This window comes from Coenobita brevimanus, chromosome 29, assembly GCF_032717465.1.
Source record: "Coenobita brevimanus isolate Jiangsu-jjx chromosome 29, ASM3271746v2, whole genome shotgun sequence".
In the NCBI taxonomy this organism is placed as follows: Eukaryota; Metazoa; Arthropoda; class Malacostraca; order Decapoda; family Coenobitidae; genus Coenobita; species Coenobita brevimanus.
Genome location: NC_136982.1, coordinates 45,016,121 through 45,160,299, shown reverse-complemented (window position 1 = coordinate 45,160,299; position 144,179 = coordinate 45,016,121). Strand labels below are relative to the sequence as shown.

Genomic DNA, 144,179 nt, shown 5'->3' with positions numbered 1-144,179 from the left:
GTTCCTGTACTCTGCTTTTGGCCTTCCTTCGAGTATTAATATTGTTGCTGTCTTTGCTGCTTCCTGAACTTTGATGAATGGTCGTGGAGAAGGAAGACGTGTTTCTGAGCTCTCCTCTAGCTGCAGGGTTGCCTCACCGGCGTTAGCTTTTTCTTTTTTTCGCCACTAGGGCGTTTTTCAATAAAGTTAGGTTAGCTAGACCTCATTTTCCTCCCTGGCCTTAGTAGATATAGTAGGTGTCTATATCTAATTTCTGAGATTGCGTTTGCTTACTCACCTCTGGAGTGTACCCCCCACTGATCGCTCTGGGGTGTGAGTCACACACAGGTGCGTCCTCCCGAGAGTGGTTTGAGAGGGTAATCTCAGCCTAGGTGGGTCTTCCCCAGGTACTTTGCCCTTTGATCGTTTTTCTCTCTCTTCCCACTTCCCCTTCACGGGGGAAGTGGTAGCTATGACGGACGCCCCTACTGCCTTCCCCCCCTTCAGGGAGGGAGGTAGTCCTGACGACATCTCTACAGTGACTGACCGGCCCCAGACTGACGGACGCCAGACTCGTTCCCCGCTTGACATACCTGTAAATAACGCGACCTTCCTAAAGCTTCATGCACTAGTTTCCACTCCTCTGTCCAGACTCAATCCCTTCATTGTCAAGAAGGTGATTGACCACTGTGCGGGAGAGGTGGAACAAGTAAAAAAACTTGGAAATGGGGACCTCCTAGTAAAGACATTCAACTCAGCTCAGGTTAAAGACTTGCTAAAGCAGCTCAAGTTTCACTGCCATGATATCGAAGCCAAGATCCCAACATCCATGAATTCCTGCAAGGGTGTTATCACTTGCAGGGATCTCATGGTGATGAGTGAGGAAGAGATCATACAGGAACTTGCTCAGCAGGATGTAATTGATGCCAGATTCATCACTCGTTATCAGGAAGGCGTAAGGATGAAGACAGCCACTGTTGTCCTAACTTTTGGCAAAGTTTTTCTACCTACAAATGTCAAAGTAGGATATGAAATTGTAAATGTAAGACTGTGAATCCCGAATCCCCTTCGTTGTTCAAAATGTCAGTTCTATGGACATCATGAAAAGGCTTGTCGGGCTTCCAACATCGTGTGTGGCAAGTGTGCGGCTGTAGGTCACTCTGCTGACAACTGTACATCCGAGACTGAGTGCTGCTTTCACTGCCAGGATGCTCACTCCACTTCCTCGAGGGTTTGTCCCAAGTGGAAGGAGGAGAAAGAGGTCTGCACTGAGAAAGCGACTTGTCTTGTCGGTTCCCCTCGTGTTTCGCAGCGTGTGGCTGTTTCCACCTGGCTGTGTTTTAGGATTGGTTCTAGTGGCTGGAATTGGTTGTAGCCCATCAGTATGACTTTGCGTGTTGCGAGGTCGGGGTTTAATTCCTTTATGATTGCAGGGTAGCCTGCTACTGTTTTGCAATACTTCAGGGTCTCGTACGTGTCTTGGTCGTGTGGTGTTAAGATCATACTGTAGTCTCGTCTCGTTGTGGTGTGGAATTTTAGGTTGGGGTGTTCCTCTTCTAGTTGCATGACTAGGTCCATTGTTGTGGCGAAGGCCTCCTGCTTTGGTATCAAGAAGGGTGGTAGGTTTGCAGTGGGGCGTGGGGCAGTCTTTACAGAGACAGCTGGAGTTCTTCTGGGTTGGATGTTTGGAGGTCGTGCTGCAGGGGGGGTTGTCGTTTCCCGATTTAAGGGGGGCTGGCAGAGTTAGTGAGTCATTGCTGCTGTCATTGCTTCGTTTCTGGTTTTTGTTGTTCTTTTTCTTGTTTGTGACGACGGTGAAGTTTTCGTCTTCATCTGGTGCTGTATTCGAGTTGTCTGTCTCTTGCTTATCTATTTGTGCTGTGCAGTTTTGGGCCGTGTCGTTGGTGTCACTGGGTGAAGTGGAGATTGCTTCTGTAAGATCAGATTCTGGCGGTGGTGGAGTGGTGTCCATTTCACTTGAATTTTCGGTGGGTGGAGTCAGCGGGTTTTTCTTCTGCGAGTTGTCCTGTTGCACAGGTACTTGCTTTTTTGCTCCTGGTGTATGTTCCTTGGGGCTGGGGTCTCTTGGTCTTTTGTTTAGGCCAGCTAGTTTAGTCATGTTGCCTGTGGTTGTTGTGCCTGTCTTCAGTTGTATTGGTTTTGGCTTCGTTGTCTTGGTTTTGGGGATGGTTCCTCCTCCTCCTCCTTGTCCTTGGGGAGGGGTTCTGGGTTGGTTGGTCGTTTTCTTCATAGTGATAGGGAGAGAGAAAGGGAGTGCCCAGGCCTACCTATATCAGCGATCCTAGGCGCCGGGTTTTTACCTCCCCCGTCCTCTAAAGGACGTCGTGGGGAGGGACCCTTGCACCTACGCTGATTGCCCCCTGAGGGGAACCTAACCCTAACAGAATTTTGCCTTCCTGCAACCCCCTGGCTCCCCAGCCAACCTAGTGGCCCCCCTTGTGGCGGCCCTAAACGGCCTTCCCTCGGGGTTCGGTTCGTCAGTGATGGGGTTGCAGGAAATCCTACGGCGATGTGGGCAAAGGATTGCAAAGGACGGGGAGATAGAGTGTGGTGTATTGGATGTGTGTGTGTGTATGTGTGTGGGGGGAGACGGTGGGGGGGAAACGTTACAGAAAGGAGAGTGTTTGGAAGGCGGGAAAACCCGCCTGACTGTGATATACAGCTGTCAGTTGCCCAACAGTGTTTAGTCACAGTCGTGTGGTGTTGCTGGTGGCAGGAAGTGAGGAATCGAGTTGACGAAAGTGAAACGTGGGATGTAAACTCCGTAGAGTTAAAGAGCTGGAGATGCTGCTCCTTCCGCTGTTCGAACGAGAATGGGTGGTAGGATTGGTTAGCCTGCGTATAGGGTTGGCTGGTCACACCTACGAGAGTGAATTAGTAGTGGTGAGGAACTTACCGTGTACTATTTCAGTGATTCTAGGTTCCGATTTTATTTTCGCTCGGAATATATGTATTACACCAGATCCGTTGTGCATAGAGATCGATGGGGAGAAGGTAGAATTACAGTCGGGAGAGGAGAATCTTCGCATAGATGGTGCTTCCTCCTTGCATGTAGTTGAAACCGGCTTATCAGATGACCAGGAGTATATCTCTGGGCGTTGTATGACGAGTGAGACAGTCGTGATTGATCCGTTCACAAGTGGAATGATCTCGTTAGAGACTGAAATTTCAGGATGGTCCTTTGGGTTATTCTCACCTAATCCTGGTAGTACTTTCGCTGCTATGCTGTGGCCAGGGATTGTACTGATGGTCCCGGCCGAGGCGGGAGGAAAGTCCAGGGTTTATGTTGCCTACACTAACGCCACCCCTGACCGGGTCAGTATATCTGGCAGGTACAGGGTGGGGACAATAGAACCGTTTGAGGAGATAATGTGGGACGAGGATCAGGAGGATGAGCAAGGGCAAATAACTGGTGTGACACAGGGAGAAGGGAGATTAACTAAGCTCTTTCTAAAAGTAGATGAGTTATGTCCACCGGAGACTAAGGAGAATGATGCTCTCAAACGTCTAGTGCGAAAGCATCCTCAAGTGTTTGCCTTGCCTGATGAACCACTGAATATTACACATTATTTCCTCCTTCACATCTGTGCAACAGGACCGGTTGTAAACCGTCGTCCTTATAAGGTACCGGTTAAGTATCACGAAACTCTTAGGCAACAGCTAAATGAACTAAGGGAGCAAAATATAATACGTCCTTCTAGATCACCATATTGTTCACCCTTGGTCCCGGTGGCCAAGAAGGATGGTGGACTAAGAATTTGTCTCGATTTTCGCCATTTGAATAAGCAGATAACATCAGACCCCTTCCCATTGCCAAACATTGCACAAATTCTTTCCCAGTTAGGAGAAAATACTGTATTCAGTAGCTTGGATTTGAGGCAAGGATACCATCAGATCCCTCTGGATGAGGCGTCACGACCGCTGACCGCATTTTCCTCACCAGACGGTCATTGGGAATATAATAGTCTACAGTTTGGCTTAAAAGATGGCCCTGCTGCTTTCCAAAGGATCGTTAACGAGGTCCTGATAGGACTGACAAGGCGTATCAGTCATACTTACCTGGATGACATAATTGTCTATGCTGAGGATTTTGATTCACATGTACAGAACCTAGATGAGGTCCTTGCCAGACTTAAGGAAGCTCAACTTACTCTTAAGTTAGAGAAGTGCAGTTTTTTCAAAGATGAAGTGTCTTACCTAGGACACATAATTTCTGCAGAAGGCTTGCGGCCCCAACCGGATAAGTCCGAGCCATAAGGGAAATTGCTGTTCCTAAGACACTGAAGGAACTCCAATCTTTCTTAGGGTTAGTTAATTATTACCGTAGATTCATAAGTGACTATGCTAAGATTGCTCTGCCTCTCACAAAATTGACTCGTGGAAAGAAGGAAGTGAAAAACAGTAAACAAAAAATTGAGTGGAACGATGAGGCTAATCAAGCTTTTAGAAGTCTGAAAAGTAAGCTTACTGACGACATCGTACTCAAGTTTCCCTCCTTTGATAAACCATTCTATCTGACAACTGACGCGAGTGGTACTGCGATAGGTGGGGTGTTACAACAGGAAGATGAGGATGGACACCTTAGACCGTTGACATATTTTAGTAGAGCATTAAATAAAGCTGAGCTTAATTATGCCACTATCGAGCAAGAAGCCTTAAGTATTGTGTACGGATTGCGGATAAATCGGCCTCTTGTCTTGGGATACAAAGTGATTGTGCAGACGGATCACCGACCCCTCACGTGGCTCTTTAATGTGAAGGAGCCTTCTGGCAGAATAGCTAGATGGCAGATACAGGTTGCCGAATACGACTTAGAGGTATCCTACCTGCCAGGACACCAGAACCGAGTGGCTGACGCCTTGTCACGTCTTCGCAGAGAGCAAGACGAAGATATAGAACTTATAGCTGTTACGAGGGGCGTGACCGATACAGACACTGTTAGCTGGAATCTTGACGAACTGCGGAAGCAGCAAGATGCGCATCCGGTTTGGGGATCATTGAAGCGGTATCTTCGCGGAGAAGTCCCTCAGGCCCCCAAACTGGCTGCCCCGGTTGAACAGTTCTCTCTCCGCCAGGATGGTCTGTTGTATAGGACCGAGCCTCGTGCGTACGAGGATAATGATGTATTACAGGTGGTTGTACCTGAACAAAGTGTGCCAGCAGCCCTACACTTAGCCCATCATTTGCCACTGTCAGGACATGGTAATGCAAACCATCGGCATCGAATGATACATTTGGCATGCATGGCTTATAATTCAGGGTATAATAGGTCGATCAGGGACTCGCCCTATTTCCTGTTGTACCTGAGAGACCCACAAGTACCCTATGAAACGATACATGAGACTCAACCTCATTACAATGTAGATGATGCGAAACATATGCTAGCAGCCATGGCCACTAAAGTATTTCAAAGATGTCAATTGTACTTGGACCGGGCTAGTACCGAGAATGAGAATTACAGGGTTAAAAAGGCTGTAGTAAAACCGATCAAGGTAGGAGACAGAGTGTACGTACGCACGATTCCTAAACGGGGAGTTGCTAAGAAGTTACAGCCTCTCTATGCAGGACCATACAGAGTCACGGAGCGTGTTAGTGATGTAATTAAAGTACGACGTGTGAAGGATGGAGCTGTCTCCACCCTTCATGTTGATCGTGTGCGAGTAATCCCCGAATCTTGCCTCACCACTAAGGATAATAAGAATGTACGTAGGGCATACCCAGTATATGAAACAGATGATGATGATGATGATGGTGATGGCGAGGACGGCTCAGATGATTTTACAGCCATTCCGGTATCTAGCCGCTGTGCTACACAATCATCCAACACGCCAGTAAATCAAAGTTCTATGGGTGCTACCAACCCAGTTCAGCAGAGTGGGAATGAAAGTGATAATGAAAGTAGAAGCGAAAATGAGAGCGAGGATGGAGGCGAGATAGAAAACGGAGCGAGCAGTCACGAGGCGAGTGGAGAAGGGGAGTCCCCGAGTAAAGTGGTCGGCCCGGCGCCAGATCGTTTCTCCCCGGCTAGCAGCCTCAGCCCTGCGTCGGCCCCTAGATACAGCCTAAGATCACGCACAACAGTAGACGATTTACCTCTAGTTATGGATAGGCCAATAGAACACACTGACAGGAAGACAAGTAAAGAATAAATTACTAGTCATGCTATTTTATTTTTGTTCTAGATTATGCTGCTTGCAGTCGTAGTATCAGGAAAGACTAGGCACACTGACCCCCACGTTGAGAAACCTGCTCCAACAGGCCTCATCTATTCTCCAGTCTCCAAACTTATATCAACTGGAAATCATTATGTTGTCCCTGTCTTGTTAATACAGGATGAGTTATACCGACCACTTACTGAGGCACAGGATCTGGTTGACTCTGTCCAGTGGAATATAGATCACAAGGACAACTCATCCACCCTTGTGTCGTCATTAAGAGAGACTTTGAAATCATTTCAACATGAGTTTAGAATTCGATTTGATGACTTAAAGAACTCTGTTAATTATTTGTTGTCGGATAAACCACTGTCAGGTCGTAGAACTAGAGGCGCAATTGATCTTGTTGGCAATATTGCTAATGCTTTATTTGGGACTGCTACCCAGAATCAGGTGGACGAAATTCACACTAGATTGGGTCAAATTGAACAGATGTCCGAGAATGAGCGTCGAGTGTTAAATGTTCACTCCCAAATACTAAATACGACCATAAGAGACATGTCACATATGCATGCTGCAATTACTAAATTGCAGCGGGCAGCTAATATTTCACATGCTGTAATTCGGCTCTTCTCCATAAAAACTCTAGCGTTAGAAGGCGAAGCTCGCATATTTGAGGCTTTTCTTAATCTCCAGTTAGCTTTGTCGGATATCATTGCCGATCATGTGAGGATTAAGTTAGGCCTACAGAATATGATGCAAGCTCGTTTGAGTGTGGACATCGTGCCAAATACCTTATTGCTGGAACTTTTAAATAATATTTCTTTAATGAGACCAGGACTGCTTTTCCCTGATCGACCCGAATACCTTGCGTTATATAGGGATCTCGTTAAGGTAGTGCCTCGCAAGACTCCCTCTTCAGTGTGCTTCTACTGACCCGGCAGATACTTTTGACGTCTTCCGGATCACTTCCTTGCCTTATAAAGTCCTTGACACAAATGTCTATGTACAGACTGTCCCCTCTGCCAAATTCATTGCACTGAGTGAAAATCGCTTACATTATATGCTTATGGACGATTTCACTCAGTGCCGCACTCATCAGCAGTTGCTGGTGTGCGAGCCGCAGAGTCCAGTGCTGAGGTCAAGTACTAGCACATGTGAGAGTGCTACATTCCTCAACAAGGACTTTGCGCCTTAGCTTTGTAGGAAAAGAGTCATTAAAAACTTTGTTCCTGTATTTGTTAAGAATAACGATAAGTGGTGCTTTTCTACGAATAAGCCTATGCAATTTACTCTTAATTGTGCTGTTAATGAGATAAGTAAGACAATACAGATTGTTAAAGGTATAGGACATTTGGTCCTGGGTGACGGTTGCAGTGCTCATAGTGAAACACTCACACTTCCAGCTTATGCCACCCTCACCAAGGATACTAAACTGTCTCTACGTGTGAATCTGTATGGCTTTATGAAAGGTAAAGGGACAAAAGACGCCGTCATTAAGTGCCTTTCTAGCGATACTGACTACTGCAGGGTATTCATTGACCTCAAGGGTGATTTCGATAAGGCCAATGGAGAAGTAATTTTATATGAATTAGCTAGCTTGGGGGTAAGGGGAGGATTGCTGCACTGGGTGGACGATTATCTCTTTGGGCGGCGGGCCCAGGTGTGGACCTAAGGGACACTCTCCCGGGAAAAGCATCTAGAGCTTGGTACACCACAGGGAGGAGTCCCCCATTACTTTTCAACCTTTTAATGATCAAAGTGGCGCGTGAAAACCTGGGTTTCGGGGTCAGTGCAGTAATCTATGCCGACGACATCATGATACAGTCCAAAACTTTTGATGTTATGCAAACTGCACTGAACAGGTTCGGCAACCTGATCAAAAGTCTGGGTCTTGTAATTAACGAGAGTAAGACAACGTTCCAGTGCCGTGCGTTAGGGGAAAAACATTTAGTAATTAATGGCAAAAACATCGAGAGGGTGAGAATTTACAAGTACCTAGGTATGTATGTCGGCTACAAAGCAGACTGTAAAGATGCCGAGATGACCCACATAATAACGCAATGCAAGGCACGATTGCAGCCCTTGAGATCAATGGCCTATAGTGGTGCAGGGGTGGGTATACCAGTACTAAAAATGATGAACCTCACTACTGTCAGATCGGTATTAGAGTACGCAAGCCCAGTCCTCTCTTGCCTTGGTGAAGGAAGGCTGGAAAAACTTGAAAAAATCCAGAATGCCGCAATGAGAATCATACTTAGCTGCCCAAGGAACACCGTGATAGATGTCATGAGACTTGAGCTAAATTTGCAGAGTGTAAAAAATAGAATTCAGGAAGTCAATGTGGCGGCTGCAATAAGACACATGCGGTCAGAAAGCGGACTGGGACTCCGTAACAGCATCAAAGATGTTGTTAACGGAACAGAACCTTCTGGAGGCAAGGCAAGAATGGCTATGTGAAAGAGCTTGCGAGGAACGTACTCAAATACGAGGTACAAAACTTCCGTGAGGAGATACCGCAGGCACCTAGGCCTCCACCCTGGGAAGAGGAAGAGGTAAAGGTGAGCATATCTCCACTACAGAAAAAGAAAGAATGTTATGCTGTAGGTGTGTTAAGGACACATGCACAAAACCAAATAAATAAACTCTACAATGAAAACACTGCTCACGTCTACTGCGATGGTTCGGTCAGAGAGGATGGCAGAGCAGGGTGTGGGATCGTAATATTAGATAAAGCAGACAGTGCATGTGTACAGAGCGAAATAAATTTTAGAATAAGCAACAACGTGTCTTCCACTCAGGCAGAGCTATATGCAATATTATACGGCCTCAGGGAGATCACAGGAGGTGAAGGAGACGTGTGCTTCTTCGTAGACAGCCGAGGAGCACTGGAGTCCCTTAAGAGCACAGCACCTGCACTGGCAGACGTAGTCTTCCAGTGTAGAGCTGTCCTGCATCAGCTCAAGCAATCGGGTAGATTCATATCATTCACATGGATACCATCCCATGTTGGAATACCAGGTAACGAAAGAGCTGATTAACTAGCAAAGAGTGCAGCAGAAAAAGAAGACATAGATGTAGTATGCCAATTAACCTTGAAACAGATTAAAACTATAATAAGAACACAACAAGGTCAAGAGGAAAATCAGAGAATGGAGCAGCAACATTCTAGTAGTGAAACTATGTATCACTATACTAACGTTGCTCTGAGAACCCACTTCATAAATGGAAAATATAGAAATAAGTGGAAAGATTCTGTATGCACTAGACTGAGGTTAGGCTATAAATATCTGTGGCAGCTTGGAGTGGATACGCCAGATCATAAAACGTGCTGCAGACTGTGTAATGAACCCAGAGCCCACACCCTGCAACACTATGTACTTCACTGCTCAAAATTAGCGCAGTTTAGAAATCCTGCTGTAGACTCAGTGACCGAACAAGTCGTTTGGATGTTTAATAACGATAAAATAGGAAGTATACTGAATTGTAAAAACATCAAACACATACTTAAGTAGACATTGCTATATTGTGATGTAAGAGTAACTGAACAAAATATCTGAGTAGGGTGAAGAGTACATTATGCTCTTATGTAATATCTCAGAGCAGGGTGAAAATTACATTATGTATGTAATATCTCGGAGTAGGGTGAAGAGTAGCTCAGCGTCCTCATCCTTTGAGGTGATAATGTAATATATAGATATACCTGTATACGTATATGTATGTATAACTGTTTGTCTCAATAAACTGTCTAAATTCTAAAAATACACCCTCTTAGTCAGTCTTTCATTCTCCATTCTCTCCACATGTCCAAACCACCTCAGTGTATTTCTCCTAATCTTCTCAACCACATCCACATCCACCCCACAACGTTCCTCCACTTCTTCATTCATCAACCTGTCCCTCCATGTCACTCCACATGCTCCTCTCAAGTAACTCATTTCCACTGCTCTCACTCTTGACTTGTTCCCCTCTTGCAAGGTCCACGCCTCGCTTCCATACGTCAGGGTAGGGATCACAATACTATCATGCAGTGACTTCTTAACTTCCATCCTCACCTCCCTATTTCTCATCACTGCTTTCAGTGAACCAACAACCTTCTTTCCCTGCTGTACCCTTTCACGCACTTCATCCCCCAAGTTCCATCCTTACTCATCACACTACCCAAGTACTTGAATGCACTCACACTCTCCATATCCTCACCATCCAACCTCACTGTACATTCTGTGACTTCATTCCTCTCAAACACCATAACTTTACTTTTGTTTACATTAACTTTCAGCTTCCTCCTCCTACACACTGTCCCGAATTCATTCACCAAACCTTGCAACTCCCATTCATCTTCACTCAACAATACTGTATCATCAGCAAACAGTAACACCGGAATCTTCCAAATCTCACCCTCATTCATTAGAGCCACCCCCACATCCACTGCCCTACCCTGCACCTCCTTTACAACCCCATCCATGTATATATTAAACAGCCATGGAGACATCACACAACCCTGTTTCAGTCCCACATTGAGATAAAAAAATTCACTCAGCTCACCATCCATTCGCACCGTAGCCCTAGCTCCTTCGTACATACTCTTCACAGCATTCAACAATTTCCTCTTCACCCCATATATTCTTAATACCTTCCACATACCTTGCCTATCTATTCTGTCATAAGCTATCTCCAAGTCCATGAAGGCAGCATACACTTTCTTTCCCTTCTCTAGATACTTCTCCACTAAACATCTTAGAACAATTATCTGATCTACACACCCTTTTCCATTCCTAAATCCCCCTTGTTCTTCTCCAACTAGCTCCTCTGTCATATGCCTAACCCTATCAATGAGTATTCTACCATATATTTTACCAGTCACACTAAGAAGGCAAATACCCCTATGGTTACCACATACTTCTCTCTCCCCTTTTCCTTTGTATAAAGGAACAATTATACCTGATTTCCAGTCCTCTGGAACCCTTCCCTCTTCCCAAGCCAATCTACACAACTTCCATATCCATTCCACAACAATCTCACCCCCATACCTCAGCATTTCACCACACACATCATCAATCCCTGGGGCCTTTCCCATCTTGATCTTCTTCATTGCTTCCACTACTTTCCATCTTGATCTTCTTCATTGCTTCCACTACTTCCGCCCTACTGATCTCTTCCTCCCTCCTCTCATCTCTCCTTCTTCCAGCCATTCCCCAACCACTTATACTCGCACTGTTGTCACCCTCTACATTCAACAAATCCTCAAAGTGCTCCTTCCATCTCCTCACTGTAGTGGAAGGGTTAATGTAATGTGTGTGTGTGTGTGTGTGTGTGTGTGTGTGTGTGTGTGTGTGTGTGTGTGTGTGTGTGTGTGTGTGTGTGTGTGTGTGTGTGTGTGTGTGTGTGTGTGAGAGAGAGAGAGAGAGAGGTGGGGGAGTTGATGAAATGATGTGGAAAAATACTACGTGTCTTGTAATCACTCACCTGCATTGCCAAAATTCTATCTCTTGAGCATTCTTACTAGGTGTGCATCTCCCCCTGCCTTCGACCTCCATTTTTCTAACGCTGTGTGTCCAGGTACAGCATGGTCTTGACGTTGGCTTGCTTGTTTGACTATCTTGCTTTGGTGTTCAGCCTTTGGTTCCTTCTCTCTGAAAAATGAAATAGTGTTAGTATATTGTATTGCTAGCACTTACTGTTAGGAATTTGGTGGAGAGGAACACGCAGAGAACATCAGGAAAAACGTAATGAAAATAAAAAAAGATAAGAAAACTGTATAAATAAATGAGGGAAACCTGTCATAGAGGTATCCAGGAAAAATGGCCTTGGGTTCATTCTTCCTTGCATGAAAAAAAATATACACAGAAATAATACAGACTCCTTCAATACTTCGTCTTAATTTAGTCCTTAATCTTAAAACTATGAGACCAAAGGAGAATTAAAGACCTCAGTTTTTGACGGTCACTAATGTAAGACTAGCAGGGATCAGATTTATTAGCCTGCATGCCACATTTTGAGTTCCTAATTAAGATATCATACAGGTAAAATCAACACATCAGTACAGGTGCATAATATCAGTGATGGTTTTATGTGAAAATTCTTTATTTATTCAACATCATGACACCTTCTTATTATTATCATTGTTATTATTATTATTATTATTATTATTATTTAACTGGTACAACCTGATGATTATAACTGGCTCAGGTGTAACTATGCAGGTAACTGGGTTGTCAACAGTCTCCTCTACTCCTGCCAGCGTCTAGAGATTTCTCCTAAGATGGGTGAAGCTCTACTGAAGGGAAGAGGCTGTGTGTGTGTGTGTGTGTGTGTGTGTGTGTGTGTGTGTGTGGAGGTGTGGCTGTGTATGAAGGTGTGCCTGTGTATGGAGGTGTGGCTGTGTGTCTCTGTAGGATATTACACAAACCATCTCCATAACGTGGTGTCTAAATATGTATATCAACATTTCGTAAAGCCTCTTATTTCCTAAGTACAGAATCACCCACTGTCTATCAATAAAGATAATATATACTTACATATATTCACACCATATTACTTCTACCAATGACATACACACACTCTGACACATAAACATAACCAATACTTTACAATATTTCCACTTTCAAAAACTTCACACTCCCTACACACCCATCCCATTCCCAGATGTACTTTGCCAGCATGTGGTAGTTAATTCTGCCTTTCACTCTCCCTCATATTTCTCCACTTTCATATGCATCATCCCTCCTACTGACACCCATCTCCCACTGGCACCTCGTCAGCATGGTAGTTAATTCTGGCTATCACTCTCCCTCCGACTGTAAGGTCCGACCCTACACTGAACGTAGCATAGATTAATAAAGATATATATTCAAGCAAAAACTCCAGGATTATGTTAAGCTGAGAGAAGATCTTACAGAGCAACAGAAAAGAAAAATCAATTGACTTGCCACTAAGGATGTATTTATATCTCGGTGCTCTTTCTTATATCTAAAACTAATCTCTGGAGGGGTGACCACAAACAAACTGCCTCCATATTACCCTGTCATGCATCATCAGGCTGCCTCTCCTTCAACTCACACCAGCATCGTTCATATACCTCTCCACCGCATCCCTCCATCTCATTATTCTCTGTCTCCCACTACTCGTCTCTCCACCTAACTCACATACACTCTCTTATACTCCTTTCACTCTAACTTGTCCTAATATTACTGTCTCTGTCTTCAGTTCTGAGCTGTAGCAATACGAATACCAGAATATGACGCGTAAAATAAATAAATAAATAACAAGCATCATGGTAAGAACTTACGTAGAACCGTAGTACTGTATTATATTTTCCTGCCACTGAGCTACATGAAATAAGCTACAAAGGGACGAAAACCTGGGCCAAGTTAAGGTGGAAGAACTATAGGTAATCTCTCAGTCTTCATTCCACATGGCCAAACCATCTCAAGGTACCTCTCCCAACACCCTCCAGCGCATCCACATCAACACCACAGCGCATCTTTACTTTTTCAGATTAATACAGACGATTTGGCGCAGCAGAGAGAACTCGTAGCTATCAAAGACCGAATGAACAGTATCCTCGCTTACCTTTCTGTACCTCAAGAAGACGGGGAAGCTGTTTACACACTATAATTCTATCACCGAGTTAATATACACACAGCACCTGCCTCCTCCCCCTTTCTTGGTTAGAGGGTGACCGATGGGTTTCGGAGCTTCAAGGGTTCACAGAGTTCCAGTTCGAGACAGAAGACTCATTTCAATCATGCTCGGTAACATTTGCTTTACTGTATATTTCATTTTAACTATACTCTTTTCACTTATGTGTTATATACTTAAACATTATCATTATCTTTACATTAACCACTTCACTTTGAGAACGTCTCTTTGCCTCTGTTCATATTACTGTCAGACGATTTTAATTATCTGGAGTAAAACCTGTCGAAAATGATCGCTTATAGCATCATCATCCATTAACCTCTACGTAAGATGCGCCTTTTTAATTATATCTGCCACCGAGTCTCAAGATATTAATATATATAAAATGCCCGCCTCCGGACCATCCACCCCGCCACCCCCCACCCCACCACCGGGCCACCACCACCCCACCACCCCAGGAAGGGACAACGGGGGGGCTAATGACCCAGGGCAAGAGGGTCACCCAACCACCACTGACCTGTGCCCCTTCTGCCCCGACACCAGGTGAGCCTGGATCGGAGACAACCTCACCGGCGGGCTAACCATCGACAGCAGTGGGGTGGGACTGATAAAAAATCAGTCCCTAGTAGCTTTTTGGCGACGGCCATAGTTACACCCCTCATGGGCAGGAGGCCCTTTGGTGAGCCACGAGGTGTCCCCACCTCTGCCACAGTGAGCCACGAGGGAACACCACCCTCTGCCACACCTTTGGTGAGCCACGAGGGGCTAGTACCCTCTGCCACAGTGAGCCACGAGGGATGATATTGATGATGCTGAAAATGATGTTGATGCTGATGATAATGATGATTTAACTTCAGTACGAGGTAACAGAGTTGGGATAACGGTAATGATGATGATGGTGATGATGATGATTACAGTCATGATAACAATTTTAATGATGATGATGATGATGACTGTAGTTATAATAATGATAATAATGGTAATAATAATAATAATGATAATTATAATAATGATAATGAAGATACTGATGCTGATTTTTGTCGGTAGGTGGACGGATGGACGGAACTGCAAGAACTTGGTCAGCAGTCAAAGATCCACGATTCCCCATCCATCCATCCATCCATCTATCCATCCATCCAGCTCCCCCTGATGTTAAAAGCTAAGTCAAATTTCTGTGTCATACGCCTTTTGGAAACAGGGCAGTATTTTAGGAAGCACTGGAGTCTTCTTAGTGCCCTTTCATTAGCTATTTATTTTTGCATAGTACGTCTTAACATTTTCTTGTAAGTTGTTAAAATCGGCTTCATATCGGCAGAGTTTACATCTCTCTCATAAAAGAGGGTGTTTTGGTGTAATGTGCTGATTAAATCGCTAAGGAAGAGATGTAAAGAATTTCCAAAGCAGCTTACAGTACGATCCTGGATGCAGGAAAAAAAAAAAAAAACTGAAGCAAAGTTAACTCATGTTAAGTAAAGAAAAAGATTAATTTTATTTATATTTTGTTATGGAGAAATTTGTCCAGATTTTCACATTAAGGTGCAGTATATTCCTAGATTTCCACTTTCCTTTTTATTGAGCCGAAAGCGTAATAGTGAAAATATCTAATGAAAAATCGAATAGTCTCTCTCTTGACCCAGTGCCCACCTACCTACGAGATTCCATTGAAAGCCGATAGCAAGTTTTTGATATATCATGGCCATAGACAGACAGACAGACAGATAGAAAGACAGACAGACGGATAGACAGATAGAAAGACAGACAGACAGACAGACAGATAGAAAGACAGACAGACAGACAGACAGATAGAAAGACAGACAGACAGACATATAGACAGACAAATAGAACGACAGACAAATAGAACGACAGACACATTGACAGATAGATTGATACATGGGTTCTCAAACTTTTTTGGCTGCGACCCCTACAAATTACTTCGATAGATTCGCGACCCACTCCCCCAGCAACAAAGCATTTCTGACAATCACTATAACACATTTCCCTGTCTCCGTGTATCTGCTTGCCTGTCTATGTATGTATGTATGTACGTACGTACGTATGTATGTATGCATGTACGTATGTAAGCTTGTATGGATCTCTCTCTCTCTCTCTCTCTCTCTCTCTCTCTCTCTCTCTCTCTCTCTCTCTCTCACACACACACACACACACACACACACACACACACTTTAAAGGCCGAACAACTTACTATTATTAATGGGAAGAATGGGCTTGCTTCTTGGAGCACAGCATCTCCAGCCTTGGGGCGATGCTGGAAACTGCAACAGGGAGATCATCCTCGACACGAAGTCGTGATCGGTACTTGTTTTTTTATGTACATTAGTGCGGAAAATGTAACTTCACAAAGGTAGGTCGATCCGAAAGGCGTCAGTACATTCATTGCGGTCTTGGATAATCCTGGATATTCTTCTGCCACTGATATCCAAAACTTAACCAGTGTTGTCGACTCAAACTTCATCAGTAAGGTTCGATCACTAGAGAGTTCAAGCAGTGCATCCTTCACATCAGATGGTAAGTGACTCACGGTAGCAGTGAACGGTTGTCGTATCCAGTCATGTTGTTGTAGAGTTGTCTCTTCCGTGAAGTACTTTTTGAAGTGGTCAAAGAGGCTTCGAAGGTGAGTGGCTATGGCTCCTCTCATGTTATCCAAACATGCGTGCAGTTCATTCTCTTCAACGAATTCTTCCAGCAAGGGAAACATTTCAACATTTCCCTCTTCAGATCTCACAGCCCATCGTTCCAGCTTCCTTTTGAATGCATTTACTTTGTCGGACATTGTCAAAATGTTTGTGTTTGGGCCTTGTATTGACAAGTTCAGCTCATTCAGTTTCTCATAAATGCTTGCAAGATATGCAAGTTTTGCTAGCCATGTGGAGTCACACAAATGAACACTGAGTGTGGACCCACATTCAAGAAGAAAGAGGCGAACTTCATCCCTCACCTGATACAGGCGTGTGAGAACCTTGCCTCGGGAAAGCCATCTGGCCTCTGTGTGGAGCAATAAAGCCTCATGGTCCGAACCCATGTCCTTACAAAGTGTGGCAAACAATCTGGCGTTTAGTGGCCGTGACTTTACGAAATCCACTATTTTAATTGCAGTTTCAAGAACACTGTTTAGCTCTGGAACAAGAGCTTTACTAGCAAGAGCTTCCCGATGAATAATACAATGAGTGAAATTAACATTAGGAGCCACGTGCAAGATTTTTCCTCTTAATCCTTTCCTTTTACCCAGCATTGCCCCAGCCCCGTCTGTGCATACACAGACACACTGGTCCCAAGGCAATCCCATCTCACGTAGCTTGCTGTCTAACTCTGTGCAAATAGCATCCCCTGCGCAAGTTCCTTCCAAAGTAGAGCAAAACAACATGTCCTCATTAAGTCTTCCATCAAAACTGTATCTTATGAATACGAGTAACTGAGCAGAATTTGAAATGTCAGTCGACTCATCAACCTGCAAAGCATACCTCACATTCTTCACTCTTTCAGTCAGTTGACACCGAATGTCATCTGCAATGTCATGAATACGCCGCCTTACGGTGTCGTTTGACAGAGGGATAGTGTCAAGGTCACGGGCCACTTTTTCTCCGTGCATAGCTCGACACATTGCCACTGCAGCAGGTTTTATGAGGTCTTCACCAATTGTGTGTGCCTTTTTCTTCTGTGCAATTAGGTATGCAACCGCATATGAAGCCATTTGAGCTTCGGCAGGAGTTGTAGTTTTCTGTGTTATCACCTGTTTTTGTCCCTGTAGCTCTTTTTACTTTCGTTGGAAAAAGTCTATTGTCTTTTTAGCATGATCTGGATGTTTGGTTTGCAAGTGTCTTTTCATTTTCGCTGGTTTCAGGCTTTCGTGTGCAAGAACTTCAAAACACAGAACACACTGAGGATGATGAATATCATTAACTGTACAGCAAGTAAATCCATATTGTATGAATTCTTCCTGATATTTTCGGCGCTTGGATTGTCGATCACACTGGTATGTTTTTGCGTTATGTCCGTCATGGCCTTTATTCCCACTTGACGTGCTTGGTTGCTCGGAACTAACATCATCGGATGCTTCAGTGAATGTCTGTTGATGTGTCCTTGCTTGTAGCCTTGCGAATTAGCCACCGTTCCATGGCGCAGGTTAAATAGCAACGATGTCACGAGAATAGAGCTGCTCGAGCCTTACGAACCGATACTGATGGCCTTCTCACAAAATACACGCCGTTACTGAGTGCATATGCCACGTGTAACAACACGAATAACTCTAAAACAAATCTTTCTGAAGTGAGGAAACACATTACAAAGTAGTAACTATTATCAATATTACAAGATTATTAGTGTGGAGTACTTTATACAGCAAAGAAAGCATGCATACATAACGTTGCTTTATGATGCATTACCGAGCATCGGACAGGTCGACCACAGCTGACAAGTACTAGAAGCGTTAGGATGGGTAGTGGGAGGAAGAGGAGGAGAAGGAGGAGGAAGGAGGAGGGGTTGCAGGATCTCGCGACCCCTCAAATTTATGTCGCGACCCCTCTGGGGGTCGGGACCCCCACTTTGAGAACCTCTGGATTGATAGACAGACACGGGTGAATACATAACCTCCTTCATCTTCACTGGCGGAGGTAACTAGGCACATAAAGCAGTCACCATACAAACATAATCAAACCCTCCAGCATCCCACCACCAGCATCCCACAACCACACACACACACACAAAGTTGTACGTGTAAACAGAACAGGTGAAACTTGGAGTGTGAAATTCGTAGACTGTCAGTCAGCAAAATTTCTTACATAGTGAATTTAAGGCCGATCGAAAGTTAGGTTAGGTCACTTTGGGCAGGGTTTGGTCTGATTAGGTAATTTTTGGTTGGGTTGGGTTCAGTTCTACTAGATATAGACGGATTAGGTTAGATTACTTTAGAATACGTCGGTTTTGATAGGTTTTGGGTTGGATTTTATTTGGTTGGGTTAGGCTGGGTTAGGTTCGGTTGGATTAGGTCATTTTAGGCTTGACTGGGTTGGGTTAGGTCGGGTATGGTATGGTTAAGTGAGACTGGGTAGGATTAGGTAGGGTTTGATGCGGTTAGGCTGCGTCATTATTATTATTATTATTATTATTATTATTATTATTAAAGTGAATGCAATATGTGGAGCATGAAGTGTGCGAGCATTATAAGCTGGAGACAGCCCTTACCCACCTGAGGCAGCGAAAGAGAAGACACGAAGAGAGGGTGTGGAAAGAGAAAGATAAAACGAGAGAGAAAACACAAAAGTATATCGCTATTTTTATCTGAACCTTCAATTTGTGCTATTCGTAACAGATATCTAATGCATATAAATTTTTAGTAATGATATAGTACTTTATTGCTGATTATAATTGCTATCGTCCTTACACCTGCTCTCTTTTACACACAGGGCTCCTACAACCCACTCTCAGCTGAATAAATCCTTCTGACCTCAGCAATATAAGGATGGGAGAATATTCTAATAATAACATTGTAAATTATGCCAGTACGATCACTCTCTGTTTCCTATGCTTTACTCTCAGGTGGATCAAAGCGTCTAGGATTAGCTGGGATGGAACACTAGCGTAATCCCTGTCATGAGAGGGTCACCATAACATCTTTTGGCTATAAGAGTAGCTAAGCAAAGATTCTAAGCTTGGTAGGACTCGCTGCTTGCTTCTGTCAGTCAGTGGCCGCCGGACGACGAGAGGGAGAGGGAACGTCGGCGCTTTCTTGTGGGTACGTGTTGGAATTTGCTGTTATTAGCCATTCAGGGGGTTAAACTAGGACACAAAGATATATTAGTGGCAGCCAGGGAGTGTTATAAGCTAAAGACATGTAAAAAATGTGGGTAACAAGTGTATTTGTCGGTGAGACAAAGAAGGTATCACTGGGTAAAGGAGATGGGAAGGGAAAGGTGCGTTGACTCAGTCTCCTGAGGTAAGGGTTAGATTTTGCTGTTTTTAGTCATTAAGGTAATTACATTAGGACACAAGAATATCTTGCTGACAACCAGGATGTATCATAGGCCAAAGACAAGTAAAAAATAAAGGTAATACACGTCAGTTTGATGAGACAAGGGGGCAGTGTGTGAGGGAAGGGGGCCGTGCAGCATCTCAGTCCTGGCGTCTCAGCACCAGTGAAATAAGAGAGTATCGTCCTGTGGATTCTCGTGCCGATCAAACTGGTGGACATGGTTTGTTTCCCCCTTGTCTCTGTCCACGCAGCAGTACAGATCAGAACCTGAATATAAAGTGACTACTGAGGCTTGTATTTTAGGGTGAGAACGTGCTGGCAAAAATAAGCTAAGTTCTGTACTCATAAATCTGCTGTAAGTGCATTCACGTACACACGCATCTGCTAAAAAAAAAAAAACACACACACAAACACAACACACACATATGCTCAGACGCACACCCACGTGCACACATGTACACACCTGCACACACACATACATACATGCATGCATACATTCATACATACAGGGAATGCACGAAGGCGCACTTAATTTACCTATATTTACAAAGTTTATGCTCGTGGAAGCAAGCAAGCACATGGTAGTACATATATATTGATGCACCCACATATGTTTCAATACACACATACTGATTAATGCAGGCATTGTTGCACGTACACAGTGATGCACGCACGCATTGATGCATTCAGACACTGATACACGCACACGGCAATGTATGCACACACTGATGCACACAGAAGCTGATGCATACACACACTGATGCACACACTGATGAGTACACACACTGATGCACTCACATTTATGAATACTCATATGGACACATTTATGAACGCATCGATTAATACACACACACACACACACACACGATTATACTATATGATACTTACTCATTTTTTATAGACGAAGATAGTCGTCCGTTTCAGCTCATTTTCCATAGCTCAGTAAGAGAATAAGGCAATACTATTGCCAAGCATATTTGTCATACCACTTCATCGTGACTAGCACCATATTCTAGTGTTAACCCCTTGTCTTTAAGAAAAAGATTGCAATTTTACGCCAAGTTAGAGTGAACAGGGTATAGCTATAATGACGAAACATATTTGTCTCTTGGTTTCCAGATCACTGCCCGCGCACTCGTCAGGTCACGTCTTCCATAGAATAGACAACATAGGGACAGACAGCGTAACTGAATGGCAGGCTAGAGATGGAGTGAGAAGAAGAGGTACACAGAAAACAAGATAGAGATGATACGCGCAGATACACCGATATCGGAAGGAACAAGCTATCAGCCAATGGATCAGAGTGGAGAAAGGTGAGAGGGGTCCTTATCCTGCAGTGGTGTGTCGCAAGCTGATAATGATGATGATGATGATGATGATGGTGAAGATGATGATGATGATGATGAAACTCCCTGCAAACTCTAAAACAGGGTTCGATGATGGTGATGAATATGATGATAAAGGTGATGATACTGATATAACTTCTGTACTACAAATTTAACAGTGCTGGGATGTTGATGACATGCTGCTGCTGCTGACGATGATGATGATGATGATGATGATGACGAGGAAGATGATGATGATGATTACTACAATGAAGACGACGACGATGATTACGACGACGACGATGATGACAACGACGACGATGATGACATCGACGACGATTTTCAAGTCATTGGCTGAGTCACCTCTCGCGTTCCTTTCTGTTTAACTACGTGTTTTGGTGACTGAGCATTGTGTGTGTGTGTGTGTGTGTGTGTGTGTGTGTGTGTGTGCTTGCTTATGTTCGTGTATGTATATCTTGGTTGATGATACAATATTTATTCAAATGGCAGAATTATTTCCACACATTCATAGTTTTATTTCAAGCGTAAATAACAGGCTAAGAATATAGGACCTTTTACCCATTGAGTTACGAGACACTTACGCAATATTCTGAAAAGTTTATTACATCCCATAGATCACATAACAGGGTTTCATAAGTCACTGATCATCGTCGCTTTATGTATCGTTAGGAAGTGGATGAATATGAGTGTCTGAAATAATACATATATTTTGGCCTTTATTTAAATGGAAGAATTTACCTCACAGAATTATGCACTTTTAATTTTAAGGATAGAACACATGATTTTCTACATATTATCACAGTAGCTCTAGGACCGGCCCTGCCCGTCTGCTTCTCACTAACAATTTTCGGATGAGGTGGTGTACTCATATAGGCTTTGGAGATTATACTGAAGCCGAGTCACGTTCTACCAGCCCCACACACTAAATCACATTCAATCACTCACCCACACCACACCACACCATACTACCCCACCCACACCATATCACACCACACCATACCAGTCTCTCACACTACATGACACGAAATCACACTCCCACACAACACAGAACCACCCTCCCACACCACACCACACCACAAAAAATTCTCCTCCCACACCACACCACACCACACATAAACACCCTCTCACATGACACCACACCACAAAAAATCATCCTCCAACACCACACCACACCACATAAAACCACCCTCCCACACCTCACCACACAAACCTCCCCACATCACACAACCCTTCACACACCACACCACACAACCCTCCACACACCACACCACACAACCCTCCTCACACAATACCACACAAACCCCTCCATACCACACTACACCACACAACCTCCCCCTATACCACACTACACCACAAAAACCCAACCAAAACATATCTAAACAAACCTATTCTAACTCAGTCTAACCTAATCTGCCTATACCTAATCCACCTGAACACAACCCAACAAAAAATGACCCAGTCCAACCAAACCCTGCCTAAAGTGACCTAACCTAGGTTGATATTGGCTATTCATTCTTTAAGATTTCCATGCCTGTGAAAGTCACACTCAAAGTTTCGCCTGTTCTGTTTATGAGTGGTTTTGTGAGAGTGGTGTGTGTGTGTGTGTGTGTGTGTGTGTGTGTGTGTGTGTGTGTGTGAGTCACCCATAGGCAGAAGAAAGAGGAAAGAATGAAGGAAAGAATGAAGGAAAGAAAGGCAGAAGAGGAAGGAAGAGAGGAAAGAGCGGACACCCAAAGCAGCACCACACTGAGTGGAAGGTGGGTGCCCCTGCCTACCAACAAGTTAGGGTAATAAGGATGTGGGAGGGGAGGGGGATAGTACTCATCTCAACCCTATATAAAAAAAAAATGTTGGGTGAACAGTAGGATTGAGGGGGGTGGGATGACCAAAGCCCATCAGTTAGAAACTGCCTAACATCTCTCCTAATGATCATTCTGTTTAGTACTCCTTACTATCATCTTGTGTCATTTAAATCATTACAATACCTCCATATTCATCATAAATAACATATAAATTTACAGTAGGCAGCCCTGTCCAAAAATAGTTAGCTAGGGAAAAGATGCCAGGCAGCCTCCATAAGTTACAAGAATATGGACCCAGGGTTATGCTGATACAACGACAATTAATGCTATTTTGTGACCTATTACACAGGCAGCTGAAGTAACTCAGTGCCAACGAGGCAACAGTTACCAGCCTCACTTGCCCACCCCTCAGATGAAACCCTTACAGTGTCCATCCAGCTGGAGCACCTTAAGGAGTTTATGGCATTCATGGATCTGGAAAAAGCATATGACAAAGTGGACAGAGAAGGATTGTGGAAAGTTTTGGCATGTACGGTGTAGAGTTTAAGCTGCTAGGTGCCATCGAGAGTTTTTATGATGGTAGTGAAGCATGTGTGAGGGTTAATGGGCATCTAAGTGAATGGTTCACGATCGGTGTGGGTGAGCGACAAGGTTGTGTGATGTCCCCATGGTTGTTCTATATATATACGGATGGGGTGATGAGAGAAGTAAAAACACGAGTAATGGAGAGAGGGATGGCGTTGGTAATGAATGGTGATAGATGGAATATCTCAAATTTGTTGTATGCTGATAATGCAGTACTGCTTTCAAGTACCGGACAAGAACTTGGTAGGTTAGTGCAGAGTTTTGCTGATGTCTGTAATCGTCGTGCCTTGAGAGTAAATGTAGAAAAGAGTAAAGTGACGGCTACTGAGAGAGAAGGTGACTCCCAGTGTGATGTTACAGTGAATGGAGAGAGATTGCAATTGGTGAGAGAGTTCAAATACCTGGGTACGGTGATAGAGAAGAGAGGAAAATGTGCAAAAGAAGTTGAAAGTAGAGTGACACAAGGAAGAAAAGTAGCTGATGCAATGAAGGCTTTCATAAGAAACAGAGGCTTGAGTGTTGCAGCTGCATGAGGCTTACATGAGGGAGTGTTAGTGCCAACTTTAACATATGGATGTGAGACTGGTGTGGCACGAAAATGAAAAGTCAAGAGTAAGAGCAGTGGCGAGGAGACTGCTGAGGAATGTATGTGGAGTACAGAGGGTGGATAGGATACAAAATAATGTGATTTGTGACAAGTGTGGAGTGAGGAAGTCGGAGGACACCAGAATCGAAGAAAGTGTACTGAGATGGTATGGTCATGTGGAGAGTATGGATAACAATAGAGCGGTGAAAAAGGTACATCTGAGCGAATTTGAAGGAGGGAGGAGGCGAGGTAGGCCAAGGAGAAGGTGGAGAGATATGGTGGATGAGTGTGTGAGGAAGAGAGATTTGGAAGTCGGTAAGGCTAGGGAAATGACAAGAGACTGAGCTGGCTGGATGAATGTTGTGAGGAGAACTGCATGATCAGAGGTTTTGGCACCCCTTTTTAACATGGCGTTGTCTGGATTGACTCTATCGGATACATTTATGTGATGCTACTGAACATGGTGAATGTTTTTGGTGCATCCAATACAGCCAGGATTCCGTGGGGCTTGAATGACAAGTGAATGGAAGCATGGCCCGTTGGATTGGGCAAACTTGGATTGTCTGGACATTGTTTCTCCTAACCCTGCCCTTGGGTAGGAAAGGAGGTTCAGATGATGATGATGATGATGGTGTATTTTATATATATATCCATCCATCCATCCATCCATCATCCAATTCTGCGTTGCCCTATGAGGAGTGTAGAAGCCCGGGGCTAGGCAATTTGGTCCTGACATTTAAGGTGAGAGTGACCAGCCTCTCATCCCTGAGTGGCATTACATGAGCAATAACCCCAACCACCCCTTGGATATAAACCTTCACCAGCTCAATCCGATTGGAGTGGTGTAAATACCCACTAAACCACCAGGTGCCATAATTTCGTTATATGGTTACCACCCAGCATAGTAAATGGTTTCCTGTTTGTTTCATTTTTAAAGGCTCCAACATGCTTGCATGCGTCGGCTTTGGTCACCTAATGGCGGCTTTCCACGCTGCACGATCCACTGCAGCCTCACTGTTCAGTCTCCTGAGGTCACACTTCATGACTTTGTCCCATGTCTTTCTCGGTCTACCCCTCATAACCTAACTGTGATAAGGAGAGGTAGATTTAGATGGTTTGGGCATGTGCCGAGGATGGGAGATGATAACTGGGTGCAGAAAGTGAGAAGTGTTAGTGTTAGGGGTATGGTAGTGAGAGGTACACCGAAAAAGACCTGGGACGAGGTCACTGAGTGTGGCCTAAGGGTTAAGGGACTAAATAGGGAAGCTGCCAGAGATCGAGCAGCATGGAAAGCCGCCATTAAGTGACCAAGGCTGATGCATGTAAGCATATTGGAGCCAACAAAAATGAAAACAAACGAAAATGAATCATGTCACACATTTCATTATATCATATTGTATTTCACAAGCGTACAATGAAATGCAATATACTGGTGCAGTACAGTGCACACAGTACTGTTAAAAATGGTTACTGTATGTCATAAGAAATTTATGTGCAAGACTTCATAAGAGGTCCTTAACATCCTAAATGCAGTCACTCCCCTTTCATATCCATGGCTGTAGCAGTTATGGCCCCATGCTCATCTGGATATGAACAACAGGGCCTTAATTTCTGGGGGGGCCATAGCCCTCTCAATGTTTTTGTATATTAATTTGTCAAACTTCAACTAAGACTGAGGCCTTATAAGGCTGAACTCGAAAATAAAATGAAAGAAAAACTTTGAGTAGGTTTGTTGAAAATTCAAACAAATATACGAGTGTTTAATCAAATACAGTAAGACCTCACTATAATGGACTAATTGGGGCCCAAACCATCCCGAAAAATGAGAAATTCCGATAAAAGCGACATCTGGACTTCCCCCTGCTAATCGGGACTTTTTCCGATATATGGAAGAGTTGAGAGGAAGGATGGGACTGGAGTGTATTGGTGTTGTGATGAGGAGGGGTAGACTGAGGTGGTTTGGACATGTGAAGAGGATGGGGGATGATAATTGGGTGAGGAAGGTGAGAAGTGTTAATATTGGGGGTGGGGTTATGAGGGGTAGACTGAGAAAGACATGGGATGAGGTCATTAAGTGTGACCTCAGGGTTAAGGGACTGAACAGGGAGGCTGCAATGGATCGTGCAGCATGGAGAGCTGCCATTAGGTGACCAAGGCCGACACATGCAAGCAAGTTGGAGCCTTTAAAAACGAAAACGAAAAAAAACTAAAATGATCAGACATTAGTCCAACTCACATGAATGGTTTTTAAACTGTTCTGACTACCACTGCAGTACTGTACTGTGTTATAACTTCACTACATTAATCAAGTGGTATAATATATATACTGTATAATAATACTGTACTGTACACTGATACACATGTCTTTTAATTACCTTATTGTGATGAATATAGCTGAAGTGGTCAGGCTGCCTGGACTGCTTCTGGTTTTATCGGACTTTTTCTGATATATAGGAATTTAGTCCAGCAGCTCCAAGAGTCCAATAAGAGCGAATTCCGGTCTATTGAAGTCCGTTATATCGAGGTTTTGCTGTATTTCTAAATTTGATCCAAGCTGATCTATCTATTGCCAGGCATCTCAATCACGTTCGGGGTGGCCACAAACAAATCGCCTCCACGTCGCCCTGTCCCCCGCCATTTCACTGCCCCACTCCCAACTCACACCTCTTTCTCTCATATACCTCTCCACCCCATTCCTCCATCTCATCCTCGGCCTCCCTCTCCCTCTTATGATCCAAGCTGATCATAAGCTAAATTGTAACAGTACTTAGATATTGATTATTTTACCATTTCCATAAGAATAAAGGCAGGGTGGTATATTTCAACCTGAATTCTACCGCAGGCAAGAAAGAACAATCTTAGTAGAAATGCAGCATTGTGCAACAAAAATGTAAAATGGCCAAATTATTGAACTAATTCACAGTTTGAGTTGAGAGTTTAGACTGGCAGAAAGTGAAGCCTTTTATTTAAACATCCACCTCCATCACTATACATACATGCCTCATTGAACATCAATTTATAGGCAGAATCAAACTGAGAAATATCAGAATGTCTGCAAACTTAAGCGCTTCGATTTAATTTTAAGTCTATAGTATGGAGGTATATACATTTGGTCTAGCTCCCCAAAATTCTGTTGAAAATTACGGTCCTGGACATGGTGGCTTGCTGGCTGAAGTTGTCCTTGTGCAGGCCACCCTCCTCCTTTGAAGGGACTGAGAGAGAGCTGAGGGACATTTGGATTACCTGGCAATGGAGTTACCATGTTATATCTGTGCTAACATGTGAAGGCATCCCTCTCCTGCATTTTCTTAACACCTACACACCTACCATGGGGGTCTGGCAAACCCATGAAAGGATAAGAGAAACGGTTCATGTATTCTATACATTCTATTACATACATAAAAACTGTATATCACAACACATACGCTAAAAAAAACATGGCTATTCCCACTTGTCATTGTTCTCAAGTGTTTTAAATCTCTCTTCCATGGCCACATCCTTCATCCACTTTTCCCTCTCCTCGCACTTCTTCTGTATCAATGCCTTCCCCTTCCCAAGAGCTCCAGCATGGCCCCAAGACTGATCCTGTTGGTTAAGAGTGGGGATCATCATCAACATCAACATCATTAATATCATCAACAACATCAGCATCATTAATATCATCCTCAACATCAGCATCATTAATCATCATCATCATCATTCCAACCTCTTTAGTCTAAGAATGGGATAAGGTAGGATCCATGGAGAGGGGGGGGGGGGGAGAGATAAAGGGAGATGTAATCATTTGCATGGCAAGTGAAGTGGGAATTAGGAATATATATAATTAAACTATTCACTCCTACAATGCCATAATTCATTTCCAACCATCAACAGCCATGATGTAAAACTCTTATTCAACTGGGAAAAGACCTTGGAATCCTTTCAATAACGGAGTTCCTTCTTAAGCTGAATAAAATCAGCTCATAATAATGAGAAAAAGGATGCAAGATGTCCTCTGATGGAGTTAACTCTATTACTCCAGTGATGTCATTCTTTTTTTCTTCTACCTCAACATTTTTCTTATAGTGAAGGGCTTTAATAAAGCTATACCTAACCTGTCCAGTTTGAAAAATGTCTCCTAAAATGGGTTAAACTATCAGGTGAAGACAAGAATAATATACAAAAGAGGACATCATCGTGCAAGGGCTAAAAGGTCTACACCTTAGGATGAGTCTTTGTTATATACATATGGCATACATACTTACAATACAAAATATAGTACCTCAGGCCTCTACAGATAAAGAGAGAGTGTGTGAGATTAGCTGTATGTAACTATGATCATTATAAACAAATTAACTTCTCCAAATGTATAAAAGCATAAAATAGAAAGACAATTTTCCCTGACTGGGATAAAATAACTAAAATTTACAGGACCTAACTTGGAAAGATAGAGGAGTATGAGTGACTAGTATGTGCATTCAGTATGGAAGAAAATATCTCACTCTACAAGTGACAAAACCACATCTGAACTATTATACCAAACTACAGCAAGAACAGTAGGATGGGGTTGCCTTGGACCGTACTACTACCTGTAATGGAAAGATCCATCCATCCATCCATCATCCAATCCTACATTGCCCCAAGAGGAGCGTAGGAGCCTGGGGCTAGGCAGTTGGTCTCGACATTTAAGATGAGAGTGACCAGCCTCACTCATCCCTGAGTGGCATTACATGAGCAATCAACCCCAACGACCCTTGGATATAAACCTTCACCGGCTCAATCCAACTGGAGCGCAATAATTACCCACTAAACCACCAGGTGCCAAAATTTGGTTGTATGGTTACCACCCAGCGTAGTAAATGGTTTCCTGGTGTACAGGAAACCATTTGGCTTGTCACTCAGTGTAGAGTTACCCACAGGCAGAAGGAAAAGGAAAGAATGAAGGAAAGAAAGACAGAAGAGGGAGTGTAAAGTCATCCGTAGGCAGAAGGACAAGGAAAGAATGAAGGACAGAAAGACAGAAGAGGATGGAGGGAAAGAAAGATGGAAGAGAGGAAAGGACAGACACCCGAGAGCAGCAATACATCGAGTGAGTGGATGGTGAGCGCCCCCACCTAAAGATATTTGTATAAAATCTGAAAAACGCTGGAATTAAAAAATAATATCTGTTAATGAAACGTGTAGTAGTTGCCCCTTTAAAACTACTGTTTAGGTAAATGCAGTATTTTGACATGCCAGGGAAAAAAGTAGCATTTTTTTACAGACCATCACATAAAGGTGATGTCCATACAGACCATGATGCACCTTAAAATAATATTCAGCCAACACAGGCACATAAATCAATGAATATGTGTCCTACATTTGCCATGTCAATTTCTTGTGGGACAGAAAGAAAATATCAGACTGGAGAATCATGTTTCTAAATCATATTCCTGGGCATTTATGAATGCTGAATTGAGAAAGTGAGAAGGGAAATTTTACTCTCCAGGTGAATCTTTTGGTTGCTCAACTGGCAGGTCTTGGGAGAATTCCTTTCACATTATTGTCTGTGATTACTCCCTACTCTGCAAGGGATGGGAATACAAAGGTGTCCTTTCCCCGACCTACTGCTGAACCTAAGATACATTTTCAATCACAACAGACTTTTCTTTTGCCCACGTCATAGTCAATTTTCTTACATTTTCATTATTTTTTTCTTTCTTTGAGATTTATTATCTGTCAAAGCACATGACTTACCTCTCTTCCTTTCATCAATACATTTTAATTGGGTGTTTTAGTGCACTACATTTGCTATATTTAAATATGATTACATATGATTATATATGTGTTGTCCCAGATGAATGGCTGAAGAGTGTAAATGTAAATGTGTACAAGGGAAGGGATGATGCCCTGGAAAGAGGCAATTATAGAGGTATAAAGCTTTTAGATCAGATAACGAAAGTAATAGAGAGAGTTTTAGAAGGTTTGATTAGAAAAAGAGTGAATACTGATGACATGCAATTTGGGTTTATGCCATGCAGGGGAACCACAGATTCCATATTCATTGTTCAACAGCTTCAGGAAAAATATATACAACAGAAATGGGAACTGTACATTGCTTTTGTTGATTTGGGGAAGGCCTTTGACAGAGTTCCAAGAGATGTAGTGAAGTGGGCAATGAGAAAGCTTGGGACTGAGGAGTTGCTGGTTAGGGTGGTTATGGCCATGTATGTGGGTGCTTGCACCCAGGTAGGAGTGAATGGAGATTTGAGTGATAAGTTTTCCGTGAATGTTGGTGTGCATCAGGGGTCAGTTTTGAGTCCTTTGTTGTTTATCATGGTACCTGAAGCCCTTTCACGTGACTTCAGAAATGGACTCCCATGAGAGATGTTGTATGTTGATGATTAGGTGTGACTGTAGAGAATGAAAGGGAGGCAGAGGAATGGTTTAGGAAGTGGAGAGATGGTATGGGGCACAAGGGCTTAAGTGTAAATGCAGATAAAACAAAAGTGATGTTATCTAGGGTTGATGATGGTACTGTCAATGACGAGGGAGAGTAGCCATGTGCAGTTTGCCACAAGGGCGTGGGAAGTAATTCCATTTTGTGCAGTGTTTGTGATAAATGGGTGCACAAGAGACACAGTGGTATCAGAGGTAGACTGCGAGATAATGCTGATTTTATGTGTATGGTATGTCTGGGAGAGCAGATGGAGATTGTCAGACTTGAAAGGATTGAACTTGCTGGAGAATCTCTTGAGTGTGTGGAAGAGTTTTGTTATCTGGGAGACATGTTGTGTGCTGGAGGTGGGAATGGAACTAGCTCTGTGGCTTGGGTGAGAAGTGGTTGGAAGAAGTTCAGGGAGCTCTTGCCTCTCCTGACATTGAGAGGACTCTCCCTACGTGTTAAGGGGTCTTTGTATGCAGCATGTGTTAAGAGTGTAATGCTGTATGGTAGTGAGACCTGGCCAGTCAATTCCTGAGCCAAGTCAATTCCACACTACCATACTGTAAGTCTAACTTGCATTATCAAACCAGCAAACTCTTGCAAGGTGTGACTAAACATTCTAGGCTTGACCTTCGTGTTGTGATGAGGAGCAATAGACTGAGATGGTCTGAGCATGTTGAGAGAATAGAGGATGACAACTGGGTGTGAAGGGTGGTAACTGTGAATGTCAGGGGTAAGGTTGTGAGAGACAGATCGAAAATGCCCTGCGAAGAGGTCATAGAGACCTCAGGAATATGGGACTGAATAGGGAGGCTGCCAAAGATCGACCAGGGTGGAGAGCTGTCATTAGGTGACTGAGGACAACTCATACAAGCATACCGGAACCTCTATAAACAATACAGTATTTTGAATGATACAACTGACAAGAAAAGAAGACACTGAAATTATTCTTTCAAAAAGGTCATCTTGAATTATTACCGGTATATGTAAATCAGGACCATCCCCCATCTGAGGGTTCTCAGCAGGGAGAAACATGTTGGAGGAGTGGATGATAATGAAACCACCCACCATATCTACCGTATATACATACGGGTATATAAAGCACTGAACCAAACATAACCCACCCTAACTTAACCCATGCCAACTCATCACTACCTAATATAATCTAACACCAAAGAACTAACCAGCGTGAGGTAAGGGTGTCGCAAGTAGAACATATTCTGCTCCTCCAGCTGTAGCCTCTTCATTGTTCCACGAACTGTAACTTCATCCACCTTGGGTACTATCCGGTCCTTTCTGTAAAGCATAAAACTTTCATTAAACACTAGAAGCCAGGTGACATCCTGTTTAGTTTTATGTTATTCAACTTGGGAAATGATGTTAAAGAGCACTGTGATGTTGATGTGGATGTGGCTGAAAGTGTAGAATTATTATGAGATGGTTTAGCCAAGTGGAGAGGCTAGAGAATGACAGACTGACTAGAAAAGCATATGCGAGTAATGTGGAGGAGAGAAGGAGGGGGAGGCCAAGAATGATGTGGAGGAATGGAGTGGAGATATATGAGAGAGAGTGTGTGTGAGTTGGAGGGAGGGCAACCAAATGGTAAAGGATAGAGCTATGTGAAGATGATCTGTCTGTGGCTATCCCTTACAGGATTAAAGCATCTAGTGACAGATAGACAGACAGACAGACGGGAAAGGGTTCTTGTACTGAAGGGTTTGTTGTTGTTTTTGTGGGTCAAGGTTCATCTGAAACATGAACCCACTGGTTGCAGGCTGAATCTGCTACTCTGCACTCTCCTTTTGTGGGACATGGAGGGAGCTGAGGGATACTTGTATGGCCAGTCGGTGGAGCCACACAGTTACAGTACACTACAATGAAACAGTCAATATATATTTCCTTTACAGGCTTCTCTTTCTGTTGTTTTCTCTTTTTCACCAGCTTGTTTTTGTCTGTGTGAGTTTATTTGATGTTGCAAGTTGTCAGATGCATGTTTTTAGACATTACTCTAGCCTCATCTAACTAAACCAAAAAAGATTATCTATCTACCTATCTATTTATCTATTGCAAAACACCCTAATCCTGTAAGGGGTGGCCACAAACAAATTGCCTCCATGTCACCCTGTCCCCTGCCCTGCCCCCAGCTCACACCCCTCTCTCTCATTTACCGGTACCTCTCCACTCCATCCCTCCATGTCATCCTTGGCCTCCCCCTCCCTCTCCCCTTCTCCACCTCACTCATATACACTCTCCTCATTAGTCTCTCGCTCTCCATTCTCTCCACACAGCCAAACCTCCTCAATGTATTTTTACTAACACTTTCTATCACATCTGCAACACCACCACAACGCTCCTTCCTTTTCTCATTTGTCAGCCTGTCTCTCCATGTAACTGCACATGATCCTCTCAAGTAACTCATTTCCACTGTTCTCACTCTTGACTTGTATCCTTCCAACAAGGGCCAAGCTTCACTTCCATACATTAGAGTTGGTATCACAATAATTTCAGACAGCGACTTTTTTACTTCAATGCTCACTTCCCTATTTCTTATCACTGCTTTCAAAGAACCACCAACCTTTCTTCTTTGTTATACACTTTCAAGCACTTCATCCTCCAAACTTCCATCCTTAGTCATCACACCACTCAAGTACTTACATGCACTCACATTTTCCATTTCCTCCTCATCCAATCTCACTGTACATTCAATGACTTCATTTCTCTCGTTCCCTACATTCACCTTTAGATTCCGTTTCTTACACACTCTCCCAGTCTCATCCACTAAGCCTTGCAGCTCCCCTTCATCTTCACAGTATCATCAGCAAACAACAGCACAGGGAGTTTCCAAACACTGCCCTCTCTCATTAAGGCCGATCCAATATCCACTGCCCTACCTTTTATCTCATTTATAACCCCATCCATATACAGACTGAACAACCATAGAGACATGACACATCCCTGTTTCGATCCAACCTTCAAGTAGAAAAATTCATTCAGTTCACCATCCACACGCACTGCAGCCTTAGCACCCTCGTACAAATTCTTCACGGCATTCAACAACTTCCCATTTACTCCATATATTCTTGATACTTTCCACAATCCTTGTCTATCCAACTTGTCATATTCTCCAAATCTATGAAGACTGCATTCAATTTCTTTCCCTTCTCTAGAAATTTTTCCACTAAAGACCTAAGAATGAATATCTGATCTACACAGCCTTTTCCCTTTCTAAAACCTCCCTGTTCTTCTCCAACTAATTAATTTGTTACTTCCCTAACTCTGTCAATAAGTATCCTGCCATATACTTTTCCTATTACACTAAGAAGGCAAATGCCCTTATGATTAACAAACTTCTTTTTCCCCTTCTCCTTTGTACAGGGGAATAATTATACCTGACTTCCAATTCCAAGTGGTGGATGGGGACGCACATCATCCACTCAATGTAGGGATGCCTTATGATCTCTACACTGAGCGACAAGCCAAATGGTTTCCTGTACCCAGGAAACCATTTACTACGCTGGGTGGTAACCATATAACTGGGGTTTTTGGCGGGGTGAAGTGTCCCCCAGATTCCCCTATCCAAAATCACTTAATCAGGGCAGTTGTTTCAGTGAGCCTCGGAGGGCCAAATAACTGCCCAGGGCCCCAGCCAAATGGGCAGATTCACATGGCCATGTGGGATGCGAGAGGTGTGAATGAGGTGAGCAGAGCAAGAGGGTGGAAGTGGTGAATGTGTTCAAGAGTGCGAGATATGCCATGATGGCACTGTGTGAAACAAAGATGAAAGGGTGTGAAGTGGTGCAGTGGGTGTGTGTGAAATGTGTAATATCCAGCATGAAAGGGCGAGGATGATGCAAGGAAGGAGTTGCTTTGTTAATGAATGAGGTGTGGCAGAGTGGAATGAGAGACTACTGAACATATGTGTCAGCTCGAGGTGTATGTATGTCGAGTTCAAGTATGAGAAGGTGAAAGTGGCGATTGTTGCATTTGCACCATGTGAGGACAGGAGTGAGAGAGAGAAAGACAGGTTTTGGGATGAGCTGGATGAAGCAGTGGGAGAAATGCCTAGGAGCTATAAAGTGATAGTAATGGGCGATATGAACGGGAGTAGCCACTGGTCCTGAGGATAACATAATGGGTTGTAATGGAGTACCAGGAGATAATGAAAATGGGAAATGACTGAAGGATATGTGTCAGGAGAGGAGGTTGTGCATTTGTAACTCATATTTCAAACACAAAGATGCACATAAATATTCATGGTATAAAGGGAACGGGGATTGTGTTGAAACAAGCCTGACTGATTACATGCTTGTAGAGAGGTCGATGCTGGGAATCATTGCTGATATGAGGACCGTGAGAGGACAATGTGGAGGTCTGTCAGATCACATGACTGTGGTATGCAAGATAAACCTGAAAGGAGTGAGGTGGAACAGGAGAGAGAGGAGCAGTCAGAGAGAAAGCCTGAAAGTTGAGAAGCGGAGGATCAAAGAAATGGCAGAGGAGTACAGGACCAAAGTAGGGGAGGAGATAGAATAAGTGAATTGGAATGAAATGGATATGGACAGCCTGTGAAATGCATATGGGGACTGCTTTTTTAGAAATGCTAAAACGGTGTGTGGTGTGGCAAGAGTAACAACAAAGAAGAAAGGTATGGCATGGGGCGATGATGAAGGTAAGAGAGCAGTGGAGGAAAAGAGGAAGAAGTGGCTAAAGTGGTTACAGGACAGGGGTTCAGTTGAAATAAGACTGAATATACCGAAAGCAAGAGACACGTAAAGAGACTAGTGATGAGGAAAAAGGAGGAGGTAAATGAGGATCTAGGAAGAAAAATGAATGCAAACTACCCTGAAAATAGGAAGCTATTCTGGAAAGAGGTGTGGAAATGCAGAAATGAAAGCGAAAAGAAATGTGATGGTGTGAAGGATGTAGATGGTAGATTATTAGCCCATGGGGATGAAGTAAGGACCAGATGGAAATAAGATTTGGAAAACCTGATGAATGGGAAAAGAGAGAGCACAGTGGCTGTAAACATGATTGGTTTTGGGGGTGTGCAGAGAAGGAATGCAGTGCCAGGAGACGTGACACTTGCACAGGTGAAGAGTGCTATGAAGCTGCTGAAAGATGAGAAAGCAGCTGGGGTTGAGGTGTATCCAGAGATGATTAAGTGTAGTGGAGAGAGTGGAATGAAGTGTATTTTTTCTAGTAGTTTTTGATGAGATCTGATTGACTGTGAACTTCATTTTTTCTGGAAATGCTTCATTTTGCCTCTGTTCTAATCATGAACTTTGACTGGATAAGGAGGCAAAATGAAGCATTTTCGACAGAAAATGAAGGCAAAAATAACTCAATTTGCATCAAAAACCACCAGAAAAATATACTGCACAACCTGGGCCATCATATCTCTCAGGTAAGCATTCCACTGCAGCACGTTAGGTTAGGTTAGGTTTGGTTAGTTTAGGTCTGCTTGGTTAGGTTAACCGGTTGTGCAGTATATTTTTCTTGGGGTTTTTTATGTGCCTTGAGTGATTTTTACCTTTGTTTTCTGTCAGTTAGATTAGGTTAGGTTAGGTTTGGTCTGTTTGGTTAGATTAACCGGTTGTGCAGTATATTTTTCTGGTGGTTTTTTATGCGATTTGAATGATTTTAGCCTAAGTTTTCAGTCGGAAAGGCTTTATTTCACCTCCTCATCCAGTCAAAGCTCATGACTGGAAAAAGAGGCAAAATTAAGCATTTCCCTCAAAAATTACGGTCAAAATCACTAAAACCTCATCAAAACTACGGTACCAGGAAAATGTACTGCACAACCTGGGAGTGTGTATTGGCAACTTGTAAAAATTTACCAAACAGACACTCACCCGATCCATATATTACCCTTGGGCATCTTTTTCCGTAATAACAACAAAGTTAATCGCATCTTGTGACTGATCCGGTGGTCGCAGCCTCACAGGTTTGGTCTTCTAAGTACCACCCGGGATATTTGTGTGTGTTTTTTTTTTTTTTTTTTTTTTGATTTGATATGAATCTGACTTGAATATCTATTATTGTAAAAGGTACAGAGCGCTAATACAACAAAAGAAGGTGGTGGGTCCACTGAACTCTACAGTATGGAAAAGCTTTCTCATAGAAGTGCTATGACAAGGTCAGTGAGATATGAGAAAATAAAAGAGGCTGCAAATAATATTTTCTCCACATCGCTTTGTTGTGATGCATCTAATGGCTACTTTCATGAATGAGGTTATTTAAATGAGTAGCGTACGAATGTTTGTGAGTTTTACTACGTGAGTTTAAATATTTGAATGGATCTCGCAGATTATATTTTACACTTGACGACTCAGCAACTGCACGTTTTATTGTATTGTTTGACGACGCTATAAATAAATGATTATTATTATCACAAGAAGACGTTTTTGTGAATGATGCCGTTAACTTTTGGGGACATGGGAACCGAGACAAGTAGTGTCCGACGCTGACTACAGAGATGAAAATTGAAAATTATTTATAGTCTACTGTTAAAGGTCTTGACTGAGCTAATAACGTTACTGTAACAGTTTTTGATTATTACTATGGCCGGTTACGATCGCCGTGGTAGGCAATGTCGATATCCAAATAAAGAAGAACCTGCCATGTGACGCTTGAGGATAAAAGTGTTTATAAAAAAATAGCGTATTTTCATTCATTGGAGTGGTTTTGAGGATATATAAATGACGTACGTCCATACCTTATACATATTCATTAATAATAAAGCTGTGAATGGGGTATGTGATAGGTATTTGTTTACAAACATTGGAATGTAAACAAAAATATCGCCCGACGCTGTTATTTTGTCAGTTCTGATGCATTGTGGGAGTGTGAGGTGCTGGCATTGTGCTCATAAAGGATCTTGGACAATTCTACTATAAACATGTCCCCATGGAACTAAGTTTTTATCCGAAATTATTCGGTTTGGCCCGATTTTTTCGTTTCAACAGCCAATTTATATTGGTTATTAAGCGTTTGGTGTCTGTACGAGCGAAAACAAGAGCATAAACTAGCGATCCAATGAAGAACTTTAAGATTAAGAAGACTTATAAATACAGCCCTCGCAGTAATACTCATAAACATTCCTAAGCATGAGTCGAATATAAGATGGTTATTTGTACAACTGTCTTCATCCATACAGATGCCTAACACTTTTCTGCCGAACGTTGCTAAATGTTAAAGTAAAAATGTGCAACCAAACCCAATGATTACCGAGTTAATTAACAACAGGGAGACTAGTTAAGCTATATACCTGAGTAAGAAGGTTCGTAAATAAGTGTTGGCTGGTATGTTGTTGGTGCGCACGCGGGTTGTATGGTGTCTGGGGTTACCAATTCAGCGCTTTTACCGCTAGGTCATGAGATTGTCACTAACTTTTAGCGACAACCTTTACCTTTTACCCACTAGCAATCTAGCCATATTTCAAAAGCTTGTAAAAATACCTGGCAATATTGTAAAGGTCTCTATACTCTTTTTGCAAATGTCCGGTGATTCCTTTGGTTAGCGGGATTTCTAGCAGTTTTGGGAACGACTTTAGCGATATTTGTAACTTTGGACTTGGCGAATGATCTAGTGGTGTCTGGCCGTGTCGCCATCTTCACCGGCTCGTAGGTTTAACACACGATGTCTGCTCCTGTCAGGGGGCCCGACCAGCATGCTTGGGCCCTGCTAGCCCTCCAGAAATCCGCGCCCACGTCCCCTCACCGCGTGCCCTGGTCGCCGGACAGGAAGGGCACCCCCATCGCCAGGTTGGAAGGCAAAGAATTCGAATACATGGTGCGTCAGAGTCGGGTGGTGATCGGCCGCAACTCGAGCAAGGGCGACGTCGATGTAAACATGGGCCATAATAGCTTTATATCGCGCCGACATATTGAAATCTACTTCGAAACGCAGCATTTTTACATGATCTGCAACGGCAAGAACGGCGTGTTCGTGGACGGTGTGTTTCAGAGGAAGGGCGCGCCACCCCTGCAGCTCCCCAGGCAGTAAGTCCCACCACCTCCCTTGTATATATTGGCATTTATGTCGTAACGCTTTATTTACTGTTATAATTCTATTGATTTTGACAACATATTAAGTGGCATGAGGATAGGAAGATGGTTTTTTCTGGTTATTTATGGACATTTGGTGACATCGTTCTCCAGGCGTTAAATCGCACCACCACCCATGTTTATATAATCTTTTAAATAGTAATGCACTGGCTAACGTTACCTTTTTATTTATTTTGATAATATATCAATGGCATAGGGTAAATACGTTTTTTGTTTTTTGTTTTTTTATGGACAGTGGGTGACAGTTTTGTTGGTCCAGACTCGGTTATTTCACCACCCATGTTTATGTACCGTAGGCATTTAAACGGTAATGTACCAAGCATTAACAACCTGTATGTATTAATGGCATGGGGGCAAATATATAGGTATCAGTGGTTATTTGTTGATATTTGGTGGCATCTTTGTAGCTTCCACACAATACATTCCCCAGTATTATGTTGATTATATTAGCATTTGTATATCATACTGACTAAATGCTACTCTTCTGCATATTTTGGCTACATAATAATGGAAGTAGATTTATGATTTATAATAGTTATTTATATTTGGTGGCAACTTTGCAATTCCCAGGTAACACATTGCGTATAAATGTTGTATATACTCTACAGCATAGCCAACAACATACAGCACTGTAGTATCATACTGATTAACATTACATTTATGCACATTTTAACACATAATGATGACATGGGGGTAAATGTATGTTATTTATGTACATTAATGACATTTTTGCAGCCCCCCAGTCAGTTATTTCACCACCCTTGTTTATATAATATTTCATAGTATGACACAGACTAACATTAATATTACTGTAAGTAAGAACACCACGCCGTATAGAAAAACTGGCGTGGACATTTTACAGGAAAGTTTGAAAGGAGAATAGAGACTATCATAGTGTAACCTGAAAAGAAAAAAATTATGAATTAGTATTGGTTATAAGATTTTCTTTATTCTGTATCCACCCCTTATTTGTCATATGCTTATCTAGCCTATGCTTGAAACTCTCAGTGGAAGAGGCAGCAACTACTTTACTAGGTAGCTTATTCCATTCGTCTACTACTCTATTACCAAACCAATTTCCTTACTGAAACGGAATTTTTCTAGTTTGAAAGCATTATTTCTAGTTCTATCCTGTATGCTCACTTGAAGTACCTTGCTGATATCTCCCTTATTTATACCCTTCATCCACTTAAACACCTTAATTAAGTCTCCCCTTACTTTACGCCTCTCTAGCGAATGCAGACTTAGTCTTTTCAGTCTGTCTTCATATGACAGGTTCCGGACGTCATGTATCATTTTTGTCATTCTTCTCTGTACATTTTCTCTACTGATTGAGCCAGTATAGAAATCTGCACAGTAGTGCTTTCTTCCCGAGTATGCCTTTCCAACGTGTGCGGGCCTTTCTTGTAAACAATCAATCCACATTCCATCATATTTATCACATTTTGGTATATATGAAAAGTTTCTGTGACAAACAGAAATATTAAAAGTACAAAGTTTACTGATGGTTTTGAATTAATCATAATATAACATACCACCTCAACTGACTACAGAGTTCAAGATAGCAGACGACACACGCTACATGTAAACTTCATAGAGAAGAAGGAGACTACCAAGTCGTGGACGTCCACGGTCACCATGGACATCCACAAATGGGTTAGGCGACATTCCACCCGTGGACGTCCGTGACCCTCCCACAGGGGCAAATTTGGACGTCCACGGCCAGTTTGGACGTCCACGAGTCTCCCGTGTGATAGTCCCTTAAGTTTCCACATGCACCTCCTGGTGTAATATGCCTTAAAGGAGGCAGTTACACCCTGGCCCATGGGCTGCAGTAAGGCAGTGGTGTTAGGTGGGAGAAACACCATTTTTACATTCGGGAACACTTCTTCGATGGTTGTCGGGTATTCCAGGGCGTTATCCAGGATGAGCAAACACCTGTTGGCTAGGTTGTTCTTGTTGCAGTACTTCTTCAGGAAGAGCGTGAAGTATTCCGTCAGGTATTCCAGGAACAAGGTCCTCGTCACCCAGCCCTTCTTGTTTGCCTGCGAAACATGAGGGAGGCTATAGAGATTTACGCCGTGCAGGGCCCTTGGGTGTTGGGAGTGGTACACCAGGAGAGGTGTCAGCTGTGCATCCCCTACAGTGTTGCCGCCGAGAAGCAGAGTCAGGCGATCCTCACCATCCAACCTCACTGTACTGTACATTCTGTGACTTCATTCCTCTCAAACACCATAACTTTACTTTTGTTTACATTAACTTTCAGCTTCCTCCTCCTACACACTGTCCCAAATTCATTTACCAAACCTTGCAACTCCCATTCATCTTGACTCAGCAATACTGTATCATCAGCAAACAGCAACACCGAAATCTTCCAAATCTCACCCTCATTCATTAGAGTCACCCCCACATCCACTGCCCTACCCTGCACCTCCTTTACAACCCCATCCATGTACTGTATATATTAAACAGCCATGGACACACCACACAACCCTGTTTCAGTCCCACATTGAGATCAAAGAACATACTCAGCTCACCATCCACTCACACCGTAGCCCTAGCTCCTTCGTACATACTCTTCACAGCATTCAACAATTTCCCATCCACTCCTTATATTCTTAATACCTTCCACATACCTTGCCTCTCCATTCTGTCATAAGCTTTCTCCAAGTCCATGAAGGCAGCATACACTTTCTTTCCCTTCTCTAGATACTTCTCCACTAAACATCTTAGAACAGATATCTGATCTACACACCCTTTTCCCTTCCTAAATCCCCCTTGTTCTTCTCCAACTAGCTCCTTTGTCATATGCCTAACCCTGTCAATGAGTATTCTACCATATATTTTACCAATCACACTAAGAAGGCAAATACCCCTATGGTTACCACATACTTCTCTCTCCCCTTTTCCTTTGTATAAAGGAACAATTATACCTGATTTCCAGTCCTCTGGAACCCTTCCCTCTTCCCAAGCCAATCTACACAACTTCCATATCCACTCCACAACAATCTCACCCCCATACCTCAGCATTGCACCACACACTCCATCAATTCCTGGGGCCTTTCCCAACTTGATCTTCTTCATTGCTTCCACTACTTCCATCCTACTGATCTCTTCCTCCCTCCTCCCATGTCTTCTTCTCCTAGCCATTCCCCAACCACTTATACTCGCACTGCTCTCACTCTCTACATTCAACAAATCCTCAAAGTGCCCCTTCCATCTCCTCAATTTCTCTCTCTTCTTGACTAACATTCTATTATTCCTATCTCTCGCTCCCCTACTATTTCCCCTTTCACACTGCCTTACTTTCTTTACCTCCTTCCAAAACAGTTTCTTATTCTCCCTCCATTTCACACTCTGATTCCTCCCAAACTCTTCATCCACTTTCTTACTCTCCTTCACCAGTCTCTTCACCTCCCTTCTCCTAATGCGAGTATAAGTGGCTGGGGAATGGCTGGGAGAAGGAGGGACGTGAGAAGAGAGGAAGAAATCAATAGGATGGAAGTTGGGGAAGCAATAAAGTTAAAATGGGGAAAGCCCCAGGAATTGGTAGTGTGTGTGGTGAAATGCTGAAGCATGGGGGAGAATTAGTAACAGAATGTATGTGGAAGATGTGCACATTGGCCTGGGAGGAAGGTAGAGTCCTGGAGGATTGGAAGTCAGGTATAATTGTTCCCTTGTACAAAGGAAAAGGGGAAAAAGAAGTGTGTGGCAGTCATAGGGGCATTTGCCTTCTTAATGTAATAGGAAATGTATATGGCAGGATACTTATTGACAGAGTTAGGGAAATAACAGAGGAATTAGTTGGAGAAGAACAGGGAGGATTTAGGAAGGGAAGAGCTTCTGAAGATCAGATATTCATTCTTAGGTCTTTAGTGGAAAAGTTTCTAGATAAGGGAAAGAAGTTGTATGCAGCCTTCATGGATTTGGAGAAAGCATATGACAGGGTGGATAGACAGGGACTGTGGAAAGTACCGGTATTAAGAATATATGGAGTAGATGGGAAGTTGTTGAAGGCAGTGAAGAGTATGTATGAGGGTATTAAGGCTGCAGTGTGAGTGGATGGTGAACTGAGTGAATTTTTCTCTTTGAAGGTTGGATTGAAACAAAGATGTGTCATGTCTCCATGGTTGTTCAGTCTGTATATAGATGGAGTTATAAAAGAGATGCAATGTAAGGCATTAGATGTTGGAGTGGCCCTAGAGAGAGAGGGCAGTGTTTGGAAACTCCTTGTACTGTTGTTTGCAGATGATTCTGTGTTGTTAAGTGAAGATGAAGGGGAGCTGCAAGGCTTAGTGAATGAGTTTGGGAGAGTGTGTAAGAAATGGAATCTAAAGGTGAATGTAGCGAAGAGTAAAGTGGTGGTCTTTGAGAGAAGTAAAGTCAGTGAGTGTACAGTGAGATTGGATGGGAAGTGGAAAATGTGAGTGCATTTAAGTACTTGGGTAGTATGATAATAAGGATGGAAGTTTAGAGGGTGAAGTGCTTGAAAGGGTGCAGCAGGGAAGAAAGGTTGCTGGTTTTTTGAAAGCAATGATAAGAAATAGGGAAGTGAGCATGGAAATAAAAGAGTCGCTGCCTGAAATTATTGTGATACCAACTCTAACGTATGGACATGAAGCTTGGACCTTATTGGAGGGACACAAGTCGAGTTAGAGCAGTGGGACTGAATTATTTGAGAGGAGCATGTGGAGTCACATGGAGAGACAGACTGACAAATGAGGAAGTGAAGGAGCATTGTGGTGTGGATGTGGATGTGATAGGAAGCGTTATGAGGAACACACTGAGGTGGTTAGGCCATGTGGAGAGGATGGAGGGTGAAAGGCTGCTTGAGTGTGTACCACATTGCCATGTCCCTACCCATGCTTGGCTGTAAGCATGCAGGCAAGAAGCGGCACACTGACCTACAAGCGCAAGGGTACTATTTGTTCACCCAGGCAAATGTTGCAACGTGACAGAAATGCTGGGTCCCCGTACATCGTGGGCCTAAGGAATGGCCGAGTTTTCCAGACGACAATGCAGTTTTGACCATTTGGTAAGGGGGCAGATGGCCGTGCGTGGCCAGGAGTTTCTGACCAATCTAGGTGGCCAGGGGGATTTCAATCATTCTTTAGGGGTCTGTACAGCCATTATCTCTCAGCTTGTGGGTTACGCTGTGTCTTCCTTGCACGCTGCCTGAATTTTTCCGGTGATCGGGGTGGCCGGGGGACTTCCACCATTCGATAGGGATCTGTACGGCCGTTCTTGCTCAGCTTGTGGATTACAGTCTATTACCCGCACATGGACAGAGGCTGATGAGCCATGCAACAGGCTTTTTTTTCACTTTGTAGGCTGGCTGACTGCTGAAGCTGGAATTATATGTCCGGTTACGGACATATAATTACTGATACAGTTTTATTAGACCCAAGGCCTTGTGAACGAATGTGGAGCATGATTGGATATGGACCATCCAGTTAATCAGGAATTACAGTATTTAGCTATGGAGTGTAATATTTGAAACCAGTGGAATTAAGGGATCGAGTGAATGGCTGTGCAGGTGGCATTTGCATGCATTCAGGTTATCTTTCCTTTACGGCTCTCTCCTAATGTAGCCCCAGCCTAAACAACCCATGAAGAGTAGCATCACATCTCACATGTGACATTATACCAATAATGATAATACAGTAATAATAATAATAATAATAACAGTGGCAACTAGAGGGGCATTCAGTGGAGCGCATCTCTCCAACAAGGGCAATGTATTTTCCAAACCATTCTTCATGGTGGGTTAGGTTTTCACATCATTTACATGAGTTTCGCAGAGTGTGTTTTCAGGATCCGGAATCTGTAATATGATCTGGATCGGTCCAAAAAGCTCTCGATTGTTCCCTGGGACATGGGCTATATACCCACCAAATTTGGTCCAAATCTCTCATTTAGGTTTTGAGTAATCCTGCTAGCAGCCAAATGAACTAACAAACATCAGCCCCAAAAGTTAATCTATTGTTCCCTAGGACATGGGCTATCTACCTACCATATTTGATTGAAATCTTTCTCTTAGTTTTTGAGTAATCCTGCCAAAAGAGAAACAGACACTGGTGAAAACATACTCTCCTTGTCGGAGAGAATAACAATCTCCTTTCTCTCTCCACAGGTGCACACTCCGGTTTCCCAGCACAAATATAAAGATCCAGTTCCAATCACTGGTTGATGACACAGACCCCCCACCGGCCAGGGTCCCATCGCCCAAGAGAAAAATGCAGCCCCTGAAAATAAACATTCCCGAACAGGATGCCAACTTTGGCTCCCCATTCCCATCACCCACTGGGACTATAAGGTTAGTGATTGTTTATTTTGTGGTTACAGTAACCAACTGTTTCTAGGGGCTTGAATAGTGAGTGTGTGGCCCAGCTCAATAGATGGGCTCTCTCTCTCATATTTGGCCATGGAATTTTTTTTGAGCCACGGGAGCAATCACTCGTCAAAGACAACAGATTTTCAAACTGTCATCAGGTTCGTTGTTAATTTTTGTGGTTATGCATTGTTTTATTGATGTTTAGCATTAATGTGGATAATCCTATCTGTGTTTTGATGTCTCAGTATGGCAGAACAACTGGAAAACAGAGCCAAAATTAGGAGGGGTACTGTACATACAGTAATGTATAGGTCGGGTGTTTTTTGGTTTTATTTATTTACTTATTTTTTTTTTTCATGGTTACATTAGTGTATAGGTTGGGTGTTTTTTGGTTTTCAGTGTTTTTATTTTTTTTCATGGTTTTCTTGGTGTTTAACTACTTTGGATATCCCTGTGTATGTTTTGATGTCTAAATATGGCAGATTGACCTGAAAACAGGGCCAGAGTTAGGAAAGGGTTCTTTATATACAGCAGTTTATAGGTCGGATATTTTTTGGCATATATATATATTTTTTTCATAGTTTTCTTGGTGTTTAGCATTACTTTGGATACTCCTATGTGTGTTTTGATGTCTATATATGGCAGATTGACCTGAAAACAGTGCCAAAATTAGGAGGGGTACCGTATATACAATGGTGTATAGGTAGAGACAGGCTGTGGCACAAAAGAAGAAAGCATATACCTAATGATTGGATGAGAAACAGGGCCATGGAAGAAGCTGAGAGACATAGGAGGGAGTTATATGTAGAGAGGAAGAGAGAGGTGTTATTAGTAAGACAGAGTAAGAAGAGAGTGGATGAGGAATTTAGAAGGAATTTGAATGTGAAGTGGAGGGTATGTAAGAAAATGTTCTGGAAAGAGGTAATGAGAGTTAGACAGGGTGGCAGTGAAGTTAGGCAGGGAGTGAAAGATAAAAATGGTAGATTAATAGTGGAGAAGGGAGAAAAAGTGAGCAGATGGAGAGAACACTTTAAGGAAGTGTTGAACATAGAGAATGAAAGTAATACGAGTATAAGTGACTAGGGAATGGCTGGTAGGAGGGATGTGAGAAGAGAGGAAGAAATCAGTAGGATGGAAGTTGTGAAAACAATGAAGTCAAAATGTGGAAAGCCCCAGGAATTGATGGAGTGTGTGGTGAAATGCTGAAGCATGGGGTAGAGATAGTAGAGTAGTAGAGTGGATATGGAAGATTTGCAGATTGGCCTGGGAGGAAGGTAAAGTCCCGGAGGATTGGAAGTTAGGTATAATTATTCCCTTGTTCAAAGGATAAGGGAGAAAAGAAGTATGTGGTAATCATAGGCGCATCTGTCTTCTTAGTGTAATAGGAAAAGTATATGGTAGGATATTTATTATTTATTGACAGAATTAGGGAAGTAACGGAGGAATTAGTTGGAGAAGAACAGGGAGGTTTTAGGAAGGGAAGAGATTGTGTAGATCAGATATTCATTCTTAGATCTTTAGTGGAAAAATTTCTCGAGATGGGAAAGAAGTTGTATGCTGCGGCCTTCGTGGTTTTGGAGAAAGCATATGACAGGGTGGATAGACAAGGATTGTGGAAAGTATTAAGAATATATGGAGTAGATGGGAAGTTGTTGAATGCTGTGAAGAGTATGTATGATGGTGCTAAGGCTGCAGTGCGTGTAGATGGTGAACTGAGTGAATTTTTCTACTTGAAGGTTGGATTGAATCAGGGATGTGTTGTCTCCATGGTTATTCAGTCTGTATATGGATGGGGTTATAAAAGCGATACAAGATAGGGCTGTGGATGTTGGATTGGCCCTAATGAGAGCGGGCAGTGTTTGGAAACTCCCTGTACTGTTGTTTGCAGATGATACTGTTTTGTTAAGTGAAGACAAAGGGGAGCTGCAAGGCTTGATGGATGTACAGTGAGATGGGATGAAGAGGAAATGGAAAATGTGAGTGAGTTTAAGTACAAGGGTAGTGTGATGAGTAAGGATGAAAGTTTAGAGGGTGAAGTGCTTGAAAGTGTACAACATGGAAGAAAGGTGGCTGGTTACTTGAAAGCAGTGATAAGAAATAGGGAAGTGAGCATGGAAGTGAAGAAGTTACTACATGACAGTATTGTGATACCAATTCTAATATATGGAAATGAAGCATGGACGTTTTGGAGGGACAAAAGTCAAGAGTGAGAGCAGTGGAAATGAGTTATTTGAGTGGAGCATGTGGAGTCACATGGAGAGATAGACTGACCAATGAGGATGTGAAGGAGCATTCGGGTGTGGATGTGGATGTGATAGGAAGCGTTAAGAGAAACACAGTAAGGTGGTTTGGCCATATGGAGAGGATGGAGAGTGAGAGACTGATGAGGAGAGTGTATGGGAGTGAGTTGGAGGAGGGGAGAGGGAGGGGGAGGCCAAGGATGAGATGGAGGGATGGAGTGGAGAGGTATATGAGAGAGGGGGATGTGAGCTGGGAGCAGGACAGTGAAATGGCAGGGGACAGGGTGACAGAGCCGATTTGTTTGTGGCCACCCTTTACGTGATTAGGGCGTCTGGCGATAGATAGAAAAAATAGATAGTATAGGAAGGTGTTTTTTTTGTTTTTTTTTTAATCCTGTGTATGTTTTGATGTCAGAATATGGCAGGATGACCAGAAAACACTGCCAAATAAGGACGAGTACCGTATATACAGTAATATTTAGGTAGGGTGTTTTTTGGTTTTCTGTATTTTTTTGCATGGTTTTCTTGATGTTTGGCATTACTTTGGATATTCCTTTGTGTTTTTTAATGTCTTAGTATGCCTGAATGACCGGAAAATGTTGCCAACTTAAGCATAATACTGTACAAATAGGTTAGGTATAGGTTGGAGGTTGGGTATAGGTAGGGTCTGAGTATGTTAGGGGAATAGTGTTCAGTACTGTAGCTGGATATTGCCACCACCCGGACATGCTTTTGGCCCTGTTATGTCCGGATAAATGAGGGATCACTGTATAGTACTTATAAATACTGTCCTGCTAAAAGATCGGAAATACCAGAAGACCAGCTGCTGAATGAGGCGACTTTTACTGTAATAGTTGACGGTCGATTGTGCGGTAACCATTAGGCCTATGGGACTGAGATTGGCATTTTCAGGTGCGTAAATTCAAGCTCTTCAAATATGCAAGAGAAATAGGAGTATCGATTTTTGTCGTGTGGAACTAAACTGTATTCACTTTAACTGGGTGTAAAATTGACATCCCCCCCATCTCAAATGCTGAGCTGTAACAAAAGATTAATACTAGAATATGGTAAGGTATATCTTGAAAAATTGCTACGATGAAGGTGTAGAGCCATACTATTGTTATACTGTGCTGTTAAGGTATGAGAAAACTGGTACAATATTGTATTGTATCATTCATAAAAGCTTCAGCATGCTTGCATATGTTGTCCTTGGTTACCTAATGGTGGCTCTCCATGCCACTAAATCTCTTGCAACATTCATATTTAGTCCCATATCCCTGAGGTCACACTATGACATTGTCTCAAGTCCTTTTTGGTCCGCCTCTGGCAACCCAGCTCTCAACATTCATACTTTTCACTTTCTGCACCCATTGTCATTCGTCGTCTCAACGTGACCAAACAATAAGACAAAAATATCTTCCAGGTTAAGGTGAATGGTAAGTGCAATATGTAATTACAATTTTCAGGGCTTTTGATGCTGGGTATATGAAAAGATTGCAGTTTGACCAGTGTTTAGTGTTCATTGCTCATGTAATGCTGCCACATTCCAGTATTGTAGGGGTGAGCAACTGGTCACTCTTTTTTAAAAATGTCTCATTGATTTGTATGGCCACTTTGCTCCTGGTGGGGCAGTAATGAATTGGATGGTGGAGAGTTGAATTTTATTACTATTATTATTTAGTGGGATGTGGGGGTGCTCACCATCCACACACTCGATGTAGTTCTGTTCTCGAGTGCCTGCCCTTTTCTGTTCCTTCCTTCTTTCCTTCCTTCCTCCTCTGTCTTTCTTTCCTCCATTCTTTCCTCTTTCTTCTGTCTACGAGTGACTCAACGCTGAGTGAGAAGTCAAATGTTTTCCTGTACACTGGGAAACCATTTGCTATGCTGGGTGGTAACCATATTACCAGATTATGGCACCTAATGGTTTAGTGAGTAATTAGAACGCTCCAATCAGATTGAGACAGTGCAGGTCTATATCCAAGGAGTGGTTGAGGTTTATTGCTCACATAATGCCACTCAGGGATAAGTGAGGCTGGTCACTCTCATCTTAAATGTCAGGACCAACTTGCCTAGCCCCAGGCTCCAACACTCCTCATAGGGCAGCATAGGATTGGATGATGGATGGGTGGATTATTATGATTATTATTATAAATATTATTTTACTGAAAGTGTAATACAATACCATATTGGTAGCTTAACTGTGCTCATTATTATACAAAACAATATCTTAACAATTGCCATGTACACAATTATTATTTGATATCTCATTGGAATTATTGCTATCTGTAGGGAGACATTTTAATCATGGAAGGAGTGGCTACAGATAAATTGCCTGTCACCCTGTCCTCCATCGTCAGGCTGCTCACTCTCCAACTCACACACCTCCTCACTTATACCTCTCCACCATCTCATCTTCAGTCTCCCCTTCTTCCTTTCCTCCACACTTCACTCACACACTTTCTCATAGCAGTTCTCTGTTTCTCCATTCTCATCACAAGACAAAATCATCTCAAAGTACATCTATTGTTTTTTAGCACATTCATATTAAAATAATGTTCCTGCACTTCGTTCTTTGTCTGTCATATCTCTTGACTCACTTCTACTTCATTTCTGCAACTTTCGTTGTCATTTGTCTAACTTGCACTCTGTTGAGCACCACATCTCCTCCTCTAAATCTCACCTTCTTTTCCTTACTGAGACTCAGCTGTCTGAGGCAGCTGACAGCAAACACACAATGACTTATCTTGCTACCGTGTTCCTGAACTCGATTCTCCTGAATTCTCTACACTCAGACTTCGGCTTTCCTGTCATTCTGTGACTAAATATATCTGTGCTGTTTACTTATCCCCTAATTCTACTGACTATCAAAAATTCTTTGACTGTCTTACTTCTACGATGGAACACATTCTATCCATTTCCCCTTTCTTTGAAATCTCCATTCTAGATTTCAGTGTTCACCACCACCTTTGGCTCTCCTCTCCTTTCACTGATCCACCTGGTGAACAAGCCTACATCTTTTCTATCCTTAATGACCTAGACCAGCTTGTACAGCACCCTACCAGTATCCCTGACCACCTTGGAGAGAGCTCCAACATACTTGACCTCTTCCTTACAACTAATCCTTCTTACACTGTTAATCTTTCCTCTCTGTTGGGTTCCTCTTATCACAACCTTAATACCTTAACCTCTCCTATTGCTCTGGTATGGCCTGTGGACCCTCCCAAGAAGTGTTGACTGTGGCACTTTGGAGCTGTGGATTGGGAGGCCCTCAGGCAGTACTTCTTTGATTTTCCATGGAATGATTATTGCTTCCATGGCCGAGAGCCATCTGAGTGTGCCTTGCGCATTACGGAGGTTATTCTCTTGGGCATGGAAGCATACATTCCCTTCTCATATCCTTTGACTAATGCAAGAAAGCCTTGGTTTAATCGCGTTTGTTCTAATGCTGTCCGCAACAAATAGAGGGCCTATGTAAGGTACCAGAGCCAACCCACCCCTGAATCACATCTTTTTTTACATTTCTGCCTGGAATTGTGCTAAGTCTGTTCTTCGTTCTGCTAAAAATAATTTCATCCGTACTAAATGCTGTCAACTCTCCAACTTGAATTCTTCCCGCTCCTTCTGACACCTTGCCTAAAACCTTTCTGACAACTTTACCTCATCATCCTTCCCTCTTTTCTACTCTGATGGTTATGTAGCTATCTCTTCCACAGATAAAACAGATCTTTTCGCTCAGACTTTTTCCTGCAATTCCACCTTAGATGATTCTGGTGCTGTTGCTCCATCACTTCCCCCCTCTGACTTCCTCATGACTGACATTAAAATTTCTTCAGCTGATATATTTTCTGCCATCACAGGCCTCAATACTAGCAAGGCATATGGGCCTGATGGAGTCCCTCCAGTTATCCTCAAGAACTGTGCTCCTGTGCTTATTCCCTGCCTAGGTAAACCCGACAAAATCTTCCACAGTTGTATCAGCTAATGTTTAATAATATTCAGCTTAATCCTGCATTATCCTCAAACATACTTGGGATTTATCTTGGGAAGATCATGTTACATCCCTTGTAAAATCTACTTCCCAATCAGAGGTGGGAGAGTATGCTGTTGATAGTTTTTACATTTTCCTTGTTTATGGATCCTACCTCACTCCATTGTTGGGAAAGAAAGATCAGAATGAGGACGATGTGGTTTCCCTAAATGTGTGAATGATTGTCTGACCCATTTCATTGGATATGCTGTTGATAGTACGTTTTCTTTTTTTCTTGATCCTTCCTCACCCCATCCTTAGGTGGTGAAAAAGGTTGTAATGATAATTCTAGCGGGTACGATACGAAGATGTGGACTAAAGCCCAATTTTATATCGTAATATCTGAAGTATGTGATGGCAACAGAACATATCTACATATCTGACTGTACTGTATGTTGCTTACTACACACTGTAATGCGGGATATGGGCTAACCACATGCATCAGTGAGAAGTGTTCCAAAGATGACTGTTATGTATTAGGGACATGCTTACACTTTTGCCCACCTAATAATGTGCCCCGTAGATCAATAGTTCGTGCATTTTAATTAAGCAGAGATTGTTTTCCATGTGCAGCTTATTTACCGTTGTTCAGTACAGTAGTAAAGTGGTGCAGGTCAGTATCCGTTCCATAGAATTTCTAATGCTAATCTCTTGTTACAGCTCAACATTCAGGATGCAGGGAGAGCAAGTCTCTGCCTGGTTTAAGTGAATATTTGAGTATAGTGGTATAATGGTGAAAATTTGAGACCGAGACAGCCATAGTTTGCGAGCAGTGGCTCAAATCCAAGGGGTTGTTGGAGACTTTTCTGTCATGTGCAGTGCTATCAGGGTCTGTGAACTTTATTCATCCATCCATCCATCATCCAATCCTACGTCTCCCCATGAGGAGCGTAGGAACCCGGGGCTAGGCAAGTTGGTCCTGACATTTAAAACGAGAGTGACCAGCCTCACTTTTCCCTGAGTGGCATTACGTGAGCAATAAACCCCAACCATCCCAGGGATATAAACCTACACTACTTTTTTATTTTTGTATTTTACTAATTTTGAAAGTTTTAAATTTACTAGTTAAACTATTTTTGTCATGGCAATACTTCTTAATTTCAGAACTCGGCAGACATTGCAGTGATTTAGGTAAACTTTTTAACTGTGAATCCAGTGGCATATTTAGTACTAGTAGTAGTGTTGTATTTGTCATTTTATGTGTGTAGGAATCGATATATGTTATCATTAGATCTGACAAGGTGTGAATGTATGCAAACATATGCAGGGATATACCATGAGTGGGCTCGAACCGTAGACTTGCAGCAACCGCATCATGAGTACATGGCCATCGAGGCACCGCATTACTTATAATAGTAGTGGTGGCGGTAGTGGTGGTGGTGGTTTTTGTTGTTGTTGTTGTTGCTGCTGCTGCCGCTGCTGCAAGCCAAAACGCATCAGATTCGGAACCCAGTGAAATAAAGACCAAAGTTCCCCTTTTCTGAAGTCCACCATCCTCATGTTGGGATAGGTAGAGAGCTGAGGTACGTTTGTATAATCAGGTAACTCCATTGTCCTGTTATATTGGTGCCACCACTTGAAGGCATCACCTGCTGCTGCTGGTGATGAAGTGATGCTGAGTATGGTACTTATATACAAAATAGGAGTTACTGGCACGAAGACAGTAGATTAGATAAGGTTGTTTGTATTATGAGAGGGGATTTCTCTCTCTCTCTCTCTCTCTCTCTCTCTCGGTTATGCTTGTTGCTTCTGTTCTGTATTTTTGCCGTAGTGTAAACGTTTGACAAACACTGGGTGGGGACCAACTCTGCACTGGACTGGAAAGAGAGAGGGGGGGGTTAGGTCAGTCTTTTGGAGGATGGAGGGGATGGGGAAAGGAGTAGAGAACCTGCTGCTGTTTATAGGAGGAAAAGAGAGGTGAGGGAATGGAGGTAGGGAAGGGAAGGGAAAACGTGTGCTACATAGGGGAGGAGGGGGGCTTCCTTGGGTAGAGGAGAAACAGGGACGTGAGAGGAGAGGTGGGGGTGTAATGCGTTGGAGGAGAACGTGCAGTGGATCGGGCAGATCGAGAAATGTCTGGTTCTACATTTCTGCGTTATTTCTCTCTTGTCTCCTCTGGATGATATCTTTTATCTTTGTTGTAATAACAGCAACCGATACAAAAGAGTAGTTGATAAAAATAACACCGTTTTACGGCAGCTGTTGGCGATGAAGTCATATATGTGAGAAAAATATGCTCTGATATAAAAACCACTAACATATATATGACTCCAGCACTCAGACGATAGTGGAGGGAGGGGGGCAAGAGGAAAGTGCATGGAGAGAGGAGAGGAAGGAGTTTGTAATGAGGTGATTTGGACATTTGGACACGTGAGAACCCTGAAGGAGTATAGTTCATTCACTTCAATTTGACGCAGGTTTTCATTCTGTTAAGGCCGGTTCACACGAGCTAAATCGCGGCCGTTTTTTTCGCCGATTTGCAGAAAAAAAAAAAGAAGAAATGCCGATTTCGGCATTTCTCCCGGAAAAGTGTTCACACGTACGAGGACTGCAGAGGCAGGAACGCGGCAACAGTGTTTACAAACAAAGATGGACCACCGTACTCGTGCTAGGTGTGCAGCTCTTGCTCTTTGACTGCGTCAAGATGAGCCCTCACGGCCGCGATTTAGCTCGTTTGAACAAGCCTTTACTGTCACTCAGCTTTCCAGTGGCTTAAGGGGCCGTATGCTTAAATTTTCTTAAGCATAAAATCACGTATAAGATTCCTGGTGTATACCTTTAACTCATAGTTAAATTATCATTCATTTATACTCATGGTCATACCAGATACACCCAAACTGGAATGAACGTTAGAGTAAGAGTAATAGTAGTAGCAGTAGTAGTAGTAAACCCACAAGATGTCGTTCCCAGAGCTTTGCCTTGTTCGGTGCTTCCATTTAAATCGGCCCGGCCTCTTCCGATTCCGGCAAAAAAAAGGCCGACATGTCGGTGGTCTCTCCATACCGGCAAAAAAAGCAGCCGGAATTTTTACCGGGGAGCAAAGTCCGGCAAAAAACGGCCGCGCTTTTGCACGTGTGAACCGGCCTTTATAACATATTTCAGCAACTCAGTAGCAGAATAATACAATGCTTCGGCTCTGTATCCGTTGCATAATACTTCTTGAGTAGGACCGTATTTTATGTTACTATCTTGTTAAAGGTCAGGATTCAAGGTGGATAGAAGAAATTTTACGTCTAGTTAAAGTGAACAGAGTCTAGGAGCATTTGTAGTCTCAGGTTCATCAGAAACGTAAACCCAGTGGTCTACTGGGTGAAATTGCCCTTCACCGCCATCCTCCCTTCTGGAGCACGGAGATGAGGGACGTTGCATAACCGGGCAGAGGAGCCACTCGGTTGTATCCGTGTCACCACGTGAAGTATGAGGGGGTATGGCGTGGAGTGTTGCGGGGGAGGAAATGGTGATGAGGTTAGGTAGAGATGCATGTAGGCGGCTTTGTTGTGGTTACGAGAGAGAGAGACGAGTATTAAGGAGGACATTGATTAAGATGGGGTTATTGAGAGCAGTATAGATTGCTGTTGTGGGGAGGATGGGTACGAATATCCCACTGTAGATAGATCGATGGATGGATGGAGATTGGTTGATATATATCTATATATGATATTATTGGTAGTAATTTTGATAAATAGTTATTTAAAAGTGTAAGAGGTAGCTAGTGCTGTTTTAGAGAGAGAGAGAGAGAATTATACAGTATATGCAGTGTATATTATTGGTAGTACTTTTGATAAATAATTATTTAAAAGTGTAAGAGGTAGCTAGTGCTCTTAGAGAGAGAGAGAGAGAGAGAGAGAGAGAGAGATGAAAAGACGGTAATGGTGATTATATGTAACTGTGTTATTGGGAGAGGGAGTGAGGTTGCGTCACTGGCCTTTAAGCCATTGTTTACACACTACCTCACCCGCCGTCCCTCACCTACCCCCCGCCTCCTCACACACAATCTCTCTCTCTCTCTCTCTCTCTCTCTCTCTCTCTCACACATTTGGTGTAGATCTGTCGGTTTAAGACTGAAAGTAATTAGTTGTGATGGTGGAAGCAGCATACTTAAAGATTCTTCAGTTATAAAAGCTTGAGCGTTTTTTTGGTGAAAATTGTATAATTCATTTACTTCAACTTGGCGAAGCTTTTCGTACTTTTGCGGAGGTTTTCGTTCTTTTGTAGTATTCCTTTGGCTTGGTGTCAGAATAAAGACTGCAACGGCTTAGTATCATTTTCATAGCACTTGAGTGCAGCATATTCTGGTGTTAATATCTGTATACATCTCAATATTCAGGATGGAGAGAAAGTAGTTTTACGCCTATTTAAAGTGAGCTGAGTATCGTTTGTGAATAAATGCAGATTGGGTGTTGTGTGGAGTTGGTCTGGTGAAAGTTGTTGCGGCGTATGAGTGAGTGAATGACGCATTAATTGTGTGTGTGTGGGGGGGGGACACTTAAGGGTAGTGAGATACCGCTTTGCCTAGCTACCCTCAACCCTTTAGGGATGTACCACCACCACCCTCATCCTCACCTTCACCCTGCCTCTCCCCCCATTGAGTTTGGTGATGCACTTTATTAGCTTATTCTTGTTATCTGTAAGACGAATGACTTCAGGTTGATACGATATGTAGTGCGTAGGGGTTAGATAGATAAGATAGCCTTCCTTAACCCTCATGAATAAGAGAGAAGACCCTCTCAACCCTACTATGCATACCCCACTCCTCTCACCACAATTCACCAAGCTACACTTACACTTAAAGTTCTGTCTCCACCCTTTCACCTCACTTGACCCTCATTCATACAGTACATCCTATATCCAACCCATCCCCTCACCCCCCTTCCACCTTACCCTCATTTACACGTACATCTTTATAACAGTCATTCCACCCATTCACCCCACACACCTTTGTCACATTCCACATGCCCTGCTGTACTACATGCCATCCTGACCCCACACTATCTCCATCTCACCCCATACGACCCCTTCATTTCACTTCTCCTCACCCCTACACCTTACCAAATACCACATCAACACCATCTCAACTCTACCTTTCCCCACACTGTTTCACACCATTTCCACCTCGCCCTACATCACCTCTTCATCTGATTGCAGATTCACACCACCCATTCATCTGACTCTGCTTTTACGTGTACTTACACCTCTGTCATAAACCCACTCCGTCACTCATTTCTCTTATCTTTAGGTCTGCTTTTATCTAATTTGTCAGCGGTACTGCATTTTCTGTTGCCTCCCTCAGCCTGCGCAATCCGGTCACTTGGTTTTTTCATTTAATTCTTGCTGTCACAACTTTATTCAGCTTTGGAGAGATGTTTTCATACTGGAGGAATTAGATGCCAACTTTCATTTTCCACTTCGCTACGAGACGCCTCCCCGAAGCTGAAGAAAATCGTTCATGGTAGCAAAAACAGTAACAAGAAAACATCAGATTGAATGGGTTAAGAATAAAATTGAGTTCCTTCTCCCCTCCACTCCCATCCTACTCTCAGCCCCACACCAGCCTCCACACACACACATCCATATTTTCTAAAGCTTGTTGACTACCGTTTCTTGGCTTTTTCTAACACAGGTGCTGAATAGGGATGCCTTCACTTGGTGGCCGATATGACTGGGCGGTGAAGCTGTCCGGTTATACAAACGTCCCCCATCCCCTTTCCAATTCCCCTAGAAGAGGATGGTGGACTGGTTAAGAAAGGCAACTTAGACCCGCAGTCCACCGGTTTCATATCCAGTTGAACCTGGGGTTGCAAATACTGATACATCCAGCTGTGGCATTGGCTACATTACTCTTTTTTTTTTTCTTTTTCTTTTTTTTTTTCTTTAATTTCATTCATGTTATTACCTTGAATGACAACGTGTTTTTCTCACAGTCTGCCTTCCTTTAGAAATGCATTTGCCTACTCCACCCCACTCCACCACCACTACATAAATCCACCCACACCACTGCTCCAGTGCACGCCATTCTACCTCACCCCACACCATTACTGTACTTCATTCTCACCTCATGCACACATTTCACCCTCCGCTCCACCCCACAACCACTGCTACACTAATCCACCCACGTCACTTCACTGCACACCACCGTGCCAGTCCATTGTTTCTCTCCACCTCACCCTATCCCACTCATCATACCATGTCACTCTGTTACTTAACATAAGAAGAGGGGATAACTGCAGTAGACCGGTTGGCCTATGCTAGGCAGCTCCTAGAAGAGTAACTGAGCCTCACCCGATTCCACTCCATTAATTCACTCCACCTCGCCCTATCCCACACACCCCATTCTTATGCTCACATTTCAGCATTGCATGACCATTCCCATCTTTGTTTCGATACTCGCCTTGCTTATAGTACTGTCGTTTTGGCTTGTCTCTTGTGGGAAATTTTTACCTTTTCTCACATTGCGTTCATTAACATTTCAAAATTATTATAGTATTATATTTCTCCTCTCTCTCTCTCTCTCTCTCTCTCTCTCTCTCTCTCTCATGTCTGGTATATTTCATGTCATCTATTTCCTATCGATCGCCATCTGTGTACCTATCAACATATTCATGTCCTTGTACGAGTAGACTGCTCACATCGTTTAGACGTGGTTGTGTAGTAAGGAGGAACCGACCCTACTGCGGTTGTATAGTCTTGCTATGACAGCATCTGAAAAACATGCGATGATGTACTCTGTCAGATCTTCCTGTATCGATGCTGGTTATATCCCGCAGTGTGAGGTTTTGACGGATTTCAAATGTATATACAGGTGTTCTATAAGTGACTGTCAAAGCTAGTGATAGTTGAATTTTGAACCATCCATCCATGTGGCCACTCATTCATCCATCCATCTATCCATCCATCCAATGTAAATTTTTTCCACCAGGGGTTTAGGAATCCGGGGCTACTCACGCTTGAGTTTCAAGGCAAGGGTGACCAGCTATAACACCCCCTTCCCCCCGAGTGGCATTATATGAGGAATAAACACCAACTACTCGGATATACCTTTATGATTCCCATTTCATTTAGAGCGCCTGAACCCACTAGACCTTCAGGCGTCTGTAAAACCCCTTACCAGAAAGGGGGATGATGGGGGAGTGGGGTTCAGAGTGACCTTTAAATCCTTCACCTTTGTGCAGCAAGGGGGAGCAAAAAATAAAGCTATATGCGGAGAAAATAAAAATTGCGCAGGGATCTAATGAGAGAGAGAGAGAGAGAATCACATTCTATCCTAATTTTTTCTCAGCATAATCACTTGCATTTCCTTATATTTTTGCCTCCCAGTGTTAGAGGTGGGAGTAAGGGTAACTTGTATTTTATCTTACTTTTCTCTCTCTTGCATAGGCACGTGTATTTGTCTACATTGTCACTTTTTTCCCCCTCGCCCCTAGCTTACTTTGTCGGCCCCATCAGCAAACCGTCATCTACCTGGGAACAACCTTTTAAACTCACCCAGACTTTAGCCTTAATGAACTGACTTTTAAATCCACCCTGACTTCAGCCCGTAGCCTACTATGGTGTCGATTTATGGCCTGGTCACATGGACGTTTATCCGGCGGAATATTGGCGACTTGGGCCGGGAACACCACCTCGGTGAGAAGTCGGCTACAATTATCGAGATTTTGGAGACATGATCTTGCTCGTTTTGTGTCCCGACTTTCAAGGTGTCCTCTGATTCTCCTTGAGGTTGTGGAGAAGTTATTCACGTTCTTTATACTGATAAATTCATTGTGTGCAGTTGTGTAGAGTGGCAGGTGAGTAAGTGCCTTCTAAAACTTTGTAGTTGTGAATGGTGGATGAAGAATACACGAGGTAGAATCAAAGTCTATTCCTGACTGGTTTCGCTGTAAAATGTCTGAGGGATTAGGTGGGAGGGAGGCAAGGTAGGAAAGATGGGAGAGAGGTGGGGGGGAGAGACTGGAAGGCTGGAGAGAAAGTCCGAGTACCGTGGAACCTGTTTGTCTTATGTAGGGGAGGTTGGGGGGGGGGAAGTGCAGACATAAGGGAGGGGGGGAGGACGAAAGAAGCGATTGTGGTGAGAGGGAGAAAGGAGGGGGGTGGTATGAGGTAGATAGGGAAGGGGTGGAAGTAGGGGATGAGGGAGGGGTTGTAAGAACTAGGGAGTGAGAAGGGATGAAGGAGGGAGAGAGGGGTTTAGATGATGATGAAGAAGTTGTAGAAGGGGAGAGGAGAGAAAGGGAAGGGGAAAAAACGCAAAATTAGAGGAAGTAGACATCAGGAAGAGTTTGTAGGAATGTGAGAGGGAAGGAACGACTTTTGAAGGAGAGGGGGTAGGAGGGAGAGAGATTTGGAGGAAAGAGGAGGAAGGAGGTATAGAGAGAAGTACAAAGGAGTTCAAAGGAAAGCAAACAACTACAGACCTATTGGTCCATTTAAGCTGTTTGTTACAGGATAGGTTGTAACTAGCCTAACTATTCGAACGGTCAGAGACAGTGATAGGAAAGCAGGAAAACCTTGACATTAACATGTGTGAAGCTGCGAAAAGAAGAAAGTCTCTGCCATTATAAAGTGAACCAACAATATTAAGCGTTAAGCATGCCAACTCCTATTGTCTTTTTTTGCTGCAGGTCTGTGTCTCCGTCAGTTGCAGCGTTCTTACCTCCGTTAGAGACTGTACTGTGTATGAGAGAGGCTGGTGTGGTAATGAGAACGGGTGTGGGGTATGAGAGAGTTGATGTGGGGGGGGGGGTTAGTGTGGAAGATTGAACTTAACTGTGCGTGTGTGTGTGTGTGTGTGTGTGTGTGTGTGTGTGTGTGTGTGTGTGTGTGTGTGTGAGAGAGAGAGAGAGAGGTGGTGATGATGATAAGAGGATATGCAGTGTGTTATGGGAGGAAAGCTGTCATTTTTACTGCAAGTTTGTCTGTTGATTGTCGGTTGAATCACCTTTACCTTCATTACGGACGCTAGATGTGGCAAGCTGGCGAGTTATGGAAAGATGGGGTAGGGTATGATGTAGGATGTTAGTACACTGTATATGAATGAGAATTAGCTTTTAAGTACATAATCTCTCAGGGCCCGCAAGATCTGTGTGCGCTTGTGTAACCGTCTCGATCCTCCTCCTCCTCCTCCTCCTCCTCTTCGTCCCCTGCGCACCCACTCGCCGTCCGCCAAGACAGCCTGACGCCCCAGTGGTATAATGGGGAAGCAAATGTAAACCACTGTTTGTGTGTGGTTGGGTAGGTGGTGAGATAACTGAGACGACCTCATTTACACGCTCGTGCGCTCGTGTCTAGGGTCTTTTGCCATAGGCACACGCACGCATATTGTGTGTTTTGCTTCTTGTCTTCTCTCTTTTGAACTTCTTTATTTACTGTTCATGCCATGGCAGGGCGGAAAGGGTGAACTACCACCCAGCTCCGGCTCCGGGTTCGAGACCACTAAGTGAATCTTTGTATAGTGGTAGGTGGGGGCGCTCTTTCTTTAAGCATATGTATCTGTGCTTGCTGCCTGCATGTTCTCTATTTGGCAAACACGGTATCTTCTGCAAAAATTTTAGTTTACATGTGCCTGCTGTCTGCTTACTTGTACCTTTCTTGGCACGCATAATTGTGTCTCCGTCTCGCAAGCGCCTTATATATATTTAGTTCATAGTTGTACTCCTTGTTCTCTAGGTTGCATCTCATTTTCTTGCTTGCATCTTATTGCCACGTTTTTCTTTTCTTTTTTTTATTGTACCCCATTTCTTCCTAGCATGCTTATTTTGTTAATGCAAGCACCGTCTTTTCTTGCTGGCACAGATCTGTATGGATCATATTCTATATGTATGTGGTTCTTATGGCAGGGTGGTACGTGTGCTGTGCGCGCGCGCGTGCATGCTAAGAGGAAAGAACCAAAGTCTGGAAGCCTGCAAAATTGTTCCCAAAACAAACGAAAAACCAAGATCCGTTCATTTCGTGATGTCTGGATAAATTGCGCTCAAAACACTGTTGGGTGGTGGTTCTTGTATGTAGGAAAGTGGTTGTGGTTGGTAGGATGGTAGTAGTAGAGTAGTGGTGGTGGTGTGGTCGTAGTTATGGTCGTATTACTGATGGTTGTGTACTGGTGAGAGAGCGATAGCGCATGAGAAACAGCAAGCACGCACTTCCTTTGCTGTTATTCAACGATTCTCGCGGATTTATTGCTCTTATTTTGGTGTACCAGAGAGAGGGAGAGAGAGAGATGCAAAATAAATTGCTAACGAAAAATTGCAGTGAAGTCTGTGCTAAAGAAAACACGACTCCATCAGTCTTATCTGTCTACCTATTTGTTTGTGTTTGTCTGTCGATCCATCCATCTGTTTGTCTGTGTCTACGATATCTAGCTACTGTATATCTACCAGGACATTCCTCTTTGTTGCTAACCATACTTTCACCGTAGCAGACAGTGCTGACAAGCTAAGCAACAGTTTGTGTGTGTGTGTGTGTGTGTGTGTGTGTGTGTGTGTGTGTGTGTGTGTGTGTGTGTGTGTGTGTGTGTGAGAGAGAGAGAGAGAGAGAGATCGTTTTTTGGATGTTCTGTTGGTCAAGTTTTTAGCCCCTTTAAATAACATGAGAATAAAATGGGCCAGAATGTGTTAAATATCAAGGCTAGACTGTGTTGGTACTGGAATTCTTTGGCGATTGATATTGTCCCTTTAACTATATTGATATGGTATTGCCTTTTGACTTTATATTATTATTATTATTATTTATTAATTGGTGGGGCGCTCACCATCCACTCACTCGATGTAGTGCTACTCTCGGGTGCCTGCCCTTTCCTCTCTTTCTTCCATCTTTTTATCCTTCCTCTTCTGTCTCTCTTTCCTTCATTCTTTCCTCTTCCTTCTGCCTGTGGGTAACTCTGTACTGAGTGACCATCCAAATGGTTTCCTGTACACCAGGAAACCATTTACTGCGCTGGGTGGTAACCATATAGCCAAATATGGTGCCTGGTGGTTTAATGGGTAATTAAGGTGCTCCAGTGGGATTGAGCCTGTGTAGAATTATAGCCAAGGGGTAGTTTGGGTTTATTACTCACATAATGCCACTCAGAGATGAGTGAGGCTGGTCACTCTCATCTTAAATGTCAGGACCAACTTGCCTAACCCCGGGTTCCTACGGTCCTCATGGGGCGACATAGAATTGGATGGACTACTGCTACTACTAATACAACAACAGTTTGTAGTACTAGTAGTAAACTATATTGCTATATGTAGATTGTATTAGATAAAAACTTTTGCTTCAGTTAATTCCTTGTATATCTCTTTTCAGGTACGACAGTATTGCTTCTCTTGGCATACAACAAAATTGTAAGTAATAAGGTCTTCAGTTTCAAACACTGATGCCAGCGTTTGTCTCCTAGGTAATGTTTATAAGCATTCACACAAAAAATTTTTCAGTCAGTATGTGTTTTGTATTTTTCTCATGTTTGTCTTTGTTTTTTTTTATTTTTACACACACACACACACACACACACACACACACACACATACAAGTTAGTTTATATTATTGTCATCATTTTTCTGTTTTTGATTGATCTTATATTACCTCCACGTACGAGTATATATACTGTATATACATATTTGACCATTTATTTTATTTTGCCATTATTTGTCTACTTTTCTTTTCAGATCTTTTATGTCCCGCCTATATGTGGATTAATGGGAATGGATAGGATACGGACTAATGTGATTTGTGAAAGATGTGGAGTGAGGGCTTGCATGATGAGTGAATGGAAGCTTGGCCCATTGAATTGGGCAAATTTTGGCAGTCTTGACGTTGCTACCCCTAACACTGTCTCAGGGTGGGAAAGGAGGTCTGGATGATGATGGTGATGGTGATTACATAAGATAACGATTATTTAGTGCTTTTGTTTTCATGTGGTAACATTTGAGTCTTTATGAGAATTTGGTCGAAGACGACTAAAAGGTAGACCAAGGACTGGGTTGGTGGATTTCTTTCTTTCTTCTTCACGTACTTAATTTGTTTTGTAGTACCTGTGCTGTTTGAATTGGGGAGGGGGAGGAGGGGGGAAGAGGAAAGGAGTAAATGAAGATATTTTTGTTTATATAGATGATGTAGTTTCCTAGGTTGTGTATGAGGGTGTATGATAGAAGTGGAAGTGTAGATGGAGGAGGAAGAAAGTAAGAGATTGACTAAGGATGAAATGAGGGTTGTTTGTGGTGGTGAGGAGGAGGAAAAGAAGACGAGGAAGAGGATGAGGAGGTAGAGCAAAGACAAAGTGGAAGGAGGTTTCTTTGTAGTGGTGAGGAGACAGAGAAGAAGAAGAAAAGAAAAAGGAGGAGGAGGAGGAGGTAGACCAAGGACGAAGTGGAGGGAGGGTCAAGTTGATAAGTATAGAAGGGAGGGAGGGGGAGGGTTGTGTGTGGTAAGGAGGAGGAGGAGAAGAAGAAAAGAAGGAAGAGGAGGAGGGGGAGGAGAAGAAAAGGAAAAGGATGAGGAGGAGGAGAAGAGAAAAAAAAAGTCATTGCTGAACAGGGACAGATAATTTTAACAGTACTTTCAGTTTAACCCCCATACCAACTCCATTTTCTTTTTATTTCAACTTAGTTATATAAATGTGGCCACTTAGATACGAGTCTAGTACCCAAAATAGTTACTCATTTTACTTAAGTTACTTGTGGCCATGATCAGGCCTGGTACCTAAAATACATTCTCTTAGTTATATAAGGGTAGTCTTTTAGATGCAGGTCTGACACCTAAAGTAGACTTTCACACAGTATAGTAATGTAAATGTGGCCACTTTAAATGCCTAAAACCTGTACCGGTACTAATTCACGTGGCTATATATGAAGGGCCACATAAAATAGAGACTTACTTAAAAGTACATATTTTAATGAGGTCTGTAATGATGATACTAAAGTGCTTTGTGTAGAGGGATGCATGGTAATGCCTTTCATCTCGTGACTTATTTTGTATTATTTTTGACACCGATAGACGATTTTATGAAGGGTTTAGGGGGCCTTGCTGGGGTTGAAGTGAGAGAGAGATAGAAGATAGGTTAAAAAAAATGAGCAGAGGACCATGGAAAAGGCGGTGAAAGGATAATGTGGAGGAGTACAAGAGAGAGAGAGAACTGTCAGGTGAGGTTGTAGAAGGTTAACTGGTACTGATAAGATTGTTTGTACTATGTTGCCGTCAAACATTGTTATCTTCGCTGTCTTACCCCGTTGCTGTGCTGTCGTGCCATACCCTAGAGAGAGAGAGAGAGAATGTCATCACACTACCTTACCCATTTGTCTCTTTTCCTCGACTATCTTACTGCTTCTCTGTCTTTATACTGTCTTTGTGTAGGAACTAGCAGTGTACCTTCCTTTTTATTGTGGTAGCTCTAGTAGTAATACTAGTAGTAGTAGTAGGAGGAGGAGGAGGATAAGGAGGAGGAGGAGGAGATAATAGATGTAACGGTGATGGTGATTTGTGGTATAGTTTACTTCAGTGGTGTTTCGAAGTGTGGTGCAGTGTATTGGTGTGGCAGGATACGATGTAGTTTGGTGTAGTGTGATGTGGTCTAGCTCAATGTAGTCTGTTGTATATAGTGTATTGGTGTAGCTAGGTATGGTATAGTGTAGTGAAATGGTGGTGTGGCACAGTGCAGCAGGTTTAGTTTAATATAGTAAAATGTTGTGTAATAGAGCTCTGTGGTGTAGTAAGATGTACAGTGTACTGCAGTGTAGTAATTTAATACTGTGATGTGTGTTGTAGTGAAGTTTGGTGTGGTGTAGTAAGGTGTACAATATACTGCAGTGTAGTAATGCAGCACTGTGATTTGTGAGGTAGTGAAGTTTGGTGTGGTGTGTGGTGTAGTTTGTGTACTGTAGGTGGATGGCGCCAGGGTGGTGTGTCGGTGTTGTGATGGTGTGTGTTGTTGTCGTGGTAACCTTGACAAGAATCTGGCAGCCTTGTGTGTGTGTGTGTGTGTGTGTGTGTGTGTGTGTGTGTGTGTGTGTGTGTGTGTGTGTGTGTGTGAAGAATACGTACCAGAAGGTAGCAGACAGGTGCTGCACACACACACACACACACACACACACACACACACACACACACACACACACACACACACACACACACACACACACACGCGTACGTCTATTCCTCCATAGACCCTACATGTCTGCCCCATTCTCTCTCTCTCTCTCTCTCTCTCTCTCTCTCCTCTCCATTCCTTTCCCTTCCCCTCCCCCCCTCTTCTCGTCTCGCCCTCCCTCCTCTTCTCACCATCTCCCCTTTCCCTCCTCTCCCCATCCATTCCTTGTCCCCTCTGACTCCCTTCACAGTACCATGATTAAGTTATTTAAAATGCTTAAATAACACCCACACATAGAAAGCGTCGGAGCTCCCCTTCCTCAGCGATTTATTTTACACATTACTCCTGACTATTCACTCATGTGGGTATTTCTGTTGTTTCAGTTAGGACATAAGCGTGCATCAGTAATTTGTATGACCGCTGCGGTGACCTGTTTTCTCTTAATCTTCCTGCTTCCAGACGATTTTATTCATCTTATGAGAGGCTCCTCGAATTGGGTGGGGTGTATACAGTCGTTATTGATCTCGTAAATTACAAGATTTTTTTTATTTCCCGAGTCATGTCGTCCGGTAGCAGGAAGAATAAGCTAGAAAAAATAAAAGTCGCCGGTTTTAAGGCTTGAAGGTTTGATGCCGAGAATAACTAGCTTAGGAAGAGATATTAGGTAATTCAGAAGCTGCCTGGATATGGAGCGCTCACATTCCTGCATTGATCGCGTTGTTGCTTAGTAATATACGTGTATTTCACTTTTCCCTCCCTTCTCTTTAACGTCCCCTCGTCAGTTTCAGCGCCCCTCATCTCACCTCTTCCCCAACATCCCCATCCTTTCTTCCTAGACCTCCAGTAACTTTAACATTCATCCCTTCTCCACGCTCTGACCTCCTCTTCCTCCTCACTCAAGCCTTCCTTCTCCCCCTCTCCCCCGTTCCCCTCACTCTAACCTCCCCTTCCATCCCCTCACTCTAACCTCCCCTTCCATCCCCTCACTCTGACCACCCCTCCCATCCCCTCACTCTGACCACCCCTCCCATCCCCTCACTCGAACCTCCCATCCCATCCCCTCCCAACCCCTTGCTTTATCCTCCCCTTCCATCAGTCTTAACATCCCCTTACCTCCGCCCCCATCCCTTTGCCTCTCTCTAACCTTCCCTCTCCGCCCCTAACTACATCTCCTCCCCACCCCATCACTCTAACCTCCCTCCGCCCTCGCTAGCCTCCCCTTCACTCACCTCCTCCTCATTCTAACCTCCCATCACTTCCCATCACTTTAACCTCCCCTCCCCTGTCATCAGTCTGCCTCCCTTTCGCTTTCCTTCTCACTCCAACCCAACTCGCCCTCCCCTCCCTGTGCCGTGCGCATTGCCTCCAGATGTGGCGTAATCTGTCTGTCAGTGTGTGTGTGGCTAGTACCGAACATAGCACCAAAGTCTAGAGCTTGCATAGCACCACACACACATCACAAACCTGCCCGCGCGCGTGTCTGATCTGAGGTGTGTGTGTGTGTGTGTGTGTGTGTGTGTGTGTGTGTGTGTGTAATGGTAGGTGCAATCTAAATAGAACATGATATAATTTGCTTTTTATATTGAGAAAATGGGAAGTACGGGTAACATGACATGATTATTTGTTAAAAAAAAAAACGGGTAATAGTGCGGAGATTTAGCGTACGTGTAAGAGAAAAGGATAAAAAATAGGTTTAAGGAATAGAACGGCGCTGGACACAACTGCCGTACGGTACTCAACAACCTTTTACTTCCTCCCACTCCAGCGCGCTCAAGTCGCGTATTTCAACTACGCAGAACACGTGCAGCTGGAGGAGGGAGGCAGTGGTGGGGTACGGGGAGTGTGGAAGGAGGAGAGGGAGAGAATAGTTGGGTAGGCAGGAAGGAGGGAGGGGGGATGTGAGAGGATGGAGGAGGGAGGAATTGGAAGGGGCAGGGGGAGTTGGAGGGGACGAGAGAGAGGGAGTAGTGGGGAGGCGAGGAGGGACGGGGGGAAGAGAGACACAGGGGAAGTACGAATAGATGGTCGGGGGAGAATTAGTACAAGGGGAAGCAGAGTTGGGGAGGGAGGATAGGAGGGGGGTGGCAACAATCACTCTGCTTGAGAGGGAGGGAGGAGGGGGAGATGGAGGGGAGTAAAATGGTGGCAGAATTGAAGGAGGAAGAGGAGGGGAGGGGACCTCGAGGCGAGAGCTGTGGGAGGAAGGAAGGAGAGACGTAAAAGTGGAAGCAAATGGCAAAAGGGGAGGGGAGGGGAGGGGGAGGAGAGAGGTAGGGTGGAGAGGGAACGGAGGAGATTGATCAGAAAGAGAGAGACCTCACAGTCTCAGCTTGATGACCCAACTTTAATACTAACAATAAGACTTAAGTACAAACCACAGAATCATGAGAGAGAGGTAGGAAGACCAGAGGAGTTAGGTAGGGTAGGGTGAGGGAGAGGTTGTATTTACGGCGTAGTTCTGCTGCTGATACGACTCCCGCTTTCTTGCGTCCCTGCGTGGACGAGAACATGACTCTAAGCACGTCACCTTTTAATATGACAACACAACGTCACTTCAAGCTATGACAAAAATATATATAACGTTTACCACATTTACAGCCAAAAATGCCACTGCCAACAGACACGTGAACTCCACTTCCAACACTGACAACAATAGCTCCACCACTTCCAACACTGACAGCAACAACAGTAAACACCACAACGCCTTTCATTGACACCACATTCAATACTAACAACAACAACAGCACCTCACTGTCTTCCTCTACTTTAGGTCTTTGTTGTACCTAATCTTATTGGAAGTTCATTCGTCCCTGAAAGATTATTATTATTATTATTATTATTACTATTATTATTATTATTATTATTATTATTATTATTACTATTATTATTATTATTATTATTATTATTATTATTATATGACAGGGTGGATAGACAAGGATTGTGGAAAATATTAAGAACATAATATGGAGTAGATGGGAAGTTGTTGAATGCCATGAAGAGTACGTATGAGGGTGTTAAGGCTGCAGTGTGTGTAGATATTTAACAGTGAATTTTTCTTTTTGAAGGTTGGATTGAAACAGGGATGTGTCATGTCTCCATGGTTGATCATTCTGTATATGGATGGGGGTTATAAAAGAGATTGAGGGTAAGACATTGGGTGTTGGAGCGGCCCAAATGAGAGAGGGCAGTGTTTGGAAACTTCCAGTACTGTTGTTTGCAGATGATTCTGAAAGGGGAGCTGCAAGGCTTGGTGGATGAATTTGGGAGTGTGTGTAAGAAGCGGAATCTAAAGATAAATGTAGGGAAGAGTAAAATTATGGTCTTCGAGAGAAGTGAAGTCAGTGAATGTGCAGTGAGGATGCATGAGAAGGAAATGGAAAATGTGAATGCGTTTAAGTACTTGGGTAGTGTGATGAGTAAGGATGGAAGTTTAGAGGGTGACGTGCTTGAAAGGATACAACAAGGAAGAAAGGTTGTTGGTTCTTTGAAAGCATTGATAAGAAACGGAAGTGAGCATGGAAGTGAAAAAGTTACTGCATGACAGTATTGTGATACCATCTCTAACGTATGAAAGTGAAGCTTGGACCTTGTTGGACGGACACAAGTCAAGAGTGAGAGCAATGGAAATGAGTTATTTGAGAGGAGCATGTGGAGCCACATGGAGAGACGGACTGACAAATAGGGAAGTGAAGGAGCGTTGTGGTGTGGATGTGGATGTGACAGGAGGCGTTAGGAGAAACACACTGAGGTGGTTTGGCCATGTGGAGAGTATGGAGAGTGAGAGACTGACGAGGAGGATGTATGTGAGTGAGGTGGAGGAGGGGAGAGGGAGGGGGAGGGGGAGGCCAAGGATGAGATGGAGGGATGGAGTGGAGAGGTATATGAGAGAGGGGTGTGTGAGCTGGGAGCAGGACAGTGAAATGGCGGGGGACGGCGACGTGGAGGCGATTTGTTTGTGGCCACCCCAAACGGGATTAAGGCGTCTGGCAATAGACAGATAGATAGATTATTGTTATAATAATAATAATAATTATTATTATTATTATTGTTTTCAGCATGACCACGTTCTTCAGACTTTTCAATACTACCTCCACCACTCCTTATGCGCGCACACACACACACACACACACACACACACACACACACACACACACACACACACACACACACACACACACACACACACGTATCCCTTTAAACCTGGCAACAACTCTTACGCCATTACCTTCGACACCGCCACAGTTTTCCACACTAATGCCACCATTATTTTCTCCCATTAGACATTAGCTCCCTGTCCCTTCTACCCGTATCACCTGCCACCACCACCACCACCAGCATCCTACATTGTCACCACCATACGCTTCTCTAACCCAGCCCAACTCAACCAGACCCAGACCATAATCTAACCTAACCTGACCAAGTTTACCAAACCAAGCAACAACTACTACTAAGCACCTTCTGCGAATGGAGAGAAAATGTAGTAGTAGGGGAAGAGAAAGAGAAAAAGGAAGTAGTAGGGGGAGGGGGAGAGAAAGGGAAGTAGTAAGGGAAGGGAGAGGGGAGGAAGTAGTAGGAGGAGGGGGCGAGAAAGGGGAAGAAAGGGAAGTAGTAGGGGGGGAAGGGGAGGGGAGGGAGAGGGAGAGGGTTAATGGGGACAACCTCATGCGCGCGGAGGGAGGGATGTGTGCAGTGAGAAGGGATGATGTGAGGGGAGGGGAGTGGGGATGGTAGGAGGATGGGAGCTAAAGCTCGAATGCACTGGGGAGGAGAGAATTGGGACGTTTTGTGTGTGTGTGTGTGTGTGTGTGTGTGTGTGTGTGTGTGTGTGTGTGTGTGTGTGTGTGTGAGGAAGAGAGAGAGAGAGAGAGAGAGAGAGAGAGAACATTTAGAGCGGGAAAAGAATGAGAGAGAGAAAAGGGTGAACAGTGGCCGCATTTTAGAAAGAGAGAGAGAGAGAGAGAGAAAGCAGGGGGGGAGGGGTAGTGTGACCTTGAGTAGTGTGGGTGTACAACATTTCCCTCCCTCCCCTTGTACCTTTCTCCCAGCAGCCTTCTCTGCTTTTGTTTGGTCTTTCAGAATCTCTCTCTCTCTCTCTCTCTCTCTCTCTCATACACACACACACACACTAACCCTATACCTTGTCTTCAGCTTTCTAGTCTTCCCTTTCCTTAACTTACCTCTCTCGTAAGCTCATCATCTATTCATATATTTCCTTCTTGTACTCACATTATTTATATCGTCTTTCACGCCTCAGCCCTAGTCATCCTTCCTTCGTCTTGTCCATCTTTCCCTTGCCTTTTCCATCCTTCTTTTCCCTTATACTGTATGATCTGTATACATCTTTATCATTCTACTTGTTATATATGTATGTCTAGGTATCCATCTATCAGGACACTGTAATATTTTAGTGTCCTAACACATCTGTTTGTCTATCTGTGTCGAGGCTACGTAATTACTGGGTATATTCATAAGCTTTCTCCCCAAACGCACCATTCTTAATCTGATGGGCCAGGTTGTTATCATGTATTTTATCAGACAGTTCAAGATTTTCCTCTCTCTCTCTCTCTCTCTCTCTCTCTCTCTCTCTCTCTCTCTCTCTCTCTCTCTCATTGAAGAGTGTGTGTGTGTAAGAGAGGGGTGAGGTAATTCGTTTGTTTCGGGCCGCACAGGAGGAAGGTTGTGGGTTAGGCTTGGGTTAATTCTCTCTCTCTCTCTCTCTCTCTCTCTCTCTCTCTCTCTCTCTCTCTCTCTCTCTCTCTCCTGTTTGTGATTCTTCTTTTTCATTCCGCTTTCTTATTTTAATGATGTTTTATTCTCCATTTTTTTGTCTTTTTACCCTTTATGACATCTGTATCTGCCGTTCCTTCCTCCATTTCTTCCTCCCTCCTTTCCTTTCTCTTCTCTTCTCTTCTCTTCTCGTTTCCCTTCCATTCCCTTCCCTTCACTCCCTCCTTCCTTCCTTCCTTCCTTCCTTTCTGCATTCATGTATTCATTCTTTCCTTCCTTCCTTTTCCTCCCCTCCCTCCTTCCTTCCTTCCTTCCCGCCCTCTCCTAGTCTGACCTTTCCTATCATATTATTTCCTTCCGTGTTTATCCTCGGGCTTCCTTCCCCTCCTAATCTCTGACCCCCATGCTCATTACGAGAGAGACAGACAGACAGACAGACAGAATGGTATTTGGTATGGCTTTAGCTAGAATAGAAAACTAGAATTGTGCCGATATGAGAGGGTTAATGACGGCAGTTTTTGCAGGGGCTCCCAAAGACTTATTTAACCGAATATAATCGTCTGGCTTTAGATGCAGTTAAAAAAAATAAACAGTTGCCCGACCATGAAAGGGCTAATTGTAGTAGTAGTAACTGGAGCTCCGTAGTTCATTCTCGGCTAAGCGAAAAATCTGTTCCTCTCCCTGTCTTTCGCCTTACCACATCTTCTCCCCCCTCCTATGCCCTCACTCCCCTTTTCCATTGTATTTTCGGTATGAGCAGTGAATGGTCTTATTTTCATCCCCACTCCTACCGTCTCCCATTACCAGTCTTCCATTCCCTCCACTACCCTCCACCCTTCTTCCCCCTCGTCCCGTATCCTATCCTCTCTTAATCCATCCCATTACATCCCATCCCCATTCCTCTTCCTGATTTCTTCTCTTCCTCTCCGCTTCCCCTCCCCTCCTTTCCCTTCCCTTCCTCTCTCCTCCTTTCCCTTCCCTTCTCTTCCCCTGTCCTCCCCTGCCCTTCCGTCCCTTCCCTTCCTTCCCTTCCCTTCCCTTCCCTTCCCTTCCCTAACCCTCCCCTCTCCTCTTCTCTTCCTCCCTCTCTCATCTCTCCTCCCCTCTTCCTCCCCCTCTCATCTCCTCTCCATTCCCTCTCTTATCCTTCCCTATCCTATCCCAGTCCAGCCCCTCTCCTCTCCTTTCCTCTCCCGTTGTCCTCCCCACCCTCACATAGCAACACCCCCTCCCTGATATCCGGGTGACTCGCATACCAGGCTTAAAATCCACCCAGATTACCTGTGTGTGTGTGTGTGTGTGTGTGTGTGTGTGTGTGTGTGTGTGTGTGTGTGTGTGTGTGTGTGTGTGTGTTTGTAGTAGGGAGTGGATGTTTGGGGGGAGGGAACTGTGATGGATAGAGTGAGTGAATGTGGAAGCATGTTATTGATGGAGAAAAAAATACCTAAAGTTGAGAGAGAGACAGACAGACAACCGTGTGTTGTGATGCCAGTTAAAACGTTTATCTTGGAAGGAGGAGGAAATGCGTTGTGGAAGTAAAAACATATTGGGATGGAGGCTTGTTATTGTTGTTATATTGGTGATGTGGCGCCAATGTTGATTTAGGATGGGTGTTAATGTGATACAATGGTTGAAGTGACACATTTGTGGTGGTGAAGGTGGTCGTGATGGTGGCGATAATGTTGCTTTAGACTTGGTTTTATGTGATGATGTTGTGTGTGGTAGATGGCTATGTTGTGGAGTTGTGATGACGATGGTGTTGGTAGATTTGTAATCTGTCTATATATTGCCAGACGCCTTAATCCCGTAAGGAGTGGCCACAAACAAATCGCCTCCATGTCGCCCTGGCCCCCACCATTCCACTACCCTCCTCCCAGCTCTCACCCCCCCTCTCTCATATACCTCTCCACTCCATCTCTCCATGGTTTGTCTGACCGAGCAGACACGTTGACCAAATGCAAGCAACTGCTTCTGTGGGGCTGTCTTACTGGTACAGTACTTACACTGTAGGGAACCGGCACCCCCTTGTGGCAGCGTCTCACCAATGTCAGACCAAGGTCCTTCCCCCAGTGAGGTGTATGGACGCCGCAACTGCTTCTCACTACCCAGGGTACACAGTGCCACCACGTGTAGGCTTCTCGTCAGCGCCAGATGCAGTGTTGTAATTTTCTTTCGTGATGATGCAGGTGATGGTGTTGTGATCTTGGGAATGCGCTATGGTAGGTGGGGTTGACTGTCAGATATCGTCAGACCGGGGTTCGAATTGGTTATTAAGCAGGGAAATTTACCCGTTTTTCACAACTGAGTAATCGAATTTAACGCAACCACTTCCAAGTTTTCAAGTTGTAGGAGAGGCCCAGTTTCGTTAGATGAAAACGTAGCAACTATAGTGGGTGTAGTAGGCTAGTAGTAGATGTTAGTGTAGGTGCTATGATGTGTCAGGGATCGCATAATGAGATCCGCTAGTGATGGTGGTATGGGTTGGCCAAGGGTAGGAGGGTAAGGTAAGACAGGGCGTTTGAGAGAGAGAGAGAGAGAGAGATAAGAGCAGAGAAGAATGGTGTGTTGTGATGGCGAGAGAGAGGGGGGGGGGTGCTGGGAAGGGAGAGATAGAGCAGAGAAGAATGTTGTGTTGCGATGGAGAGAGAGGGAGAGAGAGAGGCGAGGTGTTTGTGTTGTTGGAGGAACAGGGAGGGAGGAGGGGATGGAGGGAGGGAGAGGCATTGGTTGGCTGGTCGCATACTGAAATTGGTTTAACATACAGGGTAAGGAGAATAGAGTGACGTCGTAGATATAATGTTTTGGTGTGATGATGATGATGATGATGATAAGAAAGGTTGTTACTGAGTAGAGAGGAAAATGTCACCCCTCACACGTTGTGGTGTGGCGTCGGGTTGATAGATAAATGTAGGTAAATAATACCATGTAGAGAAGATAAGTTGACTTGGTAGGTATATTTCATTGGCTGGTAGGGTGGATGGATGGACGAATGAATGATTGGTTGGATGGGTAAGGATGGTTGACATTAGATAGATGGATGGTTTGGTTTATGGATGGCTGGATGTATGAATGAATGACTGGTTGGGTGGATATATATAGTTAATTGATTGGGTGGGTGGATTAATGATAGTTGGGCGGATGTAAATAGTTATTTGACTGGATGGGTGGATGGTTAGACGACTGGCTGGTTGGATGAATGGTTAGATGGATTATGGTTAGGTGGTTGGATTGCTGGCTGGCTGACTACGACCCCGTCAAAACAAACTGGGGGAAGGCGCCTCTCTGGGAACTCGGCCCAGCTGCTGTGGAGGGAGAGAAAGGTGGAAGGGGGAGAGGGAGGGAGGGAATGTGAGAAGAGGGAGGGGGAGGGAAGGAGAGAATAGGGGGGGATGGGAAGGGAGGAAAGAAAACGGGGAAAGGAAGGAGAGAGGGGAAGAGGAGGAGTAAGGAAGAAGAGAACAGGGGGAGGAAGGTAGGGAAGGAGAGGAGGTGGAGGAAGGGAAGAAGAGAGGATAGGGGGGAGGAGGGAGAACGTGATGGATAAAAGAAAAGGGGAAGGAAGGTAGGGAAGGAGGCGAGGGGGAGGATGAGAAGAGGAGAGGGGGGGAGGGAAGGAGGGAGAACGTGAGAGATAAGAAGAGGAGGAAAGGCGGAGAGGGGGAGGGGGAGACCGAGGTGCGTGTTGTGTTGTGGCAGTGGGTGAATTGGTTGGCAGGCTTCCTCTGTTGCCTCTCCTGTTTTGCAATTAGATAAAAGCTCTTGTGTTTAGCGCGTATTGTGGATGGCATCGGAGGCTTCGTAATACCTATTCATTAGCAGTTTATTTTGCTTATTAATCCGTAATATTTTCTTTCATTAGTTGGCAATAGTGCTCTGCTCCCTCTCAGATGACGTATTCTAGCAGGCATATAAGGCTTCGTAAACACATCTTTCTTAGCGATTTCTTTTTCCTAACAAAACATATCGTTCTGCATCACTGAGAGGGGGGGAGGGGAGGCAGGCACCTGGATGCATAACACATTCCTTAACACGCTTCAGGGATGAGCACAGTGCATCGCTTTTAGAGTAAACAACAGTTTATTTTTGGTAGAAATATGGGTGTATGTAGGAGGCTGAATTTTGAGAGAGAGAGAGAGAGAAAACCATTCGAATCAATACTATTTAACTGGGGTAGAAATATAGGGATGCGTGTAGGTGGGTGAATTTTTGTGATGCAGCCAAAACACTTGCCTCCTCCACCATACCGCGCCGTGTGTTGTAGTTTTGTTGTTTTTGATGTTTTTCCCTGTTGTTGTTGTTGGTGGTGGTGGTGGTGGTGGTGGTGTTTGTGGTTATTCTAGTGTGTGTTGGGACATCTCTAGGAGCAGCCCTGTCCGACTGCTTCTCACTAATTATTTTCGGACACGAGATTCTTCACTCCCGTACACTTGAGCGACTTTCCCCAAACCATATCAGACGACCCTTTCACACCACATACCATACCCATACCATCCTGTCACCAAGTCACTCTCCCTCACCACACCACGCCAAAGGCATTTAAAGTTCCGGTACGTATTACGCTTACATTTTTTGTTGTTGGTGATAATGATGGTATTATTTTGCCACTGTTTTCTGACTGGCTCTTCTTATTGTTTCATTGCGGATGTAGTGCGTGTAGTCAGATGAGAGGCTCGATTTGACTCGTACCAAGGAGACCCCTCCCTACCCGATAGCTAAGGTTCATTGAATTTCACGCAACCACGACTTAGTGTCCATATAGTGGGTGTGATCCAGTTATGTCGTAGGAAAACCGACTTTTTTTTTGGGGGGGGGAGCGTGCGCGCATTTGGGGATCTGTACTGAGTGGCTTTGGAGATTTCGTAGCACCTCTTCCCTGCTGATTTATTTTGCATGTCATAATACCCTCTTGAATGTTATATATACAGAGTATGTGCATATTAAAACAATGAAATAAATCGCTTGGGATGAGGTGTTACGAAGTTTCCTTTGCTAAAATACGGCCCATTGAATGCCTGAAGACCTACAAGTGTACACACAGCTAACTTGGGACACACACACACACACACACACACACACACACACACACACACACACACACACACACACACACACACACACACTGACGTAGGCATTATTAGTAATGTGTTTAGTAAGGCAGTTTTTTTCGGGGGGGGAGCGGGGTGGCAAACATGGGGAACAAGTTATGAGTTCAGAGTTTCTCTCTCTCTCTCTCTCTCTCTCTCTCTCTCTCTCTCTCTCTCTCTCTCTCTCTCTCCACGCGCTAGAGAGAAAGAGAGAAGCAAACCTGGATTAACAATGGCATTATATTGTATACAGTAGTGTGGTGTGGCGGTCAGGTAGCTACATAACCCAGCATTGAATTTACGGTATTGTTGAGATGGGATGAGATAGGAGTTTCAATAAAATGTCGTAGGTACCTTGGATGAACTAAGGATTTGGCGCATTTATTATACAGTAGGTCTTTCACCTTAGCCTGGGCTAGGTATTCGTCCGTTTGTGGCACGTTTCACGTAGATCAGACAGAAAAAAAAAAATCCACAGCACTTCTTGCCTAGCATCGTAGTCTAGTATTAATCTATTATTATAACCGGGTATTAAGATGGAGCAATGGAAGCTTTAGGTCCAGTTAGGATGAAAAGGGTGTAGTAGTGTTCTAGCGGTGTTGGGAGTTAGTACGGAACTCGGCAGTGCAGTTATCATTTCAGTTTGAGGCCAGTGAGGGAAGGGGGGAGACTTGATAAGTTAGAAATGATGAGCCAGTCTTGAACCCTGACATTGCGTGTTAGGTAGGCTTAGTATTGTTGGGGTGGCGTAGTGTGCGTGGGCAGGTAGTTACGTAGGCAGGTAGTTGCCTAACAGCTGTGGTGTTACTGTATTAGTGGTCGAATGAAGGACTTGGGTATTTTTGTTTGGGCCACCTCGGATGAACTCCGGATTGGACAGTAGATGAAGTTTTTTCGTGGTGTGTTAGTGAATCAAAGTATGTAGTTCCGTTTTATAGCAATGGATTTATCGAATGAATGTTTGGATTATTATTATTATTATTATTTCTTAATGGGACGGTGGTTGAACTGAGGGAGTGGGCAGCAGATTAAATGTTCTAGTTGTGTGGTGTGTTGGTGAATTAGTTACATATTATAGCCAGTGGATCAGGTACATATAGTAGAGCGATGTGTGTGTTACAGCTCTGGATTTACCGCATGGTCATGGGGATGTAAAATTTCCTTGTTGTTAAATGATGAACCCAAGACGAACTCGGGGATTGGGCAGCTTGAAGTTCTAAGGGCACGGTACGTTAAGTATTACTGTGCACAACTCAGTCTTGCGTTTATCCAATGGGGGTATGTTGAGGTAGGCTGAGAGTTCATGTGTTTTATCTCGGCCAACCTTGAACGAACTGAAGGCTTGGTCAACAGGTAGTGTTCTGGCTGTGTCGTGTATTGGTTGGTCAGGTATATAATTTAACAGTAGTTTGATCGCAAAAATGTGAGGATGGGAGGAGGGGTTGCTAAAGTTTTAGAATCGACCACCATAAATACCAGGGTCAGGGCAATAGATGAATAGTGTTCTAGTGGTGTGGTGTTTTGCTGGGGTGTCTTACACATAGTTCATGTACATAACAGTTTGTTATATTGTTGTAGGGATGACGAGATGGGCCGAGTTTGTTTTAAACTCATAACCACCTTGGAAGAACTCTTGGTCATCAGATAAGTAGTATTCTAGTGGTGTGGTGTGTTGGTGGGGCGGGTCATGTACATAACTCAGCAGTGGTGTGCACAGGACACGCCGCCTTAAAGCTGTCAGGGGACAAACACGAGCTAGCAAGGTGGCTGGAGGGAGATGGTGGGGGGACGCATGCGTAGTGCGCGTCGTCTCGCCCGCCGCCGCCATCCCGCCAACACAACGCTTTAGTGCACGATAATTCAAGCTTACTCTCCTCCCCCCCCTTACGCCAGTGTCTTCAGGTATCATTAAATCTTTCCTCCATCACCAGTTTCAAGTAGTCGTCTTAGAATGTTCCCTCTAGCATGCGTGACTGTTGTATCCCGGGGTTGAAATATATGTAATGAGTTGGCATCCATCTTTGTAAACAGAGTCCCAAGGTCAATACTGGATGCGCGCGAACCTGGCCATCTTCTCAAATATTTATGTTATGCTCCTATAACACTGGTATTTACAGATACTCTGGAATAACTAAATTGTGTTTGTTGTTGAGGACTTTAACTATTCTGATGCCTGGAATGTGAATATAGGATGGATATACTATTATTTCGCGGGGTTTTGTGGAGGGAAAGGATGGCGTAATATTGGGACGCCGAGCGGTGGAAGGTGTAGGTTAGGTAGTAGGCGAACGGTTGTAGGTTGTAAATTTCTACTCCAATTCTCCCACCATTCATGTTTTGATATTTAGGTGGGGACGAAGCCGTGTTGATGTTTACTTTTATCTTAGGTTTTAGTATTCTTGTTCGATATTATGTATGAGGCTGGAAAAGTCATGGTAGGCTAGCATTTACCGAACTGTTCTGGGTTGTAGCTTTCTTAAGTCTCCCACCATTCATGTTAAGGTATTTTGACGGGGACGAATTGTGTGTGTGTGTGTGTGTGTGTGTGTGTGTGTGTGTGTGTGTGTGTGTGTGTGTGTGTGTGTGTTAAAATAGGTGTAAGCGAATGGGTGTAGGTTGTAGGACTTTGTTCTTTACTATCGCTCATATTTATATTTTATGTTGGGACGGACTGTTGTGTTGACTTTTATGTGATTGTGATATTCTTGTTTGGCGTTTTATACTTGGAGACTGGTATATATTTTCGATAACAAGCCATTGTAATCACGTTTTCTCTCATGATTCCGGGGGCTTGAATAGTGATTGAGTGAAGGTGTGGCTCACTTAATTGCACAGAATTAAGTTACTCTCTTTCTTGCTCTCTGGACTCTTTTCATCCTGTCCGTAGGTGGGAAAAGATGTATGAGTGATGATGTTTTTTGGTGTTCTGCCTGTTTTAAATTTAGATTCTTGTAGATTTCCATGCTGTCCGGATCCAACCCCTGACCCCATCCATTGGTGGGTAAAAGACGTCTGGATGATGATGGAGGAGGAAGGTGGTGATGTATTTGTGTATTTCATTGTGATTTCTGCTGTGCTCTATTTAAGGAGATAAGGAGAGTGTAACTTAAACGCTGTGTACTACCTGTGCCAGTTGCGTTGCGTTTTATAGTGGGTCATGTGTTGCCAAACAGTGTGGTACGGAGTAGGTTTGTTACGCAACATTGCACTCTCTCTCTCTCTGGTTATTTTTCAATCATGACCTCGGACCGTGGGATTGTTGAGTAGGTTATTGAGGGAGAGAGAGTCAGTGTGTGGAGGATGAAGTGCATGTGTGTGTGTGTGTGTGTGTGTGTGTGTGTGTGTGTGTGTGTACGGCATGTAGGTTGTACTGCTGCAGGTGACCGCGACGAGACATTGGTAATGAGAGCAATAAGTTCACCTTGCTTACCTTCCTTCCTACTTATCAACCCACCGTTCCACCCTCCACCCACCCACCCACTTTCCTTCTTTCTTTCCTCCCTGTTTACCTACCTACTTAACAACCCACGCACCCACCTCCCTCCTGCCTTTCCTCCATGCTTACCAACCTATTTACCTATTTAGCTCACTATGCACCCTCCCTCCCTACCTGGTGATACCTGTTTACGTACCTGCCTGTCTACCTCCATCTCCCCCTACTTCCTTCCTCACCACTATCTCCCCCTTCATACCTACTCCCTACTTCCTTCCTTCTCCCTCCCTACTTACCTCCATCTCCCCCTACTTCCTTCCTCACCACTATCTCCCCCTTCATACCTACTCCCTACTTCCTTCCTTCTCCCTCCCTACTTACCTCCATCTCCCCCTCCCTCCGCACCTCCGTCTCTCTCACCCTAGCCAGACCCCATGTTAAAGGTGAGGGCCCGCCGCTTGCACTCCCTGCTTTCTGCTTGCTTGCTTGCTTTGCCTGCTTGTTTCCTTGCATTTCATTTGTTTCTTGTCCTTTTGCTTATTCCTTGCATCTTTCTACTTGCTTGTTATTTTGTTTGTTTACTACTGTCTTCAGTTTTGCTTTCATTTTCCTGTTTGTTCCGTGCTTTAATTTGTTTTTGCATGCATGTTTTTTTTTCTTGTTACCATTATCGTTTTCTACCAGCATTTTTCCTCGTTCAAGCCTTTCCTTTATCCTTGCATTACTTCTGCTTGTTAGGTTGCATTTCATCCTTTGCTTATTGCTACGTTCTGCTTACGTTTCTCTTTTTTTTGTTCTTTTTTTTTCATGCTGGCCTCTTTGTCCTATGCCTTTTATTACCTTGTTTTGTGGTTGCTTTTGTCTCTAGTCCTCATGCTTTTCCCATACATTTTTCCCTCTTCTTCCTTGCAAGTTATCTGCGTGCTAGTGCCTTCATTTCTGCCGGCATTTTCCTTGTTCTATTCCTTGCTTTTTCTTTCCATTTGTTCTTCTGTCTGCTTATTTTTTATTATATTTATTTTTTTTTACTTTGCTCACCATTTCCGCCGCGAACTGTTAACGTGTTTTATGCTTTTCGCCTCGTTTCTCTAGTCACCATGATGTCTTGCATTTCTTCATGTTTTAGTCCCCTTACCTTCTGCTTGCACTTTGCATTCTGCCTCTTTCTACTTTTTGCTTGCAATTTTTTTCTTTCTACTTGCATTTCTTCCCCTACTTTCTGCTTGCTTGTCTTCCCCTACTTTCTGCTTGCTTGTCTTCCCCTACTTTCTGCTTGCTTGTCTTCCCCTACTTTCTGCTTGCTTGCCTCGTGCTTGCGTTTCTTCCTCTTTCCTGCTTACATATCATCCTGTGCTTTCTGCTTGTCTGTTTTTTCTTTTTCCTGCTTCCTGCTTGAATTATTACATTACTTCGTTTCTTCCTCCGCTTTCCGCTTGGATTTCTACCTCTTTCCTGCTGACATTTCTTCCTCTACATTCTGCTTGGACATTGTCCTTTACCTCTTGCTGGAAATTCCGCTTGCTTTTCTTCGATTTTCTGTTTGGATTCTATCCTGTACTTTATGTTTGCATTTCTTGTATTTTTTTTGCATACTATTCTTCCTCTGCATATCCATCTGATCATTGTTTGCAACTCTTCTCGTACCGGGTACCATTCTCCTGTTCCCTTTTAGATTCATCCTCTGCTTTCTGCTTGCATTCCTTCCTCTGTTTCCTGCTTGCATTCCTTCCTCTGTTTTCTGCTTGCATTCCTTCCTCTGTTTTCTGCTTGCATTCCTTCCTCTGTTTTCTGCCTACACTTCTTCCTCAGTTACATGCTTACACTTCCTCTTCATCTGTTCACCATTCTCCTGTTGGTCTCATGTATTTCTTGCTCTACCTTCTGCTGCATTTCCCTTCACTTCCTTCGTGCATTTCCTCTGATCTCCATTCCCCTGCTTCCTCTAAGATCGAATATTCATACTCCCGAGCACCTTTTCCATGGCGATTTATTCTGCGTATTGCAGTGTTATAACTCGGTAAGATCTTGAAGTTTGTCTTCCTGACAGCTGATTGATGGATGTGTGTGTGTGTGTGTGTGTGTGTGTGTGTGTGTGTGTGTGTGTGTGTGTGTGTGTGTGTGTGTTTGAATGTTTCTTGCCTGTGTGCACGCGTAGTTCTATGTGCTGGCAGTTTTTGTTGGTTTGCTTGTGTGTGTGTGTGTGTATGGTGGGTTATGTGAGTGGTATGTGAATGTGTCTTCCATGTGCTTGCGCATGGATGTGTGTGTGTGTGTGTGTGTCTGGCGTGTTTGGCCGCCACGCAACTGGCTGGGGCTCCTCGCATCACCTCACACACACACACACACACACACACACACACACACACACACACACACACACACCTCCTCCTCCTCCTCCATTTCCCTCCTTCCTCTCCCCCTTTTTCCAGTCCTCTACACTCCCACCGTCCCTCCTTTCCCAGCCCTCTCTCCCTCCCTTCATTCTTTCCTCCCTCCCTCTCTCCCGTTCCTCTTCCCTTCCTAATAACACATCCCTCTCCCGCCCCCCCCCTTTGTTTACACACATACCACTCCCTCCTTCCTTTCTATTCCTTGGTCTTTATCAGGCAAACCCTTCCTTACCTCCTCAGAGGGTGCGGTGGGGGAGTGTAGATGCATTGAACGCGGGTACCAGCAGTCTTGGATCGCGGTAAATGTAGGCTGCGTGGCGGACTCACCACACCCTACTCAATTCCCTTCTTACAACTCTTACTCCCTTATGAGCCGTGTCGCTTACTGCTGTCTCCTGCTTAACCTCCCATTCCTTGTGTCTGCCCTACCATTCTCTACCTCTGTCTTTACCATTGTCTGCTACCACTGTCTTCTGTTTCTGCGTCAATAGTTTGCATCTGTCCTACTCTTCTTTAACTCTTTATGACTTCACGGCTATCTCTGGTTACTATCTGCAGCTCCTCTTGTGCCGTTTATCTGAATTGTCCATGTATCTTTACCACTGTCTTCTGTTTCACCGTTTGCCATGGATCCTGTACACTAACACACACACACACACACACACACACACACACACACACACACACACACACACGGCAATCCGAGGCTGTATAAAGGACACTGACAGGAAGTGATAATTGGGCTAAACAAAGAGCAGCCTGAGTAGGTCATCAGCTACTGACCAAAAATTTGTTACTTTGTTACTACAGGAAGGACGAGGAAGAGAGTCCAAAGTTTTGCCATGTCTCGTATTTTTCCTTCAAAAGCATATCTAAGTTAGGACAAAAATGATCGAAATATGTTTAATAATTATAGAATTGCGGTTTAGAAGGATCTTTATATGTCTGAGAACCCTGCTTTGTTATTTAAAATTATGTGAATGTATGAGAATCCAAGATTTGTTCAAAAGGAGCCCTAAATGTGGCTGAGAATCCTAGAAATGTAGTTTAGAAAGGATCCTAACCAGTTCAGGAAGGGTGTAAGTTATGGCCGAGCGTTTTTCTAACTTGGAATAGGCTGGAAGTTTAGGTTGTTCTGTGGCTCCGGGCTTATCTTTAATAATATGAACCTGGTGGACTTCAGGCCTCACTTACTATCGCTTACAGTCAGCCATCCTCTTTTCGAGGATATTGAAGTAGTTGAAGGATGTTTTTTATAACCACGTAGTGTACTGATGCTGCCATGATTTTTGTCTAGCGAAGGTGAATGACAGTGTATGTGTGTAGAGCGAAGTTTGCAGTGTGAAAGTGTATGTGGGTTGAAGGTGAGAGTGTTGAGTGAGGTGTGAGATGATAGTGAATGTGATAGTTAAGGATGTGTAGGGTGAGAGTGAGGGTATGTAGAGTAGTGATACTGTGTAAAAATGAGGGTGTGTAAGGTGGTAGTGAAGATTGACGGCATGTATATGGTACGAGAAGGAAAAATGAACGTATATAAGGTACTAATAAAGGAGAGGTGAGTTGTGATGATGATAAAATTAAGGGAGGATGCGAATGATGATTGTGTGTGTGTGTGTGTGTGTGTGTGTGTGTGTGTGTGTGTGTGTGTGTGTGTGTGTGTGTAAGGAAGTGGCGAAGGTGAGTGTAGTGAAGGTGAGGGTGGGTGCAGGGGGAACATGACTAGGACTACTGGATCAATCGACGGCTGGCGCTCCAACTATTACGTCACTTCCCCCCTCCCCCTTCCCCCCCTTCACCCTTCAGTCTCTCCCTTACCCTCACCCACATTCTCACCCATCATTCCTCTATTCTTATCCTCATTCTCACTTCCCCTCTCCCTTACTTCTTTATCCTTATCCTCATTCACACCCGCTGTCCTCATTCTGCCCTCCCTTTACGCTATCCCTTACCCTCACCCTCATTATCACTTCCGTTCACCGCTTGCCCTCATATTTACTTCCGTTCATTTCATTCTTAACCCCATCGCCCTCATTCACTCTCTCCCTGACACTCATATACTCACTTCCTTGTACCTTATTCTTTGCTGCCTTACCCTCTTTCTCCCCTTCCTTCACTCTCACCCTTACCCCATCCTCATTTCCCCTCACTTCATCATTTTCACCACCCCTCACATTCCTATCCCCTCACCGTTATTCTCTCTCCCTTATCCTCATCCTCACTTCACTCTACATTCTCATGCTCAGTGTCATCCTCATCCTTTCCCATGACTTCTTCACCGCCACTTTTTCACTCATTTTGATTCTTCCTCATCCTGCATCCCTTACTCACTCACACTCATCTTCATTCTCCATCCACACTAATACCTCAAGCGCACGCACACACACACACACACACACACACACACACACACACACACACACACACACACACACACACACACACACACTTATTTAGTGACAGTGTAATACTTCTAAAAAAGTGCAGCTAAAGCAAAGGTTAAAACGTGCATGTGCATATTTTTGCGATCAGTAATTGTGTGCATGTCATACTGATAGATACGAGAGAGAGAGAGAGAGAGAGAGAGAGAGAGAGAGAGAGAGAGAGAGAGAATGAGGTCGTGCATAAATGTATTTTTGCTTGCCATAATTATTGAGGGAGTGACACACACACACACACACACACACACACACACACACACACACACACACACACACACACACACACACACACTCATCTTCATTCTCCATCCATACTACTCTAATACCTCAGGCACACACACACACACACACACACACACACACACACACACACACACACACACACACACACACACACACACACACACACACACACACACACACACACAATAAATATTGAGAGAATACAAAGAAGCGCAACCAAGATGGTCCCCAGTTTGGCAGATCTGTCACACAGAGAGAGGCTAGAAAAGCTGGATTTGCCTTCCTTAGAGGAAAGGAGAAAGAGGAGAGACATGATTGCAGTGTTCAGGACCATGATAGGAGTAGATAAAATTGACCGAGAAGATCTGTTTGTATGGGATAAGAGAGCAACAAGAGGACACGGAATGAAATTGAAGAAGTCAAGTTTTCCTTATAGAAATATACCTGCGGAATACCCTGGACAAAGAGATCGTCCAGTCTAAAAACTTAAACGAGTTTAAAGCTAAATTTGACTTATTGAGAAACAGAGACGGGATCCCACGAGCGTAGCTCATTTCCTGTATATCACAGTTAGGTATATTAGGTAAATACATAAGTATTTGGAACGACTTAGACGAAGAGGTGGTGCAGGCGAAAAACATTCATGTGTGTAAAAGTAGACCAGATAAATGTGGATATGGAGACAGGACAACACGACCATTGCTCATTTCCTGTATACTACAAATAGGTAAATACGCACACAGGGAGAGAAACTACCCCCACACCTTGTACCATGGTGGGTGGGTGGCGTAAGATAAAGGTAGGCTACTTCGCGTCAGCCCATTGGAGTGGAACTGGTGGAATATGGAGTGGAGTGGACGGGTGGAGTAGGTACGTGCGTGGCATGACCTGGTCTGGCAGGAAAACGTAAACAAGAGGGCGTCCCCGTCTGGCGCGTTGATTTAATGTCTTATTCACGGAGCCTGGCCAAGGGGTTGGGAAGGGGATGGAGGGAAGAACCCTGTTTCCGTCTGGGTACACTGTTACTGGGATGCAGGAGAGGATCTCCTCCATGTGGTGGCATCGATATGACAGGGCGGTAGACCTGCTTTGTCTCCCTTTATGCCCCGAAAGGAAGATGGTGGACCGCGAAAGAGGAGAATCTTTGACCTATAGTCCACCGGGTTCACGTTGAGATGAGCCTGGGGTTGCTACTCTTGCTTGACACATCCATTCTCCTAAACCCCTTTTGCTATGACATTATTATTATTATTATTATCATCATCATCATCATCATCATCATCATCATCATTATCATCATCATCATTATGACTAACTTAAAGGCCTCCCCTCGGTGTCGTCCATTCTTATTTTCAGTCGAAAGGTAACAGAAATTTCAATTACTTACGCCGTAAGCGAGACGGAGCGAGTAATTTTTCCCTATTTTTATCCTGCTGCGACACCCGTTGAGAAGAGAGAGGAGGGGGAGGGGGAGGGGGCAGGATAGTAGTGTTTGCAGCTATACTAAATTTTACTATAGCATTATAGTATACAGTTTTAGGAGTATAAGATGGGAGGAAAGAGAAGTGAGAGAGTGATAGTACAGCAGACTCTTTACTCTTCTCTCTTCTGTGATGCTGGTAATTTCAATGCCTGACCAAGGACGAATCCATCCCCTTTGCTTAAAGCAAATACTAAATTTGAAGCAAAAGGCCAGAGGCGAGTCTTAACCGGGAACCGGTGGCACAATTGGACTGAAAATTGTTTTATTTTTCAAGTAAGCATTTTAACGGTACCTTGCACTAACAAAACTTGCGAAGCTTTGCGCCGTTTTTGCCGTCACGGTAACAAATAAATACAGAAATCGGATCATTATGATATAGATGATGATATTATTATTATTATCATTATTATTTATGGAGGCTTGAATAATGAGTGACTATGGCTCATTAACTCGGGCACACATGGATTTGTATCTCATTCTATGTTTTCCTACCTCCTCCCACCGTGGGGTGAGAAAAGAGGTCTGGATGATGACTATGACGGTCTTTTTTTTTCTCTCTCTCCCCCCAACCCCACGTTTTTCCTCCATGCTCCTCATCCTCGCCCTCCCTGCGACCCCATCTCCACCTTGTTCCCCCTGTTCCTTTTTTTGCCCTGTTTCCCCCCCTCTACTTTCTCTCTCTCCTCTTGTGCGTTTCCCTGTGAGGTCATTGATCTGTTTTGTTACGTCTGAATCACCAGGGAGAACCTAGGTCGCTACCCCACCCCATCGAGAGAGAGAGAGAGAGAGAGAGAATTTGTTTATGAGGTAGAGTTGTGTGTGTGTGTGTGTGTGTGTGTGGAGTGAGTGAGTTTTGTATGTAAGAGAGAGAGATGGGATTTTCTTTGTAAGTGTAATGAGTGGGTAGGAGAGAACCATCTTCGCTTTCCTTGTCCTTGTCTAGTAGTTTTGTTACTACAGCCGTCTACTCATTGACTTTCATTGTTCAAAGTTCATGTGTCACTTCAAGCTGTTACAATCACATTGGAATCTTTCACTTCAATTTTGGAATGCTGTCTACCTCGAAAGTGGGCCATTGAATCTATATCAAGGAATGGACACGAAAAAAATAACGTCATACATAAACATATACTTTTGACATGGAAAATGGTGTGTGAATTATTGATGGATGTTAGTGGTTAAGGGAGTTGAAATATTTGAGTGATAAAATTGGTAAATGGCATACACACACTACCCTCCCTCCCTCCCTCTTATTTTTTCTCCATAGGGTCTTGAGGGTGGGCTACATAATCCAGAACATTGAGGATAGGAGACCAACCTATGCCTCTGGTAGCATATGGCATGATAGAAAAACCTCCAGTCACCTCTAGAACTCGAACCACTATGTGCAAGCCACAGGACATTCCAACCCGAGAGCACTACCAACCACATCATGAGTAAAATCGAAGAGTGTTTGTGGTGGAAAATGGTCAGGAGAAAATGTGTTTGATGAGCTGTGATGTTGGTGTGACAGTAGATTTATTCTTTTACCATAACTTGGTGGAGATTTTTGACCTTCTGCATTAACCTCCTGATGGTAGAATAAGACAATACAGTACTGTATTTCCATTTTACATCCTTTCTGTTGTACTTCTTTGTGATCTGTTATGTGTCTTTATGTTGATGTTGTTATAGGCCAGCACTGAAGATGGAGAGAGGTAAATTTTAGGCCAAGTTAATGAAAAGAGTACAGTACGATTGGCCCTCTTTATATGTAGATTTGCTATATGTGGGTTAATAAATCACACTTATAAGTAGGTAAATACTAACATCTGATGATGTTATGGTGCACTGCAAAGGATTTTAAGGCAGTCACCTGTATAGTTGATTATGACTGAAGGGGCTATTTTTGAAGCCAGTTCACGGGCATCTTAAAAACCTATTCCTTGCAACTATGGAGGACCAACTATAAAGTTATACCTGTTGACTTTTTTTTTTCTTTATTTCTTTTTATAATTTCCCTCCAGTTGATGTTAAATCTCTCTCTCTCTCTCTCTCTGTGGGTTTGTTAATGTTTTGCCTTTCTCATAATAACATTGTTCTTAAAATTATCTGCCTTATTGACAGAATTAAAATTGTCATTTTCTCTCCCACTTGCTAGTATTGTTAATGTTTTATTTCTCTTCTTACAGTGCGGCCAACAGCTGTCCAACATCCCCACGTGGGGGCCATGGGGGACTGGCAGGCATCAAGCGTGGAGTAAATGCTGAGAACCTGGTACAAGCAGCATATGCTGCCATGGAGGACAAAGCTGATATTGCCAGCACAGGTCAGTACCATCATAGTTTGTAAATTTTGGCTGACAAAGATCCATAACCTCTTCGAGCTCAGAGCCAGCTTAGTCAGATTAGAGAGTTGATTCAGCAGCACAGGTCAGCTCCACTACAGTTCATTTATTCCAACCTGGCAGAGATTTTTAACTCCTTTCAGCTCAGTTGATTAAGAGTACAATATGGCAGTCATATTGTAGGACTGATTCTGCATTTACTTAAGGAAGATCATCCCAACTTTATAACTGAGGCTCAATTTCATGCAACTGTGACTTAGTATTTAGGTTGTAACCATGACCCAGTTCTGTCTGGTGAAAACTGAACAGCTATGGTTTGATAGATTTTGGGAGCCTTGGAGCTGTTGCAGTTCTTTAATACTAACAGTATGATGACAATTTATTTACTTCTTTTTATGGCCAACAGCACAGTGGTATGTATGTTCTGTATGCTTTATACTGTAATGGCCAGTTCACACACCAGACATGGAAACCAGGTCTGTTACTTTATTGCACATTTGTTCTGACCTGACAAACATACCAAGTCCTATCAGCTCAGTTGATGGCCACCTGTGGTCACATTGCTGGGTTGATTTGACAAGTAACCAAAGAGGCTCACTTTTTATAATGAAGGCCCATTTTATTTCACTCACCAACAGCTTGGTAATCAAACTGTGAGACTTGGTTGTATGTAGAGTCTATGAATCGCACTCAACGCTGACGGATATGCCTAATCTGTGAATTCCACATGTGTGTGGGGTGCCACATCTGTGAAATTTTTTAACGTAAAAAATTACTGGTCACAATTGTGAAATGCAAGAGACTTCTTCACATTCATTTTCATATACAAATAATAATATATTGCAGTACAAAAACCACTCAGTACTGTATTAAAATTGTGAGTAACCCATTTCCCATCATATGGAAACAAGCTAACCATACACTATTAATCTGGCTTTACCCCATTGGTGTTTGCAGTGACAGTCTCCACAACTCACGAGGACCAGTTGGGTTTGAGTGGGACGGGCCAACAGTACCACCACAATGGCATCCAGGCATCAATATCTGATGATGGCTACTTCACATCACCTCATCCCCCTGACCAGCCACACAGCCCACCAAACACTAAGGTTTGTACATCATCACTCATTATCATCACCATCTCTTAGTTTATACACAGTATCCAGTGATGGATACATTACATCATCACACCTCCCTAGCCAGCCACATGAGCCACCAAACACCAAGGCGAGTGCATCCTCATCATCTTTATAGTTATCATCATCATCATTGCCCCACTGCCAAGCACTAAGGTTTGCACCATATCACCACCATCATTGTGAAATTCGTATACCGTACTATACGACAGTGGATATTTCGCATCGCCACACACCTTCTGCTAGGTACTAATGTATGCATATCATCATCATATCCAAATCTGTGATGTTAAGGATATAGAGATGTATACTCTGGCTCTTTTATTTCCTTTGGGGAGATATGAATCAGAGTTGAAGCATTATCCATGTAGTCTCCCTTCTGTGCTATAGGATGTTCTAGGGACAGTGAATGTGAGAAAATGAGCAGATCTTAGCACATCATCTTCGAAAGGTTGGTGTTCCTGTGTTGAGTGACGCACTTGAAAGCCATTACAAAGGTGTATGGTGGAACAGCCGTTACTATAGTCCTTTTACCTACCGATTGGCCCAAATTTTTGTTCTTGTGCAGCTTATTTCAACTAGGTCATTGGAGGAAAAGGAAAATACAGTACTACAGCTCTAACCTTTCCATGGCACTTCTTCATGAGTAGCATCATATTTAAGTGTTATATTGTTTATATAGCTCAGTATTCAAGATGGAGAGACGGCAGTTTCAGGCCAGCTTTGAAAGCAGTAGAATAGAGATAGACACGGAGTGATTCTTTTGGTCATTTATTTCAAAAGGCATGGTGCTTACAGCATTTGGATATAAACAAACCCCGATTTACGATACCCCTATATGCGATACCCTGGATTAGTGATGGGGGTAGAAATACCACCCTAACCCATCTAACAATGGCCGAGCCCCGGTTTAATGATGGGGTTTGAAAGCTTTGAGGAGGATGAGTGAGTGCTAGGGAGCACCACATGTCCCCTAGCCTTGTGGGAGATAGCAAGGATGACGACCAGGACCGGACACGGACTTAAAAGAAGTAAGTGATTAGAGGTGTTTGCTATTTTCTGACCTATTTTTTATGATTTTCAGATTTTATTTGTTGGTTTTAGTGACATTTACAGGTGTTAGGCGTAGGTTAGCTTCACTTTTTACAGCTGTCATGTCATTTAGAGTGGCTTTAAACTTTTGGACTCATTTGGGTGGGTTTAGGACTTGGTTTTGGAGAAACCAAGGCTCAGAAACGCATCCCTATACTTTACATGTTAAATCATCCTTGATTTACGATACCCTGCCTAGCGATGGGTTTTTACTTAACCAATTGCATCGTTAAACCAGGGTTTGCTTGTACTTTTTGGTGAGAGTGGACAGCATAATGAATAATTGGAAAGCAGAAAGAGAGGGTTTGCATCAAGAGAGTGAGACATGGAAGAACAGAATGCATGAACAGGTAGACTTTGTGAGAGAATACTTTTGCATACTGTTTATTATGAAATACTGCAAACTATAATGTATACATCTGCTTTATACAAAAGTGTTCTTGCTTGTCATGCATTTAACAGTTGTATTATGATTACTGTGTATAATTGCCACTGTGTGTAATATATTTCTTAACTATCCATCCTTTCACCCTTAAATATATGAACTATCCACAAACTCCAAGAAGGGATGGCCACTAACAAATTGCCTTCAGTTACCATATCTCTGCCATTAGGCTGCCCTTCCTCCATTGTACACCACCCTCATTCAGATACCCCTTCACCACTATATTGCTCCACCTCATTCTCTATCTCCTCCCTCCCCTCTCCCCCTGTATGTCACTCACAGACACTCTCCTATATTCATTTTTTTTTTTTTTTTTTTAATCAAGGTGAAGATGCGCTTGACAGGTTGGTGATGATTGGCTGAATGCCGTCCAAATAACATCGTTGTATTTCTGATAATTACTAGGTTTTGATTCACATTACAGGTAATTATTTGAAATACAACGATGTTGTTCAGACACATTGCATTCATCCAATCTTCATCAACCTGTCAAGTACATCTTTGCCTCAGTAAAAAAAAAAAAATGAATATAGTTAACCTTTTATTGTCATTTTCTCCGCTTGGCCAGATCATCTGAAGGCTAAAATTTTTCAGGCCATTCGCACCCAAATCACCGCCACAGCAGTACTGAAATTCCGCGATTGTTTGTCTGCCTCTCCCTGTAGCTCCTCATGCTCCTCTCAGGTAACCCATTTCTACTCCATTCATATTTGACATGTGGTCTTCTTGCAAAGTCCAAGCTTTACTTTCATATATTAGAGTGGGGATGACATGATCATCATGCAATCCTATGTTGCCCCATGAGAAGCATAGGAGTCCAGGGCTAGGCAAGTTGGTCCTGACCTTTAAAATGAGAGTGACCAGCCTCACTCATCCCTGAGTGGCATTACGTGAGCAGTAAACATCAACCATCCCTTGGATATAAACCTTCACCGACTCAATCCGATTGGAGTGCCACAATTGTCCACTAAACCACCAGGTGCCAAAATTTGGTTATATGGTTACCTCCCAGCATAGTAAATGGTTTCCTTGTGTACAGGAAATCATTTGGCTTGTCACTCAATGTAGAGTCACCCACAGGTAGAAGGAAGAGGAAAGAATAAAGGAAAGAAAAACAGAAGAGGGAGTGTAAAGTCACTGGTAAGCAGAAGGATGAGGAAAGAAAGAAGAGGATGGAACAATTGTTTTTTTTTAATGTGATTTTCCTTAACTGTGTACCCAGTCTCTCTCATTTCATTGAACTGTCTGCCTTTCTCATTATTGCTAGATGCTTTAATCCCAGAAGGGGTGGCCAGAAATGAATTGACTCCATGTTACCTTGTCCTTGCCATCAGGCTGCCCCCTTTGCAGCTTGCATCATCCTTACTCTTATACCTCTCGACCCCACCCATGTACACTAAAGTACTTAATTCACCTACAGGATGACTCAAAGCCTCCATACTCCTATGCTCAGCTGATTGTTCAAGCCATCTCCTCAGCCCCAGACAAACAGCTGACTTTAAGTGGCATCTACTCCTACATCACCAAACACTACCCATATTATCGCACTGCTGACAAGGGCTGGCAGGTATATACTGTTGTTTTTGTTTTTTTGTACAGTAGTAGTGAGGCATTGATGAACTTTCACCTGATGGTGCTGTGCACCGTACCTTGAGTGGAGTGAAGCATTTACAGCATCCACCAAGAAGCCAAACTTTCATATTTCCTTTCACCTGGCCTTGGGGAAGGACCCTGGTCCAAATCTGGCATGGTACTGTCTACCACAAGGGGGCACTGGCTTCCTACAAGATATATGTACTGTACTGTACCTGTAGGATGGCCCCACAGAAGCAGTCTCGTTATGTGTGTCTACGGATCTGCTTGGCCAGACAGACCAGGGTAAAGCAACAGCAACAATAGTGGTAAAGTGTTTATTCTTTGAATCTGGGTAACACCCTTTTTTAAAATGTATTTTTGCTCCTCCCTGATTATTTGATTTTGCCTAGGAAAGGCCTCTCCTATTGAAGGGATGTATGAAGGCTGTACTCTTGCCTAGAAAATTGATTCTAAGAAGAAAAAAATCATTAGGAGGTAACAAGAATAAATAAGACATCCACAGGCTTTATAAGTTAGTACAGTGAACAGTTGCAGATCTAAATATCATTTTATATGATTTTGATAAATAAGGTGCTAGAGAGGGTTGCCATCTCATGGTGGCACCATTATAACTAGAGGCTCCACTGCCAGATTATATGAACATCCCTCAGCTCCCTCCCAGATGCCCAAAAGGAGGATCCTGGAGCTGCAGTTATTACTACAGCTACCACAACTGCTACTACTACTACTAGATTTACAACTCTCCCCAACAGAACTCCATCCGGCACAACCTGTCTTTAAATCGGTACTTTGTCAAAGTTCCGCGATCACAGGAGGAGCCAGGCAAGGGCAGCTTCTGGAAGATTGACCCAGCATCAGAGAGCAAGTTGGTGGACCAAGCTTTCAAGAGGCGGAGGCAGCGAGGCGTTCCAATATTCAAAACCCCCTTCACCCACCTCTCAAACAGGTTGGTCATCATCTTGTCTCACTGCTTCACCCTAATGCATTTTCTTATGGTGAGTGAGGTCTTTGGGGGGGGAGGGTTAATTACTGATTATGTATGGCATGAAATAAGTCACTGTAAAAGAAATTCTCCAGAATGAATGTAACTAGGAGGGAAATTAGATCTGCGCTACAGTAACCAATAATCATTGATCAGCTGTGTTACAGGGGCTTTGCATAATTATTTCCTTTGATGTTTTATGATTGAACAGTATAGTTTTCTGGCACTGAACAGCAGATCTGCCCCTGCGTCCCCTTCACACATCGGCATGAGTGGACTGGCCACGCCAGAGTCCCTGTCCCGAGAAGGTTCACCGGTGCCGGAGTATGTCGACTCGGCCACCGCCTCCCCTCTCAACCCTCTCAACACCGCAGCACAGTATGACGTCAACACCACCAGTGCCCCACCCTCTCCTCCACCCCCACAGCATCAAGGTATATCACATCACCAACATCACTTCATCATCCTTTCTAACTCCAGATTCCCTCCTGGGATCATCATCCTTTCAGACTTATGATTCTCTCCTGGGAAACCCCTGGTCTTTTACCCTGACTGCTCTTCTCTCTCTTAATCCACCTCACTCCTCTCAGCTTGATCCTGCATATCACAATCATATGATCTGACAGACCTCCACATTGTCCTCTCACAGCCCTCATATCAGCAACCATTCCTATCATCGACCTCTCTACGAGCACGTAATCAATCAGGCTTCTTTAAACATGATCCCCGTTTCCGCTATACCATGTATATCTATGTGCATCTTTGTGTTTGAAATACAAATTACAAATGCACAACCTCCTCTCCTGACACATATCCTTTAGTTGATCTCCATTATCATTTTCTCCTGGTGCTTCATAACAACCCATTATGTCATCCTCAGGACCAGTGCCTACTTTTCCGTTCATATCCCTCATCACGATCACTTTATAGCTCCTGGGCATTTCCACCACTACTTCACCCAGCTCATCCCAAAACCTGTCTTTCTCTCACTCCTGTCCTAACACGGTGCATACGCTACAATCACTGCCACTTTCACCTTCTCAAACTTGAACTTGACATACATACACCTCAAGCTGACACATTTGTAGTCTGTCATTCCACTCTGCCACACCTCATTGATCAACAAAGCAACTCCTTCCTTACATCGTCCTCTCCCATTCATTCCCGATCTTACACATTTCACACCCTCCCACTCCTCCACTTCGCACCCTTTCATCTTCGTTTCATACAAAGCCATCACAGCATATCTTGTACTCATGAACACATTCACCACTTCCACCTTCTTGCTCTCCTCATTCACACTTCTCACATTCCACATGTGCCACGCGAGTCTGCCCATTTGGTTGGGGCCCTGGGCAGGTATTGGGCCCTCCGAGGCTTTCTGAAACGACTGCCATGATTTAGTGATTTTGGATAAGGGAATCTGGGAGACACTTAACCCTGCCAGAAACCCCAGTTATATGGTTACCACCCAGCATAGTAAATGGTTTCCTGGGTACAGGAAACCATTTGGCTTGTCAATCAGTGTAGAGCTCATATGGAATCACTCTACATTGAGTGAGTGGATGATGGGCGCCCCCACCTACCACAGTTCAGCATTTAATATTGAGAAGCAACAGTTTTAAGACGACGATGATGAAGAGTTTTAAGCCAGGTTAAAGTAGTGGACATAGTGTAATTAACTAGAGAGACTGTTTCAGTAGATTGACTCACTCTGCCAACACCTCTGTGCTGTAGTTGTTACTTAGTCCTGGTTTGTCTGGCCGAGCAGACTCATGGACCATGGGTAAACAGGTGCCTCTGTGAGGCTGTCCTACAGGTATAGTACGGCACATACACCATGTAGGGATCTGGCACTCCCTTGTGGTAGTCAGCACCATACCAGAAGCAGACCACCGAGGTGTAAAAATAGCCATTTTATGTCATCCCATAATGTTCTAGTTGACCAGTAATATAATGATTTGTGGAATAGTGGAACAGTGTTTAACTATCTAAGCCTGTGTTTTTGCCATCTGAGGATTGTATGTGGCTTACCATCCCCCTCCCACAACAGCTTCCAGCAACTGTTGAGAAGTACTAGTAGCTGTTTTTGGCATTTGGTTTAGCTTCCATTCCATTCCATAGAAAACATCAGCTGCATCATGGCAAACCTCACTGTGGGAATGATGATTACATAAAGAGAGCATGGCATCCTTTTGTATGTATGTAGAACAAACTTTTGAACTGCAAAGGTTACGTAATTTTATACAGTAATCTCTCAAGTATCCAGCGTAATTCAGCCAACCTCCACGCTGAATAATGCAGAATGCTGGATATTGAGCCGGTATCCTGAATCAACTATCCATTCAACGCTGAGCCAGATAATGTGTCACTACCCTAAGCTGTCCATTTCGACCCTAAAAATTTTCCAACCCATGAGTAAAAGAATAAAATCCAGCCTAAAATACAATGCAGTATTGATACAGTACATGTAATACAGTAATACAGTACATTTTATAGTCATAATCATACTGTACTTACCTAGTGTTGGCATCGATGGAGGGTAGAGTAGTACACCATGCAAGACAGTGCACTCAATCTTGTGTGGTCTAGTGGTAAATGGCTCTCACAAAGATTGCTGCAGCATGGGGGACCACAGGGTAAGTCACAGCAGTAGAGGATAGCCATCGAGTCGGTCACAAATGCACAATGCACAGATACTTCCTTACTATTCATTGTCCATGGGAGAGAATGAGAGAGCAACAGTAGGCTTGGTACGTTGGGTGGGCAGCTCCTGCAGTGCATTGTGATTGACTGGGATGTTGCGGGGTCTGCCTACGCGCCAATTGGGTCCCATGTTTGTACCGGATGATACACATCACTACCAAAAAATGCATATTACCGCCGATTGCTTGCCATTTCTGGGCCTGATATTGCCTAAAATTGCTGGATGTTGTTTCAGTAGAGGCGAGCCAAAAGTGCTGGATATCGCGATGGCTGAATATTGTGACAACGACAGATAATTGTGATATTTCTGTAGATGTAAACTCCTTCATTATGAGAAGCCTTTCCTAAATTGAATTGAGTAGTTTGGTACGAGCAAAAATAAACAAAAAATAGCATCACACAGATTCATGGGGATAATAGTGAAGAAAATATATAGCTTACTGAATAACATTTAAATTTGAATGCCTAATACTGTTTACTCTTACAGGTGCAACTTTGATAGGAACCAGCGGAGTCAGTGTTCAGAATTCCCAGCAGCTCATGTCTGCATTGCAAGGTGTGTCTGAGTTTCTAAGCTTTCGATATTTTGTGTATATATTAGTTGTTATAGCTTCGAGGGGAGATAACAGTGTCTCCATTTGCCACTGTCATGGTTATTGCATTATTGCAATCTGTTATCTACAATAAAAGATGCTGGAGAGGGATGCCTTCTTGTAGTGGCAGATACAACTGGGCTGTCCAATTACAAAGACATCTCAGTTCCCTTCCTGTCCTTTGAAAGGAGGATGGTGGACTGCTGGAGTAAGGCAGCCTTAGCCTCCTGTCCACCAAGTTCACATTCATATGAGATCAGGGTGACAGCATCCACTAGTTCTGTTGCTTGCAGCGTCCTTCTTGTGAAACATGACACACATTTCATTGTGATCTTCAGGCAAGTACCTGATAGCCACAGCAGGAGGGCCAAGTGGTGGTGGGTCCGGTAAGACGGGAGAACTGAAACAGATCCAGCTGACCAGTGGAGGGCAGGGAGGAGAGTCCACCTCTTTCACACAAGGCCAAGTCATCGTACAGACCTCAGCTGACCCAACCTCCTTCACTCACACTCAGGTTATCTTGCCCACTCACCTCACTAAATATGGGTAAGTTCATGTTCATCCTAACACTCAGGTGGCATAGAAGGCTGTGTAGCGCTTACTTGTTAATGAATGATTTTGTGTATTACAGAATAACACTCTCTTGTATGTTTAGTATATTGTTTGAATATTGATCTGTCTGATAAGTGTGAAGCTACATGCACAATGTTCTTTAACTTATCAGATGGAGCCAGGATTCTGGAGGCATGAATGGTGAGTGAATGTGAATGTGGCTCTTTCAGTTGAGCAAACTTTGGGTGGTATCTCAGTCTATCAAGCATTGTCTGGCTCCAGACCAAAGTACCAAACAAAAATTAATTTTTCTTTATTTTCTTGTCTTTTGTTTATTCCTGTGTTTACTTATAATCATAAACAGGGAGTTGTATGTTCTTCACAAGTGAGGAGAAAGATGATATTTTCTGTCTGGGTCAAGATAATGGGTGTAACTGTGTGTTTAGGCATGGCCATGAGTGAAAAATTGTACATACACTCATCACGGCAGCAGGTGGTGAACTGACAAATAAGGTGTGAGTGTGTGAAGTGTAGGTCAGTCTCATGGCCCAGATGTTTGTTCACTTCCCAAAAGTTTTCACAGTTTTCTACAAGTCACACTGCATCGAATGATTCAAACCAGTACAACAAACCTGAGCAAATAGTAAAAAATACCAAGACAAAAATTTATTTTTCTCTTATCATGTCTTTTTTGTTTATGCCTGTGTTTATTCATAATCATAAACAGGGTGGTTGTGTGTGTTTCGCAAGCGAGGACAAAGATATTTTCTCTCTGGGTCGAGATAATGGGTATAACTATATATGTTTAGGCATGGCCACGAGCAAAAAAATCGAAAATCCACTCATCACAGCAGCAGGCTCTGAACTGCTTGATAGGATGTATGGGGGTGTAGTGTAGGTCAGTCTGAAGTTGTTCAGAACGTTTGTTCACTTCCCCAAAAAATTTGCTGTTTTTTTTTATACACCGCGCTCAAACGATGCCTGCGGCTATTTATCGGCTAAACGTCATTCGATGCTGGCAGCCACAAAGGGGTTAATACCACTACACCTCTGGTGCAGGCACTTATCACAAACCCTGTGCAAGATGGAGTTAGCTCCCCACAACTTTATTGCAAACTTGCACAAGGCCATGTTCCCTCTGCTTTGACAGTATGCCACCAGCCTTAGATATCATCTTTTGTTTTATTTACATTTACCTCAAACCCTTGTACCCCATTCCATATCTCACTGAACAGTGTACATATGCCACACACACCCTCCTCCAAGATTCCTCGAGTGGCTTATTACACTTGACTCTCCTTCAAGGACCATATGTTGTACAAGACATAAGTGGCAGTGCACTCCCAGACTCATTGCACCCAAGGCAACTACAGAACCAGACTTTGGGCAACAAAAAGAAACACAGTTTACAAACAGTACATTAGATGAGTGATGTCCTATGCCTCTTTTTACAAACATTAGTTGAGTGATGTCCTATACCTCTCCAGCATGGACTCCCATGCTATCAGGTACTTAGTACAGCACCATGCAAACCTTGCAGAACAACACCCTATGCATCACCAATGGTTGCACCAAAACCATTCCCACAGCTTGCTTACACTCTGAAACTAAAACCTTTCCTGTCAGACTATCCTGATATGAAAGGCAACAGTTCTCTGCAGCAGCCTGCGCTAATACACGGCACCCATGTTAGTACATGACAGGACACACACATACCTAGGCACATAAAACAGTTACCACAGATTATCAAACTCTGTACAATATCCCACCTCCAAACACTCCAACACTAGCAATGAAAAAACAGTTACTTCACACACAGGGCAATGCAACACCTGTATCAGAACGCTATATGACAAGTTCCTTTCCTGACATCTACCCATCGGAGGTGTCCGTAAATGGAGCTAATTGAGTTCAAGCTCAGCGTAGGTCAGGACATTACCCAGCTCTTCTCAGTTACCAGCATAGCTTTGTAATCACAGATGACATGTCCCCTGCTTGTACAATATGCCTACAAAATATAATGGAGCACAGTGCAGCAAATGCCACACTAAGATACAGACACATCAACAAATATTTTAAGGCATGGGACAACCCCTTAGGGGCAGTTGCTTACCTGCAGTCAATGAGTCTGCTCCATTAGACATAACTGGGTTGACCAACAACAACCTGACTTGATAAGTGGTGTAGTAATGAGTTTCTCCTTTGTGTTGTTACAGTGGAGGGTACGTGACGACAGTGAATGGTGAGATAAAGCGTGTTAGTGTGGGTAGCTCAGCTGGTGCCACCATAACTGGAAGTGGCAGCAGCAGTTCTGTGAGAGGCAGCGGCAGTACTACTGTGATGGTAGGCACAGTGACCACTGCACCACAAACGACAGAGTATGTGGAGGAGGTGGTGGAGGCAGAGGGGGTGGTGGTTGCAGCACACCAAGAACCTTTAACCAAGCGACCAAGAATGGAAGGGGACGCAACGCTTTATGAAGATGAGTAACCCTGAGGACGCCTTCTCTATTAGCCCATGACACATTTCATGAGACCCACTCAGATGGTGGTCCTTATGTAGTGCAAGTCACAGTTCTCAAGCCTACAAATCGGGTGGTAATGTCCCTACCACATGAAGCAGGTGGTACTCAGGTTGGTGAAAATTCTGTTTAGCTTGAAGCAGTGAATTGACACACGTTATCGTTAAAAGATACAATATTCTTTATACGAGCAGAAATGTTGAAGTTTCTTATTGGCAGAGAAGTGAATTTTGAGATGTTCCTTCAGGAATTATAGAAGAATGTTTGGTTAAAAGTTTGTTGACAGTTTATACATCTAGTTAAGGTGCAAGACTAAAGACTTGTGCAAAGGAAATACACTGTAGTGCCTGATGTTTGCCATGATTTTACAACTTATGGCATGGAGGCCCACATACTGTACTGATGCTGTTCTGGACATCGGTTTGATGAATTGTCTTAATGGTATCATAAGTGTGATGGAGATTGAGCAAAGTTGCAAGGATGAGCCGTGCCTCGGTGTAAGTGTCACACCATTGAGACTAATGTCATGTACCTGATGAGATTATGGAGGTTGCTTTTGGGGCAACTTGTGCAAATTTACTACACGTCTCTGACATTTTAATGCCCATTAGTTACTCTGGAGTAGTTAATGACTGTGTTTAAGGATGTTTTGCTTCAAGTGCTTTTAAGTTCTGATGAAAAGGACATCCATATATGAGAATGACAACGCTTGCATGTTTACAATGTTACTTGGCTTTTCTTCATGTCTACAGCAGATTACTTTTGAATTTACTTGTTTGACATGTGTTAAATGTAAAAATTGATGTGAATGATATAATATAGATTAGCCATAATAAATGTCGATACTTAGTTACTATTCATATGAGTTTAGCCTTGTGGCTTATACCAAGTATGTTCCAGTGGAGTGAATGTATCTCTCTCTTTCACAAGTACAGTATGTTCCAGTGAAGCGAATGTCTCTCTCTCTCTCTCTCTCTCTCTCTCTCTCTCTCTCTCTCTCTCTCTGTGTGAGTGTGTGTTTAGAGCAGTAGATTAGTGAAATTATTTGTGAATATGACTCATTAATATGAGGAAGCATTCAGAATGGGCTGCACGGAGAATTCATTGTTCAGAAAGTTGACTGAAAATTTTTTATTTAATTTTGTTATGTACAGAATGCCAGTGAAAATGAGTGGGAGTAGTAAAACCCTGCCATATGTGTACAGTAACAATTACAGTTGTCTAGATCTGCTTACTGCAGCAGATGTTTCCTTAACTTTGTACTAAATATGATTAGCATAGTTTTAAGTATGAACTCCCATATTTTCCTTTAGTGTCTGAGAGGCTATAAATGGTGTGTAAATGATTGTAATACTATTACCTTTGTCAGGAAAGGCAGTGTCACATAAATATATTACAAGAATACTTCCTTTCCCCTGTACATACCAGGAACAAATTAAGAATATTTAGGTTTCAGATCACACTTCATCGAAATGATATTTTTGTTTGTGGGAAACGTTTGCATATTGTCACTTTAACTCCTTCAGCCCAGTGACACATTTTTCATTGTATTCTGGGTAATATCAGACTGTTTTATTCAGCTTATGAGAGCCCCTTGGTATTGAAGGGGTTAATAAAGGATTATAATGTGTGCAGTGTGTCAAGGAGAGCATACAGAGATAGTCAGGTGTGAAAGGATTATCTTGCTGGTGAGTCTCGTGAGTGTGTGAAAGAGTTTTGTTATTTGAGCGACATGTTATATGCTGGAGGTTGGGCTACAGCTAGCTCTGTGGCTAGAGTAAGGAGTGGTTGGAGGAAGCTCGGGGAGCTATTGTCACTTCTGACATTGGGAAGGCTCTCCCTCCAAGCTAAGGGATCTTTGTATGCAGTACATTAGGAGTGCAGTGTTGTATAGCAGTGAGATTTGGGCAGTAAAGGAAGAGGATATTTGTTGGCTCAAACCTACAGAAATGACGGATTAGAAGGATGTGTGGTGCGTCCTTGAATGTGATGCCTGGGGAGGCTAGGTGTACGGCTGAGGAGTCAAGAGGAAGGATGGGACTGGAGTATATTGGTGTTGTGATGAGGAGGGGTAGATTAAGATGGTCTGGGCATGTGGAGAGGATGAGGGATGACATTTGGGCACAGAAAGTGAGAAGTGTGAACGTTAGGTGAATAAGGAGGCTGCCAGAGATGAAGCAGCATGGAGTCGCCATTAGGTGACCAAGGCTGACACATGCAAGTATGTTGGAACCTTTATAAACAATACAGTATGATAACTAACATATCCAGTTTGAAGAACCTCTTTTAAGTTGAATAAAATTATCAAGTTAACAAGAATATAGTAAAGACTGTCATTATAGTGGAGGGGATAAAATGATGGTTAAACTTCAATGCAGCACAGACTTAGTAAAAAAAGAAAAATACCAGTTTTGTGAATTCATGAAGACAGGTGATCTATGCCACAGTGGGACAAATATGGTGTAAATATATTGTTATTTTCTTAGCTGTGGCATTTGGCATGAACTTGCATGAATATCCTAGAATCACCACACATTGCAGTTTGCTGATTACTTGTGTATCAGCTGTAAACCATTCATGAATGTTAACACTGGTAACATTTGCACTCTCATATTTTATTATATTATTTGTTTAGGCTGCCTAAGAGTACCACATGAAACATTCAAGTTACATGGTATGAGTCCTAATTGACAAAGCAAGTCATGCTGTATTTGTCATGGTATACCTTACTACAGAGAAATGTTTGACAAAATACTGTGAATTATTACTACTTTCCTTACAAGCAGCTTTGGTGACTCTAGGTTTTGCTTGGTATAAACCATGTGCCACAGAAAGGGAAAAATCTAGTTTTATGTGATGGCCAAATGATGTCAAAGAATTTAGTAGTAAACTATTTCCTGGACATTATAAAAATGCTGTACTTTATTTTGACATTATAAAAATGCTGTACTTTATTTTTTACTGATGTTGCTTACCATAGGTAAGATATTTTCTCAGTTTGTAGTTTCTTTTGGCAACAAGCTGCTTGTGTTAATACAGCAACACATTCATATATACATCTGTAGAAATTGTGAAATCAGTAACCAAAGACTTGTCATATTGAAATGCAATCATTACTTCTGTACCAGTGAAACCGCTATTAAATTATTTTCTGAGACATGACCCATTTTGAAACTTGATTACTGTAATTGTATTTTTGTCCTGTGATAGGAATTAGAATAGTCTGTATCATCTTTACATCCTGTTCGAAATAATCATGAAACACATTACATTTCTTTCCCTTCCGTGTTCCCTACCCAATAGACGTGATTAATTAGCTTCTTGCTTTGGTATGTCACCATATGTAGCCAATTACTGTATTGCAATTTGCAGTTACTCTCCAGTTTATCTTGCTTGTAAGTGCAAAAGATTGTCTTCTTGTTTTGTTAAAAGAATTTTTATGTGGCATTTTCAATGTGTTGAACATGTGTGTTTGGTTAAGTGCTTCAAATTTTTCCCTTATGCAGAAAAGCTGATGAGAGACAAGGCAATAAGTTCTACAGTGCTGCTGGACAGAGGCATGAACCTACAGTGAACAGAAGCCCTGTCATCTGGCCAGTGCTCCCCCTGTCATGCCTGACAAATAGATTGAGCTTTTATCTATCCATCTACCTATATACTGTATATAGATAGAATCTATCTATCTATATAGACAGATATAGGTGTGTGTGTGCATGTGCGTGTGTGTGTGTGTGTGTGTGCGTGTGTGTGTGTGTGTGTGCACAGTCAGCATGTTCATTCACACATCAGACATTAATGAACAGAATATGTAACTCAGGCAGTCAGGTGGCAAGACAACCCGGCTGTGGTGCCAAGCTTATTCTTGGGAAAAATGAATGTATGACAGTCATGGTGTTCTTGTATGATAGTGAATTGGGTTATCTAAAGGATTTAAACTAGTTAAATTTAGGACCAGGGTAGTATTTGGACCAATATTCAAGTTATTTGGTGAATTGTGAGGTACAAAGTTCTTTTGTATTCTGTGTTAGGTGTAAGCTGATGAAGTGTAGAATCCAATCTCATTTAGGCACATATAATGCAGATTATTAATATTTTCTGTATATCTGCATACTATATGCAAGTTCATCAAACAACCTGAGTATTTCCAAAGAATCTGCCCTAAAATTAGTGGAGAGCTAGTCGTCCAGGATGGCTTGGATGAAAAAATACCAAGATTCCTCTATACAGAAAAAGGCTTCCCTAACCCAAAAACTCCTGACATTCAGGAGGGATTATCCTGACTTCTCTTCCCCATCCTCAGCTACTTCTGTCACCAACCCACAAACTCTACCCTGCCTTGATCATAGTGATTCGTATGTACAACTAATAGAAGCAGAGTGAAAATAAACCTATTAACTGAGCATGTGGTTTTACTTATGTACTTATAACTTACCTTCCTATAGATGGGTGCACCTGCAGTCCACTCACACTGTGTAGTGCTACCTCCTGATGATTCTACCCTCAGTGATAAATCAAATGGTCTCTTGTAGTCCAGCAACCACTTACTATGCCAGGGTGTTGATAATATCTAGGGCATGGGTAATGACATGCTGCCCCATAACTGCCATCTTGACAAAGGACGGTGGTGGTGCCATGGACAGCTGCCGTCAGGTGAAAAGACCTACACATGCTATAGTATTATCACTATTCTCTAAATATGTTAACTTACAAATAACATGCCTTTAATAAAGCACCAAGTTAATGTCACTGGGTTTAATACAGAAATTAATAAATATCATTTATAAACTTGGAAGTACAGTAATGACATACAGTACTACTGTGGAAGATAAGATGTCTTAACCCCCTGAGTATGAAAGGTGCCTTCATGTTATGAAACAATCTGGAGAAACAAATGCATAGGTTTTTATGAAGCTAAAAACCCATTTTATCCCCACGGAAAGCACCTTAGGACAGGAGGGTCATCCCTCACCATGCCCACTGCACAAGCATTGGTTGCTGGAGTGATGGCATCATGACAGGAGACTAAAGGGGGTATCACACAGTACCTCGTATCAGGAACGGCCGAGGAAGATTTAAGTAGAACAAAACTTGGACGCTATCAGACACGTTCCTCATATCCTCGGCAAAGGACATGCTTCTCACTGTTGCCACAGCCCTGTCTAGCGACTGTGGAAAGTGATTACTGTCGCTGACTCGGTAGAGAATAAGGACAAGCAACTTTGTTTACAAACAGGTACACATGCTGATGAAAAGTATACATCACATCACATTATCCAGTTGTTGTTGTGATGTTTTCAGGTGGCGACTGGTAGCAGTACATCTAGCTGCAGTGGAGTCCTCAGTTGTAAACACGTGATTATTTTATCAACATCACAGTTTCATAGATATAGGAAATATTAACTCTCTATAAGGGTTTCAAAATGACTGATATTTATTCTAAAATATTAATAAGTATTCAGTGTTAGACTATATGTTCAACGCTGTAGTACGATATATTCTCTGTTGAGTTGCCTGGGTTTTAGTCACACTGTTTTGACCGTCGTATCCTCAGCAGAAATCCATCCAGATGAATTCCAAATGCCCCTTGTATCGTCGGCAATTTTACCACGTTACCATTCCGATTTACCATCATATCCTCAGCAAACCTCATATGAAGTGCCGTGTGATAGCCCCATAAGTACAGTGTTTGTAAATTTGTTCCTAATTGTGCCATTTTTCCTGTCCTCACCATCCACTCAATGTAGTGCTGCTTTGGGTGTCTGCCCTTTCCTCTCTTCTACCCTTCCTCTTCTGTCTTTCTTTCCCTCATTCTTTCTTCTGCCTATGGGTGATTTTGCACTCCCTCCTCTGTCTTTACTCAGCAATGAGTGAGGCTGGTCACTCATCTTAAATGTCAGGACCAACTTGCCTAGCCCCAGGTTCCTACGCTCCTAATGGGAGCAGCATAGGAGTCAATGATGGATGGATGGTGTGTGTGTGTGTGTGTGTGTGTGTGTGTGTGTGTGTGTGTGTGTGTGTGTGTGTGTGTGTGTGTGTGTGTCTCTCTCTCTCTCTCTCTCTCTCTCTCTCTCCATAGTTGCAGTATATACAGTTTATGCTTAGCTCCTGTTGTCTCCATATCTATACCTATCCAATCTATTTTTGAATATACATGTTCCTTCCCCGGTGGTGGGTGGTGGCAACCATCATCCTCTCACTTATGTAGTGCTACCTACTATTTCCTACACCTTTATCATTCTTTTTCCACGTCTGCCCTCCTCTCTTCCTGTTTTTCCCATCTTTCCTGCCACTTTTTATTACTCTTCTTTCCTTCTCAGGTGGCTTTACACTGAGTGACAAAATGGTTTCTTGTAAGCCAGGAAACCATTTACAATGCTGGGTGGTAACCATATAACCAACCCATACGTGTTCCTTAGGTGACAACAAGTGGGTTGGCGGAGGGCAAGTGCCCCTCCCTGTAAAATAACTAAAAAGTTAAACAGCTACCCCTTAAGGGATTATGGCATCTGGATACAGATAGATTGATCAATGTTCTTCCCCTGCATCATCTCCGCTTCTAAATTGTTCCAAATACCAATACTTTTCTGTGAGAAACCATCCCCAATATATATTCATACTCTTGTCCTTCCATCATCTTTCATCAATTTTGTGTGTGTTTGTGGATGTATGTGGTATATGAGTCTATGTCTGTGTTTGTTTTTGTGTGTGAATCCTGGGAGTACCACAGGAAGGGCTTCCTATCCCAAGGTGCCACAACAGCACTGATAGTGAAAAATGCTTCTGTTAATGAAGAGGTCAATACCTACAGTTTATCCAAGGATAATGTACCAGTGACAGCCACATCACAGGATTTCATGTTCAAGGGGTTAATACAGTATGCACACTGAATCAGATACAGTAGTATGTTTTTGGAGATTATATATGTCTCATGGTTTGATTTTTAAGTACTGTATAATTTATGTACTGCATGGTTTGCATGTAAAATTACACGTGTAACTGACATAGGTCATGCTACATATCCTTACAACCTACAAGGCACCATATACAAAACTTAATACCTATTGTATCTCAATTCTCGAGAATATTTAACAACAGTGGCAAAAGAAAACATTATAAGGTAATGTGCTCACTGAGCTGCCTGATTTACCTCACTCAACGATAAGGTTCTGTTACCGAAAACTATCATGAACTGAATTACTGCTGAGTGAATGGATTATAACATGGGTTCAATGAGGACAGGTTGGTGGAGTCCCATGGTTAGTCCTGTGGGAATACTTTTACCTAACTGTCGTCCAAAACCAATGTAAATACAGTAATTCATAACCAAAGTACTCAATACAACACAGCTAGGCAGCCAATGCATTACAAAAAGTTTGGTTATACTGAAATTACACTACTTTGAGCTTTAGACAAGGCTTCGCATATAAACATCAGTAAATGGAATTTACCATTCATGCAAAATTCAGTGTGTCCAGTGCCACCCAGCCACCCTTCTGACTATATTACTTGCTGGGGTACTGCTGGACTGAAAACCTAATAAAACTCAATTCTACTCTTCATATCACTTATCGTTGTAGTGTTGGGTATCACTCAAGCATTACAAAAAATCAAAATTACTGCAGTTGTTTTGTCTTTATCTGACATAGAGCTTCAACCTCCATCAGCTCAGTTGATGGCCAAGTGTGGTCAGACTGGCAGGTTGATCTGACTAGTAACTATGGAGACCAATTCCAGCTTCATGAACAAAATTTACTGGATTTCAAGCAACCACAATTTAGTCTTCAGGTTGTGAGAGCAGTCTAGTTCTGTCAGATGAAAACAAACAGACTGATATCCCCCTGGGATCCTTAAGGGCACCAGATATAGAAGGGCTGGGTATTGTATTAAACGAATATTAACTCCATCCCCACTAAGAATTAATTATTTTCACACTGTGCAGTCATTTCTATACTGAGATTCAAATTAACCCCTTCAATCCAGTGACCTACATTTTGCTTTTACATCACTACAGACAGTTTTACACAAGTTGACAGAGATTGTGTGGTAGGTTGGGGTGCCCATCATCCACTCTCATGCTGCCTTCAGGCTGCTACAATATGTGACTTGCTGTAACCCAGGAAACCATTTACTACACTAGATGGTAACCATATAACCTTATGGTCTAATGGATCAAGATACCAGAACTGCATAAGGCCTGCAAGGGCTTAAATTAGAGGAATGGCTGGGGTTTATTGCTTACAAACTGCCACATGGGCTGAGTGAGGTTCGTCACCCCCCACCAAGACTGTTGGGACTGAGAAGCCTTGCCTTGGGGCCCTATGCTCCTGATAGGGCAGGAAAGGACTGGTTGATGGATGGATGAATACAGTTTCAAGCTGAGGGAATTAACTCATCATTCCTTAACCCCTTCAATATGAGAGGACTTTCCTTAACTGAAAAAATTTTATCTGTTGGTGACAAGATGTAGGCCATTTGACTGAAGAGGTTACCAGGGGGCAGTTATCTAACATAATTTACAACTAATAAATACTTTTTGTGTCACTAGATTACTCTTACTTATATTTTTTGTGCAATTTATTACACTTGGGATCTACAAGGGTTCTACGATCTAGCTCATACGCTCACCTTACGATCATGATATTAAAACTGAGTGTGTGAATGTGTAAAGCAAGTCTCTATGACCCTATATTTGATGGTCTTTTATGGAGCACTTGTAACTGTTGCATATGATCAGCATGGATCCCATGTTACAGAGTACAGTTGGCAATAATACAGAATTATGAGCCATGTTCTATCACCAAGAACTGCTTCAGAAATTATAATCAAGAACTGGGAGATATGGCCTTCAATAACCTCCTCTGCTATTCATGGTCTTTCCTGGCTTAAATAAAACTGTCTGACTACAGCTGAAGTAAAACAGAAACTACAAGAACACAGCAAACGGCTTAAGTACCTGATCTATGTGTAATTTCCGCTCACTCTCGGGTGGTTTTAAACTCACCCCAGCCGTGGAAACATCGGGTGAATTTCTTCGATTCTTTACCCTTAAAAGTACATAACAGCTTCCTTGGTAATTCAGGCTGCTTCACTCTCAGGTTCTGAATATACACCTGCAATGCAAACAAACTTAGCATGTAGCTATTAAACTGAAGAAAAATGAGAATGAGGGACTGCCTCTGAGAATATAATGTAAATGAGATGCAAGAGGGAAGGGGGTACGGGGAAACCGAGGATGAGATAATGGGATGGGGCAGAAAGGTATATGATAGAGGGATGGGTATGAGATGGTAAAAGGTCAGCCTGGTTATGGTGTACTATACATGGTGACATGGAGGCAATTCATTTAAGGCCACTCCTTCCAGGGTAAGGCAATTTCCTAAAAGTAGATAAATACATAGATTAAGCTGATTCAATGTATTTAATAAAATAACTCATGCATTGTTGAAGCCTTCAAAATTCTGGCTCCATCTCACAAGCAAAATCATCTTCATACATTTTTTGTACTGACATCCATCAATTTTTGCAGTTTTGACATTGTCAGTTTCAATTATTCATGGATGAGTAAACCATCACAAAATACAACAGTTTAAGGTGCAATTTGGGATAGCTTATCAAAATTTGTTGCTTAATCACCTGAAAAGACACTTTAAAACAAGCAGACTCTAATGTCTAGGGATGTTCTGGGGCACTAAAAAAGGTTTTTAGTCAATCACATACTGTCACGTCAGGTCAGATACTGATCTGCTACCGGTACCATGTAATCCAGTACTACCTGTTTCATGGCTGAACTATCAGCAACTAAACCAGAAACTCCACTGGTTTTGCCCAGTGAGAGGGTGGCTAGACACCCAGCAGGATGAAAAACAAGACCTGTCAAAGGACAGATGAGCTTTTATAAGCCAATGGCCATCTAGCAGGGTAGGTGGAATTTGTTAGCCTTGGTCAGCAGTCCACCTAGGGGAAGGGCAACTTTGATTTCATATCTGGACAGCACTAGTGCCTAGGGATTCCACACCCCTGTCCATGGGTGGTGATAAGCCTTCCTCTGATGTGGGAGACTGGGGAAGGGTTTGCAACCTCACTCCATAAAAAACAACCACAGAAATTAAAAAGAGGAGACAGGATAGGGGTCAGGTGGTTTTGGCTGACTTCAACTGCAGCTTGCCACGGGGTCCTTCTCTGGGTGCTGGGGGGGTCCCCTGTCAGGATGACACCTATAATGAAGGCTGCTGGGTAAAGCCTTTGGGACCCCAGTAGCTGGATGAAGGGGAGGACCCCCTAGTCACTGTCCTGTTTTTAAAGAATGTCATGGTGGTGCAAAGGACATTTGAACTCAAAGTTATACTCCCACCTTGTTAAACTCATGGCAACGGCACAATGACTGTCTCTGTTGCAAGATACATGAAGGAGAAGGCACTGCCTGGAGGAGTGAAAGGAGAAAATTCCTTGGGTGGAGTTGGATAGTAAGTGAGGCTATGTGCCCGATGGTGTATGCCCTGAGTAAGTGACATACTGTGGTTATATTAAGGCTGTAGGGGCCCTTTTAGTTGGGTTTTCATTATTCAATGACTCTGCTGTTCATGGAGGTGTCTGTTCCCAAACACGTGCAAAAAAAAAAAAAAAAAAAAAAAAAAAAGGGACAAATGAGTATGTATAGATGCACTTCACATCATTCTGGTTAATTCATTAGGATAATGTAATGAGGAACCCTCCAATGTAAAGTAGAATATGACTTGCTATGATGATAAGTTTTATTATTTAATCACGAGTGCCAACATTGCCCACCCTTGGCTTATACCCATTTTCATTCTTTTCCTGAGAACCTGGTATGAGGCCAATGAATATCAAAAAGGGATGAATCTGATCTTCAGCTGTTTCTCTCTCTCTCTCTATTCCTTTTTGAAGGAAATGTAAAATTATCTTATAAATTGTACGATAATGAAAAATGCTTTTGTACATTGTACCAAAGGTGAATTTATTGTACAGTACATATACAATATTTATCGTACAAATGGCAATAGTGTGGGAGTAGCGGGCAGTGCCAGCAACTCACCCAAACACCACCCGCTGGCATATGCCACGCAGATGTTCAATGGAAGATTTGCGTTTGCTAAAGTGCTTCCGCAAGCGCAAAACCGCAAATCTGCACAGAATTTGTCACAAATGCATATCTGCAAACAAAATTACATTTCCGCAATTGCAGAATTTGCAGTTTGCGTAAGTGATTATGGACGTGCCCAGCTCTGATCCCTAACCCTTTCCAGCGTCATGTTAAGGAGTACCTGTGACCATGACTGCTGCTGCTGATGGTACAGTGAAATATTCTGGAGACAGTGAGATTGCATAAAGGACAGTGAAGCAGAGTAAGGGACAGCGAAACTGTAAGGGATAGTGAAACTGTATTACCTGTGCTGACTTGACAGCCAATTATATTTAATAGTATAGTGGGACAGTGAAATAGTATAAGACTCAGTAAAGTAGCAGTTTTACCTGTGCTGACTTGAGAGCCAACTTAATCTCTACATCGGAGGCCTTGGAGCCCAGCCACAAGAACACCTGTGTGCCATCATCTAGGATCATTGTATCATCATCAGCAAGGTCATCCTGAAATAACATAGAGTGTTGTGAAATGCATACAGACAGACTGACTGACAGATACACAGGTAGATAGGTGGATATATAGAGAGACAGGCAGATGGAGATCTATAGATAAACAGAGACAAAGATACTGGGGTACACTGACAGATACAGATATATCAAATTGCTGACACTTACAAATATAAGATAATACACAGACCTATGTTCAGACAGTACAGACAATGGTTACAATTCCTCAATTAAAGTGACAGCTTTCCATCAGTTCAATTCCCAAGAGGTATAGTAACTAGAAGAATTCCGATAATTTAATGTCACCAAGAGAAGTAGGCTTATTATCTACCCTTACATATAATGGATTGCAGCAGCTTTGCCTCCGGGTCCCTACATCTTGATGAGGGTAACATGGGATTGGCAGCTGCTGTTTTTTGACAAGACCTCATTGAAGTGTATTGGTCATATAATACTCAGGGACTCGTGATTAAGAAGCTTACCACTGGGCCCCAGCACCCCCAGAAGGGCAATATAGGATTGGATCATAGGCATAGATGAAGTAATGAATCAAAGTTTATCATAATCATCATTATCCATACCTCTTATCAATATTATTATTCATACCTCTTATCAATATCATCATTATCCATACCTCTTTTCCCACCCAAGGATGGGTTGAGGTAGGGCCCAGAGAACAAAAATAAATAAATAAACAAATAAAAGAAGAAACTAAGCAAAGTCTACCTAGCTAAATGGGCAACAGTCTCACTTACCAATCAAGCTCCCAAAATACTGACTGTATACATATATTTAACTCTTACACTCTGGGGGCCATGTGACATACTGCAAGCTTTTTTCACCTAATTTTTCTGTTTCTTCAACCCTTCAATATATGCCAGCTATACTGTCATTCCACTTAGTGTTGGCTAGGCCAGCAAATGGTAAGTGTGGTCCAAACTCACTCTGTTAGGTGTCATGGATTCTCTAGTCTTTAGTACTGTAATGCTATGTTTTGCTGTAAAATATCCAAAACTAAGAGTTACTATATTTGAACTCCCACTTAAGGATGGGGGTGAGGTTGGACCCAGAAAGAAAGTATGAAGCTACTTACCTGACAGAAGTCTGAGCATTTTTCTGAGACAGCAAAGTAACCCTTCTCATTGGAACAGCGGAAGAGTCTTGTGTGTTGCATGTAGGCTGCATCCTTGTCGTAAGGTTTACGCCCTCCAATGCCAATCCAGAAGAAGTTCTCCGGCTCCTCTCCTTCTCTCACAACCTTCAAGAACAAAGTGAATGAAATCTGAGGCTTCAACTGACCATGAGCAGTGAATTAGTCATGGCAACAATATTTTCTGTACAGTATAGTCATTCTGTCTTCAGACAATCATTAGTGCTCACCTGTTGACTATACTTCTCAGGGTCAAACATCTCCTGGGCTATTTCCTCAGCCAGTCTGCCCTCCTCCTCATCACTCTTTTCCCCAAGCCACACATACACAATCCCACTGTCGTCATCCTGCCCGAAGGGAACTTTGAGGACGTAGCAGAACTCCGAGTTGAGGGCGGCTGCATTGGGTGTGATCTGAAAGGATATATAGTTTGTTAGTATGTTCACCTTAACATGGCCTAGATTATTATCCTGTTGCCTTACTGTAAGTCTTGAAAAAAACAAAATGGCATTTCTTACATGCAGTTTTTAAACACTATGTACTGTCAAGTTTTCTGTAATATGGACACAGTTAAAAGGGCATTACAGCATATACGTTTAAACTTTGAAAAATTTCTAACCCCTTTCAGCTCAGTTGACGGCTGGGTGTAAGACTGGAGGGATGATTTAACTAGTAACCAAGTAGACAAAGTTCTGCCTCACAACTAGGGCTCACCAAATTTCACATAACCATGACTGAACATTCAAGTTGTGTGAGTGACAATTTTCCATCAAATGAAAACACACCTACACTACCTGTATGCAGCGTGTAAAAAGTGGTGACCCATTCGACCGCATGTGGAAAAGCTCAGTCTTTGGCTTTTCCTGTAGAGGTTCTGGTCGTGGTTTAGCCTTGGGTTCTGGTTTGGCAGCCGTGGCATCACCATCCTTAACATCCTCATCAGGTTTGGGGGCTGGTTTCTCTACCTTTCGCCTGCCAGTGTGGATCACGAACTTCCTCTTAAAATGTGCCATGAATTTAACTGCCTCCTGCTGTTGGTGCATTCTTACTACTTCTAACTTATCCCCAAACAGAGCTTCAAACTTCTTCTGTAGACTAAATGTGAAGGTAAGCCAGCCCATATTGGAGGCCTGTCGCCCCTGCCAAAAGTACACAACGCACTGGAAGTCATCTTCAGGTTCTGCTTCTTCATCTTTTTCCTCCTCCGCAGGCTCCCCGGGTACCCAATACCGACATAGAAACACATAGCATTCACCGGAGTAGAAATGTCCAAGCTCATTCTCTGGCAGCTTGACGAACTTCTTCCCCTCCAGCACAAATGCATCCATGGAATCCAAGTCATCATTCCACTCCTCCATACACTGCTGGGCCTCTTCTAGGGCCATAGGCTGCTGGCGGGGGGTGAAGAGGGCACTGAGGTCAACTTTGGTCTCCTGTTTGGCTGCCCACTCCTTCAGATTTGCTCCAGTTTTCCTCACAGACTCGGCAGTTCTCGTAAAGTCAACATCAATCACATCTGTCCACCCACTGAACTTCGTCTTGAAAACTTGTGGCTCTGTCCCCTCCTTCACCAGAGTTGTTACTGCATGTTCAGGCCTTATGATCATTTTCAGCAGCTCCTGTGAAAGCTTGAGGGCGGCAGCTCTGACAAGTCTAGTGGATTTTCTTCCAATCCAGACAAACACATCACAGTAACAGTCAAGGATGTAAACATTTTTGGTCTTCAGCAATTTTTGATTAAGCTTTCCCTCTGGTATTTCGACCTGTGGTAGCTCCAGGTACCCCATACCAAGGCCAACCTGGTAGAGTCTGGGCACAACTGGAGTGAAATGGAGGTCAACATGTTCTTCGATCTCTATGTCTTCTTCCTCACCCTCCTCCAGTCCAAGTGCTGCCCAGAACTGTGGCCATTCATTGTGTTCCTTGTCCTGCACCAGTGTGTGAATCTCAGCCAAGTTCTTGCGCTCCTCCTTGTTCATCTTCTCCGCAACAAGCCTTGACTTCGTAGTAACTGTTTTCTTTGCCTTGCTCCCCTGCCAAACATAGATTATTTTCCCATCGTCAAGAAGGAAAACATGCCGAGGGTCCAGGGATTCCCAGGTACAAGCCACAGTTTCCAAGTGAATACCTAGATTAGTAGGGCACACTCTGTATAACCGAAGGGGGTACTCCTGAAATGACAAAATGCATTCAAAATCAGTGGTTATCATCATTATTGTTATCTGGGTTCATTATCAATGATGCTCACCATCATCATGGGCTCAAAGTCAATGGTCATCATCATCATCATCACCACTAAAAAAATCATCTTAACACAATCTAGTACTGTGTGTATGCATTCCTAACCTGATGATCTCTAATTCCTTTCCATCTACTTGATAGCAAAGTGTGGTCACTATAAACCACAAGCTGTGGTAGTGGCCCACTTCTCAAGCAGAAACAAATCAACAACAGTAACTGATTCAAGGATGAACACCAGAAAGCAAAGTGGAATTAAATGGTACTTCCCTCCTCTTAATCTGTGCCATTTCCATCTCCTCAGAATTATCCATCCTACTCAAACCTCTATCAGTTCCTTTCTCTAAACTTTAATACCTTACTTTCTCACACATACACTCACTTCTCCCATATTGTCATTAACCAGTGCTGGGCAGGTGCACAATGACTTGCGCAATGCGCAACTGCGCACCATTGCGCTCGTGAATATTGTTTGCGCATTGCACACTGCATGAGACCTTGTGCAATATTGTACTTATGTACATAAAAACGCAGGTGCACAAGCGCAATTTAGTTGCGCTTGCACAACTAAATTTACACTTGAGCACCTGCCTTGCACACCTGTCCTGTGGACTGTGCAGGACACATGGTCTTGGGAGCTGCCCACATGGCTGGACAAGGGATGGGGGAGGCTTAGGTGGGTCGCGAGGGTTCTGGATTGTTGGGGGGAGGCGGGAGGGTAGTAGCATTTCTTAAAATGCTTCAACAGAGATAATGTATTTTAATATTTTTTAAATTATTATTATTATTAAAAATTAAAAATACATTATTTAAAAATAGTAGTATATGGAATTCCTTACAAAAATAATTAAAACATATTATTTAAATCAAATATCCACAGCCTAATAATTTACTTGGCTGTGGATATTTGATTTAAAAAATGTTTTAATGATTTTTATAAGGAATTGCATATGCTACTGTATATATTAAAATTATTAAATAAAACATCTTGAGAAAATGCAGATAAAAGTTAAACTGGCAACATCACAGCCTTTGTTTCCCTTTCCCTATGCTCTGCTCACTCCTCTGTTTGAACTTCCACGAGTTAACAATGCCTTGCTCCAGTCCTACCGCCTTAGTCACTTAGTGTGTCAAGTGAATCATTTTACTTCCCAGTAAATAATTTCAATTTAATTTGTCACTAATGGATGCCCCCAGGACAGGGAGACATGGAGGTGATTTGTTGTTTGTGGCAAGTGGCCACCCCTTACGGGATTAGGGCATCTAGCAATAGATAGATAGAACCATACTAAATAAAGGTAAGTAAGTATGCTAATTTATTAAATATCTCAATATTTTACAATAATTCCCACAAATATATGCAAATGGTTTGCCCTAGCACGTTGTGACATTGCGCAAGCTAAATATTAGACTCATACTTGCACAAATTACAAATAACAGAAAATAATAATAATACATAAAAGTAAGTATGCTAATTTATTAATTTTTTTCAATATTTTACAGTAATTCCCACAAATATATGCAAAAGGTTTGCACTTGTGCTTTGTGACATTGCGCAAGCTAAATATTAGTCAGACTGCGCACTTGTGCTTGCGCAAGGTAGTGAACTGTGGATTGTGCAAGGTCCTTTTTCGTTTGCACTCCCCATCACTGTCATTAACTGGTACTTTCCCTCCCCTATATCCCTGCCTTACCATCTCCTCAACAGTGAAAAATCCTGATGCAGTGCGTCCTCCTTCAATGTAGGTAATGTCGTGATGGAAGAGGGCCAAGAATTCATCAGATTCATCACCTTGCTCTTCCCTATGCGTCCGACCCTGAGCACCCAGGTAGTTTCGCAGATTCACCGCATGGATGGCTGAGCATGCTTTCTTGTCCAGCTGTATGTAAGGAAGTAGCATGATTATTTTGTTTAGCATGAAGGTAGAACTAGTACTGTAGCTAATAAGTGTGTACAAGAGAGTGGTCAGTCTATGATGTTAAGTATAAAGGTGGAATCAGTACTGTACAAGTGTGTGTGTGTGTGTGTGTGTGTGTGTGTGTGTTTACCTAATTGTGATATAGAGGAAATGAGCTAGGCTCGTGGCGTCCCATCTCTGTTTCTCAACAAGTCAAATTTAGCTTTAAACTCATATAAGTTTTTAGACTGAATGATATCTTTGTCCAGACTATTCCACAGGTCTATATAACTATAAGGAAAACTCTATTTCTTGATATCCTTCAAGAAGCTTGGCTTCTTCAATTTCACCCTGTGTCCTCTTGTTATTCTCTTATCCCATACAAACAGATCTTCTCTGTCAATATTATCTACTTCCATTATGGTCCTAAACACTGCAATCATGCCACCCCTCTTTCTCCTTTCCTCTAATGAAGGCAAATCCAGCTTTTCCAGCCTCTCTCTGTACGACAGATCTGCCAGACTGGGGACCATCTTGGTTGCTGTTCTTTGTATTCTCTCACTCTTGTTTATATCTTTCTTTTTGTGTGGGGACCACACTACTGCTGCATATTCTAACCTGGGATGGATCATGGCCACTATCACTTTTTTCATCTCCTCATTCATATAATGAAATGCTACTCTTATGAAAGTCAAGAGTTTATGCGTCTCTCTAACTATCTTGTTACTGTAATATGTTTTTCAGGTGACAAACTATCCTGGACCAGCACTCCCAAATCTTTCTCTTCTCTCGCTTTTGTGATTGGTTCATTACCCATCAAATAATTCAGTGATGGCCTCTTGGTACTTTTACCCATTTCCAATATTTTACATTTCTTTGCGTTGAATTTCATTTGCCAACGGCCATGCCACGTTGAGTACACCGCTTCCCGTCCGGTCAGCGAAGTTAAGCAACGTTGGGTCTGGTTAGTACTTGGATGGGTGACCGCCTGGGAACACCAGATGCTGTTGGCGTCCCTACGTGTCAAGTGGGGTTGGTGGAGGATTAGTGCCCCTCCCTGTAAAACAATTAACTCTAAGCCCTTGACCACCCCGTTTGGGATACATGGCGTCTGGCAATGGATGGATGGATGGAATTTCATTTTCCACATCCGGCTCCAATCATGTATCCTAACCAGATCCTCCTGCAGCATTTTACAATCCTCCTCAACCTCTACCTTCCTCAAGATCTTTACATCATCAGCAAACAGACTTGCATCACTGTTCACTCCACCTACCATATCATTTACGTAAATCAGGAACATTACTGGCGCCAACACCGAGTAATGTGTGTGTGTGTGTGTGTGTGTGTGTGTGTGTGTGTGTGTGTGTGTGTGTGTGTGTGTGTCTGTGTGTGTGTGTGTGTGTGTGTCACATTACCTTCTTAACAATCACGATGAATTCAGTAGCTACCTAAGATGAACATACAAAATACGATGAACTACAATTTCTACCATGTAATTAGAAAAGGAATCATCATCATCATCATTATCCTGACCATTTTCCCACCTACAGATGGGACAGCTTACTGACACTCACCAAAGATTTTACTCTGATCCAAAAGAATATTCCCAGGACAAGTTCATCACCATCATCAATCACCACTGATTGTTTTTTCTCTACCTAAAGATGCAAGAACACTGATACTTACAGTAGACTTTTCCCCAATCCAAAAGAATATCTCCCATGCCAGGTTCTGTGAGTCATCCATGTAGGTCTTGAGCACAATGTAGCAGTCACCCTCATAAAACTTGCCGTACACAGACTCCTCGATCTGGTTGGGCAGGAAATTTTCAATTTCCCAGATGGTGAGGCCTGGGATCTGCCCCACATCTGCATCAAAGAATTCTTGGTAGTTTAGTGGTGGCCGCTCCAGTGACTCATCCCAACGTTTTTGACTGGGGAAAAGAGATATGCTGCATACTTCATCACTACCATCTCTCTACAGCATCACCTACCTCTATATCCACAGTATTATCTATTACCAGAAGTCTATCTGTCCACAACTGTCAAAGAATTCTAGCCCATCACTCCAATTCATTCTCCATCTCTCCCTCACCTCTCTCCCTTACTCACATGTAGCCTCCTAGTTAGTCCCTCATCTCCATTCTATCTGCATGACCAAACTGTCTCAAAATACTTTTCCAAATGTCAATGCTCTGTAAATTACACGAATTACCTACGCCAAATCTGGATCAACTTACGTTTTAACTTCCTGACTGCGTTCCTCAGTCATTTTGTCCTTCTGTTTCTGCTTCTCCTCATCCTTGGCAATCTCCTTCATGCCCTTCAGGATCTTCTCTTGCTTATCATCCTGCTGGTCCTTCCTAAACTGACGCAGCCTCTTCTTGCGGGCAATTGGGTCCTTGGGTGTGCCTGAAAAAGTATTTTGTCATCATCTGTTATCATCTATATCATTATCATCTACATCACCTATATCATTATCATCATCATTTTTATCACCTATATCATTACTATCATCATCTACATTACCTATATCTTTATCCTCATCATCTACATCACCTATAGCATTATCACCACCATCGACATTTGTATCACCTATATCATTATCATTATCTACATCACCATAACCCTAACTTTCTGATGTCCTCACTCAGAACATCCATCAAAAACAATAATGGACTTAGTACTGATCCTTGTTGATGATGTTCTACTACGATGTCAAACAATTCAGTGTCTCCACTGTAGTTCTAACTTTGGTCTCTGATTCTCTACATTCACCATCATCCTGAACTTTGTCCCACCTGAGGATGGGGTGAGGTAGGGTCCAGAATGCAAGTAAAGAGAAAACACAAAAGAAACAGAACTATCCTGAAGTGTGCTGAATGATATACACTACCGTATATGTTCAATCACTCTCCAGTCAGACCCCTGGAATCCACTGCACAGAAATGGCCATTGACTTTTTTGGGGGTAGGGGGTGAGATTTTGTATCAGGGATATATACTTCTACATTTCCATAATTATTATCACCAAATTGTTAAGTATGTGGCTGAAATGTTTCTGACTCAGGGGGCTGGATGACCCTACCTAACAGTCCCAAGTCACCCTTGGACAAAGTGTAACACCTTCCAACATTTCTTAGTCAAGTACATGATTCCAGTGTTACCTTGCATGAGTGTCTGTTTAGGCAAATGCTAGGAGAAAGAAAATTCTTACAAGAAAATCACCTGCTACCTTGTATATTTGGGCATATGTAAGGAAATGGAAAACTCATACAAGAAAATCACCTTCTACCTTGTTTATTCAGGTAAAGGCAAGGAAATGGACAACTCTTAAAAGAAAACCACCTGCTACTTGGAAATTTGTATATTTAGGCAAAGGCAGGGAAAACAGAAACTCTTACAAGAAAATAACCTCCCTTGTATAATCAGGCAAAGGAGTGAAAATGGAAACTCTTACAAGAAAATGACCTGTTACCTGGTAAGTTCTGGCTGGCATACACAAGGGAATGTGGTCAGAAAAACCTCTGCTTATGTATACAAACATACATATGTAGACAGAGAGACTGAGCTTGGCAGATTGGGAAAACTGACTGACCATTTTTTTTTTTTACTCTAACTTGGCCTAAAATTGCCATCTTTCCATCTTGAATGCTGAGTTGTAACAGAAGATTGACACTAGGATATGATGCTACCCATCAAGATGTGTTATGGAAAGGATGCAAAGCCATGGTGATGTCTTCTGTTACTGAACAATGTGAAATAAGCTACAGAAGGACAAGTATCTTGGCCAAGTTAAGGTGAAACAACTATAACAGACAAACAGACAGACAGCAAATTAAACCAACCTTGCTGCTGGGCCAAAGTTGCAGCCAGCTGAGCAGCCTGAGCTCCAGCATTCCTCAGCTGTGCCTGGAGGGAGAAGTCAATGTTGTAGAAAGTGACTCCTGCCCCCTGTGCCATGCCTCGGGGCTTGGGGGGCCACACCATGTCAGGGTTGTCTGCCAGTTCAAGCTGCTCCAGGTTCTCGTTCAGGAAGTGGATGGCTTCAGGTAGTGTTACCAGCCGGTTGCTGTTCAGGATCAATTTTTTAAGGTTCCCACATCTGAAGAAATACAAACCGATATCAAACCATTAGTTGAATTTTCATTAAAAATAATGGATGGCTCCATCCATCATCCAAACCTATGTCGCCCCACAAGGAGCATAGAAGCCCAGGGCTAGGCAAGTTGGTCCTGACATTTAAGATAAGAGTGACCAGCCTCACTCATCCGTGAGTCGCATTACGTGAGCAATAAACTCCAACCATCCCTTGGATATAAACCTATATAGGCTCAATCCGATTGGAACACCTTAATTACCCACTAAACCACCAGGTGCCATAATTTGGTTATAAGGTTACCACCCAGCATAGTAATTGGTTTCCTGGTGTACAGGAAACCACTTGGCTTGTCACTCTAGTGCAGTCACCCATAGGCAGAAGGATGAGGAAAGAAAGAAGGAAAGACACAAGAGGGAGTGTAAAGTCACCTGAAGGCAGAAGAAAGAGGAAAAAATGAATGAAAATAAAGACAGAAGAGGAAGGAAAGAAGGAAGGAAAAGACAGACACCAAAAGCAGTACTACATCGAGTAAGTGGATGACCAACATCTGAAAAATAGAAAAAAAGACACTGTTTCAGGAATCATTGAGCAAACTTCGGCTATCTGGACGTTGCTACTCCTCACCCTGCCATAGGGTGGGAAAGGAGGTCCGGATGATGGTGATGATTAACTGAATTTTCATTCAAGAGCTGGCTGGCTTACCCCATAAAAAAAAAAAAAGTAATATAATAATATAACCATCATCATCATCACCATCATCATCACCCAGACCTCCTTTCCCACCCTAGGGCAGGGTGAGGAGTAGCAATGTCCAGACAGCACAATATTGCCCGATCCAATTGGCCACGCTTTCATTCACTCACCATTCAAGCCCCCAGAACCCTGGTTCTATCTGATACACCACAAACTTCCACCATCATTAAGTGATTTTAGATAGGGGAATCTGGGGGACACCTGACCCAGCCAAATACCCAGGTTATTTGGTTAACACCCAGAGTAGTAAATGGTTTCCTGGGTACAGGAAACCATTTGGCTTGTCACTCAGTGTAGAGACCATAAGGCATCCCTACATTAAGTGAGTGGATGATGGGTGCTCCCATCTACCACATATAATAATAGGGTAATAATAAAAGTAGGCCTCGGCAATGAATAAATATATCAGTAACCGGAGCTTGCAATCTATCTCTCTACAGAAACATAGTACCTATAGCAACAAGATATAAGACGCTAAGAGTCACATATGTTGGTGTTATTTCCTGTCACCAAGTATAAGGGCGATCCATACCTGCACAGGCCCTCAGGGATCATCTCCAGTCGATTATGCGCTGCTGAGAACACTTCCAACCCTGCAATCTTTCCGATGCCTGAAGGAATGCCCTCAAAGTCCAACTTATTCTCATTTACCATCAGACGACGAAGACTTTCAAGCTTGCATATTTGTGACGGCAAGGCAGTTAGCTCATTGCGACACATGTTTAGCACCTCCAGCTTGGGCCACTGCTCTGTGGTACAGCAATAAATAAATTAATACCAAATGTAAATAACTTATCATCATCTAAATAATTAAAGTTGAGAAACACTTTATCAAAATCATGCTACAGCAGTATTTCTGGATGTGTGTTTCTAATTTGTACAGATTCACAAATGAGTAATTTTTTTTTTTTCTACATGCAGTTCCATACATTCAATTCTGGCACCATCAGTTATGGAACCTACCATTTTTCTCTTACTTTTATCATTCAGTGTGTTAAAATGATATGCTAGAACACTGTACTTATGCCCAATGTACACTTTATATATGCAGCATTTTTTTGCAGGATGTTCATTAAGTTGAAATGGCAAAATCATGCCTCCAACATTTTCAGATACATTGTTCTATATTGAATCACACACAGCTGCTTAAAGTATATTTGATGGGTAAGTTACACATAAGAAGCACATTTATAAGCAATCCATAAAGTATAGGTGGAAGGCAGTTGGAGTTATAAGAGTGAAAGTTCTGTGAGTTCTAGATCTATCTACCTATCTATAACCCTACGCTCTAATCCCGCAAAGGGTGGCCACAGACAAAATGCCTCCAAGTCACTCTGTCATCCACTATTTGACTGCCCTCCCCCCAACTCACTCCCCCCTCCCTCATATACCTTTCAACTCCATCCCTCCACCTCATCCTCGGTCTTCCCCTCCCTCTCCCTCCCTCCACTTCACCCACATACACCCTCTTAATCAGTCTTTCATTCTCCATTCTCTTCACATGTCCAAACCACCTCAGTGTATGTCTCCTAATTTTCTCAACCACATCCACATTCACGCCACAACGCTCCTTCACTTCTTCATTCAATAACCTGTCCCTCCATGTCATTCCACACGCTCCTCTCAAGTAACTCATTTCCACTGCTCTCAGTATTAACTTCTTCCCCTCTAGTGAGGTCCATGCCTCACTTCCATATGTCAGGGTAGAGATCACAATACTATCATGCAGTGACTTCTTAACTTCCATACTCACCTCCCTATTTCTCATCACTACTTTCAGTCCTGGTCCGAGGCAATTTATTCGCATGTTTACTTAGTTCCTTTACGGGGTGGGACACTAACCCACCACCAACCCTTTTAGTCACCTCATATGACAAGCAGGGATACTGGGGGAGTATTCCTGAAACCCCCCTACCCCCAGGAGTATGTTCCAGATTCAGCTAAGGTATTATGTATAACTTGTACACAGTTTTCACTAACAGAATTTATTTTAGGTTCCAAATGTCACACAAGAAGAGATAGAGTTTTAACTGATATTACTGTACAACAGTACTGGGCTGTGCTCTATTAAAACCACTACAATGGCTGACCATTTCAAGTAGGCTGCTTACCAATTGCAGGGCTAATCTCCGTAATGCAGTTATCAGACATGTTAAGCCTTCTCAAATTGCACAGAGTATATATGCAGTCAGGGATCTTCTGGAGATTGTTGTGTGATAAGTCCACATCAGCTAAGTTGGTGAGACCCTCCAAATTGGCAGGCAGGTTTGATGGGGAGCGTTGGGTGCCTCTCATGTGAAGGGTTTGGAGAGCGACCAGTGATGGTAGTTGCCTGTGACAAATGAGTCTTTTTATTAAATGCCCACCATTTATTCAATTAAAGCTAAATTCTTGCTACATTCTTTCATTTTTTTTTTTTTAATAACAGATCAAAGAAAACATCATCATCATCATCATCATCATCCAAACCTCCTTTCCCACCCTAAGGCAAGGTGAGGGGTAGCATTGTCCAGACAGCCCAAATTTGCCCAATCCAATGGGCCACGCTTCCATTCACTCATCATTCAAGCCCCTGAAATCCTGGCTCTATCGGATACGCCAAAATCATTCACCACATTCTGTAGCTTCACAAAAATGTATCCGATAGAGTCAATCCGCAAGCTGCCACATTAAAAAGGGCTGTCAAATCCCTGATCATGCACTTCTCCTCACCACATTCATCCAGCCAGCTCAATCTCTTATCAGTTCCCTAGCCTCTCCAACTTCCAAACCTCTCTTCCCCACACACTCATCCACCATATCTCTCCACCTTCTCCTTCGCCTACCTCGCCCCCTCCCTCCTTTAAAACTCAGATATACTTTTTTCACCACTCTATTGTTATCCATTCTCTCCACATGACCATACCATCTCAGTAAACTCTCTTCGATTCTGGAGTCCATTGACTTCATCACTCCACATCCTTCACGAATCACATTATTTCGTATCCTATCCACCCTCTGTACTCCACACACATTCCTCAGAAGTCCCATCTCCACTGCCCTCACTCCTGACATTTCATTTTCATGCCACACCATAGTCTCACATCCACATGTTAAAGCTGGCACTAACACTGCTTCGCATAAGCCTCATGCAGCTGTGACATTCAAGCCTCTGTTTCGTATCAAGGCCCTCATTGCACCAGCTACTCTTCTTCCTTATGTCACTCTACTTTCCACTTCTTTTGCACATTTTTCTCTCTTTTCTATCACTCTACCCAGGTAGTTGAACTCTTTCACCAATTCCAGTCTCTCTCCATTCACTGTAACACCGCACTTGGAGTCACCTCTCTCAATAACCATCACTTTACTCTTTTCTACATTTAGTCTCAAGACGGGATGCTCACAGACATCGGTAAAACTCTGCACTAGCCTGTCAAGTTCTTGTCCGGTATTTGTAAGCAGTAATGCATCAGCATACAACAAATTTGAGATATACCGTACAGTGAAAAACAAGACATAGTCAGTAATAGTAAATAATGCTAAACTCAACTGAATATATCTACCGGTATACAGCTTACACCAGACGCTTTCATTTTCCAAACATTTTATTCACTTACACTTACAATTAGTTTCTTTCACTTATTTACATTTTATTAGTCACTTTTCTAGAAGTTGACAAGTGTGTGAAAGTCATGGCAGCAGTCTCCCAGACATAAGCCAACCTGACACTCTGGGCACCACGTTATCACTTTCCTTCATACTTGTTCACACCTGCTAGTGTTCATGTAGACATTGCAGGAGGCTAAAATGATGAACTAGCAGCCCCAAACATGAGTAGATGAATACACAGAGATTTCAGGGCAGAATACAGGGTACAACTTTTGAAACAGAACTGTGGATTCTAAAGGGAACGCCGCAGTCTGTTGATAGGTCCATTCAGAAAGAACGTAACAGTTAAAGGGTTAAGACGAGAGTGACCAACCTCACTCATCCCTGAGTGGCATTATGTGAGCAATAATCCCCAACCATCCCCTGGATATAAACTTGCACAGGCTCAATCTGAATGGAATGCCTTAATTGCCCATCAAACCACCAGGTGCCATTATTTTGTTATATGGTTACCACTCTGCGTGGTTTCCCGGTGTACAGAAAACCATTTGGTTTGCCACTCAGTATACAGTCACCTCTAGAAAGAAGGAGGAGGAAAGAATGAAGGAAAGAATGACAGACGAGGAAAGAAGGAAAGGAGGAAGGAGGGGAGGAAAGGGCAGTCACCCGAGAGCTGCACTACATCAATTGAGTAGATGATGAGCGCCCCCACCATCCAAATCAAAACATACAAACGATCCGACTGTGGTATGATGTGGTGTGAAGTGTTTGTAATATATCTTGCAAAAACCATTTGTTTATACAGTCCTGCATACTTTTGCAAATATCACCAAGAGTAGTGCAATAACTTGTCTCCAAATGTAACGTTCTTCACGATGGCATGAGCCTACTGATGTGAATTAAAAGTATGTGAGATTGTTGTTGAGGAAGAGTGCGTGGTGGTGGCAACATGAATATCATACAAAATACATCCCGATATAAAAGAGGTTAAACGATGTTACCCACCTGAACCGAAACTGTGTGTGTGTGAAAAAAGCTGCTGTTACAGATCAGATATAGTCTTAAAGAGCCCCTTCACAACAACAGGTATCCCCCTAAACCAAGATATAGTCTTAAGGAGCCCCTTCACAACAACAGGTAACCCCTAAACCAAAACTGTCTGGTGAAAGGAAGAGTAAAATATGGAATAAATCGCTACACTGAAAGGGCCAAACTGCTGACCTAAACTGGAAGAGAATAAAATCACCTGGTCATACAAAGATGAAAACACAAATGGGTAAAGTCAAATTGCTGACCTGAACTGGAAGTGTGTGAGAGGGTTGTTGTTGAGGATAAGGGTGTGGAGGTGCACCAGGCGTCGTATCTGCGGTGGGAAGGTCTCAAGGCGGTTGTCCCCCAGGTTGAGGTAAAGCAGGTCTGTGCAGTTGACAAACACCTGCGCTGGGATCTCCTCAATGCTGCAAACATACACATACTGTATGTTTACCCATGCTTACATTTATCTTCATTCATCATCTAATCCTGTATTGCCCCACGAGAAGCATAGGAGCCCGGGCCTGACATTTAAGATAAGAGTGACCAGCCTCACTCATCCCTGAATGGCAATAAACCCCAACCATGCAACAAATCCAATTAATTACAAATGACAGACATCTTTCTGGTTATTAGAGAGATTCAGCACTGAGAGAGACTTGGCATCTTCCGGACCTTCCAGCATCTGTCAGGTTGATGTGTGAGAAGTCTAGAGTAATGTTGGGCAAGGTTCAGAAAGCAAGAAGAGAAAAAATTAACAAAGGGAGAACCAATCAACATCATGCCCAGTGAAATGGACCACACATTCATTCACTCACCAGTGAAACCTCTGGAATACTGACTCCACCTTACAGTCATGACCATCCACACACACACAGGCACAACCATAAAAACATGTAACAAATCAAACACATGAAACTGACAGACATCTTACCGGTTGTTAGAAAGATTTAGCACCAAGAGAGACTTGGCCTCCTCCAAACCCTCGGGCACTTCCATCAGGTTGTTGTGCGAGAAGTCTAGGGTGGTGAGGTCATCCATCTCAAAAAGTTCCCTGGGGATGCCAGACTTCCTGAGGCTGTTGTGTCGGACATTTAGGGAGCGAAGGCATGGAAGGCTGGTCACTGCACCATAGAGCTTGTCGATGCTGTTGTTTTTGAGTGACAAGTGTTCCTGTGAACACAAACACGATGTAAGAATGATCAGTGAGAGACTGACTAGGAGGTATACAGTACTACTATGCCAGTGAGATGGAAGGGGAAATGGGAAGAGGCAAGATGGGACCATGGATGGGATGGAGGGATGGGGTAAGCAGGACTAGGATAGTTAAGTCAAGCATCTCGAAAAGTTCCCTGGGTATGCCAGACTTCCATGTTACCATAGATATTTCTTATTTCTTGTCTTGCCTTCATTCCATTCCATTCCATTCAGTTTTAGTTATCCCCATTTCCCCACCACGATAAACAGTACCATTATTATCTCATTTATGCTAGTGGGGGATGCTTTCACATGGTGGCACCAATACACCTGGGAAGATTATACAAACATTCCTTAACCCCTTGCGGGCAGGCAACTGATCTAGTACTGTATACAATAATACCTCAATATACAGTACGACACCCCTTGATGCGATACCCCAGCTTAACAATTGGGACAGAAATACAGTACCACCATACCCCACCTAACAATGGCCAAATCCCAGTTTAATGATGGGTTTTGATTTTTTTACTGATTTTGATGATATTTTAGTCTAAAAGTGTGTGTTTAGGTTGATTTATAAACTGTTTTTAGACTCAGATAAATGTGTTTTAGTCATAGGTGGGGTGAACACTGTCATTTTGGGGTACAGTTTACTAAGCCTGATTTTTTTCCAGATTTATATTTGACAATTTTCAGATACTATTTGTTGGTTTTAGTGACTTATTTACAGGTGTTAGGCTTAGGTTAGCTTCCTTGACAGCTGTTAGGCCATTTAGATTGGCTTTAAACTTGTTTTTGGGCTCATTTGGGTGGGTTATGGGTTTGGTTTGGGGGAAAACCCAAGGTTGGTAAATGCTCCACTTTGCTTTACGTGTTAAAAGTACACCGAGATATGATACCCCGCCTAACAATGGGGTTTTACCTAACCAATTACATCGATAAATCGGGGTATGCCTGTACACCCGTGTAGGACAGCATATTTTCAGAAAAATTAAGTAATATGGAAGACGCCTACACATACATAAATAGATGAAAATGGATGAAACGAATGAAAAAGATGTTACTTATGTGATACAGCATGACAGATGGCTGTGCGAGGTGGAGCAGAACAGCACTTGTGGCAACTTATCACCAGGCGCACAGTCAGGTAAGGCTAGCGGACTTCCCACTCTCTCGTTTTCTTCACCAACACTAACTTTATCATTTATGCATTATTTACTGCATTCCATGTCTTCATTTTGTATTTTCCACACTACACATTGTTAATGTACAATTTTTCTAATCTTGTGTACCAGGGTATGTATTTTCCATTATACTTGAACTTATAACACTAAAACACATACATTTATTTACAACTGTTCACTTATTATTTGCTTAGTATCTTTCGAGAATGTGATAGTACCGGAAGAATATCATCCAATTTAAACAATGAATTATGACAAAAAATGGATAAACATTATGCAACGTTGCCTGCCTTCTCACCAAAGTTACGTAAAGGGTTAACTCCCTCCCTATCCCCCGAATGGAAAATAATAGACTGCAGGATAATTTCAGCCTCTGTACACTGGGTTCGTGTTCAGATGAGCCTCAGGCAGCAACAATAAGAACTTTTCCCCAGAAATACAGTTCAACATAAACAATCAAGATACTCACCAGTTTCTGCAATTTACTAATTTCATCTGGTACTGTGTCAATGCCAGTGTTGTTTGCCCTAAGCCACCGCAAGCTGGACATCTCCTTGATGCTGCGAGGGATCCCTGTGTCCTGCAAGTTGTACAGTAATTTGTTACTGTCATTTTTTTAAGCCTAAAAGACAGTATACAGCTAAATACTGCCTATGGTAGTACTTGGCTCAGATTTTCCTTTCCGACATTACTTTGAAAACCCTGAATTCAGCAAAGTTAGGTTGAAACTTGGCTAAAATGTCAATTTTTACAGGTTTTCTCATTTCCTCTGAACTCACGTCATTTCAGTGATTCTTAACCCTATACTACCCCCAATTTTCAAAACATTACTCAATTTTGCAGAGGTTCCTCATTGACAGGGAGGGGAAGGACCGTATCTCAGAAACCATTTCGAAGAGGAACAGTTCAATTCTGCAGTTTTTCTTTTTTCAGTTTTTTCTTCACCACAAGCCTTCTCTACCTTATTTCTGATTGCATTTTTAAGTTTCAGTGTGTTTATTATCTTTATTTATTTATTATTTATAATTTTTTACTGTATCTCACTTACTCTCCAAAAATCAACCTTTGTTTCATTCATGATGGCACCAAAGATGAATGGTCAACATCTTGATACACCATTTTAGCACTAAAGTATCCTCATCTACAACAATATGGTATGAATTCGATTATTTAAAAATGTATTGTCGCTATACTAGGAATTGCACATCTTTACACTTCTAAATCAGTCCAAAAGTGAAATTTTTTGTAATATCTGAGTTGTAGTCTCCTGTTTCATTAACATCATTAATTTATTGAACAATAAACTCTAATTTCTTCATGGAAAATGCTACTGGGCATAAAATGTATTAATTAACTATCCACCCAGTTCTACTGAATACAAAATGAAGCTTAATAATTAGACTATGGTCTTATCACATAAAAGGTACCATAAGATTGTTGAACTGGTTTTGTGTCACAGCAGTGCTGGAGAGGGATGCCCTCATCTGGAGACAGATATAACCAGTCTTCCCTATAGCCATGGCGCACAACTCTGAGGTTGTCATTATCGTACCCTGGCAACCTATCATTCAATAGCGTGTCCGACTTTGCATCATATAATACACGAATCATATTATTATGCACGAATATATTATACACGAATATTATTATACACAAATCACATGCGTCTCATACACGAAATCAGGCTCACTTTTGAATGTTAGGTTGCCAGGGCATGATAATAACAACCTCAGAGTCGCACGCCGCAACTACAGTATAGTACCATACATGTTGATACAAACATCCATCAACTCTCTCTATCCCCTCAAAAGGAGGATGGCAGACTGCAGGAGGAAGGCAGCATCAGCCTGCAATCCATATGACCCTTGGGTTGCTACTACTATGGTTACTGAACTGACTTCATACCAAAGCATTTATATGAGTGCAAGAGAATTAACCATAAAAATTATGACCTCATTTATGACTAGGGCCTCTAAAATATTCAAAAGTCATCATCATCATCTTCATTTAGCATCCTTCTCTTCCCAGTGCCGGTGTTGGATGTGATATGAGTCGTCTCCATCTATCTCTACCCTCCACGTCGTCTTTTCTTATATTTAAACATCTCACATCTTCCAACCCCAAAATCAAGATCAAAATTAATTAAAAACACACTGCTTTGCATTCAACTAACCCAAACAAACCTAATGCACACACCTGCACCAGCCAATATGGCGCAACATTCATCCGTTACTGAGCGACAGCCTAACCTAAGCCATTATATGACTACCCCTACAAAATTTGCTTCCCCAACTCAAACTACAGTAGGCTTAAAAGGTAAGTCTTTGTTAGAATAGTTCAGGGATGTAATATAATGAAAATTGGTAATGTTGGTTACTTCTAATGTTATACCTCAAAAGTATATGTACCAATGACACCATCCCTTTTAAATGAAGTTTCTGTGCTTAAAAGTTTGACACGAATAATGAAGTTGTGGCACTTTCCATTCTAAGCACTGTTTCAATACCACACCCCTTTTCCCAAATCTATCATCCTGGCAAAAACTGTAAACCTCGTATGAATATCTATTTAGAAATGGGGTTTGTGTGCTTCAAAATATTTTTCATCGGCTATATCTGGAACTGTAAGAGACAAAATAAAGTTGACCCCTCACCGCTGGGATTTCGAAATACGTGGTAAAACACGAGCTACGGTACCATTATTCCTTTGACTATTACTGAATACCATTAAACTTTTATTCCCTTACCTTGAAGTCATTTTTGGTTAAATCTATGCCCCGAACGAAGGGCAAAACTGTACCACCAGCAGCCATGGCCTCGCTGCAACACCCGGATGTTTTCTTTTTTAGCACTTGATGGTCTCGAGCCTGGTACAGTCATAACACTCGTTTTTTTTTTTTTTTCCTCCTCTGGATTTATCCAGTATTCGGAATTATAAATGGTGCTTAAAACCGTATCGTAGAATTCAATTTAAAAAAATAACCTATCTAAAATAGATGCATGATGGCGCAAGTCACAAATTAAAGACAAGCTATGCTTATCACCTGTCTGTCTTCAACGAATGAAGTATGGAACTTTAGAAAACGTATTTTAAAACATTAAAAAACTAGACATCGAACAGCCCAATGCTGATTCAAAAGCAATACTGGGAGAATACCATTTGATCTGATCACTTCATCGTTGATATATCTTACTAATGCCTCTGTATTTTCTAATATATAGTGTACCTTATTTTTATCAAAGGGCATGTGGTTGCACCCAAAAACCACGGTATCCATTGGATGAGGGTCTTACCGCCATCTACAGTATGTACCGCTGACGTTAACTGTTCAATCGAAAGCCTAAATTCTGCCATATTTCGGGTAAAAGCATCATAGTTCCTCCGCGAGTCATTTGTTGTTTCTCCAGTGCCATTCTTGGACTTCGCAGGGCAGCCAACATAGAACCTTTTGCTAGATAACTTCTTTTTTAACTGCAATTTTTTAACTACAAGAAATCTGTCAGCATTTTAAAAATTTCACAATATTAGCTATATTTTGGATATTCTGGCACATTCTATAACTATTTTGAAGAGAAAATTGTATTATGCGACATTCGAGCGATATTTGACCAATAGCACTTGCTAAGTTTGGTATGGCAACGCTGGCATCACCAAGGAGTCCAGCAGCTGATCGTCTGTCCCGTAGCCGATGAGAATATTTTTTCCAGTAATGGCTGCTCGGAGAATTGCTGCTTCATCGATTGACTGGTCGGCGTTCGCTGCCAGAGTACCTGAGGGGCAGAAGGCAGCTTTCAACGCCTTTAAAGGGAAATCGGACGCCTATCTAAGAAGGTGAGAATTTAACCGGTGTACTAGGCTTAACATCCGTGATTATAGGATACATTGTGTGTTTATAAAGTTTTGTGTATGAACCTCATTTTGCTTGTATATATCGCGGTCCTATAGTTTCGAATACTCGTAAAGTTTACAAATTCATGTTGGAGTTACCTGGTAAATGTAAGTGAACCGGTTACAACGGAGCTTCAGAAGCTGAATTGAATTTGTAGTAGTTGTATTTTATGTGTAGCGTATAGTTTTGCTTACTTGCATGTTTTCTTCTTGAATTAGACACCCAGAATTATACAAAGAGATTGTCAAGGAATTGTAAGTTATAAGCGCAGTAGTGGTATTTTATATGACTTTTCCAGTCTAAAATCTTTCACTTTTGTGACTATGTCCCACACATGGGGGTTTTGAGATATAAAAAGTGTTTTGATAAAATATTCGACACCAAAAAACAGACCATAATTTCTAGAGTAAAATGATGTCTCACCAAATGTAAAAATATAATAATAATTACCTGTGTGGTGAGCTGTCAAAACCTGTGGTGTTGGAGCTCCTTCACTGCCAGACTTATGCTGTTTGGTATAATGATAGTTTTTTTTTTTTTTTTTTATATAAGCACTTTCATTTTCAACCCTACTTACAGTTGACAACATAATCCGAGTCATCAGAGCAGCAAAACATCTTGCACTGTATGCTTTGACATAATTCTTGTATGAGACAGAAATAATAGACAATAAAATAATCCTCCCATGAAGGCAACTCCTCAGTCTTGCCACCTCCTGATACTGAATTACTATTGGTCCCCCTGTACTGGCGTGCAAATATAAAAAGTCCAGAAAATGTATACCTGCCACCTGATGGCTACAGACATTTCCTTAGTGGCTTGTCGACGTGCCATCCAATATGAAAAGGTTACTGTTCAGTATAGACCTCCATGATTAGATTTGGCCAAATTGCTTTAGTATGTGCACAAATCTTGGAAAAAAAAAATAATAATAATAATAAACAACTCCCTCAAGTCATGACCAACAATGGAAGGTGTGAGATGGTGTATAATTGTTGGTGACTTCTGGGAGCCAAGGTTAGGTTTCCGCACCTTGAGTTACAGCTCTTCATTTACATACTGTTGTGGCGTGTGACTCTGGCTGTGGTCTTTTAAAAACTAAATCTAGGATGTGTAATAAGATTTGGAGCTACAGTACAGTACTGTATATGTTAATCTCAGGTTAGACTATGACTCTTTTATACGAAGCCCACAGTAGTCGGTTTGTTTCTGTCTGAGGGAACTTTACCACTCCTGCTCATTTACTATGAAGGTGTCATTGCATGAAATCTGATGAGCCTTCATTATGAGGCAGGATTGACTCTCCTTAATTACCATTCTAATTTGCATTCCACTCTGATTACATTTGATCATTTACGGAGCTGAAAACTGTTAGGAAACTTTGTCAGATGAAACAAACTGGCTATAGAGGCTGATACATATTGGCGCTACTGTATGTATCTTTGATTAACGTGTGTCCTATATTTCAGAGTGTTGTCCTTGCCAGAATCCCTGCCCAAAATAGACTTCTCTGTATACAAGGCGCGCATTGCTGTGCCGGGCATGGTAGACGATTTCCAGAAGAAGTATGAGGCATTGGAGATTGCATACCCAGCGGACACTGTGTCTGCTCAGATCACAGAAATGGAAAAAGCAGCTGTAAGTTTTGGCAGTAATAGTGTTTAGTAATTGTGCCAAATTCATTAAATAGTCTCGACGTGTTATGTGACGGGGTTACATCAAGTAAAAACCCATTGCATAATGATCAATGCCACTAAAGGAAATAGATTGGTCATTTACCCCAGATTCACTGGTTATGATGCCTAGACTCCTTACACCTCAGAGGGGATAATATGGAATTTGCTGTTTGTGGTAGATGGTAGTGACCATCATCCACTCAGTTGTTGTAGTACTGCCTAGATTTTCCTTCCCCTGTAACATTCTTTTTGTGTGTTGACCTCCCTCTCTTCCTATTTGTCACATTTTTCCTGTCACTTTTTATTACACTTTTCCTTTTCAGGTGCTTTACCTTGAGTGACAAGCCTAATGGTTTCCTGTAAGCCAGGAAGCCATTTACAGTGCTGTGTGTAGATGAATTCATTCAGCATTGGTTAGAAAAGCAGCTATAATTTACACGAGTCATGTGCCTCCTCATCTGGAATGTTGCTTATCCTTTTGGAATGGATATGGAGGTTGCACTAAAACAACTGGACAAAATGCAGAACAAAGCTGTTAGAATTATTAGTAACCCAACTATTACAGATGAACTACCTCCCCTACAAGTAAGAAGGAATGTTGCTCCCCATGCATTATTTTACAGATACTTTATGACAGATGCACAGACAAAGTTGCCTCCATTGTCCCACCTCTCCACGCCTTCCCTTGCGCTACACAGGCAGTGTAGTGCTCATGACTGGACTGTCACACTGCCATATTGCATAACTTATGCCCATCAGAAGTCTTTTATTCCCCGAATTTCATCTATTTTAAAACTTATTTCCTCAGCTGATGAAGTCCAACTGTTACAGATTTTTTTATAAATGGAGGACACCTGTAACCTGGTGTATGGATTTTATATATATACAGTATATATATACACATGAGTATCTAGCAGCTTACCATCTACACCGTAAATGCGCAAAACCTTCCACAATCCTTCTCTGTCTACTTTGTCGTATGCATTTTCCAGATCCATGAATGCCATAAACACCTTATAGTCCTTCTCACAAGCCTTCTCCATTATCTGTCTTACTGCAAATATTTGATCCACACATCCTCTCCCACTCCTAAAGCCACCCTGTTCATCACTCACTAGGACTTCTGATATATCTCTTACTTTCTGTATAATAATTCTTCCATATACCTTCCCTACCACACTCAATGAGCTTATGTCACGATAGTTCTTGCACTCACTTTGCTCACCTTTGTTTTTGTACAAGGGTACAGTCACATCCTTTTTCCACTCTGCAGGCATAGTTTCACTTATCCATGCCTTCTTACATATCACCAACAAGCACCTCATTCCACTGTCTTCACTACACTTAATCATCTTTGCATATACCTCATCAACCCCGGCTGCTTTCCCATTTTTCAGCCACTTCAGAGCGCTCTTCATCTGTGCGAGTGTCATGTTTCTTTGGCACTGCATTTCTTCTCTGCACACCCCCAAAATCAATCATGTTTACAGTGGCTCTGCTCTCTCTATTGGCATTCATCAGGCTTTCAAAATATTCTTTCCATCTGGTCCATCATCCCCATGTGTTAATAATCTGCCACCTGCTTTCCTCACACCTTCACATTTCTTTCTGCTGTCACTTGTACATTTCTGCACCTCTTTTCAGAATCACTTCCTATTTTCGGAGTAGTTTGCATTAATTTTCCTTCCAAGATCATCATTAACCTCCTCCTTTTTCCTCTTCACTAGTCTCTTTACGTGCTTCTTGCTTCCAATATATTCAGTTCTTATTTCAATTGAACCCCTGTCATGTAACGACTCTAGCCACTTTTTCCTCTTTTCCTCCACTGCTCTCTTAAACTCTTTATCCCACCATACCGTGCCTTTCTTCTTTGTTGTTACTCTTGCCACACCACACACTTCTTCAGCATTACTAACTAAGCAATCCCTATATGCATTCCACAGGCTGTGTAGATCCCTTTCGTTCCAGGTCACTGATTGTAACTCCTCCCCTACTTTGGTCTTTTATTCATCTGCCATTTCTTTGATCCTCAGCTTCTTGACTTTCAGTCTTTCTCCCTGACTGCTCCTCTCTGTCCTGGTCCACATCGTCCTTTCATGTCTCTCATATCAGCAGCCACTCCCAGCATCGACCTCTCTTCTAGCACATAATCCAATCAGGGTTCTTTCAACGCGATCCCTGTTCCCTCTATACTGTGTATATTTATGTGCATCTTTATTTTGAAATGTGAGTTACAAGTACAACCTCTTTTCTGGACACACATCCTTCAGTCGCTTCCCATTATCATTTACTCCAGGTACTCCATTACAACCCATTATGTAATGCTCAGGACCAGTGCCTACTCTTCCATTCATATCGCCCATTACAATCACTTTATAAATCCTGGGCATTTCTCCCACTGCTTCATCCAGCCCATCCCAAAACCTGCCTTTCTCTCTCTCACTCCTGTCCTCGCATGGTGCATATGCTACAATCATAGCCAGTTTCCCCCTCTCAATCTTGACATAAATACACCTCGAGCTGACATATTTGTAGTCTCCCATTCTACTCTGCCACACCTCATTCCTCAACAATACAACTCCTTTCATGCATCTTCCTATCCCATTCATGACCGATCTTACACATTTCACACCCTCCCACTTCTCCACTTCACACCCTTTCATCTTTGTTTCACATAATGCCATCACGGCATATCTTGCACTCTTGAGTGCATTCACTGCTTCCACCCTCTTGCTCTCCTCATTCACACCTCTCACATTCCACATGGCCATACAAATGTGCCCATTTGGTTGGGGCCCTGGGCTGGTATTGGGCCCTCCGAGGCTCTCCAAAACAATTGCCATGATCAATTGATTTTAGGTAGGGGAATCTGGGGGACACTTTAACCCGGCCAATCCCATAATGCCCCTTGAAATAGTGTATTAGAAGCACAACTGGCAAAGTTGGAACTGAAAAAAAGGGTTGGGGGGGGCGGGTGGATGACTGTACAGGATAACTTTTGGTAAGTCAAGCCCTTTTGTCTGAGAGATGACTCAAATGATGTTTTCCTTCCAGGCTGTTGAAACTCAGGACTTTGTGAAGGCTTCTGAGGCTCGCATTGCAAAACTGAGGGAAGACCTTAAGCAGTGGGAGGGTATGATTCCCTTCGACCAGATGACAATGGAGGAGTTTGTTGAACAGTTCCCTGATATGGTTGGTATTAATTTTTTAATTTAGTGGCATATAAATTTTCAGGAAGAGAAAAGTCACTGCTCAGAAAATAATCAGCATCTTTTTAACCCAAGAGCTGCAGTATTTATCAAAATAGTAAGTCTTCATAATGTATCAGGTGTAGTAGTAGTAGTAATAGTAGAGCCCAAGTGTTAAACACATATCACTGTATCAGAGTATGTAAATTTGATTAAACATTATAAGTGGATTTAACATTGCTAAGTTAGACCAGTCACTTTATAACTATCACATTGGTAAGTTAGACTAAATACTTATATTACTGTATCAGATATAGGCAAGTTAGACTAAACCTGTGTACTGCCATATCAGACATAGGTAAGTTAGACTAAACACAAGTACTGTATAAGCATATCAGATGTAGGTAAGTTAGACTAAATATAACTTTTCTTGCAGGCTATCAACCCCAACAACCCAACACTGTGGCCACACACCCCTGAAGTCCAGCCTGGCTATGTGGCCAAGGAAGGCGCTGAGGCTTAAGGCACTCGTATACCAGCTAATGGTTCAGTTTGAATGAGCAAATGTTCAATATTGATTTTTTATGACCCTGGGCTGCTCTGGATGTGAACCTGGTAAACTGTAGGCTGAAGTTGCCCCTCTCATAAATAGCCCACCATCATCCTTTTGGGGGATAGGGGTTGCATTAAGGGATGTGTGTGTCATGACAGTGAAATCACTGTTATATCAGTGCCACTGTGTCCAGGCTTTTTTTTTTTTTTTTTTTTTTTTTTTTTTTTTTAAATACTGTAAATAGACATGTTTAAGGTAAACTGATGTTACTCATGCTAAAGTCAATAAAAGTATATTATTTAAATTCTTGGTGTATTCTAATGACCTGGTTCATATACAGTAACTTTAAACCGGATGATGTGCTGATATCTGGCTACCTCAGCTGGGGACTCCAAGAACCTTTATAGGGGTAAGTCAGAGGGCTTTATTCTAAGTGGCATTAGAGACTTCATAGCATTTCTTCCATAGCATCTTATTTTAAATATTACACCATTGTGCTGTAAGATATAGACAGACAGATATATGAGGTCTGTTCAGATGGTATTTTTTTTTTTTTTTTTTTTTTTTTCCCACCAACCAGTAGGAGGATAGGGGCAGGGTTTTGTGCAGGACCTTCATGTGCATGTGATTAATGCCAGTCGCCACGTGCGACTCGGTGGCCGTCAGTCAGCCTGTGATCATGGTTGTGCACCTAAGGGTGTAGCCACACTTGCTCCAAATATGTGATTGACTTGAGGAAACGAGACTCAGGAGTCTGTATAACGCTGACTCGGATGTTACAGCAGCTGTGACTACACAGCACATACATAGGACACTTTTTTTTTTTTTTTTTTCCCCTATATGTAGCAAGATAAGATTTTTCTATCTGTCTATATGTAGCATGAAACCTTAATCCTGATAAGGATGGCCATAAACAGAGTGCCTTCATGCCACCCTGCCTTCCACTATCAGGCTGCTTTCCCTCCAGTTTGCACGATCCTTGTGTGTATACTGCTACACCTCCTCCTCATTTCCTGTCCCCATCGCCAATACAAGCATTATGCTAGTCAATCTCATTCTCCATTCTCATGTACAGTACCTAACCATCTCGGAGTACTTCCTCATCAAGCTCATCCATATCAACGTGGCGATGCTCCCAAAGTACTCCATTTGTCTGTCCATGTCTCCATGTAACTCCACATGCTTCTTTCTGTTTTCATTACAGACAACTCATGGTAGCTCAAAATTTAGAGTTGAAGAGCTGCAGGCATTGCCCATACCATCCATTGTACAATATGAAGATTTGATGCTAAAAGGATCCTAATGCCTAATAAGGTAAGTATGGAATAGTGCCACTTGTTGAACACTGGCTGATTCAGTAAATTGCCTGTATGATTTATTCACCTTGTGCTCTTCATTTCCTTGCTTTGTAGACCCTGCGTCACCTCATCCTTGACTTGGAAAGGGTCAGGATGGTGATGATTGTTACAGTAATAAACTTCGGAATGGGCAAGTGAAAATTATATATATTTGGCATCACAGCAACTACACCGTTAAAAATCTATTTCTTGTCCTCTATTGTTTTGTAGATTCCCCTGATGGGTTTACATGATCATGACAAATGCAGGATTTAATTAAACAATTTACAAGTAACTTAAGATTTTAATATCAGAATGTACAGTAGTTTAGCCCCTAAAAACATAGTACAGTACTGTACTGTACATTTCACATTTCAAATGAAAGCTTTCTGTAATTGAACATTCTAGGGGTGTTTCATCCAGCAATTACTAGGTTATAAGGAGTCTCCAATAAAACTGCTTTCACAACATTTTAATATCTCCATAATGCAAGGGCCTTTCTATGCAAATGCCGGAATCAGACACAGGCGCACATTCAAGGTGGTATAGGAGGCTTTGTAACACTTCTTCCATAGCAATTTATTTTGCATATTATACTTTAACACTCTCTTTTATGTTATTCACATTGTTGTAATATCAGCATAGTTTGCTTCAAGAACATACAAGAGGATACTGAGGTGTAATGTGCAGGATATATTGCCGAGGAAGAGCTGTTGTAATATGTCCATAGCCACTCACAAACCATCTGTCCACTTCCAACCTTAGCGGTCTTTAGTTCATATGAAATTATTTGTGAATACCTACAGCACATGGTGATCACTTCAGGCATATTCCATTCAGTTTCTTTAGTGCATTGTAATTTTCCTAACCTCTTGAGTCCAGTGATGTATGGCTAGATTTAGTTTTGCTACTTCCAGACAAAGTTATTTACCATAAAGAAAACTTTTTGTAGCAAAGAGGTCTATGAAAGCATCATCTAGTTCTACTTTTAAAAGTCTCCCCGAAGCAGAATAAATCAGCCCGAGAGGCAGCAAAAATGAAACATAGTATAGTCCTTTTACCTTAAACTGGCCCAGGTTTGTTTTCATTTTACAGCTAATTTCATGTAACTAGTGGCATAACAGGACAATACAATGACTCTACATCCTTTCCATAGCACTGCCTTGTGACACATCATTATTCAAGTGTTTATCTCTTGTTGCTGATCAGTATACAGGATGGAAAGTTGGCAGTTTTAAGCCACATTAGACGACCATCATCAGAAGGAAGGGGTTGAGATTAATATATTGATCATTACCTCAGCTATCCAAAATATACTGGAATCAGAAATGGCATCTACACTCCTCTCACACAGAAGGTTGTATATCCTAATACTGTACCTGTGTAAGCAAAAATATCGAAAATGAAATTCTGCAGTCAGGCTACCACATGTATAGCAACCTTTGAAATTTGCTGATTTTTTTTTTTTTTTTAAATTAACCCTTCAATACAATGTCTTCCATTTTATTCTTACTACCTGCATATACTGGGTGGTCCATATATAACACTCCCCTTCCACTCTGCCACAGGACTTTGTTGTGGGATGACTCAGTCAGCGTTGCCAGTGTCTAACCTGCATCACATTCATTTTTTATTTTTGCTACCATACCCAAGTACACACCAGCATACTGAGCCATCCCCACAGTACACACGATACTGTAAAGTGACATTCTAGTGAAGCGCTACTTATGGGCTACCCTGTATTATATTTTTTCAGCTTGGGAAAGACCTTGTACTGTAGGAGTAAATGAAAGCTTTTTCAATCTTTCCAGTTTGAGTCTGTCCTACACTGAAGGGATAACTGAAGGTTATATTCAACCTCTCCAGTTTAAGAAGTCCATCTCCTAAGCTGAATACAACTGCCTGGTGATAGTATGAATACCGGAAAAAAAAAAAAAAAAAAAAAAAAAAATCACCACTGTAATGGAGTTCAGGGAACAGGTATATGCCACCAAACTATCTACAAGTAAAGTACATAATTATATTCTTTCTGTACAAGTACAGGATTTCCATAAAGTCCTACTAGGGACTACAGAAATCTATCATGTAAACTGCTTAATATTTTATTTAATAGGAGTAACCTTGAAGTTTTCTTAGTCTCCTTCACATGGAGAAGAAAAAAGTCTTAAGCCATTTACTGTACATGCAATAATATTTTTGTAAACCAAGCAGAACTTCAGGGATACCCTGTATATAACTTTCATAAAAATATGAGACTAAGATCACAATTGGTGAGACATATCAATAAGGTTAATTTTGCAGCAAGAAAAATAAACCTTAATGATGACAATGACATGCATTAGCCTTGCCATCTCATGTCACAAGTACAGATCACAGACTTAGTAAATCCAAGGGTCTTATGCTTAATCTTTAAACTGGGAAGTGGAATATTTTTTTTTTTTTTTTTAAAACAATTTCTGCCACCAATTCTAGGAGGTGCTAACATCAGTGAAGTATGGCTATAACTTGGTTTCTAGCCACACAATCACCATTCTTAGGTAGGAGTCTTAACCACAGGTAAATATAATCAGAGTTCAAGCTAAGACTCATATTTTTATACATCTCATTGCACACAGATTTAACATAATAGTGAAGTGTGGCTATAAGCTTGGTAACCAGCCACACAATTATCACTCTTAGGCAGGAAACTCAGCCACAAGTAAACAAAGTCCAAACTGAGACTCCATCCACCCATCCATCCATCATCCAATCCTACATTGCCCCATAAGGAGCATAGGAGCCTGGGGCTGAGACTCACATTTTCATAAATCTACTTAGATTTCTCTTCTTCCAACAATTTCCAGTAACTGGGAAGCAATTTTTAAGTTATACACATATCTCTGAAGCACATGACGAGTGCACTCTTGTAATGTGGGATGCAGGCTAACCACACATAGCAACCACAAGTGTTACGTAAATTAACATGCTGGTGTATATATATATATATATATATATATATATATGGAGCCTCTGTGGTACAGTGGTAGAGTGTGCATTTCGTACACGGGTGAACCAGGGTTCGCGCCCCGCCAGGGTAATAAACTTTGGGAGTGTTCACCCGGCCATGTACTGCATTGGCGGACACAAGGGGTGCTGTGGTTGAAACAGTGTCGCTTACTATAAAGTATGCTTGCACCCAGTCGGCTTGCGTGGGCTGATTACACTTGGTTCACAGACTACACACACATCCAAAGCCACTCCAACACTACAATTACACTTACAAGCACTTCTCACCCTACATACAATCTCTACCAGACAGCCTAAGCCACTTGGTAGAGATACATAGGCTGTATCGTCTCGACTTTGGTCGGGATAGGCCGGTCCTGCAGTGGATACTCAAACGGCTGATGATGATGATATATATATGCCTAGCCCCGGGTTCCTACGCTTCTTATGGGGCGACATAGGATTGGATGATGGATGGATGGAACAGTCTTGTACTCCACTTTGCAATTTAAGATTTAAGCCTACAGACCTAAGTATATACAAGAACATACATTTTACTCAACAGATTGTCTTCCACATTCTTCTTCCATTCTTCTATAATACTGATAACTTAACCCCTTCAGCACTGTGTAATTTGTTTTATTCTTGCTACCTCTAGATGATTTTATTCACTTCAGGGGAGATCTTTCAGGCCCATTACCAAGGGGGGGGGGAGGTCAAGAGGGTTGGACAACCAAGGATGGAAGAGAGGAAAGGGGAGACACCCAAGAGCAGCACTACATCGAGTGAGTGGATGGTGAGTGCCCCCATCTACCACATATATATCTATCTATCTATATACTGTTCCCCAAAGGAAAGGGAGGTATATATATATATATATATATATATATACAGTATATATATATATAAAATAAAAAAATAAATAATTTGGTTTTATGCCTGGTATCCCTGAAGGGCTAAGGCGTTGCTCCTGGGTAGAGGACTTTTGGAATGGAGCGTGTAGCATTTTATGACCGGATGCCATTCCCGATGTCTACCAATGACCCTTGGGTGGATTCGATCCTCCGACCCTTCGGTCAGAGCGGAGCGCTCTAACCCACTGAGCCACGTAATATATACAGTAATCCCTGTATCTTTCCGGACACCCCACTTACCGGATATTGTGGGTCGGGACCTTCGGAACCCAAAAATGGCCAAAAAAAAAAAGAAAAAAAATCCAAATTTTTTCCCACCCGTAGTTTGAAATTGTTGCATGGCACCGAGCAGATGTTACACCATGGACCCTTCACCCCTTCCTTCCTCCCCCCTCCCCTGTCAGGGTTGCTATTTGGTATTTTTCATTACCAATGTGGGCCAATATGGTAATGAAAAATTCGTTTGGTAATGAATCAGAATAATGCAATACCAAACGGATTATTCACATGTATGAGGATACACAGGATGGAGATGGTGGATTGTTTGCCCTCTCTGATTAATCTGCTAGCCAACATAGGATGAAAATAATAAACATGCTGTTAATTATAAGAAGAGTGATTACATGTATTTCCATTTGTATATATAATTAGTGAAGAATAAATGCAAGCTTTATGAATTTGGTAATGAAAATTGAGGAGTTTGGTAATGTGGCCATTGCGATTTGGCAACTCTGTTACCCCATCATCAACAGTTATAGCCTAACTTAGAGCAGATGCTTACTGCAATGATAGCCACACATGCTCATTTTTTGTGAATAAACAGTGAATAAACTGCAATACCTCACCGCTGGACCACACAGGAATTTACAGTGTTGTGCAGTGTTAAGAAATTAGAATTTAGAGTGCAAAG

At 42.7% G+C, this 144,179-nt stretch overlaps 4 protein-coding genes and 1 non-coding gene across 5 annotated transcripts; 3 read left to right on the top strand and 2 right to left on the bottom strand.

Annotated features, from left to right (window-relative positions):
- Window positions 1-27,523: 27,523 nt before the first annotated feature.
- On the bottom strand, window positions 27,524-36,451 carry LOC145395071 (large ribosomal subunit protein mL63). Its single transcript, XM_080268833.1, has 3 exons — window positions 36,357-36,451; window positions 31,689-31,800; window positions 27,524-27,686 (listed from the first exon to the last, which is right to left on the bottom strand). Exons 1-3 carry the CDS (start codon window positions 36,413-36,415, stop codon window positions 27,543-27,545), a joined length of 315 nt encoding a protein of 104 aa, XP_080124959.1. The 5' UTR covers window positions 36,416-36,451; the 3' UTR covers window positions 27,524-27,542.
- Window positions 36,452-38,114: 1,663 nt separating this feature from the next.
- FoxK (forkhead box K) lies at window positions 38,115-104,373 on the top strand. Its single transcript, XM_080268832.1, has 10 exons — window positions 38,115-38,504; window positions 44,704-44,886; window positions 88,197-88,333; window positions 89,309-89,460; window positions 92,445-92,591; window positions 93,373-93,566; window positions 93,837-94,036; window positions 96,796-96,864; window positions 97,240-97,447; window positions 99,670-104,373. Exons 1-10 carry the CDS (start codon window positions 38,143-38,145, stop codon window positions 99,941-99,943), a joined length of 1,926 nt encoding a protein of 641 aa, XP_080124958.1. The 5' UTR covers window positions 38,115-38,142; the 3' UTR covers window positions 99,944-104,373.
- Window positions 104,374-104,691: 318 nt separating this feature from the next.
- fliI (FLII actin remodeling protein) lies at window positions 104,692-131,555 on the bottom strand. Its single transcript, XM_080268830.1, has 15 exons — window positions 131,474-131,555; window positions 129,197-129,307; window positions 127,278-127,516; window positions 126,607-126,768; window positions 123,835-124,055; window positions 122,256-122,472; window positions 120,717-120,973; window positions 119,110-119,281; window positions 118,557-118,803; window positions 116,664-116,849; window positions 113,526-114,902; window positions 112,962-113,144; window positions 112,675-112,839; window positions 111,465-111,578; window positions 104,692-109,084 (listed from the first exon to the last, which is right to left on the bottom strand). The coding sequence occupies exons 1-15, from the start codon at window positions 131,537-131,539 to the stop codon at window positions 108,950-108,952; spliced, it is 3,852 nt and encodes a 1,283-aa protein (XP_080124956.1). The 5' UTR covers window positions 131,540-131,555; the 3' UTR covers window positions 104,692-108,949.
- On the top strand, window positions 117,762-117,880 carry LOC145395099 (5S ribosomal RNA). The gene has a single exon (XR_013896530.1). It is a non-coding gene; the product is annotated as a 5S ribosomal RNA (ribosomal RNA).
- An 824-nt stretch (window positions 131,556-132,379) lies between the features above and the next one.
- LOC145394968 (ATP synthase subunit d, mitochondrial-like) lies at window positions 132,380-138,241 on the top strand. Its single transcript, XM_080268719.1, has 4 exons — window positions 132,380-132,558; window positions 134,086-134,254; window positions 137,347-137,484; window positions 137,917-138,241. The coding sequence occupies exons 1-4, from the start codon at window positions 132,416-132,418 to the stop codon at window positions 138,001-138,003; spliced, it is 537 nt and encodes a 178-aa protein (XP_080124845.1). The 5' UTR covers window positions 132,380-132,415; the 3' UTR covers window positions 138,004-138,241.
- The last annotated feature ends 5,938 nt before the right edge of the window (window positions 138,242-144,179 follow it).

What these genes read in the sequence shown, in the direction of transcription:
- LOC145395071 (XM_080268833.1), bottom strand. Translation starts at nt 36,415, where the DNA reads ATGCGATTAACTTTGTTGTTATTACGGAAAAAGATGCCCAAGGGTAAT. An exon ending in AAGGGTAATATATGGATCGG is followed by an intron (nt 31,801 to 36,356) that starts GTGAGTGTCTGT and finishes TATGCTTTACAG; the next exon opens with AAAGGACCGGATAGTACCCA. An exon ending in GACACCCTTACCTCACGCTG is followed by an intron (nt 27,687 to 31,688) that starts GTTAGTTCTTTG and finishes CTTAACCAACAG; the next exon opens with GATCAGTCTTGGGGCCATGC.
- FoxK (XM_080268832.1), top strand. Translation starts at nt 38,143, where the DNA reads ATGTCTGCTCCTGTCAGGGGGCCCGACCAGCATGCTTGGGCCCTGCTA. An exon ending in AGCTGATATTGCCAGCACAG is followed by an intron (nt 88,334 to 89,308) that starts GTCAGTACCATC and finishes TGGTGTTTGCAG; the next exon opens with TGACAGTCTCCACAACTCAC. An exon ending in ACTCACCTCACTAAATATGG is followed by an intron (nt 97,448 to 99,669) that starts GTAAGTTCATGT and finishes GTGTTGTTACAG; the next exon opens with TGGAGGGTACGTGACGACAG.
- fliI (XM_080268830.1), bottom strand. Translation starts at nt 131,539, where the DNA reads ATGGCTGCTGGTGGTACAGTTTTGCCCTTCGTTCGGGGCATAGATTTA. An exon ending in TTAGTAAATTGCAGAAACTG is followed by an intron (nt 127,517 to 129,196) that starts GTGAGTATCTTG and finishes TTGTGTTCACAG; the next exon opens with GAACACTTGTCACTCAAAAA. An exon ending in ATCCCTGAGGGCCTGTGCAG is followed by an intron (nt 120,974 to 122,255) that starts GTATGGATCGCC and finishes GTATTTCTTCAG; the next exon opens with ATGTGGGAACCTTAAAAAAT.
- LOC145394968 (XM_080268719.1), top strand. Translation starts at nt 132,416, where the DNA reads ATGAGAATATTTTTTCCAGTAATGGCTGCTCGGAGAATTGCTGCTTCA. An exon ending in TCGGACGCCTATCTAAGAAG is followed by an intron (nt 132,559 to 134,085) that starts GTGAGAATTTAA and finishes CCTATATTTCAG; the next exon opens with AGTGTTGTCCTTGCCAGAAT. An exon ending in CAGAAATGGAAAAAGCAGCT is followed by an intron (nt 134,255 to 137,346) that starts GTAAGTTTTGGC and finishes TTTTCCTTCCAG; the next exon opens with GCTGTTGAAACTCAGGACTT.